This window comes from Pongo pygmaeus, chromosome 11, assembly GCF_028885625.2.
Source record: "Pongo pygmaeus isolate AG05252 chromosome 11, NHGRI_mPonPyg2-v2.0_pri, whole genome shotgun sequence".
In the NCBI taxonomy this organism is placed as follows: domain Eukaryota; kingdom Metazoa; phylum Chordata; class Mammalia; order Primates; family Hominidae; genus Pongo; species Pongo pygmaeus.
The window spans coordinates 119,871,647-119,980,194 of NC_072384.2; the positions used below are offsets into that span (position 1 = coordinate 119,871,647).

The 108,548-nt window shown below is 55.8% G+C and overlaps 4 protein-coding genes across 14 annotated transcripts; all 4 read left to right on the forward strand.

The window, feature by feature from the left end:
- The first annotated feature begins 13,770 nt into the window (after nucleotides 1-13,770).
- Nucleotides 13,771-22,214, forward strand: DES (desmin). The gene is made up of 9 exons (XM_054478651.2): nucleotides 13,771-14,530; nucleotides 15,584-15,644; nucleotides 15,740-15,835; nucleotides 15,984-16,145; nucleotides 16,305-16,430; nucleotides 16,818-17,038; nucleotides 19,244-19,287; nucleotides 21,141-21,223; nucleotides 21,427-22,214. Exons 1-9 carry the CDS (start codon nucleotides 13,953-13,955, stop codon nucleotides 21,466-21,468), a joined length of 1,413 nt encoding a protein of 470 aa, XP_054334626.1. The 5' UTR covers nucleotides 13,771-13,952; the 3' UTR covers nucleotides 21,469-22,214.
- An 8,544-nt stretch (nucleotides 22,215-30,758) lies between these two features.
- Nucleotides 30,759-89,722, forward strand: SPEG (striated muscle enriched protein kinase). Of its 8 annotated transcripts, XM_054478653.2 has the most exons (43): nucleotides 37,800-37,860; nucleotides 38,863-38,905; nucleotides 39,777-39,806; nucleotides 40,399-40,488; nucleotides 40,571-40,907; nucleotides 43,727-45,024; nucleotides 46,889-47,032; nucleotides 47,376-47,558; nucleotides 57,613-57,788; nucleotides 58,031-58,119; nucleotides 60,188-60,363; nucleotides 62,883-63,143; nucleotides 64,292-64,450; nucleotides 64,572-64,761; nucleotides 64,869-65,092; nucleotides 67,580-67,699; nucleotides 67,939-68,043; nucleotides 68,602-68,808; nucleotides 69,215-69,338; nucleotides 69,439-69,614; nucleotides 72,601-72,713; nucleotides 73,028-73,196; nucleotides 73,748-73,844; nucleotides 73,964-74,164; nucleotides 75,203-75,260; nucleotides 75,844-75,921; nucleotides 76,023-76,201; nucleotides 76,732-76,758; nucleotides 77,364-77,516; nucleotides 77,702-77,744; nucleotides 78,850-78,918; nucleotides 79,164-81,138; nucleotides 81,412-81,543; nucleotides 84,255-84,371; nucleotides 84,560-84,727; nucleotides 84,840-84,962; nucleotides 85,116-85,283; nucleotides 85,424-86,027; nucleotides 86,497-86,736; nucleotides 86,821-87,044; nucleotides 87,881-87,956; nucleotides 88,198-88,347; nucleotides 88,681-89,722. In XM_054478653.2, exons 1-43 carry the CDS (start codon nucleotides 37,828-37,830, stop codon nucleotides 88,871-88,873), a joined length of 9,522 nt encoding a protein of 3,173 aa, XP_054334628.1. In that variant the 5' UTR covers nucleotides 37,800-37,827; the 3' UTR covers nucleotides 88,874-89,722. The 8 variants fall into 8 exon arrangements, with proteins under 8 accessions (XP_054334627.1, XP_054334628.1, XP_054334635.1 ...); XM_054478652.2 differs by lacking the exons at nucleotides 37,800-37,860; nucleotides 38,863-38,905; nucleotides 39,777-39,806 and adding an exon at nucleotides 30,759-31,146; XM_054478654.2 differs by lacking the exons at nucleotides 37,800-37,860; nucleotides 38,863-38,905; nucleotides 39,777-39,806; nucleotides 40,399-40,488; nucleotides 40,571-40,907 and adding an exon at nucleotides 40,914-41,433 and having other exon boundaries at nucleotides 88,681-89,719.
- A 2,739-nt stretch (nucleotides 89,723-92,461) lies between these two features.
- SPEGNB (SPEG neighbor) lies at nucleotides 92,462-94,299 on the forward strand. The gene is made up of 4 exons (XM_054478662.2): nucleotides 92,462-92,589; nucleotides 92,916-93,223; nucleotides 93,830-93,971; nucleotides 94,161-94,299. The coding sequence occupies exons 1-4, from the start codon at nucleotides 92,462-92,464 to the stop codon at nucleotides 94,297-94,299; spliced, it is 717 nt and encodes a 238-aa protein (XP_054334637.1).
- Nucleotides 94,300-94,929: 630 nt separating this feature from the next.
- On the forward strand, nucleotides 94,930-103,104 carry GMPPA (GDP-mannose pyrophosphorylase A). 4 transcript variants are annotated; one of them, XM_054478664.2, is made up of 13 exons: nucleotides 94,930-95,047; nucleotides 96,074-96,133; nucleotides 96,236-96,333; nucleotides 97,572-97,675; nucleotides 97,953-98,139; nucleotides 98,485-98,544; nucleotides 100,193-100,323; nucleotides 101,335-101,469; nucleotides 101,565-101,662; nucleotides 101,830-101,876; nucleotides 102,095-102,187; nucleotides 102,369-102,537; nucleotides 102,813-103,104. In XM_054478664.2, exons 2-13 carry the CDS (start codon nucleotides 96,094-96,096, stop codon nucleotides 102,911-102,913), a joined length of 1,263 nt encoding a protein of 420 aa, XP_054334639.1. In that variant the 5' UTR covers nucleotides 94,930-95,047; nucleotides 96,074-96,093; the 3' UTR covers nucleotides 102,914-103,104. The 4 variants fall into 4 exon arrangements, with proteins under 4 accessions (XP_054334639.1, XP_054334638.1, XP_054334640.1 ...); XM_054478663.2 differs by having other exon boundaries at nucleotides 94,969-95,047; nucleotides 96,079-96,133; XM_054478665.2 differs by having other exon boundaries at nucleotides 94,986-95,364; nucleotides 96,079-96,133.
- The last annotated feature ends 5,444 nt before the right edge of the window (nucleotides 103,105-108,548 follow it).

The window sequence follows — 108,548 nt, forward strand, 5'->3', positions numbered from 1 at the left end:
GGGTGGCAGTAATCCCTACTACCAGGGAGCCTGAGGCAGGAGAATTGCTTGAACCCAGGAGGCAGAAGTTGCAGTGAGCTGAGATTGCGCCCCTGCACTCCAGCCTGGGCAATAGAGCGAGACTCCATCTTGAAAAAAAATAAATAAATAAGAAATGCCCTGTGAAGGTGAGGGTATTCCAGGCACAGGAAAAGCGCAGCAAAGCCTGGGAAGCAGGAAAGCACCAGGTGAGGATTTGGGCTGGGCTTGGAGATGGGGGCTTGGGCCTCAGGCCTGGGCTACTTAGAGGCGGGGACAGCAGAACAGAGTCTTGCAGAGCCAGAGCGCCCTGGGGCCTCCTAGGGGTGGGGAAAAAGAGAGGAGTAGAATGTTGGGGCAGGAGGGTGGCGGGTGTTTCAGTCCAGGGAAGAGCTGAGGCCACTCTGCCCCGGCCACTCTCCAGGGAAGGGCCATTTGGGAAGTGCAGTGTGTGCTCAGGAAATGGCCGGATTGGGTTACCGGCAAGACTAAAGGAGCTAAATCGGGCCTGGGCTTGGGAGAGGTGTCCAAGAAGGGAACTGCACAGGACCAGCAGCTGGAAGGCCAGGAGAAGCAGCCTGGGACCTAGGGGTGGGGGCAGGGATCCTAGTCCAGGCCGGAAGCCCTCTCAACACCAAAAAGCTAGAATGTGGGGTCACCAAATAAGGGCCTCCTCACTTAGATGGAGCTGGGGCTGGGGTGGAGCCCCAGAGGAGAAAAGGAGAGGTTGGGATAATTTGGAGCATAGATTCAGCCCCATTCTGAGCTGGTGTCTGGAGCTCCAAGCCCTGTTCTGGCTGGGGAGTGGGGGGCACTATTGCTTGTAGGGTGTTGGTGGGAGAGCTCACTGCACAGCACAGAGGAGCTGCTGGAAACAGCCTGGGGCCCTCCAGCGCCCTCTCAGTCCCAGCACCAGCATGTCCGCTCCTCTCTGCCCGATCCCTCCCCCAGCCTGAGTGGCAGCACCGGCTGTGGCCCCTCCCAGCCCCAAGGGCAGGCGGTCAGTGGTCTATTCTGGTACCCAGGGTGGCTGGGGCACCTGGAAGATGGCAGAGGGAGCACCTGCCCCATCTCTTTGAGGCCGGATGAGGTGGGGGCATTAGGAGGGCCCTTTGGGATGGTTGGGGTATACCGTTCTGACCGCTGTGGGTGGGAAGAAAGAAGGCCAGCACTCTGCTTTCAGCAAATTGTAACTCTGGGGATCTTTAGTTGGGAAGGGAAGTGTATCTGGGACACTCCGGATGCGCCCTGGGAGCATCTGGCACTCACGAGCTTGGGCAGTGGGAATCCCCAGGGGCTGGCAGTGGACCCCGGAATCTTTTTGGAAACTTGAGGCTGCAGATCAAGCCTGGACTTTGGTCTCAGTCCTCCTGGCAGCCTCTCCAGGACAGAGGTGTGCATGCTGCTACGCGAGGCTGCTCCCAGGCCGGTTGGGGGCAGTCTGGGGCCAGGGTGGACTGAGGGGAGCCTCTGCAGCCTTTGGGGAGCCCCATGCCTGGCTGGCCTGTGAGTGGCATAGGGCAGAAGAGCCCCCACTGGGTTCTTTATCCTTCAGATGAAAAATTTCCAGCGTCCTCCCCACCCGCCTTTCCTGAAGGCTAAAGTTCGGACTCCTCTGTCAATGGGGCCTGACTCCCTGACAGCCTCCCCCTCCATGCCTAGACCGTTTCTGGAGGGCAAGGGTTTTGGGGAGAGGAGCACAGCAGAATGTTAGGAGGGACTTGTCCAATACTGGACAAGGGGCTTTTTCCATGGAGAGCCCCCGATGGGGCCGAGTTAAAAGGGGATGAACCGAGGGCTGTGTCTGCCAAATCAATATGTGGTAAGGCCTTGGAGACCACACAGAGAAATAAGCAGGACTTCTAGGAGACACTGACTAGGGTTAATCCAGGCTTTGTTTTTTACTTGCTGTGCAACCTTAGGAAACTTACCTAACCTCTCTGAGGCTAGTATCCACAGCTCTAAAATGGGGGTAAGAGTTACTTCAGTGTTGTAAGGATTAGAGATACAGTGATTCCATGTGGCAGCTATCCATAATACTGTGCCTGGTATACAGTAGATGCTCAGTGAGTGGTAGCTGTGTTATTCTCAGAGGCACCATAGCCCATAGGAAGAGCTAGTGCTTTGGAGTCAGGCAGTCCTGGTTCTGAATCTTGGCCTTGACCTGCTGACCTGAAGCAAGGACTTGAGCAAGTCCTTGGCCCCCACTGAACCAGTTTCCTTATTGGTCAAAAGGGGATACAAAAAATACTCATGATGGCTGGCACTTATTGAGTACTTGAAGTGTGCTAGGCACTGTGCTAAGTGCTTTGCAGACAAGTTTCTCATTTAGTCTTCCCAACGACCCTATGCTGTAATTACCATTTCACAGACGAGGAAACAGGCTCAGAGAGGTGAGGAAACTAACCCAAGAGTGGGAGATCCAGGATCTGAACTCCGGCCATGGCCTATCAGATGCTTCCCAAATTCCTCCCCTTGCCCACACCTCTGCAGAGTCCAGTGGAACTGAGGTCATGGGCTGCCTATCTGGCAGGTGTGAGAAGACAGAAGGATGAAGGGCTGGGCTATAAGAACATACAATGCTGAGGGCCCAAAAAAGGGTGTTGTGTAGAACCCAGCATTCATCTTCATTGTGTACTTGGATGGTTCAGAGAATAAAGCATCCTGCACAGCGGCAAGAACAGTTCAGGATGCTGTGGTGGATTGGGGTCTGGAGTGGCAGAGAAGGCCGTGGGGTCTGAGTGGACCCCAAGCTGACCATGACTCAGCTGGTTAGAGGAAGAGGAGGATGAGCCTATAAGGCTATAAATAGCAGCTGTGCATAGTGGCCCTGTGAGGTCATTGCCAGCCTGCTCAGGCCCTGTTTAAAGCCTCACAGCCTCAGAGGGATGTAGGAAACCTGGAAGGGGCCCAGGAGGGCAGGGATCTGACCAAACTGGAGGGGCTGAACCAAAAAAGCCTATGAGACAAGATGAAAGGAATGGGGATGAATCAGGAGGAAGAGAGAATGGAGTGATGGCACTGAGATCCCAACAGAGAATTCCAAGGAAGGGGTGCAACCCCTTTTCTTCATCTAGGTTGAAATATAAAAAAGAAAGAAGGGGTCCGGGTGCAGTGGCTCACGCCTGTAATCCCAGCAGTTTGGGAGGCCGAGGCAGGTGGATCACTTGAGGTCAGGAGTTCCAGACCAGCCCGGCCAACATGGTGAAACCCTGTCTCTACTAAAATATAAAAATCAGCCGGGCGTGGTGTGGGAGCACCTGTAATCCCAGCTACTCGGGAGGCTGAGGCAAGAGAATCGCTTGAACCTGGGAGGCAGAGGTTGCAGTGAGCCGAGATTGCATCATTGAACTCCAGCCTGGGCAACAAGAGTGAAACTTTGTCTCAGGAAAAAAAAAAAAAAAGAAAGAAAGAAACAGACCTCTCTCATCCCTCTCTTTGGGGTCAGAGTAGAGAGGTATGTCCAAGGATATTTCACTTTAAGCAAGGATAAACCGAGACCCAGAACGGGGAGGTAACCAGTCCAATGTCACACAGCTTGTCTCAGAGCTGGTCCAGGACAGGTCCCCAGTTCAGACATGTACTCCCAATGCATCAAGAAGCCTTCCCTGGGGTGTTTTCTTTTTTTTCTTTTAGAGACAGGATCTTTCTCTGTCACTCAGGCTGGAGAGCAGTGGCTCAGTCATAGCTCGCTACAGCCTTGACCTTCTGGGCTCAGGCAATCCTCCTGCCTCAGCCTCCCTTGTGCAGTGGACTCCAGGTATGCAGCACCATACCTGGTTAATTGTTTTAAAAAAATTTGTAGAGACAAGGTCTCACTTTGTTGCCCAAGCTGAACTTGAACTCTTGGGCTCAAGCAATGTTTCTGCCTCAACCTCCCAAAGTGCTGGGATTACAGGCATGAGCCACTGTGCTGTCCTGGGACCTTTCTTAATGCTACCAAAGCCCCCTCCCCTTCCGTCCACCCTTCTGTCCCATCCTCTCCTCCCCGTCATCTCTTACTGGGTGAATAACACCTGAAATGTACAGGGTACTGAGAGTCCACAAAGCCCTTTCATCTCTGTCATCTCATGAGCTCTTCCCCCTTGAGGCCCAGCCTCCTTCTCCTCCTAGCCTCCTTCCTGGGCTGAGCTGTCCTATTTGGTGGGAGAAGTTGGGGGTTGGGGAGGAGGTGAGATTAGCCCCAGACTTGTCCTACTTTGGCAGAAAGTCCACAGCACTCTGTGTCTGTAAAAGGAGCGTGGGGCAGGAGGGGGCAGGAGTCGGGGCTGTGGGGCCCTCCTTGGAGAAGGAGCAAGGTCGGGGTGTGGGGGCGATGAGGACAATGAAGGAGGGGTTGATGAGAATTGGGTGGGGGTGCCAGTGAAGGAAGGGGCCCAGGAGAGGGTCTGGGGGCTGGAGATGGAAAAAGTTAAGAGAGGGAGGATATGGCCCGAATGTCTTAAGCCAATGAGATGTGGAGCGTGGCCGATGGGAGGGGGGTGGATTGCTGGCTGAGCCTGGGGAGGAGGCAGCGCAGCAGGAGAGGGATGAGTTTCAGGGAGAATCCTGACGCCATCCCGGCTGGGCCCCCAACTCTCCAGCCTCCCCCCTGGGTGATATCAGGGAGAAACAGCCGCCTCTGGACATTCCTTCCCTTTTACAGTCACTCCGGCTCCTCAGCAGCCTGTGGAGGTCAAGCAGCTGCTCCAGCTGGGGGAAGGTGGATGGAGGGGATGGGGGTGCATGGGACGGGGCTGCTGGAGGGAGGGGCTCTGGGCAGGGAGGCCAGGGGACATCAGACAGTGAGTCCCAAGAAAAAACTCAGCTGAGACCACCCCCTGCCGGGGCCCAGAGTCTCAGGTTGTCAGAAGTTGAGGGGACCCCAGAGGTGACTTGGCCTTGTCCCCTCTCTCACATTGGGATCACAACAGGGCCGAGGCCAGGGACTTGCCCAGGTAGCCCAGGTGGTCAGCTGGTGAATCCCCAGGATGTCCACCTGTATCTTCGCCTCCAGTTGACCACTCTACCCCCAACCCCTATGCTTGTGCCTCTTGCCACCACCACCTCCTCACCCCTCTGTCAATGACCCAGTGCTACAGTTGATGATGAGGGCCTAGGCCCCCAGAGTTCATCCTTGCCATGCCGCTCCCAAGGCTCTGTCATGCAATGGCTGCCACCTGGCCCAACCCAGCCCAGGGTGGAAGCACGAGGTCCCCAGCTGGAAAAAAAGAGAGAGGAGAAGAGGGGCCCTGGAAGAAGGAGTGGAGGGCACCCCTGTGGGTGGGTATTAGTCCACAGAGGGAGGGCGCACTGCAGGAGGAATTAACACTGCCTCACACCTGGAATGCCAGGGCAAGTGAGGCTCTCTCAGACAGGGTAAAGGGCCAGTTCTCTCCTTTTTGAGTTCTTTCAGTTTTTCCTAATCCAAATGCCCTATGCCGGCCAAGCCACCTCAGCTATCCACCCATACTAGCCACCTGTCCTCCATCCAAGCCATTCATGGAATCTGGGGGCTCCTAGATAGAGCCAGGGCCCTCATTTTCCAGAGAGCCCTCTGTGAGGTTCAGAGATCTCCCGGGGCATCCTGAAGCCCTCCAGACATTGCGCTCGGGGGACAGCAGGGAACAGCAAAGGCCAACGTCTGGAGGCTGGAGAGAGCTGGGCAGCCTCACCCAACAGAAAGGAGGCTGAAGCAAGGGGAGTCTGAAGGAGAGGTGAGTGAGCTGCAGTTGACAAGGTGGGCAGGGCCAGTCCTGTGGGGCCCTCAGAGGTCATGACAAGTTTGGGTCTTGCTAGTTCAATAGGTCAGGGAAAGGAGAGAAGCTGGGAGTGGCGAAACAGGCAATGTTCCCAAAGGCACGAGCACTGCCCCCAAATGTTTGCAGGGGTTCTTGCTCTGCTTGGCTCCCAGGTTAGAATATGTGGCATAGCAGAGACATATCATCTGGCTTTGAGTATAAGGAAACGTTTTCTTTCTTTTCTTCTTCTTCTTCTTTTTTTTTTTTTTTAATTTTGAGACAGAGTTTCGCTGTTTTGCCCAGGATGGAGTGAAGTGGTGTGATCTTGGCTCACTGCAACCTCCACCCCCAAGGTTCAAGCGATTCTCCTGCCTCAGCCTCTCGAGTAGCTGGGATTACAGGCCCGTGCCACTACACCTGGCTAATTTTTGTATTTTTAGTAGAGACGGGGTTTTGCCATGTTGGCCAGGCTGGTCTCAAACTCCTGACTTCAGGTGATCCGCCCTCCTCAGCCTCCCAAAGTGTCAGGTTTATGGGTGTGAGCCACCGCACCCAGCCAAGGAAAGGTTTTCTAACAGCAGAGCTGCGGTGGAGACATGTTAGGTATTCAGGGACTCTTCAGGAATGGAATGTGCTGCCCAGAGACAGTAAGTTCCCAGGGACTGGAGGGATTCAAGCTGATCAAGTGCTTGCTGGAGCCACAGTGAAGAAGACTTCGGACTTCAGTGAGAAGTGGGAGCATGAGACTGGTCAGCCTCATGACCTGCTGAGGTCCAACTGTAAGCTTCTAAAACTCTGAGGTTTGAATAATCTGGAAATATTTCAAACAGAGAGCACGACTAACTTCTTTCCATAATTCATTTAACAAAAGTTATTGTCAGTACCCACTGTGCAAGGCACCATCCCACATATACAAATTTATAAATTGTCCCCTTTTCTGGTAAATGCTGAATGAAATCATCTGTCCTGGTGGACCTTTCCATTTCCAATATCAATTAAGGAAGAGGCCTGACCACTAAATAATGTGACTTTTATGTTTTTTTTTTTTTTTTAAAGTGGCTGGGCGTGGTGGCTCACGCCTATAATCCCAGCACTTTGGGAGGCTGAGGCAGGTGGATCACCTGAGGTTGGGAGTTCAAGACCAGCCTGACCAACATGGAGAAACCCCATCTCTACGAAAAATACAAAATTAGCCGGGCATGATGGCGCATGCCTGTAATCCCAGCTACTCAGGAGGCTGAGGCAGGAGAATCGCTTGAACTGGGAGGCGGAGGTAGTGGTAAGCCAAGATCACGCATTACACTCCAGCCTGGGCAACAAGAGCAAAACTCTGTCTCAAAAAAAAAGTACCAAAATTTATGTTCAAAGGTGTCCTGAAGGTGTTCATGGCAGCATTGCTTATAATAGCAAAACACTGGAAACAACATAAATGTCTATCAATAAGGAACTGGCCAAATAAATTATACCAAGTCTATACAGTGAAATACAAATAAAGATGTTAAGAAAAAGGACTCAAAACCCCACAACAAAGAAAAGTGCAGGACCAGATGGCTTAACTGGTAAGTTCTAACAAGCATTTAAAGAACTAACACCAGGCTGGGCATGGTGGCTCACACCTGTAATCCCAACAGTTTGAAAAGCCAAGGTGGGAGGATCACTTGAGCCCAGGAGTTTGAGATCAGCCTGGGGCAACATAGGGAGACTCCCTGTCTACAAAAAAATTACAAAGTTTGCCAGGTATGGTGGCACACTCCTGTGGTCCCAGCTACTAGGGAGGCTGAGGTGGGAGGGTGAAAGGGTTACTTGAGCCCCGGAGGTTGAGACTACAGTAAGCCATGATCACACCACTGCACTTCAGCCTGGGTGACAGAGTGAGACACTGTCTCAAAACAAACAAACAAACAACCTAACACCAGTCCTCAAACTCTTCCAAAAATTAGAAGAGAAAGGAATACTTTCTAGCTCATTCTTTTTTTTTTTTTTTTTTTTTGAGACAGAGTCTCGCCCTGTCGCCCAGGCTGGAATGCAGTGGTGCCATCTCGGCTCACTGCAACCTCCACCTCCTGGGTTCAAGCGATTCTCCTGCCCCAGTCTCCCAAGTAGCTGGGATTATAGGCATGTGCCACTACGCCCAGCTAATTTTTGTATTTTTAGTAGAGATGGGGTTTCACTGTGTTGGTCAGGCTGGTCTCGAACTCTCGACCTTGTGATCCCCCCACCTCGGCCTCCCAAAGTGCTGGGATTACAGGCATGAGCCATCGTGCCCAGCCACTTTCTAGCTCATTCTATGAGGACAGCATTATCCTCATACCAAAGCCAGACAAAGACACTACATGAAAACTACAGACCAATATCCCTTGTAAATATTGATGTAAAAATCATAACAAAATACCAGCAAACCAAATTCAGCAGCAAATTTAAAGGATTACACACTATATTCAGGTGGGATTTATTCCTGGAATGCAAGGATAGTTCAATATATAAAAGTCAATCAGTGTCATACTTCACATTGACAGAATGAAGAAAAACCCCACATGATCATCTCAATGATAAATGAAAACAACTGCATTTACGATAGCATTAAAAATGATAAAATACTTAGCAATAAACATAACTAATGAGGCACAAAACTTGTACACTGAAAATTATAAAATATTGTTGAAATAAATCAAAGAAGACAAAAATAAATGGAAAGACATCCCGTGTTCATGAACTGGAACACTTAATATTGTTAAGAATACCATTACTACTCAAAGTGATCTATAGATTCAGTATAATGCCTATCAAAATGCCATCAACATTTTTGCAGAAATAGAAAAATCCATCCTAAAATTCATAAGGAATTTCAAGAGACCTCAAATAGCCACAAATTTTTGAGAAAGAACAAAGATGGAGAACTCACATTTTCTGAGCTCAAAATTTACTACAAAGGTACAGTTATCAAAACAGTGTGTGGTACCAGCATAAAGACAGACATACGGACCAACAGAATAAAATAGAGAGCCCAGAAATAAACCCTCACACATGTGGTTAAATTATTTTCATCCCAGGTGCCCAGACCATTCAGTGGGGGAAAGGATAGTCTTTTCAACAAATGGTGCTGAGAAACTGGATATCCACATGCAAAAAAACAAAGCTGGACTCTTACCTTATACCATACATAGAAATTAACTCAAAATGGATAAAACAGCCAGGCGCACATTGGCTTGTGCCTGTAATCTTGGCACTTTGGGAGACCGAGGTGGAAGGATCGTTTGATCCCAGGAGTTTGAGGTTGCAGTGAGCTATGATGGCACCACTGTAATCCAGCCTGGGTAACAGAGCAAGACCCTGTTTCAACAACAACAACAACAACAACAACAAACAGACATGATACCTAAACATAAGAGCTAAAATATAAAATTCTTAGAAGAAAACAAAGAGGAAAATCTTCGTGACATTGGATTTGGCAATGATTTATTGAATATGACACCAAAAGCATAGGCAATAAAAGAAAAAATAGATAAATAGGACTTGATCACAATTACAAACTTTTGTTCATCAAAGGACATTATCAACAGAGTGAAAAGGCAAACCACAGAATGGGAGAAAATATTTGCAAATCATATATCTGATAAGGGATTAATATCCAGAGTATATAAAGAACTCCTGCAACTCAACAACAAAAAATCCCCAAACAACCCAATTCAAAAATAGGCAAAGGATTTGAAGACATTTTTGCCAAAGAAGATATACAGATTACCAATAAGCACATGAAAAGATGCTCAACATCACTGATCATTAGGGAAACGCAAATCAAAACCACAATGAGCAGCCAGGTATGGTGGCTTGCTTCCATAATCCCAGCACTTTAGGAGACTGAGGCAGGAAGATCGCTTGAGACCAGGAGTTTAAGTCCTCAATGAGGTATGATCATGCCATTGCACTCCAGCCTGGGCAACAGAGTGAGACCCTATCTTTAAAAAATGAAATAAGGCTGGGTGTGGAGGCTTACAACTATAATCCCAGCACTGTGAGAGGCTGAGGTGGAAACATCACTTGACCCCAGGAATTTGAGACCAGCCTGGGCAACATAGGTTTGGAGACCTCATCTCTATGGAAAAGTAAAAAAAAACTAGCCAGGTATGGTGGCTTGCACCTGTAGTCCTAGGTACTTGGGAGGCTGAGGCAGGAGGATCGCTTCAGTCCAGGAATTTGAGGCTGCAGTGAGTGATGATCGTGCCATTGCACTCCAGCCTGGGTAACAGAGTAAGGCCCTGTCCCTAAAAACAAAACAAAACAAACAAACCATAATGAGGTACCACCTCACACCATTAGGAGGGCTACTATTAATATTATAAAACAAACAAACAAATAGAAAATAGCAAGTGTTAGCCAGGAGAAATTGGAACCCATGTTCATTGCTGGTAGCAATGTAAAATAATGCAGCTGCTGTGGAAAACAGCATGGCAGTTCCTCAAAAATTTAGACATAGCATTACCATATAACATAGCAGTTCCATTTCTGAGTATCTACAGAAAAGAATTGAACGTAAGTATTTGAACAGATATTTATATACCAAAGTTCATAGCAACATTATTCACAATAACCAAAAGTTGGAAACAACCCAAATATTCATCAACAGATAAACAAAGTATGGTATATACATACAATGGAATATTATTTAGCCTTAAAAAGGAAGGAAATTCTGACTCATGTCACAACATGGATGAACCTTGAAGATGTTATGCTAAGGGAAGTAAGCCAGTCACAAAAGGACAAATATGGTATGATTCCACTTGCATGAAGTACCTAGAGTCAAATTCGTAGAAACGGAAAGTAGAATGATGTTTACCAGGGGCTGGGAGAAGGGGAAGGTGGAGGGTTATTTTTAATACATATGGAGTTTCAGCTTGGGACAATGAAAAAGTTCTGCAGATGGATGGTGGGGATAGTTGTACAACAACGTGAATGTACTTGATGCCACTGAACTGTATACTTAAAAAATGGCTCAAATGGTGAATTTTATTTTATGTATATTTTATCACAATGTAAAAGTGACTCAGCTGTCAATGTACTAAAATGGAACCATCTCTAAGCTGTATGTCATTGAAAAAAGATTGATTCAGAAGTGGGGACTCCACATAAGAAAATGTGGTTGTGTGTACATGAAGTATCTCTGAAAGGAACCGATAATAACCAAAACCTGGTTGTCTCTGAAGCAGTGTTTGGGGTGGCTGGGTGTCAAAGTGGGAAGGAGACTTACTTTTCATTTTATGCCTTTTTGCACATCTTGAATTTTGTACCATATACACTACCATCCAAATAAACTGTCGGTATTTTTAGTGCGTCCCATCCTGAGTGATCCTCTCGGGAGGCTGAACTCTCCCTCCAGTGGTGCTGCCCAGCTCACAGCATGTTTTGGAGTGCTCCTCTTTCACCTGCCTTCCAAGCCTCGGGGTGTTGATTTGCAGCCCTCCATGGTAGCAAATCCTCAGGGGTGGAACTGAATTTTGAAAACAGTCCCAGGTGGTTCGGGGCCAAGTCTGGTGGTTGTTGATTTTGACTAGAGAATAGATGGCATGATTTATTTGTGTTCTGCCTCATTTCACCAAGGAACTGAGGCTTTGGGCTGGTCCAAAGACCAATTTCCTTACGTGGTCTGGAGATCATTCACAGATAAGAGCTCCAGAAATGTTATCCCAGTAGCATCACGGAAATAGGTGTAGAGTCCCCTTCAGAAGATTGATCTGGTTCTTTGGGCTGTAAGTAATCAAAGCAATACCAAGTGCCTTAAATTTAAAAAAAAAAAACAAAAAACGGAAAGTTTGTTGGCCCAAGGCCAGGAAGGACAGTGGGGGAGCTCAACTCACAAAGTTGAGGGAAGCACTGCGGGAACCAGGGGGCTGGCCTGCTCCTCCTCTCCAGCCTCCTGTGCTTCTTGCATATTGACCTCTCTTTGTTCCTACTCCCCCAGGGGGGCAGGAAACATGGCTTCCACAGGTTCCAGTTGAAGAATCCCAGTTCCATCTATAAATTCCAGGGAAGGTCTCTGATTGGCCCTGCTCATGCCCAGGCCCATTCCTTGACCCAGTCACTGAAGTCAGGGAGATGCAGTAACAAGACTGGCTGGAATCAGGGTCTTTAGGGGTGGAGGGATGGGGAGGAGGCACAGCGTGTCATCAAAATAAGGAAATTGCAAAAGAAAGCTTGCAGGCTACTTTGAATGACAATGAGAAAGACGATGCTGCCTGAGTGTGTTAAGGATCCACATGGTCTCCAAAATCCTCCAGGAGCATACAGTCTAGTCTGGAAGATGAGACACAAAAATAACCAGAACACAACAGCTTGCAGTGACTCGAGGGCTGGATAAGAATATCTGGAACTCCCCCATCTATTTCAGAAGCTTGTCGCTTGGATTGAAAATTAGACAGTTAATGGGAAAGGGCTTTGAAAAGAGTGCAGTAACAAAGCCCCCTTTACAATTTACCTGGCACATTCACACCCATCCTGAGGCCAAAGCCACAGGCTGTGAGGTCTCACCGCCTCAGCTTCCTGAGCTATAAAATGGGAATGATGCTAGTCTCTACCTCCTAGGGTTGGAGATTTGGGGGTCATGGGTGTGAAGTGCTCAGCAGCTTGGCCCACACTAGGTGGTCAGTACATGTAAGGTACTATTGTTGCTACATACATTAGTAGGGCCTGGGCCTCTTTAAACCTTTACAGGGTAGCATGGCAAGGCTAACCATCCTCACTTTATATCTGACAAGCTGGGGCTCAGAGAGGACGTGCCTGAGCTGGGGCTCAGACAGGACACACCTACTAGTAACCCCTCCAGCTGGTGATGGCAGGTCTAGGGTAGGACCAGTGACTGGCTCCTAATCGAGCACTCTATTTTCAGGGTTTGCATTCCAAAAGGGTCAGGTCCAAGAGGGGCCTGGAGTGCCAGGTGGAGGTGTAGAGGCATGGCCAGTGACCATGGAGAATGGTGGATGTCCTTAGGGGTCAGCAAGTGCCCTGTGCTAAGGAGGGGGCTTTGGAGGTTGGGCAGGCCCTCTGTGGGGCTCCATTTTTGTGGGGGTGGGGGCTGGAGTATTATAGGGGGTGGGAAGTGATTGGGGCTGTCACCCTAGCCTTATCTGACGCTCACCCATGCCTCCTCAGGTACCCCCTGCCCCCCACAGCTCCTCTCCTGTGCCTTGTTTCCCAGCCGATGCGTTCCCCTCTATAAATACCCGCTGTGGTATTTGGGGTTGGCAGCTGTTGCTGCCAGGGAGATGGTTGGGTTGACATGCAGCTCCTGACAAAACACAAACCCCTGGCGTGTGTGGGCGTGGGTGGTGTGAGTAGGGGGATGGTGTGAGTAGGGAGGGGGCGGGGGACCCAGGGGGCAGGAGCCACACAAAGTCTGTGCGGGGGTGGGAGCGCACATAGCAATTGGAAACTGAAAGCTTATCAGACCCTTTCTGGAAATCAGCCCACTGTTTATAAACTTGAGGCCCCGCCCTCGACAGTAAGGGGGAGGAAGAGGGCCTGCACTAGTCCAGAGGGAAACTGAGGCACAGGGCTAACTCGCCCATAGACACGCATGGCAGGCAGGCTTTGGCCAGGATCCCTCCGCCTGCCAGGCGTCTCCCTGCCCTCCCTTCCTGCCTAGAGACCCCCACCCTCAAGCCTGGCTGGTCTTTGCCTGAGACCCAAACCTCTTCGACTTCAAGAGAATGTTTAGGAACAAGACGGTTTAGGGCCTTTCCTGGGAACAGGTCTTGACCCTTTAAGAAATGACCCAAAGTTTCTCCTTGACCAAAAAGGGGACCCTCAAACTAAAGGGAAGCCTCTCTTCTGCTGTCTCCCCTGACCCCACTCCCCCCAGGACGAGGAGACAACCAGGGCTGAAAGAGGCCCACCTGGGGGCTGCAGACATGCTTGCTGCCCCGCCCTGGCGAAGGATTGGCAGGCTTGCCTGTCACAGGACCCCCACTGGCCGACTCAGGGGCGCAGGCCTCTTGCGGGGAAGCTGGCCTCCCCGCCCCCACGGCCACTGGCTGCCCTTTCCTGGCAGGACAGCGGGATCCTGCAGCTGTCAGGGGAGGGGCGGCGGGGGCTGATGTCAGGAGGGATACAAATAGTGCCGACGGCTGGGGGCCCTGTCTCCCCTCGCCGCATCCACTCTCCGGCCGGCCGCCTGCCCGCCGCCTCCTCCGTGCGCCCGCCAGCCTCGCCCGCGCCGTCACCATGAGCCAGGCCTACTCGTCCAGCCAGCGCGTGTCCTCCTACCGCCGCACCTTCGGCGGGGCCCCGGGCTTCCCGCTCGGCTCCCCGCTGAGCTCGCCCGTGTTCCCGCGGGCGGGTTTCGGCTCTAAGGGCTCCTCCAGCTCGGTGACGTCCCGCGTGTACCAGGTGTCGCGCACGTCGGGCGGGGCCGGGGGCCTGGGGTCGCTGCGGGCCAGCCGGCTGGGGACCACCCGCGCGCCCTCCTCCTACGGCGCGGGCGAGCTGCTGGACTTCTCACTGGCCGACGCGGTGAACCAGGAGTTTCTGACCACGCGCACCAACGAGAAGGTGGAGCTGCAGGAGCTCAACGACCGCTTCGCCAACTACATCGAGAAGGTGCGCTTCCTGGAGCAGCAGAACGCGGCGCTCGCCGCCGAAGTGAACCGGCTCAAGGGCCGCGAGCCGACGCGAGTGGCCGAGCTCTACGAGGAGGAGCTGCGCGAGCTGCGGCGCCAGGTGGAGGTGCTCACTAACCAGCGCGCCCGCGTCGACGTCGAGCGCGACAACCTGCTCGACGACCTGCAGCGGCTCAAGGCCAAGTGAGGGCCCGGCACCCCAGACTCCCCTTTCTGCGGGCAGGGCACAGGGGGCTAGGCCTGGGGGCTGGGGTCCCGCTGTCAGCACCTGCCTTCTCCCAGGGCCCGGGACCCTCTCCTGCCCCATGCGGGGAAAGGGTCCTCCACCCCTGTGTTTCAAGGGGCCGTGACCTCCAGGTCTCTCCCCCTGCGATCCCATCTTGCACAGGAGTTTTCTTGGGGACATAGATCAGGGGATGGATATGGGAGAATTTAGGGGACCCGGTGCCCTGTGGACAGCCCCTTTAAAAAGCATTTTAAGATGCTGGGGCGATGTTTATGAGGTCAGGTAGTTGATGGGCAGAGGAAGGGCTGCAGGAGGCCCAGAGGGCAGTGTAGCCAGAGGAAGAAGGGAGGCTGATAGGAGACAGGGAAAGCAGGGCAAGGGCCCAGAGTCCAAGCAACAGCTCTCAGCTCAGCTGTGATGAGGCCCTGGGGAGGGGGGTGGAGTGGGGAGCTTGGCCCTGGGGCCTTGCCGAGACTGTGTCTTTTTACAAGGTGAATAGACAGGCTGGAGAAAAAGGGAGTAGGTGGGGGCCGCAGCTCTCAGAGAGCTTGGGAGGACCTGACTGTAGGCTTCACCAGGCTCCGGGAACGAAAAGGGCAGCAAGTATGGCATATTTGTTGGTCCCACTTCTGACAGGCCAAGTGAGCAGAGTCACCCTCCTGCCACCAAAGTCATAAATATTAATTGAGCAGCTATACTGGCCAGGCTGGAGCTGGGAACCAGAAACACAGAGGTGGATAAAATAGACACAGTTTCTAACCCCAGGGAGGTCACACAGTCTGGTGGGGACATAGACTTCAAGGGTGTGGCTCCTGGGCAGAGATTGGGCCACTTCCTGTGCCCTCCCTGGGTGGGTGGGGCCTCTCCACTCCCTTTCTCTCCTGTCTCTACCCAGCAGCCAGGCTCTCCCCCGCTGTCCTGGACCCACTCACTGGTCAGCCCCCGGCCAGTCGTTTCCACTGCCAGCTTTATCGCCCGCAACTGTCTGTCTTTCTGTCTGTCCCACCCAGGCTGCAGGAGGAGATTCAGTTGAAAGAAGAAGCAGAGAACAATTTGGCTGCCTTCCGAGCGGTGAGTGCCCTTCTTTTCCCCTTGCATGGCCTCTGGCCTTGCTCTGCCCCACCTGGGTGGTGGTGACGGTGTCCTTCTTGCTTGGCCTTTCCCAGGATGTGGATGCAGCTACTCTAGCTCGCATTGACCTGGAGCGCAGAATTGAATCTCTTAACGAGGAGATCGCGTTCCTTAAGAAAGTGCATGAAGAGGTATGCCTTGGCCCCTCTTCCTGGGGTCACTGGGCCATGGGGAAAGCAGCCGGAAAGTGGGGCTGGGGTGAGGCTCTGGCTGGGAATAGGGGTGTGAGGGTGCTGTGTGGGCCCTGAGAGGGGACTGAAGCCCAGTCATGCCCTATAGGAGATCCGTGAGTTGCAGGCTCAGCTTCAGGAACAGCAGGTCCAGGTGGAGATGGACATGTCTAAGCCAGACCTCACTGCCGCCCTCAGGGACATCCGGGCTCAGTATGAGACCATTGCGGCTAAGAACATTTCTGAAGCTGAGGAGTGGTACAAGTCGAAGGTGGGTGGCCTCGCCCGGGGACTGGCTTCTCCGTCCCCCTGAATGTGCTGCCTGTGGTACCATCCGTGGGAGGACAGCCCAGAGGCTTCATGCTCCCTTGCTCATCCCTACCCATGCCCTGCATCCTCTTCATTTTTGGGCCCCTTTCTCTGCCCTTAGGTGTCAGACCTGACCCAGGCAGCCAACAAGAACAATGATGCCCTGCGCCAGGCCAAGCAGGAGATGATGGAATACCGACACCAGATCCAGTCCTACACCTGCGAGATTGATGCCCTCAAGGGCACTGTGAGTCCCTGCCCACCTGGCCAGGCCCTGCCCCTTCCTGTCTGCAGTTCACACCCTCACTTTGTGACCTTGGGCCCATTATAGATCCTCTCTGGGCCTTCATCTACTTAAATCTACAATAGGGATAAAACCAGACAAGTGGATTCCAGTTGGATGCTAAGGAATCAGGGGTTCCTGGGGCATCTGCCTGTGTGGGGACTATGAGGCTGAATGCAAATGTTCTTTTTATCTATTTTATTCTGAGTGTTCACATATAGACTTAATTTGAGTTCAGGGTTCAACATGGCCTGGACCTGACCATCTGGAGTTGCCTGCCAGCCCCAAAGCTTTCTTTGGGCTGCTAGTGTCCTCTTCCCTTCCTTGACCTGGGTTCCCCCTCTCCTGCAGAATGATTCCCTGATGAGGCAGATGCGGGAACTGGAGGACCGATTTGCCAGTGAGGCCAGTGGCTACCAGGACAACATTGCGCGCCTGGAGGAGGAAATCCGGCACCTCAAGGATGAGATGGCCCGCCACCTGCGCGAGTACCAGGACCTGCTCAATGTGAAGATGGCCCTGGATGTGGAGATCGCCACCTACCGGAAGCTGCTGGAGGGAGAGGAGAGCCGGTGAGGGGCCAGGCAGGAGCCGAGTGGGAGGTGCGGGGTGCTGGGTGGCCCATTTCTGTCCCCAGGAGGCTCGAGATTACCGATTACCTCAACAAGACCTGGAAAGAATTTTTTTTTTTGAGACAGCGTTTCGCTTTTGTTGCCCAGTCTGGAGTGCAATGGCACCATCTTGGCTCACTGCAACCTTCGCCTCCTAGGTTCAAGCGATTCTCCTGCCTCAGCCTCCTGAGTAGCTGGGATTACAGGTGCCTACCACCACGCGTGGCTAATTTTTGTATTTTTAGTAGAGACGGGGTTTCACCATGTTGGCCAGCTGGTCTCGAACTCCTGACCTCAGGTGATCTGCCTGCCTCAGCCTCCCAAAGTACTGGGATTACAGGCGTGAGCCACTGCGCCCGGCGTGGAAACAATTTTATACAAGAGGCCACTGCTCTATTAATTGCAGAGAATTAACCAAGGCCACCTGGGTAAAAAGCAATTTAATTAACAGCATTTATAAAAAGAGAAATATAAGTATTCCTTTATCCACCTTCAGAATTAAGAACCAGCAGCAAAAAAACCATATTCAACAACCAATAATAAAATATTACTGCCAGTTAAGGGAGAGATGAAAGCAGAATGGGAAGTGATGAGGAGGGAAATGGAGGGAGCAGATAGAGACAAATAGAGAGAGGGAGGGGGAGAAGCCTTGCACAGGGATAGGCTAAGAGAAGGTAAAGAGATGCATACAGAAGGCATGAGTTTGCACACACATGCACACACATCAGCATATGCACATGCTCGGAGGAAAAGACACAGCCGTCATGCTCAGAGCAACCCACCTCTAGACACAGAAAACAACATACAACTGGAAAGGGACACCAGGGAACCTTGTGGGATAATAGAAATGTTCTATATCTTTTTTTTTTTTTTTTTTTTTTTGAGACAGAGTCTTGCTCTGTCGCCCAGGCTGGAGTGCAGTGGCGTGATCTCAGCTCACTGCAACCTCTGCCTCCCAGGCTCAAGCGGTTCTCCTGTCTCAGCCTCCCTGGTAGCTGGGATTACAGGCATGTGCCAGCACACTCAGCTGATTTTTTGTATTTTTAGTAGAGATGAGGTTTCACCATGTTGGTCAGGCTGGCCTCTAACTCCTGACCTCAAGTAATTCGCCTGCCTCGACCTCCCAAAGTGCTGGGATTATAGGCATGAGCCACTGCGCCTGGCCTAGAAATGTTCTATATCTTGATTTGGACTGGTAGTTACACAGACGTGGACATTGATCAAAACTCATTGAATTGTACATTAAAGATCTGTGCATTTCACTGTATGTAAATTTAACCTCAATTTAAAACAGATCAGTTACTCCAAAAACTGGTACCCCTTGATACTCATAAAAATAATATCTGAAATTTTTAAAAAGCAGCAGACATGTTTAGATATAGGTACACACATAAAAAGAAACTTCAGATTTTGTAAAATGACGTCTACATATGATGTCTTTGAAGGTAGCTAAAGGCATGTTCCATTTTCCCAGCATTAGGCCTAAATAGTAAGCTCTCAGAACTGGCCTGGGCATGAGCAAATGGATATCACCCACAGCTGCTACTGGTACGAACTTGAGTTACAGGAGCAAGAAGGAAATCCTGGTGCTCTGGAGGGCGCTGTGGGGTTGCACATCCTAGTGTCATGCCAGCAGTTCACAGTTGAAATGAATGATCCTTCCAGAAGAGACTATTCCTGGGACAGCTCTAGCTGGCCTTCGACCCCATTCCTTGAGCAGTATGGGTGGTGGGAGTGCTGGGGTCCGTGGGACTGGGACAGCTGAGGATCGTGTTTAGAAAGGACCAGGGTGAGCCTTGATGGGCAGTCTCAGGGAAAGATGGGAGGGTTCTTTTTTTTTTTTTTTGATACAGGGTCTTGCTCTGTCCCCCAGGCTGGAGTGCAGTGGCGCGATCTCGGCTCACTGCAAGCTCCACCTCCCGGGTTCACACCATTCTCCTGCCTCACCCTCCTGAGTATCTGGAACTACAAGGCGCCCGCCACCATGCCCAGCTAATTTTTTGTATTTTTAGTAGAGACGGGGTTTCATTGTGTTAGCCAGGATGGTCTCGATCTCCTGACCTGGTGATCCGCCCGCCTCAGCCTCTCAAAGTGCTGGGATTACAGCCGGGCCCAGCCGATGGGAGGGTTCTTAACTCTTAGGAGGTTTTGTCTCTTCCCTTTTAGGATCAATCTCCCCATCCAGACCTACTCTGCCCTCAACTTCCGAGGTGAGTGTCTGCTGACAGGTGGAGGCTGGAGTTGCAGGGGCCAGGAGTCCAGCATGGGCACTGCCCAAGGCCAGCCAGGAGGGAGGATGGAACCCTGGGGCTAGGGACAGACCTGGACTCTGGGGGAGAAAAAGGGGGCCACTGCGGGTAGGTGGGGGAGTTTAGGTAGAGGTGGATGAGGCACCTTATGACAGAGACAGCTTTTTATGTGATTATATTGTATTGCATTTACCATGTCCCCTGCACCTTCTTGGAGTATTGGGCATCAGAAAGCAGCCTCTGTTCGGAATCCCAGACTCTGAAAGTAGCAGGAGTGTCCTTGGGGACCTGGCTTCAGGAACATCTCATACCACCTGCCTTCTAAGGCACCCACGGCCCATTGTCTGCTTGGCACATTGCCAAGCCCACCTTGGCTGCTTGTTGAACACCTCCAGTTTGCTGGAGCAAGATGTTGGATGCACGTTTGAAAAAAAAAGCCAAATCTTACCAAAGCCAAACAATGAAAAGAATGAACTCTTAGGGCACTCTGCCATTCTGCCATTAGTAATACGCAGATCGGGTGGCTTTCCAACCCCAGAGAGCAGAGAAACACATGATAATGATGCATTAGGAAAGCAAGTCGGAGTCCTTGGCAGCTTCTGCTTTCCTAGAGCAAACCTTTTCTATCTTCGATGTGCATTTCCATCAGGAAAAAATATACGCTGTGCTCCGCCGAGTCACAACGTTCATCACAGGCTAGTTGCTAGCTAAGGAAATTCGTGAACACCAAACTCATAATACTAAGGACCTCCATTTGACCTTTCCTACACAACTCAGAAGCTCTCTTTTCGGTTAGTTGTTTATACGGACAAGTATGAGTCTTGCATTTAAAACTTCATAGTACAAAAAAACCCCAACTACATTGCACAGTGCTTTTCCAAATCAATAGCTTTGTGGCCGTGATAGGGCAAGTATGGTTGGTACCACTTCACTCTGTGTCCTCAGTGAGGAAACTGAGGCACACAGAATGGCAAGTGACTGAGCATCAGCACAATGAGTCAGTGCCTTATTCCTGCTCTGTCTCACTTTAAGACATCAAGTTGCTCATCTGAACTTTTTTTTTCTTTTGAAACGGAGTCTCACTCTGTCGCCCAGGCTGGAGAGCAGTGGCGCAATCTTGGCTCACCGCAACCTCTGCCTCCCAGGTTCAAGCGATTCTCCTGCCTCAGCCTCCTGAGTAGCTGGGATTACAGGCGCGTGCCACCACGCCCGGCTAATTTTTGTATTTTTAGTAGAGACAGGGTTTCACCATGTTGGTCAGGGTGGTCTCAAACTCCTGACCTCATGATCCACCTGCCTTGGTCTCCCAAACTACTGGGATTACAGATGTGAGCCACCGCACCTGGCCCTGAAATCTTAAAGGGAGATGGGTACTGTAAGGTCCTCTAAAGAGTGTCTTGAGACTGGGCTTTGGGGTTCTATCTTGAAGAAGGGGAGTCCCAGGAGACAAATGTGTGCAGGGCTCTCCTGGGGCCTGGGGGTGGAGAGGAGCTAGGAGGGAAGGGGAACGTCAGTGCTGTGCAGCCTGGGCCTCAGGGGTCCCCTACCCTCCTGCACCATCCTGCACGTGGAGCAAATCTGTTGGCTCCTGAGACCGTCTAAACTATGGGACAGGCCCTAGGGACTGCAGAACCACCTGCTGGGTGCTGGGCTGAAGGAAAGGTATTAAAGTCTTGAAGAAATAACAAGCCTGTCTTGAGGGGGGTTGGGGTCTGCTAGGGCTCTGCCCAATGTGGCCCCAGATGGACTCCCAGCCCCTGGTACAGCCCAGCCTGGACTTGGTCAGGCTGAGTGTGCGATGGACCCTATTACAGAAACCAGCCCTGAGCAAAGAGGTTCTGAGGTCCATACCAAGAAGACGGTGATGATCAAGACCATCGAGACACGGGATGGGGAGGTGAGTGGTCTGTCTGGGTTCCTTACCCTTGGTGGGGGCTATGGATGTGTCTGGGGGGACTGTCTTCCACCCAGCTGTGCTGGTCTAGGTCCCTGGCTAGTGGGGCAAGAGAGATCCTGCAGCCCTGGGGTGGGGATGGCTCAGGGCTGAGGCTCCGTTCTCTGGCTAGCACATGGTTGGACTGGGCTTCTCTTCCTCTCTAGGTCGTCAGTGAGGCCACACAGCAGCAGCATGAAGTTCTCTAAAGACAGAGACCCTCTGCCACCAGAGACCGTCCTCACCCCTGTCCTCACTGCTCCCTGAAGCCAGCCTTCTTCCATCCCAGGACACCACACCCAGCCTCAGTCCTCCCCTCACAGCCTCTGACCCCTCCTCACTGGCCATCCCTCGTGGTCCCCAACAGCGACGTAGCCCATCCCTGCCTGGTCACAGGGCATGCCCCAGCCGCCTCTGCGGACCCCAGCCGTGAGCCTTGGCTGTTGGCAGTGAGTGAGCCTGGCTCTTGTGCTGGATGGAGCCCAGGCCGGAGCAGTGGCCCTGTCCTTCCCACCTCTGTGACCTCAGGCACTAGCCTTTGGCTCTGGAGACAGCCCCAGAGCAGGGTGTTGGGATACTGCAGGGCCAGGACTGAGCCCCGCAGACCTCCCCAGCCCCCAGCCCAGGAGAGAGAAAGCCAGGCAGGTAGCCAGGGGGACTAGCCCCTGTGGAGACTGGCGGGCTTGAAATTGTCCCTGTGGTCTCTTACTTTCCTTTCCCCAGCCCAGGGTGGACTTAGAAAGCAGGGGCTACAAGAGGGAATCCCCGAAGGTGCTGGAGGTGGGAGCAGGAGATTGAGAAAGAGAGAAAGTGGGTGAGATGCTGGAGAAGAGAGGAGAGGAGAGAGGCAGAGAGCGGTCTCAGGCTGGTGGGAGGGGCGCCCACCTCCCCACGCCCTCCCCTCCCCCGCTGCAGGGGCTCTAGAGAGAAACAATAAAGAGATTCGCACACAAGCCGAGCTGGCCCCTGTTGTCTTGACTGCCAGGTCTCCTGTGGGGCCCCTGGGGCCCTGTGATACCACCTGTCACCCTGAGATGGACTATATTGACCTCCCACCCAGCCAGACCTTCCCCAGGGCCTCGCACCTGCTTCTGTTCCCAGAGCCACCTGGCCTTGCTGTCTGTATGCAGTGTATGGGGCAGGGAGGGCTGGACAGGGCTTTTGTTGGGGAACCACAAATACCTCTCGTTAGGCCCCAGTTCCAGGACTGCACCCCTTATGCTCTCTACTGCACCTTCCGGTCAGCCAGGCTAGGGGACACCACCTGCTATTCCTTTTGAAGGATGTAGCTGCTCCCCACTGACTGGCTCTGAAGTAGGGCTCCCCCAGTCCCTTCTCCAAAGATGCCAACAGCCCCTTTTTTTTCTCTCTCTCTTTTTTTCTTTTTGAGACGGGGTCTTGCTGTGTCACCCAGGCTGGAGTGCAGCAGTACGATCACAGCTCACTGCAGCCTGGACTTCCTGAGCTCAAGCGATCCTCCCACGTCAGCATCCCAAGTAGCTGGGACCACAGGTTCACACCACCATGCCTGGCTAGCTTTTTATTTTTTGTAGAGAAAAGGTCTTTCTATGTTGCTGAGGCTGGTCTTGAATTTCTGGGCTCAATTGCTCCTCCTGCCACCTCAGCCTCCCAAAGTGTTGGGATTACAGATGTGAGCCAATGGCCTCTTTCTATTAACTCTTTCCAATACCATTTTTATACACAGGAGCCAATTCAGGAAAAATAATGTTTGGAAAAATGGAAAGATCTATTCTGTGCTTCGATAAGAAGGTTCAATACTCTGAAGAAGTCAGTTCATTCTCCATTCATCTATAATTTCAATGCCATGCAATCTCAATTGAAATACCAAATAAAAATTTTAAGAGAATTGGAGAAGATGGGAGGGGAGTGTAAGACATATGAAAAAAATTAGGAGGCTGGGCACAGTGGCTCCACCTGTAATCCCAGCATTTTGGAAGGGCGAGGCAGGAGGATCTCTTGAGCCCAGGAGTTGGAGACCAGCTTGGGCAATGTAACAAGACCCTGACTCTACAAAAAATAAAAAATTAGCCTGGGATGGTGGTATGAGCCTGTAGTTCCAGCTACTTGGGAGGCTGTGGTGGGAGGATAGCTTGAGCCCAGGAGGTCGAGGATTCAGTGAGCTGTGATTGTGCCACTGACTCTAGTCTGAGTGACAGTGTGAGACTTTGTCTCAAAAAAAGAAAAAGGAAAAAAATTAGGAAATCATAGAATAAGACATCAAAATATATTAGAAGGATATGATAACAGATTTGTTAATGAAGAGGAAATATACAAATATTAATGAACAAAATAGTGTGTTTAGAACAAGACTCACATACATGAGACATACATATGTTAAAGGAGGCATTTGGAATTTGTGGGGAAACCTTAATGATTCAGTATAAGGTTTGGAGCACTTGGATAGCTAAGAGGTGGGGTAGGGGGCAGAGTGAAGGCTGTCTCTCTTTTACTCCTTCTAAAAAATATATTCTAGTGGATCAAAGATGTAGGAAACGATGGATCCATGTAGGCCTCAGCCTTCAAGTTTCTCCTCCGAGATTTCAGGGATTATCCTTTAAAGGAGGCAGGAAGCCGGTAGAGATCACCAAGATAATAAGCTCAGACAGTTTGTATGTTAAATAAACCTCAGGAGGTTTTAGTCTTAAGGTCCTTAATCTGACCTTCCAAACTGACTTTTCCAGCAACTTCCAAAAGCCTCTCTGGTGTCTCTTTCTTCCCTCCTTTAATGGGGCCCTGGCTCGCAAGTCACTCCTCTCTCTACGAAGGCCCCTTCTCTGTTTTATTCTTCAGCTTTGCCCAGGGAGGACCTGGGGTGTAGCCCCGTGTCCCTCCCTCTGCCACTGGTGACTCATGGTCATTTCCTTCCCCTCAGTCCTCAAATAGGGTGAACCCTACAGTCCCCAGAACTACCCCAATCAACCTGTAGAGAAACTCCACAATGACCCTCACAGGAAATGAAATTGAAAGTCTCATTTCCAATGTCTTTGTACTGGGATGGAGGAGGAGGGATGGGTAAGGGGCTTCTTATTCTTGAGTCTGTTGGGGGCCCTGGAGTCTGAGCCAGCTTCTCTGTGTTGGAAACACCTGGACAGGGCTGGGCTCAGGTGGATTAGAGGGGGTGTGTATATCTGTGAGTAGTTTCTGGAATCCTTCTTTCCCCTGAATGAGTTATGTGCACTTTATCTGTCCCACAAAGGATAAAGGGACACATGGGTTAGGGGAGGTTTTGGAGGCAGTTCCCCTCCCACCCCCGACCTCACCAAATGCTTAGGTACAGACTAGTTACTAAGGTGGAAGGAATGTAGGAATCTCAGGCTCTCAGAGTTAGACCTCAGAAGGCTCCCAGGCAATGATCCTTGCGGTGCAGAAACCCCCTTCTCAGCCCTGCCCCACATCCTTCATGAGCATTCCTCAAACTCTGCCTGAATGTCTCCAGAGCCCGAGAACTCACCGCTTCTTTGGTGGCCCCTTCCAGCTGGGGACAGTTCTGAAATAAAGCTCTTCCTTCTCAGCACACCTGTCTCCTGTGATTGCTACCCACTTGTCCCCAGAGAAGAAAGAAGGCCTAGAGCCACCCTCTATCCCCCAGGTGGGGAAGGATTCTTGAGCACAGCCTGCCTGGAACTAGAAATTCTGTTTCTAACTTTGCCTTTCTTCATAAGAGCTGAGCAGTGACCAAGGGAACCCAGGGAATGGGCAAATACAAACCAAAACAGATTTGGGTTTCCACCAGGTGTAGTGGCTCACATATATAATCCCAGCACTTTGGGAGGCCAAGGTGGGAGGATCACTTGAGCCCAGGAGTTTGAGACCAGCCTGGGAAACTGCAAGACCTGGTCTCTACAAAACAAAAACAAAAACCCAACAACAGGGGTGGGGCACGGTGGCTCAAGCCTGTAATCCCAGCACTTTGGGAGGCTGAAGCGTGTGGATCACGAGGTCAGGAGTTCAAGACCAGCCTGGCTAACACAGTGAAACCCCGTCTCTACTAAAAATACAAAAAAAAAAAAAAAAAAAAAAATTAGCTGGGCGTGGGGTGGGCACCTGTAGTCCCAGCTACTTGGGAGGCTAAGGCAGGAGAACAGCGTGAACCGGGGAGACGGAGCTTGCAGTGAGCCGAGATTGTGCCACTGCACTCCAGCCTGGGCGACAGAGGGAGGCTCTGTCTCAAAAACAACAACAACAACAACAACAAAAACAACAACAACAACAACAAAAAACCCCAACAACAACAAAGCAAGCAGGGCTTGCTGGTGTGCACCTGCAGTCCCAGCTACTTGAGAGGCTGAGGAGCAGGATCATTAGAGCCCAGGAGTTTGAGGTTGTGGTGAGGTATGATTGTGCCACTGCACTCCAGCCTGCATGACAAAGTGAGGCCTTGTCTCTTAAAAAAAAAAAAAAAAAAAAAGATTTGGGTCCTGTGTGTCCATACACAGACAACCAGCTCTTCAGTGTGCCCCTCCCCAACACATACCCACACATACCCCATCACCTCCACGGCAAAGCCTCTTCCTGCTCCTTAGGCTCTGGGGTCTTACCCTTCAAGACTCTGAACATCAAGAAGTAACAGGGCTCATAGAATGCTGATTGGCTTCCCACCGGACCCAGGGGATCAGGCCCAGACCAGCTCTGACCCCAGCAGACAGGGTGGAACGGAAGGGATCATGGAGGCAGATACCATATGCCAGGACTGATGGATCAGCAGACACTTTCCTGCCTGTCTGTCCACTCCAGGTACATTTTCACCCCCTGTCCCTTGAGGTCCCTGTCCTATTCTACTCATTCACCCCCTCCCTCCTTCCTCTCACCACAAGCTCGCCCAAGGCACATCTGCAAATGCTTCAATAACCTTCGATTTAACACCTAAAACGTCAGCTACCTAAGGGTAGACCTTTAATCCATTTTATTCACTATTGTATCCCAAGTGCCCAGAAGAATGCCCAGAAGAATAGTAGGTACTCATTAAATATTTAAATACTTAATGAATGAATACCTACTGCACACTTTTACTTACTTTTCTCTAAATTAAATATTCACCAGGAAGGGCTGATGGCCCCCACTTTATTCATTGATTCCATGAACATTTACTGAGATTTTTCCCATGTGCCAGGCATGTGGTACATCATTATGGCTTAAGAAGTGCCCAGTGGCACCTCCAGAGAGGTAGGGTGACCTGCCAAGGTCACACAGCAGTCTGTAGCAAAGGAGGACTGGGCTCCAGGCTCCTTGGCCTCTGGAGCTCAGATCTCTTTCCATGACACCAGAGGCTTGTGATCGCAAGGCAGGGCAGACTGGCAGCACACACACCCAGCCAGGCGCCAGGCTGCAGGGCACTGTGGGGCCCACACTGAGGGACAGACGAGTGACTTGCAGCCAGCTGTCCCAAGTGCCTGGCCTGGCCAGAGCCTGACGGCTTCCAGCTGTCACAGCTAGTGTGGGCTCCTCCCAGAAGAGGGCACCAGTGACTTGCATGGACCTGTGCCCTCCCTACCCAAGCCCACAGAACTCCTGCATACAAATCAACGAATGCCCCCATTATGGATCTAGGAAGGCAGAAGACAAGTCATGTTCCAGGCTCTGTGCCAGGCCCTTTTAAATAGTTAATATTCATTTGAATATTTAATATAATAATTTAATGTCATCACTACAACGTAAGTCAGATCATGTAATTCTTCTGCTCAAAACCCTAAGATGACTTCTCATTTCACCAGAAGCAAAAGCGCCGTGGCCTGCAAAATTCTAGGCCATCTGGCTCCTGCTGCCTGTCTGACCCATTTCCCTCCACTCTCCCCTTGCTCCCTCCATCCTCTCTGACCTTCGTCTTGGAGCCCACCAGGCATATCCCCACCTCTACCAGAAGCAGCCCTCCCCAGATATTTGCATCATTTGCTTTCTTACTCAAGATTGGCTCAAATGTTCCCAGTGGGGCCAACTCCAGCCACACCCTATTTGAAAGTGCAATCTCCCACTACACTCACATTTGCCTTAAGCTTTGTCCACAGTGCTTACCTCCTTGTAACAATCTTTACAGGTTCTTTCTTTTCTTTCCTTCCTTCTTTCTTTCTTTCCTTCCTTTCTTCCTTCCTTCCTTCCTTCCTTCCTTCCTTCCTCTTTCTTATCTTTCTTTCTTATTGAGATGGAGTCTCACTCTGTCGCCCAGATTGGAGTGCAGTGGTGCCATCTCGGCTCACTGCAACCTCTGCCACCGGGGTTCAAGCAATTCTCCTACTTCAGCCTCCCAAGTAGCTGAGATTACAGGCACGCACCACCAGGCCTGGCTAATTCTTGTATTTTTAGTAGAGATGAGGTTTCACCATGTTGGCTAGGCTGGTCTTAAACTCCTGACCTCAGGTGATCCACCTGCCTCAGCCTCCCAAAGTGCTGGGATTACAGGTGTGAGCCACCGTGCCCAGCCTATTTCTTTGTATTTGTTGTTCATCTCTCTTCTCAGGTAAAAGCAGCACGGGAGTAGAAATCTTTGTCTGTTCACTGCTATATCCCTAGTCCCTAGCACAGTGCCAGTACATAGTAGAAACTCAAAAATATTTGTGGATGAATAAATAAAAAAATTATGGAGGAATAAATAATTAAAACCCTGAGTGGTGCTATCTCTGTTCTATAGATGAGGAAACCGAGGCTGAGAGATGCTAGGTAACTTGCTTGAGATCACATGGTTCATTGATTCAACCAACTAACTAAACAGCCAACATTTACAGTCTACCCACTGCATTCCACACACGTTTAGAGGCACAGTGTTGGGTGGCTTTGGGTTATTTGTTTTTCAAAATAGTCTCTATTCCTTTTTTCTTGATGTACCATCTGTTTGCAATGACTTCCCCCATATTGTCACCTTCTAGAATTCAATTTACACTTTAGAATTCGATTCATCATCAGTGGTTGCCAGGGGTTGGTGGAGGGGGTCTATGGTAGAGTCTATGACTCCAAAGGGGATACACAAGCTAGTATTTGGGGTGATGGAATTGTTCGGTATGGTCCTGGAGTGGCAGACACATGATTCTATGCATTTGTCAAAACCCAGAGAACTGCACCTCATAAAAAAATAAACTTTAGGCCAGGCACGGTGGCTCACACCTGTAATCCCAGTACTTTGAGAGGCTGAGGCAGGCAGATCACCTGAGGTCGGGAGTTCCAGACCAGCCCGACCAAAATGGAGAAACCCCGTCTCTACTAAAAATACAGAATTAGCCGGATGTGGTGGCGCATGCCTGTAATCCCAGCTACTCGGGAGGCTGAGGCAGGAGAATTGCTCGAACCCGGGAGGTGGAGGTTGCGGTGAGCCGAGATCGCACCATTGCACTCCAGCCTGGGCAACAAGAGCGAAACTCCGTCTCAAAAAAAAAAAAAAGCTTTAATGTATGCAAACTATAAAAAAAAATTCCTCAAAGTTCTTAACCTCTATGGATGTAATTCAGTGTTTAAATGGTTCCTCCTATACCTTTTACACACTCTCTCTCGCTCTCTCTCTCCTTCTCTTTGACTTCAGTATCCCAGAATGAGGATGGGGAAGAGGAGGCAAGGGGAAGAGTAACGTTCTCTGCCTCTGAATACTCATGGCTCCTCTCAGCCCTTCCTGGACTTCATCCCTCGGGGCTCGAGGTCAGGCCTGGGTCTCCTACTTGGACTTCTTAAAAAATTTTTTACTTTATGATAACTAGATTCACAGGCAATTATAAGAAATAATACAGAGAGATCCTGAATTACCTTCACTTGGTTTCCTCCTAGGGTAACATCTTGTATGACTATAGCATAGCATCACAACCAGGAAAGGGGTGTTGGTATAATCCACCTACCTTCTGCAAGTTTTACCGGTGTTACATGTACTGTTAGTGTTGCGTACAAGTGCAAATGCACATTTAGTTTTATGCAACTTTATCACTTGTGTAGATCCACACGACCACCACCACTACCACTGTCAAGATACAGAACTGTTCTGTTTTTGCTTTTTTTTTTTTTTTTTTGAGACAGAGTCTCACTCTGTTGCCCAGGCTGCCAGGCTGCAGTGCAGTGATGCCATCTAGGTTCACTGCAACCTCCACCTCCCAGGTTCAAGCGATTTTCCTGCCTCAGCCTCCTGAGTAGCTGGGACTACAGGCATGAGCCACTACACCTGGCTAATTTTTTGTATTTTTAGTAGAGACAGGTTTCACCATGTTGGCCAGGCCGGTCTTGAACTCCTGAGTTCAAGTGATCCACCCACCCCCGCCTCCCAAAGTGCTGGAATTACAGGCGTGAGCCACCACGCCCAGCCAAGATACAGAACTGTTCTATCACAAAGGTCTCATCTGGACTCTTGATGTTGCTCAACGCGTAACACTTAGACACATCAGAATCAGTTGAGTCATTTGTTAAATGTGCAGATTCCTCCCAGCTCAGCTACTGAACCAGTGTGGGGCAAGGAGGCTGGGAATCTGGCCTTTGCTTGAATTGGCCCTCATTTCTATCCATCCTCCACTTTCTGGCCGCCATGAGGAGCCTCCTAAGACACAGCTCCCACCTTGTTTTTTCTGCCGCTTAAAGCTGTGTAGTGGCGCCCCCTGCTTTCAGGGTAGAGAAACCAAAGCCTTAGCAAACAAAGCCTTCTCCAGGCCCCACCTCCCTTCTTCCACTCACCCCACCCACTACGGTTCAATCCCTCCAAACCTCTCTAATTCCCAGAACACCTTTGTTTTCATCAGGCTCATTTTGTTCATGACGTTCCCTCTGCCTGGAATGTCCTGCCCACTCTTTTCTGCCTATTGCAACCCTATTCCACCACCCATTCTTACAGATGAGGACTTGGAGGTTGAGAGAGGTTTTGTGTCACCCAGCAAGTAAGGGCAGGACGCACTGGAGGCCCCAATCCACCTGACTCCCAGGCTCCTGGTCTTACTGTTCGCCAGCTGTAATGGAGGCGCTGGGGGAGGCCATGGTCCCTCTTTGGAGCTGTCTGCTCACCTCCACTTGGGCCTGCCTCCCTATCCACCTCTCAGGCATCTCACCAGGACCGTTCCTCTTCCTCCCCTCCCAGCCGAGCCCGGCAGGGATGAGGGGTCTGAGAGGAGGGAGGAAGGGAAATGGGATTGAGCCCAGGGGTAACCTGACTCCCTGCAGTGGGTCGTGTGGGGGCCAGGCACACTACGGAGGAGAGAGCCTGGAACAAATACCGAGGGACTCCCTTAAGCCGGGCCGGCGATGGGGGCTCCTGGAGGGAGAGAAGGAGCCGAGTGGAGTCAAGTCCCTCCTCTGCTGCCCCCTCCCTCCACGGCTCCCTCGCAACCCGAGCCGGGGGGCCTAAAAATAGCCCCCAGGCGCAATCGCCGGCCGCCTCGGTGACCTTCTGGGTAGCACAGGCCGAAGGCGGGCGGGCAGCAGGAAGGCAGGCCGCCGGCCCCCCAGACTTGTCTCCTAGGGCACCGTCCCGCGGGTGCCCCAGTGGCCGCCCAATTCCGGCGTCCCCCCAGCCCAGCTCTCAGTGGCCATGCAGAAAGCCCGGGGCACGCGAGGCGAGGACGCGGGCATGAGGGCACCCCCCAGCCCCGGGGTGCCCCCGAAGAGGGCCAAGGTGGGGGCCGGCGGCGGGGCTCCTGTGGCCGTGGCCGGGGCACCGGTCTTCCTGCGGCCCCTGAAGAACGCGGCGGTGTGCGCGGGCAGCGACGTGCGGCTGCGGGTGGTGGTGAGCGGGACGCCCCAGCCCAGCCTCCGCTGGTTCCGGGATGGGCAGCTCCTGCCGGCGCCGGCCCCCGAGCCCAGCTGCCTGTGGCTGCGGCGCTGCGGGGCGCAGGACGCCGGCGTGTACAGCTGCATGGCCCAGAACGAGCGGGGCCGGGCCTCCTGCGAGGCGGTGCTCACAGTGCTGGAGGTCGGAGGTAAAGGGCAGGTGGGGGCCGCGCCCGGCAGGGGCAGGGTGCTCAGAGGTAGAGAAGGGCTGCCCAGGCCACGTGGGTAAAGTACTGGATATTGGTTCCTCCGCCTTCTTCCCAGGTGCCCTGGCTTCTCGGCTGCCCGGCCCCAGAAGTGAGATGAAGAGCCAAGTGCAGGGAATGGGGTGTCAAGGAAGAGAGGCTCCCCACAGGAAGGTCAGAGGTCAAGGGGCAGCAAGCAGTTGATAAGCCAAGCCTGAGACCCACTCCCGCCTCTCAGGGAATTCTGGGGTGGAAGTTCTTATCCTCCTGTAGAGAAAAGCCTCCTGGGGGAAAGGGTGTCCTTCAGTTCCATAATTTAAACGTGAGATTGACACTCCGAACAGCCCCTTAACAGGGGAGTGCATGTCCCAAGGAGGGGGCCAGCTCCTCTGGTCCAGGCTGCACTGTTGAAAGGATGGCTCAGAGCTCCCTGCAGGCCATTGCTGTGGCAGGGTTGATGTGGTCAGCTCTAGGCAGGGTGTGGAAGAGGCCTATGGGTGGCCACGTGTGAACAGGGTCCAGGGTAGGAGGAGGTGGAGCCAGGGCCAGGGCCCCATGGGCATGAAAGGAGGTGAGTGCTTGAGAATCCACATGCAGGTGTGTGCCTGCATGGGTGCTGTGGAGGGCCCTGGATTCTGTGTGGTGGTACAAACAGGTGAGGTATGGGCACATGGAGCTGGAATGGGAAGCTCGTGGACCATGTCTACCTGAGCTTCCAGAGTGGATGTTTCCAGAGCATGGAAGGGGGATGCTATGGACCATTGCTTGTCCCCCGCCCATAGATTTCCAGGTGCAGTGTGAAGAAAAGGCTGAGGGTCTGAGGCAGAAGGGGAGGGCAGGAGGCTGGGCCCAGTGCTCATGGTCCAGCTGGGGCTACCATGGAGGCCAGGCCAGGGCTGTTAGCCTTGGGTCCATTTGGGGGCTTCCTTTTTGATTTCCTCAGCCCTTGAGTAAGCCAAGTGGTTCTTCTCTAGCCAAAGGCAGAGCCTTGGGCAGGCTGAGCCTTGAGAAACAGAATTCTGAGGAAGTAGGCTACAGCTGGGAGAGATGGCAAGGAGCTGGGGGTTCACTCCCCTGGGCGTTTTTAAGAGGGACATGTCACTCCCCTGGGTGCTGTTGTGCAGGGGTAAATCCTTGGAGGCTGGGGAGGAGGCACAGGGAGGAAAGCCCTTAGCAGTGGGTGGTCAAGAAGGCTCTAGGACACAGCCGAGTCAGGAGAGGGAGCTGGGCTGGCTCCCTCCATCGGCATCTCCTCTCCCCCAGCCCTGCTCTGCCCACCTTCCTGGAGTCTCTGTGGCCAGGCCTGGGCCAGAGACAGCCAAGGCTGGCATCTCCTGGTTGGCCTAGCACCTGGACAGGTACAGGCTTCCCGAGCCTGGGGTCAGGGGATGGGGTGCATTCTAGCAGACTTCGGAGCTGGGGAAGGTGTGGACTCCTTGGGGATCTCAGCTCTGGTCCCCCCAGGGGCAAAGAGGGCTGAAAACAGAACATAGATCAAAGGGTAAGATAGATGAATTGATGAGAATATGACTGGGGGAGAGATTAGGGAAGGGAACAAAAGAGCTGACAAGGAGAGTAATGGTCATAATATAAGTTAAGTTTGGAAAGGACCACATAGAACTGCAGCTGCAAACACATCCTTTCACAGGCAAGGACACTGTGGGCCAAAGATCAGGGAGCTCTGCCTAAGATGTACTAGTCTAGTTAGAGACATAGCTAGTTATGGCCATCCCAGAACTAAGAACCCAGTCCTCCTGGTTTTGGCTCTGGGGCCTTGTACTCCTCGAGAAGTTCTGGAGAAAGAGGAGAGAGCGAGAGAGGGAGGGAGAGTGCTGGGAAAGTAGCTGTCACATGATTGGCCCAGGCCTGGCATTTCTCAGGATGGGTGCCTTCCGGCCTGCCTTGGTTCCTCAAAGTGGGAAGCAGTGATGAGGTGTGAGAGCCCCCAGCAGGGCTGTTTGCTCAGCCCCTCTGTAGTCTTGGTGGTGTGGTCAGCAGCGCTGAGCCTGGCTGGGCGTACCTAGACAGAGGCCAGGCTGACAGTGTGCAGGCTGGGCTGCTCTGGTGGAACAGCAGGCTTGAGAGGCTTGGGGTGAGAAAAGGGCCCTGGGTGCTGTGAGGCTCGATCAGGGGCCCTTTGACATTCATATGAGAATAGGAAGAGGATTGGGCTGCAGCAAATAACCTTTGAGAACATGTCCTGATTGTGCAGATAGAAGGTAGCAGAACAGGTGGAGGCCTCAGTCTGTCCCACTGCAAAGAACCATGTGTGTAACTATTACACCTATCCCACATGCTTTGGAGGAGGGAGGTGTTTGCTTTGGTGATGTTGAGGGACTGACTGGGTGAATCTGGCTTCCTATCCCTTCTGTTGCCCACCCCCACCAGCCCCTGCCCAGTGATAGCTCCTGCTCCAGGGCAGCCAGGCAAGCAGCTCGGCATTGCTCAGACTTACTCATGGAAAACTTTCTTGGTTGGAAGCAACAGCAGGAGGACTTCAGGGTACTCGAGGAAGCCAAGCAAGGACCTGGCTGCAGAGGGAAGGACACGCTTTCCTGGCTGGGATTGCTAGCTCAATAAGACAAAGTGATGCTAGGTTCCTGGCACTCCTGAAGCCGGATATGTCAGCTCAAGGATGGAAGGATTTGGGCATGGCTCTGGGAAGTTGGGGTCATGAGAAGGCGAGTGGGTTACAGCCTGGAAAGTTTGGAGGATGGGAAATTGGGGGTGGTGGTGCTGAGATTTGGGGGATGTAGAAATTAGGAAAGAACAGGAAACAAAGGGGGTGAAGATAGCAGAAATGTAGGATACTTGTAGAATCCTTAACATGCGTAAGCACCCTGTCTCATTTAATTATTTAATCTTCCAAACCCTAGGTTATTCATATAGAAAAACTGGGGTTCAAAGAGGAAATTTACCTAAGTTCTCACGGCTAGTGAGGCACCAGAGCCAGGTCTGAAAGCCAGGTATCTGAGTCTGGGTCCATACTGCCTGTCCACAGAAAGAGAAATGTGGGAAGACTGTCAAGGATTTGTCATCGTCACCATCTTTCTCCGTCAATATCTCCAAATCCATCTCTGGCCTAGTCTCCAAGATAGGCAGGCATTCTTCTTTTTCAAAATATCAGGCTCCCACCTGCAAAGGCTGAGGAGCCACATGCAAATCCAGTGACCACGGCAAGTGCTACCCTCAAAGCTGTGGGTGTGCATGTGTGGCTGAAGGGCAGACCTGCACTAAAGGACAGAGGGGAAGCAGGAGAAGGCACAGCCGAGAGAAGAGGTGAGCTGTTGATTCTCACATGGTGTGTTAGTTGGAGCTTCATAGCCAGGGTCTGGAAGATTCTGGTGTTAATCAGAAGGGCCAAAGATCAATACATGGTAATGAACCATCCTGGGGACTTGAAGGCTTGGAGGGGAGAGCTTAGACATAGGGAGAGAGGGCCAATTTAGGCAAGGAAAGGGTAGAGGAATGTACCAGAACCTGTGTTGAGGAATATTCTGCAGTTATTCTTTTTCACCTGGAATTTAGAATGTCTGGCTAGAGAAGCCAGGTGAAAGTAGCATGGAGCTGGGAGTGGGTATGGGGAGTGTCAACATGCATGCATGCCAAGTGCTGACCAGTGAGCGGAGGAGAGGCCAGAGTGGGAGCAGAGAGGAGCTCTGGGACCCTCTCCAGGGGAATCCTGAGTGGAATGAGAGATGGTCACTTTTCTGGCTAAAGACCTCTGGGGACAGAATATGGATTAGGACAGAGAAGGGGGAAGACTGGATGAATGGAAGCGGTTGCAGGAAGATTTACTGTCCCCATTCCCATCACTGCTTACCCTCTCCACCTGCAGCTCTGCCACCACCTCCCATATTTATTGAGTGCCTACTATGTGCTTTCGATACACGAGTCAGGGGGTTGAGGGAGACCAAAATTTATGTCCTCCAGGGGATAACTTTCTAGTGAAGGGAGACAGACAATACACAATAAACATAGTAAATAGGTAAATTACATAGTATGTCAGAAATACAGAGCAGGGTGGTAAATGAGGGAAGGGAGAAACTGAACTGAGGCAGGAAAGAGGAGACAAAAGGGAGGTGGGGTGGGAGCTTGTGGCATAGGATGGAGATTTGGATTTTCTCTGGTTAGAGGGAAATGCTGGCAGTGCAGAAATTGGAAGTCTGGGTTTGGGGGAGTGACAGGGAGACACAGCTGCCTAGCTATGGGAGAAAAATGGGGCAATCTGGGGCCAGCTGGGGAGGCCCACCCGGGGAGCATGTTCCAGGCCAGCCCTTCAGGAGTGAGCAGTGCCGACCCAGAGCAGGAACACAGAATCCTGCCGGCCCCTCCTGGGCCCAGCTGTCCCGTCACTCACGCCCGCTGCCCATTGGTTATTTTTGCTACGGAATGTGCCAGCCCCTCGGATTCTCCTGTGGAACAGGGGCTCAAGTTACCCCCTCTCGTCACTCAGCTCCCCATCTGTGAGTGGGTGTGTTTAGGGGTGAACAGGGAAAGTGCCCATGGGTGTCCAGGGTCCTCTGGCTGCAACAAGTGTGGACACACATATGTGCCCTCTCAGCACACGTCCCTGTGCATGTGTCTGTACTTGTAATTTGCTCTGATGCTCTAGGAAATAAGAACACCTGTATGCACCCAGAATGTACAAGACATGACCTAAACTTTAGAATGAAAGAGCAGCCAGGTGTGGTGGCTCATGCCTATCATCCCAGCATTTTGGAAGGCTGAGGCAGGAGAATAGCTTGAGCCCAGGAGTTCGAGACCAGCTTGTGTAAGATAATGAGACTTCATCTCTACTTAATATTTTTTTAAAAATTAGCTTGGCATGATGTCATGCACCTGTAGTCTCAGGTACTCGGGGGGCTGAGGTGGGGGGATCTCTTGAGTGCAGGAGGTCAAGCTTGCAGTGAGCCATGATGGCACCGCTCTCTCTAGCCTGGACAACAGAGTGAGACCTAGTCTCTAAAATAATAAAGAAATCTAAAACAAGATAAAGGAGGCACAGACTCAAATAACTGCAGGGGTCAAGTAGAAACTGAAAATGAGGGAGGTGCGTTGAGCTCAGGCATGATTGCTCCAGCCCAAACATTGTGCAGGCTGAACAAAACTCATCAGTCTGTCCCTGTATTTTATTTATTTATTTATTTATTTATTTATTTATTTATTTATTTATTTGAAGCAGAGTCTCGCTCTGTCACCCAGGTTGGAGTGCAGTGGTGCGATCTCTGCTCACTACAACCTCGCCTCCTGGGCATAAGTGATTCTCATGCATCTGCCTAGGTTGGAATTCTGGCTCCCTCAATTTATTGGCTGTGTGACCTTGGGCAAGTAACCTCTCTGTGTCTCAGTCTTCCTCTTGTCGTGAGGATTAAATGAACTCATTCACATAGAGTGCTTAGCACAATGCCTGGTACATACCAAACATGCAATAACTGTTAATAGTTACTTAGTAGTCACAGCTCAGAAACCAGGATTGGCACGACCTTTGGTGAGAAACCAGGATTGCTCACTGGGATGATAATTCCCATCTCCAGGACACATGGAGTCCTAGAACCTGTATGGCTTTGACTAAGTGATAGGACTTCTCTGAGACTCAGTCACTTGTCAGTTAAATGGGTATAGGATTATTCATAAGGGTTTCAAGCTCATGGGGTTATTGTAAATGAGGTAACTCTTGTAAAGTGTCTGGCACTTAGTAACTGCTAAAGAAACATAGCTATAATGGTCATGGGGAGGATAGAACTTTGTGTATGCAAAGTGTGCATAGTGCTGAATAGGGCAGGGGTCGGGTGGAACACACAAAAAATTTGGTGAGTGTGCTTCCCTGTAATTGAGAACACTGGCCAACTTTGTGAATAATGGGGGTACCTCTGTGCACCTTTGCTTGTGTGTGTGAATGTATGGGGGTAGGGGGCCGCGCATGGGACAATCGAGAGGTAAGGCAAGATAAAGCCCTCTCTGGCTTTCTTGAGAAGCCTTAGGGTTTTCACAGTCTGAGTCCATGTTAACACGCCTCCCACACCCGCCAGGACCCTTGCCCTGCCTGCGTTTGACCTAGGCGCCCCCACCCGGCGCTGTGCCCTTCGGCGAGTTCGGTTCTGCCTGGCACAGTGTGTGTGCGCGCATGTTTGTGGAATGAGCAAGTCGAGATGCTGCTGACCTTCCAGAGAGGCCCCGCGGGAGGAGGTGAGGGTGGGAGGAGGCTGCGCTGGGCTGCCAAAAAGTGGCCTGAGCTAGAGGCCATTGCACCCCTTTCTGTGCCTCAGTTTCCTCATGTGCCTAGGGCTCAGGAGGCAGATGCAGGGTGGGGGTCCGTGGCTCTCGGCGTCAGGAGGTGACCGGTGGTCGTGTAGGGAGGCAAGTGAGGGCCTCCCCGGGGGAAGTAGGGGGACAGGACAAGGAAGGGGCCCCAGGTGGGGTGCAGGCTGGCGAGGGAGGGGCGGACTCCAGCGCCGCCGCCGCCGCTGCTGCCGCCGCCGTCGCCGCCTTACCCCCACCCGGCTCCCGAGGCCCCAGGCTCCTTCCGCCACCCGCGCCGGCTCCCGCCCGCTCCCCAGCTCGCCCCCGGCCCCGCCTCCGACTCCGCCCCGCCCCCGCCCGTCCCCTCCTCGCCCGGCCGCCGGCCCGGCCCCCTCCCCCGCCATGAAGAAGCTGTGGGTGAAGAAGCGTTTCCAGGTGAGGGCTCCGGGGGCGGGCGGCGCCGGGAGGGGGCAGGGAGGCCTGGGCGCCCCGGAGGGAGGGCGGGTCACCGCAGCTGGGCCCGGTAGAGGGGGCGCTGGATCGGCGCCTGCCCCACCCGAGCCCCGCCGAGGGCGGCGGGCCGGGCGCGATTTAGGGGAGCCCAGGTCTGTGTCCTGAGCGCGCAGGCCCCTCCCCGCGCTGAAGGGCAGACCCCCCGCTCCCCGATCGCCCTCAATCCCCGCGACCACCGGGGAAGGCCCCCGCTGCAGCGTTCGGCGTGGAGCGCCCACTTGCTTCTTTGCCACATCTTCTCTCTCCTCTGTCCAACCTCAACCCCGGGCCCCGGCCCCCCGCCCGGCCTGCCCCAGCCCCCCACTCTGGAGCTTTCCATTTTCCGGAGCTCCTGAAAGCAACGCACACGGATTCGCGCTGAGCTCAATACATTCCCCAAGCCCTGTCCTGTCCTCCGCGCACCTGGGCCTCCTGCATTCGTGAGGCTCTGGCCCTCTGCCCCCATCATCCCTCCCCCACCCCCTTGACACCTACCCAGGTATCTGTCCTCCCCCCAGCTGGAATCTGTGCCCTCGTTCCTCCATCTCCCAGTCACTCAAGCACCCCGCCCCCCGCATCCACATCTTCTCCTCCTCACTGAGCCTGACTACCTCGTCTTCTATCCTCTTTCTCTCGGGCTGTTGCCCTGGTCCCAGGCTGTGAGCCTCTGTCCAGTGGGATGTTCCAGCTTCCACTTGCAGCCTGCCGTTCTCTCCTTCCTCCCCCGTTCCTCCCAAGAGCCCAGCTGGGTACCCTGGAAGAAGGCAGGGGAGCCATTCCCTACAGGGGAAGCTGGTCACTCTGGGTCTCTGCCCACCTCCCCTCTCACACACACACTGGCCAAGGAATGAGTTTCTGCTTGATGTTGCAGGTCTGGATGGGAGGCACAGGGACCTTAGGAACAAGCCTCCCCCTCAACTACTCATTCTGGCTTTTCTCTTTCAGAAAACCGGCCATTCCCGCCGGGCCTTTGGCCGACTCACCCATGGTGCGTGGACCGTGGGCGTCCTTGCTCTAGCCCAAGCCTACTCCTCCTCTGGGTCCCTGTCCCTCTGTGAGGCATCGAGGCCCTGAAGACAGCCCATGAGATGTGGGACCCTCCCACACACCCCCACACTTATCTACCACCCACCTGACCAGGCCCCCTGTGCCCTACAGCTGAGAGAGGACCCAGCAGAAGGGAGGGCGGCTCACTAGCACACCCCTGCATGGACTGGGTGCCCTGTTCTCCATGTGAGGCCTAATGGGAAGGAGTTCATTGCCATGCTTTGGCAACCAGTACGTGGCTCCTGCTTGTCATGGCAGCCAGAGGGAAACTGAGGCACAGAACCTGCTAGAATCTGGGAAAGTTGAAAATACTCCCAGGAACCTTTTCTCCTAACCTAACCACTGGGCATCTTTGAGGACGATTCAACAGTAGAAGAGAGGGACCTTGAGGAAGGTGCCTGTCACATCATGATGCAGACAGATAAGGGGTTGGTTTGCAAGGAGGGGTCAAAGCACAATGCAAATATTTTAATAGAGAGTGGGTCTGACTCCTAATGGGAGGCCCAGGTCTGCGGCTGGCCTGGACACAAGCTGGTGTGTGTGTGTGTGTGTGTGTGTGGCCAGTGGCAGCACCAGTAAGTGCCAAGGATACCAGAACCACTGGGGCAGCTGGAATAACAAGCCCAAGTATGGGGGTCCCCAGTGCTGGGCACATCCCAGGTATCTCCCTCCCCACCCATTGCCACAGGGCACCTCTGGGGACTGGGTACCTCACGCCCCTTCTGTCCTGACTGCCCTCCATGCCCTGCCCCACAAACGCTCTGATAACAGTCTGTCCCTGTCTCTCTCCCGCTGCTCCTATGGAAGCGAAGTTTTCCGCTCCTGCAGAAAGCAAAGTTACGGTAGGAAACTGGCTCCTGCTCTAGCCCCCCGTGTTCCCCGCTTTCCCACCTGGCCCCGCCTCTCCTCACCCTGCCTCAGCTGCACCTGATGCCTTCCAGCTGGTTTGGGGTAGAGGACAGGCTGGCCCCGTGGTTGGTCGAGTGCCCTGGCAGTACGACTCTGAGGTGACTCCTCTTTGTTCCTGGGGTACTGGAACCCAGACTTTAGAGCCTTGGAACCTAGGACCTGATGATTTTGGGGCTGCACAGGGGCTTAAGCTTTCACTGACAAGGGGAGGAGGGAGAAGGGAGGAGGCCCTGATAATCCATTAAGATATTGGCAGGCGGGGAGGGGGTGGCAGTTTGGAGGGCCCTACGGAGGTAAACGTGAGTAACCAGGGGCCCAGAGATGGAGCCAGGGCACTGGCATGGGAGGGGTTATCCTGAGCAGCCCAGGCTGGGCAGGGGATGTGGGGAGCAAAAGAGAGGAAGTGCTGGAAGCCCTGCCAGTGATAAGATGGAGCCTGCTGTTGGCAGGGAGGCAGAAGGCAATAGGGAAGAGTTGGAGGCAGAGGGAGGAGGGCCCTGCCCACACAGACCCCTTCTTCTCCAGACTCAGAGACGGCTGAGGATGACATCAGCGATGTGCAGGGGACCCAGCGCCTGGAGCTTCGGGATGACGGGGCCTTCAGCACCCCCACGGGTGAGCTCCTGGGGTGTACAAAGAGCAGGCAGGCGGGTTTCCCACAAGGGGTGCCTCAGTCTCACGGTGCTCCTTTCTCTAGGGGGCTCTGACACCCTGGTGGGCACCTCCCTGGACACACCCCCGACCTCCGTGACAGGCACCTCGGAGGAGCAAGTGAGCTGGTGGGGCAGCGGGCAGACGGTCCTGGAGCAGGAAGCGGGCAGTGGGGGTGGCACCCGCCGCCTCCCGGGCAGCCCAAGGCAAGCACAGGCAACCGGGGCCGGGCCACGGCACCTGGGGGTGGAGCCGCTGGTGCGGGCATCTCGAGCTAATCTGGTGGGCGCAAGCTGGGGGTCAGAGGATAGCCTTTCCGTGGCCAGTGACCTGTACGGCAGCGCATTCAGCCTGTACAGAGGACGGGCGCTCTCTATCCACGTGTAAGTAACGGCCTTACCTGGGCCCGAACTGCCCCATCTCACCACGCTGTCCTGCGCTGCCCTCACTGCTCAGTCAGCCTCCACCCATCGCCCTGCCCCATCCATCTCTCTGTGCACTTCTTCACCCCCTGCTGCCACTCCATCTTCCCACACTGCTCCCTCCTCCTCCTGAGCCATCACCGCCCACATCCCCCTGCTCCCACCTGTCCTGGCTCACCATGCCATCTCCATGGTCTCCTGGACCCTGCTGTCCCTTCCTTGTCTCCTCCAAGATCTCCAGTTTCTCAGGGGCCCTCTTCTGCCTCACCCATTCAGGCTCCAGTTGTCCCCAGGATCCCTCCCCCCACCCGGGGGCCCCCTCCGTGCCTGCTGTCTCAGCAGCTGCTGCCTTTTCATCTCTCTGCACATTCCTGTTCCCATGTGGGCCTTTTTCTGGGAGGAACAGAACCTTTCCACACGGCAGCTCCCGGGAGAGCAGGAGAGAGCAGGGGAACAAGCCAGCGAGCAGGAGAGAGAAGAGAGTGAGGTGGCCAGGGGCAGATGGGGCAAGGGGCCTGTGAAAGCAGGAGGCCATGGGCTGGGGGCGGCAGGTGGCTGGGAAAGGGCGGGGCTGGAAATGGGGCCAGGCCAGAGGGAGAGGGTGGGAGTGATGGTGGCAGGGGGCTTGCAATGATTTCTCTCATGGGAAACCCCTAAGTCCCCGAGGGTGGGGTTCAAGGTTGTCCCAGGAGGGGGTGTGAGGAGCGGAGGTGTTGGAGGCACTGGAGCCATTTTTGGAGATTTGGGGCTCGCGGATACAGGAGGGAGTGCTATAGTGGAAGAGGGGAGTGGCTGAGGATAGAGGTACTGGGGGCATTTGGGGAGCTGAGGGGGGCCTGGTTTGTGATGGGTATGGGTGTGGGGGCAGCTACCACCGTGCAGGAGAAAGAAGGGGCCTGGCTGGGGAGGCTGCTTTGAGGGTGGTTAGAGTAGGGCTAGCGGTGGGCAGGGGAGAGGGCCAGGGCTGGGCCACGGCCAGAGGGAGGCTCCCTTGGCTTATCTTCTTGGCCTTACCCGGTGTTTCTGTGCCCTGGACTTGCCTTTCCCTCCCTGCCTTTCTTTACCAGGCCCCAGCCGGAGCCTGGAGTTGCTATGGCAACTTCGGAGGAACCCATTTCCTTAGTGATGTCTATGGTACAGAGACTGGCCTGGAGCTCAGAGCTGCCGGCAAGAGGCCTCCTCTGCTGTCCTCAATTTCTCTCCAGGCCTCACCCACTTCCCAGAGGCCCTTCCCTGGGGACTCTGCGGCCCTTCCCCCAGAGAAGACACTTCCTCCCTGCAGGTGGCTGGCTGGGGTTTCTGTCTCTCAGGCCACTCTGCATTGCCACCGCCCCTTTTAGCCCCAGTCAGAGGCGGGTCTGTCGTGTGGGTGGCTGACTCAGGTAGGCTAAAACATCCTTAACTCGGGACCCCTAGAACTGCTCGTGGCTGGCACCCTACTACTTGTCCTCCCTTCTGTGCCCGTGGAAACCCAGACACTTTGGAGGGAATAAGGGCTCAGGATTCTGACTGCCTGGGTTTCAATCCTAGCACCAATCATTTCCCAGCTGTGTCACCTTGGTAAGGCACTTAACCTTTTTTATGCCTCAGTTTCTTCATCTGTAAATGGGGGTGATCACAGTTCTTACCTCACAGGGCTGTTGTGAGTATTAAATGACTCAATGCATTTTAAGCACTTGGTACAAGCCTGGCACTCAGGAAATATTCAATGAGCCATTTTACATATTTTTATTAAGCTCTCTCTGATGTGTCAGGTATGATAATACATCTAATTCCTTTTTTTTTTTTTGCTAATCTTTATGTGTGATGTGCCCCCTCACCCGCACGCCCCACCCCCTGCAAGCGTCCAGATGGGGAAAACTAAAACCCAGCTCTTGGGCACAAAAGCTCTGTTAAGTGAAAGGGATACTCTGGGGTGACCGGCTCCTTCCCTCCTCCTTCCCTCCTCCTTTTCTCCCACACTCCCTATTCAGGCTCACTTAGTAGCTATTTCTGAGCTGAGTTATTTCAGAGCATACCCCTGTGGGGGGCCTTCTGTGCTTCTCAGGGGGGATTTCCAAGGACTCAAGATAGCTTTCCCAGGGGAAGTGCAAGTCAAAGGCCTATCGGGGGCAGACTGAACAAGGGGAGTAGGAGCCTGGGCATCCCGTTGCCACCTGCTGTGTCCCATCAGTGCTCATGGTGGCGGCAAGTATAGGCTCAGGTCTACACAGCAGCTAGGGAATCCTAGGGATGGGGCACTGCCCCCCAAAGGCTCCTGCCTGGTCCAGGAGGCTGTTGCTTGGCTTCCAGGGACCACTAGGAAGGGGTGTGCCCTACTGATGATGGGCAGGGGTGTGGGGGCCAGCTGGGGGCTGGAATGAGTGGGTGGCTGCATTCCTGAGAGCGCCCCTCCCCACCCCACCCTCTTGTCTTCCCTCCCCACTTCATCCTTTGGGTCCTAAGCCTCATTCTTTTCTCTCCCTCATGCTCAGTTCTGTTTCCGCTGTTTCTCGGCTTCCAGCGCTGGGGGGAGGAGGCTGGCCCGAGTCCTGGGGCTGAGTCTGTACCAAGACCCAGCCATTAGCCCAATCTTGTGGTTCCAGAGCCGCCGGCCTCTCCCCAGCACCCGCTCTGGCTGTGCGCTCCTCGTGGGGGTGGGGGGTGGGGGGCAGGAGGATCTGGCCCATGTCACCCCCAAGCCTGCCCAGCATGCCCACCACCCAATTCCTGTCACAAGCTAAGGGTCTAGGAGAGGAGGCCCCCTGAGTCTTCTACCCTTCTCCATCTTGGTTCTGCAGCAGCGTCCCTCAGAGCGGGTTGCGCAGGGAGGAGCCCGACCTTCAGCCTCAGCTAGCCAGCGAAGCCCCACGCCGCCCTGCCCAGCCGCCTCCCTCCAAATCCGCGCTGCTCCCCCCACCGTCCCCTCGGGTCGGGAAGCGGTCCCCGCCGGGACCCCCGGCCCAGCCCGCGGCCACCCCCACGTCGCCCCACCGTCGCACTCAGGAGCCTGTGCTGCCCGAGGACACCACCACCGAAGAGAAGCGAGGCAAAAAGTCCAAGTCGTCCGGGCCCTCCCTGGCGGGCACCGCGGAATCCCGACCCCAGACGCCACTGAGCGAGGCCTCAGGCCGCCTGTCGGCTTTGGGCCGCTCGCCTAGGCTGGTGCGCGCCGGCTCCCGCATCCTGGACAAGCTGCAGTTCTTCGAGGAGCGACGGCGCAGCCTGGAGCGCAGCGACTCGCCGCCGGCGCCCCTGCGGCCCTGGGTGCCCCTGCGCAAGGCCCGCTCTCTGGAGCAGCCCAAGTCGGAGCGCGGCGCACCGTGGGGCACCCCCGGCGCCTCGCAGGAAGAACTGCGAGCGCCAGGCAGCGTGGCCGAGCGGCGCCGCCTGTTCCAGCAGAAAGCGGCCTCGCTGGACGAGCGCACGCGTCAGCGCAGCCCGGCCTCCGACCTCGAGCTGCGCTTCGCCCAGGAGCTGGGCCGCATCCGCCACTCCACGTCGCGGGAGGAGCTGGTGCGCTCGCACGAGTCCCTGCGCGCCACGCTGCAGCGCGCCCCATCCCCTCGAGAGCCCGGCGAGCCCCCGCTCTTCTCTCGGCCCTCCACCCCGAAGACATCGCGGGCCCAGAGCCCCGCCGCCGCCCAGCCGCCCCCTCCGAGCAGCGCGGGGAAGCCGGGGGACGAGCCTGGGAGGCCTAGGAGCCGCGGGCCGGCGGGCAGGACAGAGCCGGGGGAAGGCCCGCAGCAGGAGGTTAGGCGTCGGGACCAATTCCCGCTGACCCGGAGCAGAGCCATCCAGGAGTGCAGGAGCCCTGTGCCGCCCCCCGCCGCCGATCCCCCAGAGGCCAGGACGAAAGCACCCCCTGGTCGGAAGCGGGAGCCCCCGGCGCAGGCCGTGCGCTTCCTGCCCTGGGCCACGCCGGGCCTGGAGGGCGCTGCTGTACCCCAGACCTTGGAGAAGAACAGGGCGGGGCCCGAGGCAGAGAAGAGGCTGCGCAGAGGGCCGGAGGAGGACGGTCCCTGGGGGCCCTGGGACCGCCGAGGGGCCCGCAGCCAGGGCAAAGGTCGTCGGGCCCGGCCCACCTCCCCTGAGCTCGGTAAGGCCTCAGGAAGGGCTGACAAGGTGCCTGGACCCCGGTCGGGGGGGGCGTTTGTGGAGAGCGAGACTGCTCAGCAGGAGCGGGGGGGTCGGGGATTTCACCTGGGGCTGCTAGCCACCTGCAAGGGTGGGTTTGCCAGAGAAGGCACAGACACAGGCTCGACTTTGAGTGAAGAATTGTGAAAGTCCTTGTGCTAGGACTGCCACTGGTGAGGCGGAGCGTGAGTGTTGTGATGGAGGCTAGGTGAGGCTGAGATGTGAGCTAAGACTGGTGCCCAGATGTCCGCCATAGCTCCCCTGGGTCCAGTGGCCTGCTAGGCTGTTGGATCAAGAGCCACTACTGGGGGGGTGCACTGGTGGGAACCTAAGGACCCCCCTCCATACCCCCAATCCCTCTGTTGGGGAGAGATGGTAGATGGTCTGAAATAATTTGCAAATCCCTGTTACAGACACGCTTTGTGCTAGATAACTTTTTACTCTGCCTCTCCCACCTGGGCACCATCCCCTGACCCATGTGTGGCCACCCAGCCTCCCCTTCTAGCCTCCTCACCCCAGGCTTACACCCCGCATGGCTGAGCTGACTGTGGTCCCTACACAATGCCTGCCTGTGTGTTGTCTCCCAACCTTCCCATGGATGATGACCAACATCACCAGCAGGAGAACGGCTCTGCACCCCACCCCTCATCTTACACATCAACTCGAGGCCCACTCCTGGAGAGAGGCAGAGGAAGGCGTCCTTGACCCACTTCCACTGCTCCTCCAGAATAGAAGCCTCTACCTGCTGCTCCTGGGAGACCCTGCCAGGATCTCTTTCATTGCACTTACTACACTGTATTTTTCTTCATCAAAATTATTTTGCATTTAAGTATTACCACCTTAGAATCTTTAGAGATAATTAGGCCCCTGTCCATCATCCTCCTGGCCACCATTATTGCAAACACACAACTATGTGCCAGCATTGTGTTAACTAGGCCCTTACAGATGTTATTTCATTTCAGCCTGTATGTCAGTTTCAGAGGGTCTTTTCTCCTCCATCTTACAGATAACAAAACTGAGGCTCAGAGAGGCTAATTTGCCCAACGTTTTGTAGCTAGGAAACAGCAGAATTGAGATTTTCACCGCTTTTTTGGCTACATACATTGTCCTTTATCTAGCTGATGGAATTTCAGAGTTGGAGAATGCCCAGAGAGACCCATGATAGTGGAGTTTGTCATCTCTCTGTATGTGTGAGCTTCCTGTAAGCAGGGACCACTGGTCCTTCCTCTAGTGTTCTTGGTACCTATACAGTTCTCAGTATGCTGGGAGTACAGGGTCACTATTTGGTGAACGGATGAAATCAAATCTGATCTTCGTAGGCCTCTCAGACTGCCTACCCTTCACTCTTTTGAACCTGATGGCTTCACACATTTGACAATTCATCTCGTGTTGCCCTGTGACACTGCTGTTATTGCTTAAGTGTTGGGTTGCTTTTAGCTTGTCCTTTGTTTGAAAGCTTGTGCCCCTCCAAGTGCCTTGCACAGGGCCTGGTACGCCATACATGATGGCTGATATATTAAAGACATACACAGTGCGGTCCTGTCTTTCTCCGGAAGCCAACGCTCTAATTGTGGATGAAGTTGAGGAACAGCTACACTAACATGGAGCCAAGGCTGCCCTGACCTCTTTTGAGAATGCTCCTTCTGACTTCCTTTGTTCCCTAAGTACATGCAGGAGGCAGACCCTCTTCTCCCCAACTCTCTGCTTTCTAGAAGCCCCTCTGACTGGGTTTGGCTTTCTAGGATGCAGGCCACCAGGACTCTCTCTTCCGCTGTCATCCCTGCAGGGATCATGGCCCCTTACCCCGTTATTCCTGTGTCCGGCAGAGTCTTCGGATGACTCCTACGTGTCTGCTGGAGAAGAGCCCCTAGAGGCCCCCGTGTTTGAGATTCCCCTGCAGAATGTGGTGGTGGCACCAGGGGCAGACGTGCTGCTCAAGTGTATCGTCACTGCCAACCCCCCGCCCCAAGGTGAGCTCCAGCACTGGGCCAAGGTGAGGTCGAGGTTGGGAGGGGGTGTGTGAGAAGGGAAGGGGAGGTTCCCCCGGACTCCTCCAAGGGAGGGATGGGAAGGAGGGGAATTATCCCCTCCATGGGGGCTGCCCTGACTTTGTGTGTTTAGGGACATTTCTCAGGACCCCCGAGAGAGGAGAGGGCAACCTGAGCTTCCCGAAATGAGGGCAGACTCTTCCGGATTCCCTGGGGTGCTGAGAGGAGAGGTTTGGGCTCCTGTGTGGTGTGTGGGGTAGGAATGAGAGATTCTCAGTGGGCGCCTGTGGGCTGTGGCGAGCCGGGTCCCTGTACCTCCCCACAGTGTCCTGGCACAAGGATGGGTCAGCGCTGCGCAGTGAGGGCCGCCTCCTCATCCGGGCCGAGGGTGAGCGGCACACCCTGCTGCTCAGGGAGGCCAGGGCAGCGGATGCCGGGAGCTATATGGCCACCGCCACCAACGAGCTGGGCCAGGCCACCTGTGCCGCCTCACTGACCGTGAGACCCGGTAGGGAGCCCATCAACCCTGGGGCTGGGTGGGGGCAAGCTGTGACTCTTCCCTGGCCCAGGCCCCAGTCCCCCTCCCTCCCCACTCTCAGCCTTGAGCTTGGGCACCCCGCCAGCATATGCAGTCCATGCAGTCCCTTCTGGGTGTCGGCAGCTCTGGTGAAAGCATTTTAAATGGCCCTGGCCTCAGGGCAGGGGCCAAATCCCCAAGGCGCACACAAGGTTGGCCAATTCATGAAGTCGGTGAAATTTGTGTTTAGCCGTCCTCTAAATGCCATCCTCCCATGGCATTTCCCTGAACAGGGTCCTATGGGGAAAGCAAATTGTCCTTGAGTTTCTGAGAAAAAGAATCTCTCCGCTCACAGGGCTTAAGCGCCACCACAAGCCTTCTGAAGTCATTTCCCCTGTAAGACAGTCCCCCCTCCCAGTAAAAAGAGATGCTTTCAAGTGCCACAAGCCACTTCCCCCCTACTTTTCTTGAACCCAAAGTCGTAAACAGGGTACAGCCAAGAGCACTTCTCGGGCTGGCAGTGCCGAGGCCGCCTTGTTTTCTATTTTTGTGAAAGCCCTTACTTGGTGTCAGACTACTTTCTTTGGGATTCAGCCCAGTTTCTTTCTGGTTCAGCTGGATCAGTGTCGGTGTACATGGCCAGTTCAGCTCATTCAGCTTGCTGGGCCGGACAATGCACTGACCCCGGGCCTGGGGTTCGGGGAGGTGAGGATGGTCAGGGGGCATTACAGAAGGAAAACACACTCAGCCCTCAAGGGGGTTCCCATTGGGTGACTATACCTGGATCAGAGGACCGAGGTTGGGGGACAGTGTGGAGCAGATGAATCTAGTGCCGAGGACATCCGAGTAGTTGCTTAGTGTTCTGGGATGCCTGCGCTGAGAGACGTTGGCGCCCTGAAGGAGGCTGGGATTTAGACCAGCACGGGGAAGGCGGGACATGCCAAGAGGGGGAACAGCACATGGTGTTCTGTCCCTTTCTTCCACGAAGTGCTGCAGGAGACAAGATGGCAGAGCCTGTGTGCCCATCCCAGGGCCTCAGCACCTGAGCAGTGAGGGAGTTCTTGATGCATCTGATCACAGTCTCGTGCGCCAGTAGAGCCTTTGGTTGCACGGTCTGGCTTATGCCACTGCAGGTCTTCATCCTCCTTAGCTGCATATCCCTCCCAGGGGCCCATTTTCCAGCCTTTCTCCTCCTCCTACCCCTCCTGCCCCGCTGAATCATGCCTGTCCCTCCACCACATGCTTCTGTCCTTCCATCACCTCCGGGATCTGGCTTTTGACTCAGCTCCCGGCTCCCCTGAGGGGGCCCAGGCCTGGCTCCAGGACTCCAGTCAATACCTGGCTTGGGCTGAAATTTGGCGAGGGGTGGGATGGAGGGTGCCCCGATACTGGCTCAGGGCCATTTGGGAGCCTTTTATGGTTGGAAAGGCAGCTTGGGGCGAGGCAGTTGTCAGCCCTTGACTGAGAGTTCTGTATTTGCGGCATAGAACCTCCTGAGCTTCAGTTTCCTCATTTGTAAACCGGAGATAATGACACCGTCCTCACGGATGAAAGCGAATGTGTGAACGAGCTTTACGAACTGTAAAGCTGTAGACAAATGTTAGTTGTTAGCGTTATTAACGCGTGGTGTTGTGTACAAGAGCTCAGGTTTCTACGAGGATCTGGGAAGTGCCTTATCCTTCTCTGTCCCTTTCTTCAGCCCATCTGTGCCTTAGGGACTCCACCTCTCCCCTTGGAAAGCCCATATCCTGCAGACCCTCTGTATTTCCCAGCCCCTGTGTCCTCAGCTCATCACAGCATCTCTGCACCTCTGCCCTGGGGAGCCAGAAAGGCTTCATTGCATTAGTCTGTTGCATCAGGCATTGCAGCAAGACAGCCACCTCCTTAAGTCAGGCTGGCTCAGGGGCCCCAGGGCCTGGGGGGCAGGCATGTGGGTCCAGACTTGGCTCTGGCTGTTGTGGAGCAAGCTGACTTTCTTACCCTACAAGGCACTGTTTAGTCCAGAGTGGCTGGATGGGCGCCAGTGGACTTGAGAGCAGCAAAAGTGGGTGGAACCTGGGGATGGCACAGACATCTGACAAGCGGTGGTCCCAGGCCTCGAGTCTGCAGGCAGTGAGGGGTGGGGCCAGGGGAGGGAGTCCAGCAGTTTGCCCGTGGGCCTGGTGGGGAGCAGGTAGAGGGAGGCAGTGGGCAGTGTATTGTGGGAAGAGGCCTGCGTGCAGCCACCGCCCTCTCTTGCTCCTCCCCCTCCCCCTCCCCCTCTTGCTCTTCACCCTCCCCCTGCCCGGTGCTGTGGTAACCAGGGCTGGCTGCCCAGTCCCCTCTTGGGGTCCACCCCAACAGGGCCTGTTTTTGAGGGCCCACAGATCTCAATTCCTGGTTGGGAGCCATGGTAACCAGGGAAGGGATAACTAGAGAATGCGGCCCCATGGACCGTGGTTTAGGGGCAGGGTCTGTGCGGGCAGGAGCTGGTCCTCACCACCTCCCCTGGTCCCTCCCACCCTTTCCACCCCACTGAATCATTCTGTTGAGACCACAGCCATTCTCCCAAAGCGGATGTGTGGATGGGGGTGGGTGGCTTGGGAGTGTGAGAAGTGTGCTTAACCAAAGCAAAGCATTCCCCACCACTGCCCACATCCATCACACAAGTATTTATTGAGTGGCAACCAGGTGCCAAGTGCTACAGCTCTCTGAGCAGTTTCTTCTGTTTGGAGAGTGTCATAGACTTTCCCAAGCCCTTTCACATCTCTTCCCTGGTGATAACATTGTGCCATACATATCCCTTGGAGGGACGTGTGGCAGGTGGGGACATTCCCATTTTATGGATGAGAAGACAAAAATGAGGATAGAAAAGTGAGGTAGAGCTAGCACCAGGCCAGCAGCCTTTATTTAGCACTTGCAATCTGCCTAGGGATGTTATCAGCAACAAGTGATTTAGGGTGATGGAAATAACTGCCCATGAAGCAAATAAACTTAGTGTGGGGTGCAAATAAAAGTACATGACCAGGCCAGGCGCAGTGGATCACACCTGTAATCCCAGCACTTTGGGAGGCTGAGGCGGGTGGATCACCTGAGGTCAGGAGTTTGAGACCAGCCTGGCCAACATGGTGAAACCTTGTCTCTACTGAAAATACAAAAATTAGCCAGGCATGGTGGCATACGCCTATAATCCCAGCTGCTCTGGGGGCTGAAACAGGAGAATCACTGGAACCCAGGAGGCGGAGGTTGCAGTAAGCCGAGATCGTGCCACTGCACTCCAGCCTGGGTGATAAAGTGAGACTCTGTCTCAAAAAAATAATAAATAAATAGATAGATAAATAAATAAAAAATACATGACCAGTTAGCACTTATTGTGTGCTTCATATATACCAGGCCCTGTGTTGATTGGATTATTTTGTTTATTCCAGCCTTATGAGGTAGGTTCTATTATTATGCCTATGTTATGGACGAGGAAACTGAGACTTGGAAAACTTTAGCAAACTGCTCTCTGGACACAGTGGCTGACACCTGTAATCCCAGCAGTTTTGTCTGGAGCAGCATTGATCAATAGACATTTCTGTGATGATGGAGATGCTCTCTATGTGTGTGTCCAGTATGGTAGCCCTAGCCACATGTGGTTAGTGAGCACTTGAAATGCAGCTGCGGTGACTGAGGAACTGCATTTTAAATTTAATTTCTTTTTAATAACTGCGTTTAAATAGTCTCAGGTGGCTAGTGGCTGCCTTCTTGGGATGGTCAGCTCTAGGAGCTTAGGGCCAGGTGGAGGCTGGAGCTATGATTTGAAGCCCTGTCTCGGTCTCTCAAGCCTACACTCCTAACCATGACACTATCCCACCCCCCTTTCCTGTTGCTCTGAAGAAGTTTGAGGTTGAGGTGGAACTGAGCTCATGAGCTCACTGGGAGGGCACTGGTGATGCCCTCTGTGGGTGGGTCAGACTGGGGGCTTTCTCTCCTTCCTCTGTTGACTTCCCACCTCCAGCACAGCTGTGGTCCTTCTGTTTCCTTGCATGCCTGATGTGAGCACACCCAGCTTCCCCACCGTGTGCCCCGAGAGGAGGCCCTCTGGGTGCTGGGCAGGAGGAAATGGGAGTGTGGGAGGCCCCATGGGCCTGGGCCTCATTCTGCCCACCTCCAGTCCTTCCCTCAACTACAGGTCTCCTGTATTTGAGCCCAAGATTCTTGCATTTTCCAGCCAAGACCTTGGCCTCTTCATTGTACCTTAGCTGGTCATGGTTTTCTTGGCTGTAAAGTGAGGATCTTCATACCAGCCAGGCTACCTACTCGGTGAGATTCCTGAGGGTCTGTGAGGAGGGCGAGTTGGCTTAGGACATTTGGGACAGAGGATATAGCTCATCGAAGCCCATTCTGGTCCCACTCATAGAATCAACATGACCACAGCAGAAAATAGGTTGTTTACTGGGGGCCATGAAAACAAAAACAAGGAAGAAAACCTTAGCATCCATGTCAGTCCCTGTCTTCTCTTGCCCCTGGTCTCTGGCCACCTGTGGCGTAGTTGCGGATTCTCCCTTGTGATGGCAGTGGCTGCCGTCGGGGAGGATGCCACATGGCCCCCGTCATCAGTCCTCGATGGGGGTTTGGACACCTGACAAAGCAGTGTGGCGTGGTCCCCTTGCCCAAACTCAGCCCTTCCTCTACCCTCCTGTCTGCCAGAAACAGGCCTGCCTGACAGGTGGCCTCCCCGAGGCTGGTACCTAGAACGGGGGCCATCACTCACAGCCTGTCAGAAGAATGGAGAGCTCATTTACTGTTGTTGCAGCCACTTTTTCTCACCTGGAGCAAACTAACATAATCATATGTAAGAAATTAATCATGACCGGGCACGGTGGCTCAGGACTGTAATCCCAGCACTTTGGGAGGCCAAGCAGGGCGGATCATGAGGTCAGGAGTACGAGACCAGCCTGATCAACATAGTGAAACCCTGTCTCTACTAAAAATACAAAAAATTAGCTGGGTGTGGTGATGGGCGTCTCTAATTCCAGCTACTTGGGAGGCTGAGACAGGAGAATCACTTCAATCTGGGAGGCGGAGGTCGCAGTGGGCTGAGATCACGCCATTGCACTCCGGCCTGGGCGACAGTGCGAGACTCTGTCTCAAAAAAAAAAAAAAAAAGAAAAAAGAAAAATTAATCACTTCTGGGGCTAGGTCAGGCTGACCATGTGAAATGACCTGATGGCTTGTACATTTTGAACTAAGCCTGAAACATTCTCAGTCCAAGGGGAAACGTTCATGTCAGCATCCTGTGGAAATGCCCACCTCGTGGCCAGCCGTGTCCTCCCTTTCCCTGACTTTTCCACAGTGGGGTTACCACAGCAGACATTTCAAGAACTGCCTGTGGAGGACCTATTGAAACAGCACATGTGGAGGGCCAGCTGGGAAGGGCCAAGCCACAGGCAAATGCTGGCTAACCTGCAGCCTATCACCCCCTTCCTCAAGAATTGTAAGGAGAAAAAACCGTTTATGGACTGCGTGCCGTGGCTCACACCTGTAATCCTAGCACTTTGGGAGGCCAAGGCAGGTGGAACACTTGAGGCCAGGAGTTTGAGACCAGCCTGGCCAACATAATGAAACCCCGTCTCTACTAAGAATACAAAAATTAGCCAGGTGTGGTGGTGGGAGCCTGTAATCCCAGCTACTGAGGGAGGCCAAGGCAGGAGAATCGCTTGAACTTCGGGAGTGGAGGTTGCAGTGAGTTGAGATTACACCAGTGCACTCCAGCCTGGATGACAGACTGAGACTGTCTCAAAACAAAAACAAAAACAAAAGAATTGTAAACAGTCCGCCTTGCCTACAGAGTAAAGGCTGCACACCTTCGGGTGGCCTCTACCATCTGCACCCGTAGGGCAAAAGGAGCCAGAGGCCTGAAGCTGGCCCTCGGGTGGCAGTGGGAGGCACCTGCTTGAACAGTGGATGCTCCACTCCTTACTTCTTTACCCAGTTTATAGACAGACAGTTGAGCTATAGTCCTCTGCACACATGCCTTTTGCTTCAAACTTTTCTGCATGCACTTTCCTCTGCCTGGAATACTTTTCCCTTTTTCCTGCAAACTGCAATTCCAATACTGCCTCTTCCTTCAGTCCTCTCTTTTTCCCTGGGCCAAAATCATCTCCCACCTTCTGAACTCCCACGCCCCTTACCTGCTGCTGTCTTGCTACCTCATACTTCCTGCTTGCTCTTATAGTCACTTGTGTATCTGGCTTGTCTTCCCCACCACCCAGAAGGCTCCTGAGGACATGACCATGTCTTTGCCACTCCTTAGCACTGGCAGCTGTGCCTGGGGGCCCTCCTGGACAGTTAGGGGTTGTGTGGACTGCAGAGCTGTATGTGAGGTGGCAGTGAGTAGGCAGAGACCCTCATGACTTTTCAAGCCCTTGAACAACGTGGGTGACACACAGAGGTGAGGCTAGGCATGACACCCAGCCACAAGGGTCATGAGGCTCTGCCTATGAGGGGAGCTTGGGAAAGAGACCATGGAGCGGTGGTCCTCAGAGTGAGGCCCCCAGACCAGCAGCATCAGCATCACTTGAGTATGTGTTAGAAATGCAGTTTCTTTTTTTTTTTTTTCCAATAAGCATTTTGCACTCTTAAGAAATGCAGATTATTGACCTCAGCCCCGACCTACTGAATTGGAAATTCCGTGGGTGGAGCCCAGCACTCTATGGTCTAAGGAGCCCTCCAGGTGATTCCGATGCACAGAAAACCTTGAGAACCACTGCCACAGAGTTAGAGATTGTGCCCAAGATGGGAGACCAGGTCGTGCCATGGGAAGCACACGGGCTGTGCAGCCAAACCTCCTAGGTTCAAAGCCCTGCTCTGAGGTTGAATGGCCCAGTGAAGAGGGGCTTAGTTAGTGATACCACCTCTTAGGGCTGTCCTCCTCCCATAAAGATCAGCAGTGGTCCCTAAGCTTTCATGTGCCTAAGAGTCACCTGGGGTGCTTTTTAAAATGCAGCTTCCTGACATCTCATTTCAGAAAATCTAATTCTGCAGGCTGGAGTAAGGTTGAGGAATCTATATTTTAAATAAGCCCGAGGTGGTCCTGAGGTGAGAAGGTCAAGTAACATTCTGAGAAGCCCTGAAGCAAAGAGCTGTGTGTGACACCTTTTATGTACTAGATATTCACAGTGGTGGCTGCAACTCTGTCTATTGTGAGAACACATCAGGGGACACTGAAACAGTTGGGGCTGGTGGATGTGCTGGTCTGAGGGGAGGGAGTTCCCTATGTGCTTCCTAACGCCAGTATTTTCATCAAATGAGTTTGACCTGAGAGTGATGTTGAAAGGGTGGACATGAGCATGGGGTCAGCGTGGGAGATTGGGAGCCAGTGTGAAGGGGCGGTACTTCCGTGGTGGGTTGTTCAGGGCCATTGAGTGTATGTGCCTATTAGGTTTAGGGGGGCACCTGCCCCCTCCTTCCTGGCTGGTGTAACTGTGTTTGCCACAGTGAGAGTTGGGCTTATGGGTGCAGCAGGGCTGGGATGTCAGGGACTGGTTCCAAAGATGGTTTTTGCTATGCGGCCAGGGAAAAAACTAGGTGGCACCGGATTCTGGTATGGAGCCTCAGGAATCCTCGATCAGCTTCCTTGGTCACTCACTTTTGGAGGTATGGAGGGGCAGAGGCTACTGCCTTGTCTAGAAGAGGCCTGGGCTGCTCTGACAGTCTCTCTCTCCAAGGGGCTTGAGGATGGGGGCTCGCTTGGTGGCTGGATGCCCTCCAGCATGCTGTTCCCCTGGGTACCACCAGGGGTCTCTGAGGCTCCCTGCAAATCTTGACCATCTGGCCTTCAGCTCTGCTTTCGCTCCCAGTCACTGGGCCCGTGAGCCTCCTCAGTACTGTCCAGCCTGGAGGTGACCCTGGGGCAGGACTCCAGGCTCCACAGAGGGGTAGGACCGCCCGCCTGCGGGGCCGTGCCTGTGATCTCAGCATCAGCTGCCTTAAGCACCAAATGCCATTCTGACTTCCCTCCCCAACCCTACCTCAAGACAGCCAGCCTGAACCGTGGGCCCCTCCTCTGCCCAGCCCCCAGCCCTCCTTCCTTACTGGCCATGCTGGGAAACACAGGTCATGGCTTGGGAATGTGGCCCTGGGTTGGGGGGTGATGTGATAGGAAGAGGGAGAAGGACATGTGACTCCTGCTCAACAGCCCCCTTCTCTCAGGCTCCGTGTCCAAACCCCTTCCCCATCCCAGATACAAATGGGTTCTCATGATAAGGGGTCATTCGGGGGAGGCAGCCCCCACTGTCCTCCCTAGCGGGGCCAATGGGTGGTGGGCAAGCTGCCAACAGGTGCCCCGGCAGTTTGGGTAGGAAGGCTGGATGTGGGCTTAGGCCCTGGGGTGGCTGCTGGCCAGACCTTCCATGGCAGGGATGAGGGGGCAGAGGTGGGATTCTGGGCCCCCTCAGATTCTTCCCCCACCTCTGTGAAGGAGGGCAAAGATCTTGACAGTTCTCTGATTTTCGGGGCCAAAGAAAACAGGTATGCCCTGGCTCTGTAGTATTTGAGGCTCATTAGCACGTTCCCCGGTCAGGGATCTTGGTGGTTCCGTCAGAGCAAGGGGCAACATTTCCCATGGGCACCTCCTTTGGTGGACATGTCAGAACAAATGGGTCAGGGCAAGTGTCTCGATTGGCACAGCGCAGTGCCACCCCTCTCCTGTCTTGCTCGGGGACGGAGGCCCCACACCTTGAGTCAAGGCACCGCAGAGCAGGCTTTGCTCTTGTCAGGGTCTGAAGCTGTAAGGAGAAGAAAGGCAGATCCCGCGGCTTGGGAGTGAGCAGAGTGGCTAAATCCAGACGGCCGCACTCCGCCCTCCCTCCCCTCTCCCCTCTCCTCCCCCTCCACACCAGGGCCCAGGCTGCCTGTGGTCTCGGCAGGCACCACCTTCCTAGCCAGCTGCCTGCCGGCCTGCCATCCAACCTCCTCCTTCCCCTCCTCAGGCGCCTTCCCCTCCCCCAGGGCCTTCTCCGTGCAGGGCCTCAGCTGGGTCAGCCGAGTGAGTGGGGCTGGGCAGGCTGGACAGGCCGGGCTCCTGCTCCCTGGGGAGCCACGCTGGGGTGGGCAGTGGGCAGGCAGCAGGAGGGCCTGGTGCCAGGGCAGAGCCTTCAGGACAGACACAGGCTGGGGTCTGTGTGCAGAGCCTTGGGGTGAGTTGGGGTACAGCCCTGCTGGGGGCTTGGGGTGGGGGGACCCCGGGGAGAAGCCAGGGGGCTGTGGCAGTTTCATGTCTGTATTTGGCAGTCGGATAGGAGCCAGCTCAGTGAGACTGGGACCCTGGCCAGTTGCAGGGGAGGGCGTCAGGGCCCTGGGGACACCCTTCCCCCAAGGCTGACTCTGGTGCCCCCCTCCTCTTCCCCAGGCTGAGCTGCCCTTTTCTGTGGATGACTCCAGCTCTGCTTTTGTATCCCTGGAGCGTTTGGGGGTTCAGGCTGTAGGGCTGTGGCCAACAGGTGCCCCTGGGGTTTGCACGGCAGGAAGCTGAGAAGGGAAAGGGGGAGGGGCAGGCTAGATGGTGCCGCCTCATTGGCCCTGGACCGAGGTTGGGATGTGACTTGTCTGCGGTGTGTGTTCCTCTGCACCAGGCCCAGCTCGCCCAAGAAATTGGCGTCCTAGCCATGCTGCTCCGGGGTTCCATAGACCTGCTTCCCCTGCTTTTGGAGCCTGCAGTTGGTAGTTTAGGTCCCTAGTCCGTGTCAGGAATGTGGGTTCCCTGCCCCAGTGGAATTCTCCCACCAGGCCCAGGAGTGGCCCCTCTACTGCCAGAACCCTTTGCCCCAGGCCTTTCCCTATGGTGTCCCCTCCTGGGAGGATCAGCAGGGTCAGTGTTGGCAGAGCCAGTGGCAGAGGAGGTTCCAGGGGCTCAGGGAGGGGAAGCAGCTGGGCGAGGTCGCAGGAGTCTGGGGGTGAAGTCAGGGCAGGGCCAGCCTGCGGGGAGCTGCCCCAACTCCTGGGCTCTGGGCGACATTCCAGCCAGCTCTCCCAGGCTCTCTGCTCGTTTTCCTCCCTGGCAGCTATCTCTGTCTCTCTCCAGGTGGGTCTACATCCCCTTTTAGCAGCCCCATCACCTCCGACGAGGAGTACCTGAGCCCCCCAGAGGAGTTCCCAGAGCCTGGGGAGACCTGGCCCCGAACCCCCACCATGAAGCCCAGTCCCAGCCAGAACCGCCGTTCTTCTGACACTGGCTCCAAGGCACCCCCCACCTTCAAGGTCAGACCCCTGAGACGGGCCCAGCCTCCTGTGTGCCCCCCTTCCTTTGGGTGCCCCCTTGTTTTTGGGGCCATGCTTAGGCACCAGCAAGACCTGGAACTTTGCTCCCATTCAAACCCTCTTACCCAGAGCCAGTCTCAGTCTGGCTGTGGAAGAGTCCTCCGTCTCAGATTCCACAGCCCTCAGGACCCAAGGCTCTGCCCTGACTGTCTTCCCCTGACACTTTGGGGTAACCCCTTCAGGTCTCACTTATGGACCAGTCAGTAAGAGAAGGCCAAGATGTCATCATGAGCATCCGCGTGCAGGGGGAGCCCAAGCCTGTGGTCTCCTGGTGAGTAGCCGCACTTTCCACCACCCACCAGTGACTCTATGCCAGGCTTGGCTCTGGGAGGTCTGGCTTTGGGTGGAAGGAAATGGAACCTTGGTGGGCTTCCCCATGATCTGCCTCAGGGGCCTCATCTCAGGGACAGCAGTGTACTCCCCCTGGCACCCCGTCCCTTGCCCCATGTTCCAGGCTTATTTAGGGCTTCCCTTTCTGGGGAGGGGTTTGGGTCTCATGTCTGTCCATTTTTTTTTGGGGGGGGGGATAAATGACCGGGTGCGGTGGCTCACACCTGTAATCCCAGCATTTTGAGAGGTGAGGCGAGTGGATCACTTGAGGCCAGGAGTTCGAGACCAGCCTGGCCAGCATGGCGAAGCCCTGTCTCTACTAAAAATACAAAAAAATTAGCCAGATGTGGTGGTGCATGCCTGTAATCCCAGCTACTTGGGAGGCTGAGGCAAGAGGATCACTTGACCCTGGGAGGTGGAAGCTGTAGTGAGCTGAGATCACACCATTGCACTGCAGCCTGGGTGACAGAGTGAGACCCTGTCTCAAAAACAAAAACACCCCCCTCCCAAAATTAGCTAGGAGCAAGACATTTCAGAGGCCAAGGAAGGAGGACTGCTTGAGCCAAGGAGTTCAAGACCAGCCTGGGCAACATAGTGAGACTCTGTCTCTACAAAAAAATTTTTTTAAATTAGCTGGACATGGTAGTACATGCCTGTAGGCCCAGCTACTTATGAGGGTGAGGAGGAGGATCACTGGAGCCCATGAGTTTGAGGTTGCAGTGAGCTATGATCACGCCACTGCACTCCAGCCTGGACAATATAGCGAGACCCTGTTACTGAAAAAAAAACACGCAACAATTTGTTTCTGAGCTGCCAGCAGCCCCGAGTTAAATGTGGGTCTAAGCAGAGGGGCCTCGCTCATCCCAGGTGCCTGGAACATGGATTACTCAGCTTGCTAATTTTTTATGGTTTGAATTCTGTTTTTCATTTTTAATTGATTGTCTGGTCCCCACTGTGATTTTTTTTTTTTTTTTTTTTTTTTTTTTTTTTTTTTTTTTTTTTTTAGATGGAGTTTCACTGTTTGTCGCCCAGGCTGGAGTGCAGTGGTGCGATCTGGGCTCACTGCAACCTCCGCCTCCTGGGTTCAAGGGATTCTCCTGCCTCAGCCTCCTCAGTAGCTGGGATTACAGGCGTGTGCCACCACACCCAGCTAGTTTTGTATTTTTTGTAGAGGCAGAGTTTCTGGTCAGTCTGGTCTCGAACTCCTGACCTCAGGTGATCCACCCACCTCGGCCTCCCAAAGTGCTGGGATTACAGGCATGAGCCACTGTGCCCATCCCCCACTGTGATTTTTTTTTTTAACATTGTAAGTTTTTTCATACCCCTTTTGGGAAGTGGGAAAGCTATCTGTCCATTATAAATAAATAAAAATAAGACATGGGGAATTTTAAGAATTATTAAGAGCTAAATAGGGTCAGGCATGAGGGCTCAATGTCTGTAATCCTAGCACTTTGGGGAGCCAAGAGAGGAGGATCATTTGAGCCCAGAAGTTCAAGACCAGCGTGGACAACATGGTGAAACCCTGTATCTACAAAAAATACAAAAATTAGCTGGGCATGGTGGCGTGTGCCTGTAGTCCCAGCTACTCAGGAGGCTGAGGTGGGGGGGTTGCTTGAGCCTGGGGAGGTAGAAGTTGCAGTGAGCTGTGATCGTGCCACTGCACTCCAGCCTGGGTGACAGAGGGAAACCCTGTTAAAAAAAAGAAAGAAAGAAAGAAAAGAAAAAAGAGCTAAAAAGCACGGCTCCACTCTGAATGCAGCAGAGTTCCGAGAAGGGAGAGCTCCAGGCAGTTAGAAGTGACCTGGAAGCTCCTGGAGGTGGGTGGGATGGCAGAGTGGGGGTAAAAACCTAGCCCTGGAAACCAGGGATGCCCACGGTCAGTGGGACAGATCTGGGGACTGGGCAAACTGCACAGGGAAGGAGAGGCCTGCTCAATGCTGCAGCCCCAGTTCCTGTGCACGCACATCAGGCCCCTGGGCCCTGGGACTGAGTTCTTGCCCCTCTGACAGGCTGAGAAACCGCCAGCCTGTGCGCCCGGACCAGCGGCGCTTTGCGGAGGAGGCTGAGGGTGGGCTGTGCCGGCTGCGGATCCTGGCTGCGGAGCGTGGCGATGCTGGTTTCTACACTTGCAAAGCAGTCAATGAGTATGGCGCTCGGCAGTGCGAGGCCCGCTTGGAGGTCCGAGGTGAGTACCTGATTTCTCCATGAACACCCACCTGGCCCTGGCCCCTTCCTTCCCCCACTGTCTGCTCTCACACAGCCTCAGTTAGAGGATACCACCACTGAAAGGGCCTTAACGGGCCCCAGTCCAGCTGCTTATATTATTGTTGAGTGAACCAAAGCCCGGAGACAGGAAGTGACCTGCCCAAAGCTGCACAGCACATTGTTCCGTGCTCAGCTTACTACACAACCCCACCTTCCCTGTTGCTCCATCACGGAGCCCTGGCGGCAGCCAGAGACCCTGCACCTGCCACTGGCCAAGCTCTCTCTACACTCTTCTGAGCCTTTGTCACCCTGCTCTGCCCAGGACCCTCCCTCATCCCCCTCCCCCTCTCCTCTCGCCCCTTTGCCCACCCTCCCATCCCATTGCTGTGCAGAAGCTACTGTGAGGTAGCGGTGGGGAGAGTCTGGTGGCTGGACCCGTTCGGAGGGGCCCTTGGGGTGGCTTAGGCTTGGAGCATCACAGGGACCCTAGGGTGCCAGGGTGAGCACAGCTGTGACGTGTGAAGAGGCCTGGGCCCCCAGAGCCTGGGGCATACGTGCAGGGGCCCTCTCAGGCAGCAGGAATGCCAGGCCCTGGCTAGGGGGCCCTCGAGGGCCGTGGGTTTTCCTCACCGAAGTCCACAACCGTTTATCTTGCCTTCCACCTCACCCTTCGCCTCAATGGCTCCTCGCTTCCTCTCCTCGCTTCTCACTCAGCCCCCAGCCCCTGACCTTCCCCAAGGCTCAGAGCTCAGACCCTGACAGTCATGGTCCCTCTGCTGGCCCTCCGCCTCAGTTCCCCTCCTCTGTGCCCGCCGTTCCTGTAGTTGCCACTTCCTTGGTCTCCAGATTCTTCAGCCCTCCTCCCTGGCCTGCTTTCTCTCCAGGGCCTGGCTCTGCCTCGCTTCTCTGTATTAACCCATGTCTCGGTGCTTCTTTCTCTTGGGGATTCCTTCCGACACCCCCAGGCTTTGGGGTGCTCCTGATCCCATGAATGCCTGGTTGCCCGGGCCTCTGCCTGCCCAGGAACCCCGAGGAACCAGTCTCTGGCTAGCTGCCGGCCCTCGCAGCCCAGAGCTGACCTTGGGGGAGCCGAGAGTGGCAGTGCTGCCCTGGCAGTGTGAGAGGCAGCCCTCTATGCAGAAGGGCCCTAGCCAGGTCTGCGTGCCTGTGCGTGCATGTGTGCGTGTGTGTGCGTGCATGTGTGCGTGTGCATGAGTGCGTGTGTGTGCATGTGTGCGTGTGCATGTGTGTGTGCATGCGTGTGTGTGCGTGTGCGTGCGTGTGTGCGCGTGTGTGCGTGTGCATGTGTGTGTGTGTGCGCGCGCGTGCGCGTATGCTGCACTAACCTGCCGCTTGCTGACTGAGGTTTTTGTCTGTACACAGGCGAGTGAGCTCAGGGGGCCACCTGCGCTCCCCCCGCTACCCTCCGAGCCGCGCCCCTGTCTCAGGCACCTCTCGGACCTCGCTGTGTTTCACTGCCTCCTGCCCACAGACCCAGGCCTGCCGGCCCGGACCCGTCCCAGCCTCCCCTCCCCACCCCATGCAGCCCCCAGGGGGATAGCCCATGGGCCCCTGTGGACCCTCCCTCCCCAAGTGGACACATGGCTGTGCAGGCCAGGAGGCCCACAGATGGACTGAGTGCTGGGAAGGGGTGGCTGCGAGGGGTATCAACCCCCCGAGTCTCTCCCTGAAGGGGAGCACCGGGCGAGTGCATGTGCTACTGCTGCTACAGGCCTGTCTATCTGTTTGTCTGTCTGTGTGTCTGTGATAGTCAGGGAAGGATGCCTCGGAGCTGAGGTGGGGTGAGACAGAGTGGGAGAGATTACGGCATGGCATGGAGGGGCCCAAGGAGCAGGGGCTGTTGACAAGGGCCTTACCAGGAAGGGTTAGGACACTGACCATTCTAGAAATGGGTTTCGAATGGCACAACACTTTCTATTCCAAAAAGACCAAAAGCCAGAGGCCCCAGGCTCTGTGCTGATGAGCAGCCTGGCTGAGCCCTGGCCCTGGCAGGTTTAGGGCCCGTTTGGGGCCCCCTCCTTCTCTGTCAGGGCTGGGGTGCTCTGTCTGGGAATGAGGGAGTTAACCAGGTTTGGTGCAGGAACAGGGGCAGGGGGCCACTGTAGTGAGCGTGGAGAGACTTGGAAACACCTATTTCTTAACTCAAATAAAGTCCAGTTTGTACCCAGCTGGTGTGTTGTGTTTTTTTTTCCCCCGCCGCTGTCTCTGCCACCACGTGGCCCTCTCGGTTTCCCCTCCCTCAGTTCCCTCTTGCCTCCATGAGTCACCCTCCCTGGCCCAGCTTGGATTGCCATCTCGAAGCCAGGTCTGGGCTTGCCTTGCTGTCCTGGCCAGGTGGGTGGGCTTTCCCCATCTCCAGAGAACAAAATGCATCTTTCTCTCTGTGTCTGTCTGTCTCTCTGTGCGTGCTTATGTGTGTCTCCCTCACCCTGTGTGTCTCTGCTCTGTGCGTGGCCCCCGTGGCTGCTTTCCCCTCAGCACACCCTGAAAGCCGGTCCCTGGCCGTGCTGGCCCCCCTGCAGGACGTGGACGTGGGGGCCGGGGAGATGGCGCTGTTTGAGTGCCTGGTGGCGGGGCCCACTGACGTGGAGGTGGATTGGCTGTGCCGTGGCCGCCTGCTGCAGCCTGCACTGCTCAAATGCAAGATGCATTTCGATGGCCGCAAATGCAAGCTGCTGCTTACATCTGTACATGAGGACGACAGTGGCGTCTACACCTGCAAGCTCAGCACGGCCAAAGGTAACTCCCCACTCAGGCCTTGGGCTGCCATGGGTGCCCAAGAGCTGGAGGGAGGGGACTGGAGGTGTACAGTAAGATGCCCGGGAAACAGAGCTCCAACCCCTAGGGGAAGGGGAGGGGGGGTGTTGGGAGCTAGTACATTGCCCTGGCCTCAGTAAAATGAGCACTTAGAATAGTGCATAGCACAAAGGAAAGGCCGCAACAGGGTTAACTGTTCCTAGGAGGGAGTGCCTCTGCTGAGGTGAATGTGGGTTCCCACGCCTGCCCTGCAAGTCACCAGCCACGTAACTGTGAACAAGTCACTTCATCTCTCTGAGCTTTAGCCTGTTCATCTGTAGAACAGGGATGGTGATCATTCCTCCTCTGTAGAGGGATTGGTAGGATTAATGAGATAGTGTATGTGAAGAACAAAGCACAGGGCCTGTCAAAGGGCCTTTCCAGGAGAGGGTGGAGCACTGACCATTCCAGAAATGGGTTTCAAATGGCACACCTGCCTAATAAATGCCAGCCATTGTTACCACTGATGCTATCTCTGACCTGGGCCTGCCCTCATGGAAGGGCAGAGATTATGGCACCTGCCTCGCTACGTTGTGGGTGATGAAGACCTAAGCGGAAGCTGGAGGGGCTTTAGAAGCAGGAGGGTGCATCGGGTCAGCATAAGGGACCCTTATCTCCTCCAGAAGCTTCTTTGGGGGTTGGTAGAGTGGGGCCAAGGGGCATCTGCTCTGGGTCTGGGGCAGGTGGCTAGGAGCATGGGCATGACCCCAGCACAGAGGAGAATTCTGAGAAGTAGATGGAGGAGGGGTGGGCTTGGCTTCTAGGACCCTCTCAGAGCTGGGCTGTGCTTCATCCAGGGTGGGCAGGGTGAGGGGAGGAGGGGGGAGCTGGGGCCAGGCCCTGGGCTCAGGCCCTGGGCTCCTATGCAGTCCCCAGCCCACCATGGCAGTCTGCACCCACCCTTGCTGACCTCCACCCTCTTGAGATCTAGTCTCTGGATCTGTGCCCACTTCCTCCCCTGAGTACCCAGAGCCTTTGCTGGGCTCTGCCCAGGCTCCAGCTTCTTGCTCAGCCTTAGGTCAGGAGTGGCGGGTTGGGATGCCTGGGCCTCCTTGGCCTTCCCTATCTCTGAGCTGCCCCCTGCCCCGCAGATGAGCTGACCTGCAGTGCCCGGCTGACCGTGCGGCCCTCATTGGCACCCCTGTTCACACGGCTGCTGGAAGATGTGGAGGTGTTGGAGGGCCGAGCTGCCCGCTTCGACTGCAAGATCAGCGGCACCCCGCCACCTGTTGTTACCTGGACTCATTTTGGTACGGCCCCTGTGCTGCAGGTGTTGAGGGCCCCCCAAGGGCCCAGGCGGGGATGGGGTGCACCCAGAGAGCAGGGCCCCTCACTGTGCCTGCTCTGCATTCCCACCCCTCCCTTCTGCAGGCCGCCCCATGGAGGAGAGTGAGAACTTGCGGCTGCGGCAGGACGGGGGTCTGCACTCACTGCACATTGCCCATGTGGGCAGCGAGGACGAGGGGCTCTATGCAGTCAGTGCTGTTAACACCCATGGCCAGGCCCACTGCTCAGCCCAGCTGTATGTAGAAGAGCCCCGGACAGCTGCCTCAGGCCCCAGGTACCACCGGAGCCCCAAACGATGCCGGGGCTGCCTGTGAGGGGCCAGCCCAGCCCTGGGGTGGGAGGCATGGCCCTGGGCCTCTGGGCAGCCGTGTGGTCTTGCAGCTCGAAGCTGGAGAAGATGCCGTCCATTCCTGAGGAGCCAGAGCAGGGTGAGCTGGAGCGGCTGTCCATTCCTGACTTCCTGCGGCCACTGCAGGACCTGGAGGTGGGACTGGCCAAGGAGGCCATGCTAGAGTGCCAGGTGACCGGACTGCCCTACCCCACCATCAGCTGGTTCCATAATGGCCACCGCATCCAGAGCAGTGACGACCGGCGCATGACACAGTGTATGTGCCTGGGAAGGACCCCGGGAGTGTCCCCTGCAGCACCTTCTTGGCTTGCAATGCCCTGCCCCTCTCCCCAGCTTTCCCCAGGCCTTTCCTCTGTAGCCTGACCAGGGACCGGGTGCCTGGGGGAAGGGAACCGGGAGGGACTGTGAGGTCATTGCCTCCCCTGCAAGCCCACACAGCACTCATCTGCTGAGTCACCCCTCAGTGCCCATTAGCACTGATTGGGCAGGCAGTACAGCCTGCTACTAACCTGCATCGGGCCCATGAGCAAGTTACAGAAGCCCTCTGTGCCTCAGTTTCTCATCTGTAATTGGGTTGTTACGAGACTAAATCAGTTAATGCATATAAGCCCTAGAGCAGGACCTGGCACCTGGCGAGCAGTTGGGAGGTGTGAAGTCTCACTATTCTTGTTTTAGTAGCCATTATCATCAGCGGTGGTACTTACTGGAGACATTGCAATGAAAAAGCAGGTGTGAGCAGTGTCTGGCATGGAAGGGATGCTCTGTCCAGGGTTGCTAACAAATAGCAAATAAAGAAGAAGGGGCCAGGGGAGACACAGAGGAACGTATTTGGGTTGTGGTGTCCTCTTAGCCTGGGATACTTTCTTATGGGAGCATCTCAGTTCCATCCTTGAAGGAATCTGAGTCTTGTGTGAGAAGGTCTGCCCACCTCCCATAAGACAGAGCCCAGTCTTTGACCCACCATGGTTTCCTCTTACGGCTGCAACATGACAAAGATCACCTTCATTAAGTGCTTTCTAAGTGCCAGGTCCTGAGAGCTAAAGGTATGACAAGGACCATGTTACCTTGCCACAGGCCTGTAAGGCGGGTACTATTAGCCCCATTTACAGATGAGGAAACTGAGGCTTAGAGAGATACAGGAAGCTGCCCAGAGGCAAGAAAGGACTGTCTGACCCTGGTGCCCAGCTCTTAACCAGGATGTCCCTGTCACCCATGCTACATTCTCCCTGCCCACCCGCCTGCCCGTCTCCAGTGATGCCACCCCGGCTCCAACCCCTGCCCACAGCTTCCCATGACTGTCATTCTCAGCAGCAGGCCTCCCTGTCTCCCAGTCTGCTCTGAGGCCCTGGGTGAGTGTCTGTCTCAGGATCTAAGCTGGCGTCTCTGCTTCTGCCTGTATCTGGGGTCACTGGCAGCCCTTGGTTCCTCTTCTCTTATAAATAGTGTCAGCAGAGATAAATGAATGGGTGACTGTTTTATGCAGAGATAACTGCAAAGAGAAGGGAGGGGTGTCTAGGGACAGCCCTGACATGAAGGAGGACAGTGCAGGCCTCCTCTCTGTGTCCTCGCCAGAGACAGCCTCCTTAGCATCCAGGGAGCAGGGAGTAGGGAAAGAGCTTTGGAATCACATGGTACCAAGGTCGAGCTATCATTTATTAGCCATGTGACCTTGAACAAGTCAATATCTCTGACCTCATTGGTAAAATGGGGATAATTTTGTAGAGTTGTGAGGATTCGCGGGGGGGAAAGCATGTCAGGTACCTGGTATAGGCTGGGCACAGAGCAGGCAACTCTTGTAATATATCGTAGAATGTATTTGGCACTTACTGTGTATGAGGTTCTGGGTCTGGTGGGACAAGCAGATCTGACAATGTCAGCCCGCTCTTTAAGCAGCTTGCAGGCCAGGTCAGGAGCTATGACTGATGCAAGAGGAAAAGCCCCCGCCTATGAAAAGCAGCGTGGGCCAGTGCCCATCGATGTGCAGGCGAGAGGGTTGGGGTCCTGGGAGGAGTCAGAGGATGAGGGGTAGAGAGCGGGCCAGGGGCAGGGGGGCTTCATGGGCTGTACCTACTTAAACTATGTCTTGAAGGACAAGGAAGCCTTAGGTACGAGGAGAGCATTCCACAAGGGAGGAATGTTGTGAGCAATGACCTGGAGATGGAACTCAGTGGCTCGTTCAGGGGCCTGAGAGTTTGCCAGCATCAAGATGCAGAGGAGCAGCAGAGATGTGGCTGGCAGGGATTTTGGGTTGAGGGCTTTGCTGTCCTCCTGGAGGGCTTCCCTGCAGCTGTGCTGGAGACAGAATGGCAGTGGCCTTGGGGATGGAGAAGAAGGGCTTAGGGGAGGGGCCTTGGGAACAAAGCTTTATTCGAGTTTTGACATAGAGGTTGTGACCATGCAGAGGTGGGAAGACGAGGGGCCAATCAACAGAGGCAGGGACCCCAGAGGGTGGCCCATTGTAGGAGGAAGAGAAGATGATAAGTTGCCTGGCCTGACACACTGGAGGGATAGACCAGAGGGGCCAGGGCAGATGTAGACTTGGAAGCCAGCCTGGGCCCAGACCCAGAGTTTGCTGCACTGTGGATACACTTCCTGCTGCCTGCCCCATCCTTGCCCCATCCTTCCCTACTTGCCTCCTCCCTGCAGTGGATGGGGGTGAGGGACCAGGCCTGGGATGGCATGGGCCTACCCCTCAAGGTATCCTCCGGGCTCAGGCCCAGTGTCACTGTCCCTCCCCCACCAGACAGGGATGTCCATCGCTTGGTGTTCCCTGCCGTGGGGCCTCAGCACGCCGGTGTCTACAAGAGCGTCATTGCCAACAAGCTGGGCAAAGCTGCCTGCTATGCCCACCTGTATGTCACAGGTGAGGCAGGCACCCTCGTGGTCAGCTGCACGCACAGCCTGGCCTCTGGCACTACGTGGAGGCTCAGGGAAAGGGGTCTCCACCCAGCTCCCTTCCCCTCCATCCCCTGGGGACCCTCCTGCCTTGCCCCTGCCCCTGTGGCTGAGCCCCCAGGCCCTAGCCTCCTGCCCTGAGGCTCGGTGATCCTGTAGGGCTGTTGGGCTCTTGGACCCAGCAGACATTCGACCTGTGGCTTTCAGATGTGGTCCCAGGCCCTCCAGATGGCGCCCCGCAGGTGGTGGCTGTGACGGGGAGGATGGTCACACTCACGTGGAACCCCCCCAGGAGTCTGGACATGGCCATCGGTGGGTCAGGGCTGCACAGGGCGGTGGGTGGGGATGGGGTGTGGACAGGGCAGGCTCAGGCAGGGCACCATGGAGGCCAGGCCCCAGAAGCGGATGGGCAGGGGCAGGACCTGATGGAATGCTGGCGGGAACAGCTTTGCCCGTCTTCTCTCCACGTTGCATGGGGCCCTTGCTCTGGGTCAGGAGAGGAGGCACGGGGCACTGCCACATTCCCTTCCCATCCTCAGAGTGGGTGCCTGGGTCAGGACTTGCAAATGCCCTCTCCTCCTCTTGTCCAGGATCTCCTCCCACTCCGCCTCAGTTTCCCTACCTCAGGTATCAAGGAATTAGAGTTCAATTCCAGCCCCATCTGTGCCCGTACTGGTACCTTGTTGGCTCTAAACCTCCCAGGGAAGTGGCTGGGCAAGAGCAGATGGGGGGACAAGCAGGAAGCAACAGCAGAGACTGAGGCACGTCCTCAGAGCAGACTAATGATGAGTTCCGGGGTCCTGGGCCAGCTGGATGGGGAGGGGTTGCTGCTCCTGCAACAGCAGCCTCTAGTAGCTCCTCTACCGCCAGACCCGGACTCCCTGACGTACACAGTGCAGCACCAGGTGCTGGGCTCGGACCAGTGGACGGCACTGGTCACAGGCCTGCGGGAGCCAGGGTGGGCGGCCACGGGGCTGCGTAAGGGGGTCCAGCACATCTTCCGGGTCCTCAGCACCACTGTCAAGAGCAGCAGCAAGCCCTCGCCCCATTCTGAGCCTGTGCAGCTGCTGGAGCACGGTGAGCCTGGGTGCTCCTGTCGGGTGGGGGTGGGAGCTGCTGGGATGGGGAATGGGGCCCTGTGGTGGAGGCTCAAGGGCTGGCCTGGACATGGTAACTGGCAGGAGCAGCCTGGCCGGGCGGGACCTTGGCCCATCTGTACACTTCCTTCTCCCGCCTGAAAGCAGCAGGGCACGGTGGCTGAAGCTCAGGCTTTGGGATCGGGTCTGCTGGGGTCCAACCCCACAACCCCAGCTTTGCCGCTCCCTGGCTGTGTTCCCTGGACAAATCGCTAAACCTTTCTGAGCTTCAGCTTCCCCATCTGTAAAAACGGAACTCAAGTGTTGATGAGGGGTGTTAAAGGAGTGGTGGGTGCTGAGGACCTGGCGTCAAGCCCAGCACAGAGCCTGCGCTCTCCTCCTCCCAGGCCCACCCCTGGAGGAGGCCCCTGCCGTGCTGGACAAACCGGACATCGTGTATGTGGTGGAGGGACAGCCTGCCAGCGTCACCGTCACATTCAACCATGTGGAGGCCCAGGTCATCTGGAGGAGGTGGGCCCCTTTCCCACATGTGGCAGCCCAGGTCTGGCCCAGCCTGGCCAGAATGCCCTGGGGCAAGATCTGGGTGACCTCCCTGTCATGTGACCCCTAGCTGCCGAGGGGCCCTCCTAGAGGCACGGGCCGGTGTGTACGAGCTGAGCCAGCCAGATGATGACCAGTACTGTCTTCGGATCTGCCGGGTGAGCCGCTGGGACATGGGGGCCCTTACCTGCACCGCCCGAAACCGTCACGGCACGCAGACCTGCTCGGTCACATTGGAGCTGGCAGGTGGGTGACAGCGGGCCTTCTTCCTAGCCTCCCTCCAAGGCCCAAAGCTCTCTCCTCACACCCCCAGGTACACAACCTGCCTGACACTGCTGCAGATCCAAACCCATGTCCTCCGGTCAGGCCTGTCCACATCATGGCTATACAAATACCATATTAGTAATAATGACAACAATCATACTCATAAGATTTATTGGCCAGGCGCGGTGGCTTACACCTGTAATCTCAGCACTTTGGGAGGCCGACACGGGTGGATTACCTGAGGTCAGGAGTTCGTGACCAGCCTCGCCAACATGGTGAAACCCCATCTCTACTAAAAATACAAAAATTAGCTGGGCGTGGTGGCAGGCGCCTGTAGTCCCAGCTACTTGGGAGGCTGAGGCAGGAGAATCACTTGAACCTGGGAGGCAGAGGTTGCAGTGAACCAAGATCACTCCATTGTGCTCCAGCCTGGGCAACAAGAGCAAAACTCCGTCTCAAAAAAAAAAAAAAAAAGATTTATTGAGCCTAGTGTGTGCCAGTCTCAGTACTAAGCACTAAGCACTTTACGTGTATTGCCTCATTTTATGTTTACATCAGCCTTGTGAGATGGGGTTGGTTATTATCCCCATTTTACAGATGAGGAGACTGAGGCTGAGGCTAAGAGTAACTGGCCCAAGTTCACAGTACCTAATAAGTACAGGAGCTGGGTTCAAGTGTGGCTGCCTGACTCCTAGCTCCTGTGTTAAACGTAATAGGAAATAGTATCTCAGATATAACAAACATGGGAAGACCAAGTTGGTTTTTAAAGAAACCTATGAGCACATCTTATCACTGGACTGCCAGCCTTGAGAATCCTGGCCGCCCTTCGGCACAAGCCTGTTTAACAGAGCCTCCCAATGTTTGCAGCAAGGATTCTTTTTTTTTTTTTTTTTTGAGACAGTTGTCTCACTCTGTCACCCACACCATCTCGGCGCACTGCAACCTCCACCTCCCAGGTTCGAGTGATTCTTGTGCCTCAGGCTGCCAAGTAGCTGGGACTACAGGCGTGCACAACCATGCCCAGCTAATTTTTTGTATTTTTAGTAGAGATGGGGTTTTGCTATGTTGGCCAGGCTGATCTGGAACTCCTGGCCTCAAGTAATCCGTCCACCTCGGCTTCCCAAAGTGCTGAGATTACAGGTGTGAGCCACTGTGCCAGGCCTTAGGATTCTTTTTATAATTTCTTCTTTAAAGATGTAGTCTCTCAAACTAGTTACTACCTAATGCATCAGGTGGTAACTGTTTGGTTTTCTAATTTGTTAATTAACTCTAGACATATGTAATCGCCACTCAGAACTCCTGATCAACATGGGCTAAACAGGGTTACCTGCTGAGTAAATACAATTCCAACCAAAAGCAAAGAAAGTGACATTTTACTTAGCACAGGCAATCTTATCATGGGTAAATGGACATTTTCTGGTGCTTTCAAAAAACCACTGAAGCTCACTTGAAACTTTCCGGTGCTTTGACCTTCATAGACTGCCCCCATCACCTCCCAGCCCATGGGGGACAGGATTCCTAGAGGCAAGGGGAGGCGTCTGTGAAGTGGAAGATAAGTGGCAATAGGGTGTGTAACAAAGAGAAAGGGAACCCTTCCGGCCCTGCTGTGAAGATGGTGGGGGTGCTGGGCGCTCTTTTAAGTGTCTCCCTCCTTGCCTGCCTTGTCCCTAGCACTCTCCACTCACTCACCACTTTACTCCTTGACAGTTCATCTTCAGGACTCACCTTTCTTCCCAGATATAGGAGGAGCCCTGAAGTTTGGGGAGCCCCTGGCCCTGAGAGCCCTGCGGCACAGCCTAGCTGGAACAGTGACCAATGGAGCCCCATTTGAGTCCAGCCAGTCAGGGCTTAGATGGGGCTGGGGCTTGCACTGACACCCCTATTCCACTAGACCCCACCCCGCCACACCCAGATAGGGCAAGTGGAGTGGTGGCCCCCCTTCCTCCGCGTCAACCTCACTGCAGTGTCTTCCCCATCCCCGGGCTGGCCTCCCTCATTGTCTGTGTGCCTGTGAAGGGTGGGGGTCCACACCCGGCCGCCCTGCCTTCCCAAGTGCCTGACTCATCCTACTTCTCCTCAAGCTGAGATGCTCAAACACGCTGGGGTGGGGGGTGGGGCCTGGCGGGGGACACCTGGAAGTCACAGGCTCCTTTGCAAAGCACATTGCAATATGTATTTAATCCCATCATGATAATTAGAAGCTGCTTTACCAGGAAATCATATGACCACGTGATATGTATGGAGAATGAAATCACAACCACATGTGGGAGATACTGAGTGTCCATTTCTAGATGGTTTGGTTAGTATTTGGGGGTTACTTGTTTGTTCATCTTGCCATCTCCCAGATGCTATTAATAGAAGCCCCTCTAAACATTTTTCAAAGATTCAGTGAAAAAACTTCAAGGTAGAGGCAGTGCCATCCATGAGCTTAATTCAGGGTCACAGGGTGAGCCACCTGCCGGGGCCAAGTTCAGGTAGTCAGAAGCCAGCGGGTGGCCCTGTGAAGAAGGGCGGCCACCCACAGGGGGCAGCATTGGGCCACTCCTTGCCCGCGGATTCATGCAGCAAGGGGAGCGACTCAGGATGGCCAGTCCTGATTTTTCAAGAAAGGCAGGAAATCCAGATTTCTTTTGTGTGTGAAAATCTCCTAATTTCAAAGCTGCCAAATGAATACAGAAGGTCCAACAAAGCAAGCCTGCACCTTGTGCCAGGTTTCCTGAGATTTGGAGAACATCACGTTTGGATTTACGGGGCGGGGCAGGGCTTGGTTCAGGCGGGGCTTGGTTCAGGCGGGGAACTCTGTTGTCCCAGTTGGTGGGGGGTGGGGGGTGGTGGCTTGCAGGGAGGCGGGGGTCTAGCGTTCTAACTGAGCCAGTCGCTGATGGGGGATCTGGGGAGGGGCTGAGGAGGCAGGGTAAAGCCAACCCCTAACCCCCTCTCTTCCCACCCCTATCCCCATGTGTTTCAGAGGCCCCTCGGTTTGAGTCTATCATGGAGGACGTGGAGGTGGGGGCTGGGGAAACTGCTCGCTTTGCCGTGGTGGTCGAGGGGAAGCCACTGCCGGACATCATGTGGTACAAGGTCAGAGTGTGCTGCTGGCTGAGCCTGGGGGAGGGAGGAGGGGCTCCCTGGGGGCGTGGGAGGGTCCTGGGAGGCCTTAGGAGGGCGGAGCCCGGGCAGAGGCGTGGTTAGGAGGAGGAAAGGGGATGCAGAGGACTGACTAGCTGAGGGGTGCAGGGCTTTCTGTGGGAGATAAGGGAGGAGCTGATTCTGGGTCCTGGTGAGAGATGCGCTGCCCAGAGTAGGAGATGAGGGCGGGTCCTGGTACAGCGGCTCCTGGCCCCAAGGTAGAGGTGAGGCCAGGCCCAGAATGAAGGTGAGACCCAACTCTGCAGGACGAGGTGCTGCTGACCGAGAGCAGCCATGTGAGCTTCGTGTATGAGGAGAATGAGTGCTCCCTGGTGGTGCTCAGCACGGGGGCCCAGGATGGAGGCGTCTACACCTGCACTGCCCGGAACCTGGCGGGCGAGGTCTCCTGCAAAGCAGAGTTGGCTGTGCATTCAGGTGGGCAGGAGTTCCGGAGAAAGGTAAAGCGCACACCCCCTGGAATCTGATGTGACCCCCTATGCTCTGCCCAGGAAGCAGCCAGCCCTGGACTCGAGCCACCACACCCCCAGCCCAGCACCCTGCCTTGAGCCCCCAACATTCTTTTTTTTTTTTTTGAGACGGAGTTTTGCTCTTGTTGCCCAGGCTGGAGTGCAATGGTGCGATCTCGGCTCGCTACAACCTCTGCCTCCCAGGTTAAAGCAATTCTCCTGCCTCAGCCTCCCGAGTAGCTGGGATTACAGGCGCCTGCCGCAACGCCAAGCTAATTTTTGTATTTTTAGTAGAGATGGGGGTTTCACCATGTTGGCTAGGCTGGTCTCAAACTCCTGACCTCGTGATCCACCCACCTCGGCCTCCCAAAGTGCTGGGATTACAAGCGTGAGCCACCGCGCCCAGCCAAGCCCCCAACATTCTTGCACCTCTTCTCTCTCCTTCTGTCCACCTGTCCCAGTCTCTGGCCTGCTTGCTTTCTTCCCCTCCCACCTAACACCATGACATCTCTGCCCCAGCTCAGACAGCTATGGAGGTCGAAGGGGTCGGGGAGGATGAGGACCATCGAGGAAGGAGACTCAGCGACTTTTATGACATCCATCAGGAGATCGGCAGGTGTGGGGCTAGGAGGGAAGCCAGTGGGGGCCGAGAGAGGCTGCTGGGTCTGAGGGCTGGGAGGGGTGGAGAGGGCCACAGTGATGGCTGATCTCTGACCCCCTCCCTGTGTCAACCAGGGGTGCTTTCTCCTACTTGCGGCGCGTAGTGGAGCGTAGCTCCGGCCTGGAGTTTGCGGCCAAGTTCATCCCCAGCCAGGCCAAGCCAAAGGCATCAGCGCGTCGGGAGGCCCGGCTGCTGGCCAGGCTCCAGCACGACTGTGTCCTCTACTTCCATGAGGCCTTCGAGAGGCGCCGGGGACTGGTCATTGTCACCGAGCTGTATCCTGGGACAGGCTGGGGGCTAGGGGGGGATCCATGCCTAAATGACTGGTCCTTGTAACATCCAATAGGCAACATGTTTTACAGTTTAGAAAGTAGTCCCCTTGACAATTGGGAGGGATACATCTGGAGACTTCTATGAAAACCAACAGTTTTAAGCCCATTGTTAGCTTAAATTTTCGTAGCATTTAATGTGTGCCTGGCAGTGTTCTAAGAGTTTTACAAATATTAACCTATTTAATCCTCATATATTACTATCTCCTGGAATTTTATTATTAACTTGTATTATCTTCATTTTACAGATGAAGAGACAGGCATGGAGAGGTTAAATAACTTGCCCAAGGTCACAGAGCTAGCACATGGCCTGTGCTTTTCATCATGAAATGCAGTACAGTGCATCTGCATATTTGTAGTGACCCCATTTCAGGTCAATACTTGGCTTTATTTGGAGGCTGTTTTCGTAAGGAACAGATTTTACCCTTTCATAAAGGCTGTGGTTAAGCAAAGGCACATTGAGGTAAGGATGCTGGGTGATTGTCTCATCACCCCAGTAGCAGGGTGACCGTAACCTGCACATGAGCCTCCTGCCTGCACTGTTTGAATTCAAACCTCAGCAAAATGACAAATTATTCCATGTCATGGACCTTCTAGGTCATTCTCAAATAGAGTCAAGAAGTTCCATCCACAGTCAACAAAATTCTGCTGTAATTTGATCCCTATAAATGCTTTACAGGGTGGGCAGGAAGGGAAATGTTATTCCCATATTACTCCTGGGAGAACCTAGGCTCAGAGAGGTGAAGTGACTTGTCTGAGATCCCACAGAAAGTGGGAGTTCAAGCAGGGATGACCCACCTGTGCCCTCAGAGGACAGAAGGTGGGGAGGGGGTACACGTGGAGGAGGGGAGAGACAGTCTCTGACTAGTATCAAGTCTTCTGTAAGGGGAAGGAGAACTCCGTGCTGAGCCGGGACCTGCCCTGAGCTCTGGGCTGGGCCGGGCAGTTGGCACTGGGCTCTGTTCTCCTTGATCTGGGATGTAGCTGCACAGAGGAGCTGCTGGAGCGAATGGCCAGGAAACCCACCGTGTGTGAGTCTGAGGTGAGGGCAGTGGGTGGCAGGGGCCAGGTTGGGCACCAGCCTTCACCCACCTGAGCTTTGAGAACCAACAAATGGGTCCTGAGCGTGCCATCTGTGCCCACAGGAAGCCAGGGGTGGAGGTGGAGAGCACTGTTAGGCAGGCAGCAGAGTCCCCACCCAATAATACCAGACCCCCATCTATTTGGGACTTGCACTGTTCTCTCTCAATCTCAGCAAACCCACCCCAGCTCCTAACTGTTGTTTCCCACTCTTCATCACATAAACATCCCCCAAACATTTCTCCTGGAAGCAGCCCCACCTAGATTGTATTGATCTCACTGCAGTCCTGCCACGTCAGGCTGTACATGTTGTGCACTGCACAATTCTACTTATTACCATGCAATGGCTCCTCCCTATAATTGTGCTGTACCCTCCGGTGCATATGGTCGCCTTGGATCTTTGCAACCCCAAACCTGTGTTTCAACCCCTTCCACGAGCCATCTGAAGGCTACTCCACAGGCACAGCCTGACCGCTTGCCACCCTGGAGGTGTTCAGACATACACCACCCTACCCCCACAGACTCTGGGCCCACTATTTCCACAGATCCGGGCCTATATGCGGCAGGTGCTAGAGGGAATACACTACCTGCACCAGAGCCACGTGCTGCACCTCGATGTCAAGGTGAGGTGGGGACTGGAGAGCAGACAGCCCCTGTGGGAGCCAGGAGGTGAAGCGTCCTTCCTTGTTCATTCGGCCCACACACCTCACCTTGTGTCTTCCAGCCTGAGAACCTGCTGGTGTGGGATGGTGCCACGGGCGAACAGCAGGTGCGGATCTGTGACTTTGGGAATGCCCAGGAGCTGACTCCAGGAGAGCCCCAGTACTGCCAGTATGGCACACCTGAGTTTGTAGCACCCGAGATTGTCAATCAGAGCCCCGTGTCTGGAGTCACTGACATCTGGTAAGGCTGGCATACTGAGCTGGGCCGACCAGGGCAGCTGCCCTTGGGGCTGTGCTGGGGACATGCTCACTGGCAGGGAGATTTACCTAGCCTGGACTCCTCCTGACAGTGGGCTGGAGGCATTGTTTTCAGGGTCTCCTGCCCATGTTACTCCTTGCCCCTCGTGAGTCAGGGCTGCCCCATTCTCTCAAGGTCTCAGCCCTGTTAGTCCTTGACTGCTTGTCTCCCCTGGAAGCTGGGCCTTCCCCTCAGCAGCCAGCATGCCTCCTCTAGTAAGGCAGGCATGGTCCCATTGGTTCCCAGGCTTCCCTGGGCTTCCTGAGCCAGCCCTGCCATGACCCTGGACTTCTCCAGGCACATCTGGACCTGTAGGTTCAGGGTCCTCCCTGAAGAAGCCACTCCTGTGCTCATTGTCCATGGCAGTGTTCCCCGGGAGGTAACAGCTCACTCAGGTCAGCAGTAGCAAAGAACTGCTCCCTTCCAGTCGGAGGGGGGCGGTCCTCTTACCCATCACTCTCCTTTTCCCACAGGCCTGTGGGCGTTGTTGCCTTCCTCTGGTAAGGACCCCTCTGCAGTGTCCCAGCAGTCTCCTGGCAGGTCTACCCCTAACCTTTGCAGGGCTGCAGCCCACTCCCTTCTCTTCCACATCCCCCACTCCTTCTTGCACTGCAAGGAGCCTCATGTGCATGAAGGTGGACAGCCCTGTCTGCATGACCACACTCTGCCTGTCCCCACACCCCTCTGTAAGAGGTGGGCACCCTAGATGGAGAGAGCCCGGCGCAGGCTCAGGGCCATGGAGGCAGGGAACTCCTTGGCTCTGAGTGTCCAAAACTTGGACTAGAAGGGAGTGGAGCTCAGGGTGGGCACATCCCCTTGGCACAGACTCTTCACTCATGGAGAGGCCACACTGGAGGAGGGATGGAACAGGTCCTCTAAAGCACAGGCCACTAGGCCCCAAGGCAGCACCACCTCCCTGCCCATCAGGGGGCTGGGGAGGGGACAGCGCAGGAGAGAGTCTGCAGCCTTGCCTCTTACCCAGATTTGCCCAGCCTCTGTCATCCTCACAACCCCAGAGCCTCCATCTGTCCCCAGCCCTGTGCCCCCACTGACATTCCCCTTTGTCCCAGCCTGCCCCTCATGACAGCCCTCTTCACCCCTGCAGTCTGACAGGAATATCCCCGTTTGTCGGGGAAAATGACCGGACAACATTGATGAACATCCGAAACTACAACGTGGCCTTCGAGGAGACCACATTCCTGAGCCTGAGCAGGGAGGCCCGGGGCTTCCTCATCAAAGTGTTGGTGCAGGACCGGCTGTGAGTACAAGGCCCTGGGAGCCCCCACCTGCAGGGTCACCCTCATACCACCTGCCTGCTACTCCCAAACTCCTGCCCCTCGACATGCAAGCCCCCAACTCCTTAGGAGCCCTGTTTGCTCAAACAGTTATTGACTCACTGATGACTGAATGATAAATCCCTTCTTAATCCTCATTCATTCACAGGAGACCTACCGCAGAGGAGACCCTAGAACATCCTTGGTTCAAAGTGAGTCTAGTCTGCAAAGTGGTGGCACAAAAGGTGGAGGGAGAGAGAATGTTACTAACAGCTCTATTTATTGAGTACCTACTGTGTGCAGTAAACCATGTTAGGCAGTGTATGTACATATGACCTATTAGCTTCACAATAGCTTTGCAAAGGAAGGCATTATTAGTCCCATTTTGTTGACAAGGAAACAGGCCCAAATCAGTGATGGAGTTGGGGGTATACATACTGGACTCCAGGGCATACGTCTGGACCTCTCCATCCTGGGCATCCTCAGTGGAGTTCTCCCCCATGCTTGAGACCAGACCCTGGTCTTCGTGACTTCTGTCTGTCCATCTCTGTCCTGCACTGGTCCCACGCAATAGCGTTGGGGGTGACCAGGCAGGCTCAGCCCCTTGGTTATGAGCTTCATGTGGGCAGGTTCTCGGTTCTCACTCATTCATCTTCAAACCCCAGTTTCTCAGGGCACAGTGCCAGGCATTTGATGGGGTCTTGGGGATTTGGGAAGGGAGGTTCAGCAAATGAGTCCGGAAAGAGCGCCTGAATAAACTGTTCGTGGAGGGTTGTGCCAGGTCACTTGAAGGCTGAGGTCATTCTGGTATCAGGAGTTGAATTAAGAGCCTTCTTTCTCAGACCGGAAATGAGCTCCAGAAGAGAGAGCCTGGGTGGGTAGCTGAGGGAAGCATCCATCTTGGTCTGGACCACCAAGGCTCCAGATGTCTGGGGTGCTGGCCCTACATGGAGACAGAGGGGAGCTGGGGAGCCGGGGCCCAGGTAAGGGGCCTAACAGCACAGGCCTCCCAGGGCAGCTGGTTTACCAGGACAGGGCCATGAGCCCTGGTGGAAGCTCAGAAGCCTACCTCTGGGAGCCACCAGTTTCCTGCCTCTCCCCTGGGGTGTTCAGGGGATTTGTCTTTAGGTGTGCGTCTTGGCTGCAGGCATTGTCCTGACAGACCCAAGGGAAAGGGGACCCCCAGGAGCCCAGACTCAGTGCTGCTTGATCCACTCGCTCCTGCCACCCCGCCCCATGGACTTTGTCTCTCTGTTGCCAAACCTGGAGAGTCTAGGTTGACAGCTTTCCCTCAAGCCCTCTTTCCTGGGTTTGCAGACTCAGGCAAAGGGCGCAGAGGTGAGCACGGATCACCTGAAGCTATTCCTCTCCCGGCGGAGGTGGCAGGTAAGTGTGGCAGGCCAGCCTCTGTGCTTTCCACCTTCTCCTTCTCTCTAGCACTGCCTTCCCCCTCCTGTGGGCCTTCATCTCCTGCTCCTGTCTTCTCGCTTTCACTGGCTCCATGCCCAGCTTCCTGCCTGTTCCCTGACCCTCTGCATGCTCAGGCCTCTTCCCCAGGGCTGAGGTGGGCCTGGGGGGGATAATCCTGCCCCAGGGGTCCCTCAGGTCTGACTCCAGTACCCTGTCTCCAGCGCTCCCAGATCAGCTACAAATGCCATCTGGTGCTGCGCCCCATCCCTGAGCTGCTGCGGGCTCCCCCAGAGCGGGTGTGGGTGACCATGCCCAGAAGGCCACCACCCAGTGGGGGGCTCTCATCCTCCTCGGATTCTGAAGAGGAAGAGCTGGAAGAGCTGCCTTCAGTACCCCGCCCACTGCAGCCCGAGTTCTCTGGCTCCCGGGTGTCCCTCACGGACATTCCCACTGAGGATGAGGCCCTGGGGACCCCAGAGACTGGGGCTGCCACCCCCATGGACTGGCAGGAGCAGGGAAGGGCTCCCTCTCAGGACCAGGAGGCTCCCAGCCCGGAGGCCCTCCCCTCCCCAGGCCAGGAGCCCGCAGGTGGGGCTAGCCCCAGGCGGGGAGAGCTCCGCAGGGGCAGCTCGGCTGAGAGCGCCCTGCCCCGGGCCGGGCCGCGGGAGCTGGGCCGGGGCCTGCACAAGGCCGCGTCTGTGGAGCTGCCGCAGCGCCGGAGCCCCAGCCCGGGAGCCACCCGCCTGGCCCGGGGAGGCCTGGGTGAGGGCGAGTATGCCCAGAGGCTGCAGGCCCTGCGCCAGCGGCTGCTGCGAGGAGGCCCCGAGGATGGCAAGGTCAGCGGCCTCAGGGGTCCCCTGCTGGAGAGCCTGGGGGGCCGTGCTCGGGACCCCCGGATGGCACGAGCTGCCTCTAGCGAGGCAGCGCCCCACCACCAGCCCCCACTCGAGAACCGGGGCCTGCAGAAGAGCAGCAGCTTCTCCCAGGGTGAGGCGGAGCCCCGGGGCCGGCACCGCCGAGCGGGGGCGCCCCTCGAGATCCCCGTGGCCAGGCTTGGGCTCCGTAGGCTACAGGAGTCTCCTTCCCTGTCTGCCCTCAGCGAGGCCCAGCCATCCAGCCCTGCACGGCCCAGCGCCCCCAAACCCGGTACCCTTAAGTCTGCAGAACCTTCTGCCACCACACTTAGTGATGCTCCGCAGCCCCCCGCACCCCAGCCTGCCCAAGACAAGGCCCCAGAGCCCAGGCCAGAACCCGTCCGAGCCTCCAAGCCTGCACCACCCCCCGAGGCCCTGCAAACCCTAGCGCTGCCCCTCACACCCTATGCCCAGATCATTCAGTCCCTCCAGCTGTCAGGCCACGCCCAGGGCCCCCCGCAGGGCCCTGCCGCGCCGCCTTCAGAGCCCAAGCCCCACGCTGCTGTCTTTGCCAGGGTGGCCTCTCCACCTCCGGGAGCCCCCAAGAAGCGCGTGCCCTCAGCCGGGGGTACCCCGGTGCTAGCCGAGAAAGCCCGAGTTCCCACGGTGCCCCCCAGGCCAGGCAGCAGTCTCAGCAGCAGCATCGAAAACTTGGAGTCGGAGGCCGTGTTCGAGGCCAAGTTCAAGCGCAGCCGCGAGTCGCCCCTGTCGCTGGGGCTGCGGCTGCTAAGCCGTTCGCGCTCGGAGGAGCGCGGCCCCTTCCGCGGGGCCGAGGAGGAGGATGGCATATACCGGCCCAGCCCGGCGGGGACCCCGCTGGAGCTGGTGCGACGGCCTGAGCGCTCGCGCTCGGTGCAGGACCTCAGGGCTGTCGGGGAGCCTGGCCTCGTCCGCCGCCTCTCGCTGTCACTGTCCCAGCGGCTGCGGCGGACCCCTCCCGCACAGCGCCACCCGGCCTGGGAGGCCCGCGGCGGGGACGGAGAGAGCTCGGAGGGCGGGAGCTCGGCCCGGGGCTCCCCGGTGCTGGCGATGCGCAGGCGGCTGAGCTCCACCCTGGAGCGGCTGTCGAGCCGATTGCAGCGCAGCGGCAGCAGCGAGGACTCGGGGGGCGCGTCCGGCCGCAGCACGCCGCTGTTCGGACGGCTTCGCAGGGCCACGTCCGAGGGCGAGAATCTGCGCCGCCTTGGCCTTCCGCACAACCAGTTGGCCGCCCAGGCCGGCGCCACCACGCCTTCCGCCGAGTCCCTGGGCTCCGAGGCCAGCGCCACGTCGGGCTCCTCAGGTGAGGAGGGGCAGGGGTAGGGCAGCAGGTGCAGAGGAGGGTGGGGTGCGCTGGAGACAGGCTGTGGGAGGAGCAGAGGGCTGGGGACACCCACCAGGGGCAGGCTGAGGCCCCGAGGGTGGAATCAGCAGGGCTGGAGGGGAGGAAAGCAGGAATGGCAGCAGGGCTGGGTGGGCTAGGGGTTTCTTCTGCTTCTCTGGGCTGAGGGCTACAGAGAGGTGGGAACTTGCTGGTATTGACTGAGCAAATACTCACGGGCCTGGGTCTTCACAGCCCCAGGGGAAAGCCGAAGCCGGCTCCGCTGGGGCTTCTCTCGGCCGCGGAAGGACAAGGGGTTATCGCCACCAAACCTCTCTGCCAGCGTCCAGGAGGAGTTGGGTCACCAGTACGTGCGCAGTGAGTCAGGTAATAGACGCCTGCTGGGTGAGGACCCTCCTCCCCTCCTGCACTCCCCTACCCCCATCAGGGAGCAGTCATGGCTGGTGAGACGTGGGCCACCTTGACAAACCTACTGGAAGGGGTCTGCTCAGACAATTATAACAATAGCAGTAGCTGCCATTCGTTAGATAAGCTGAGTGTTCTATTAAACACTTTATCAGCACTGCCTCATTCAATCCTGCAGCATTGTTTGGGAAATATTAGTATCATTGTCTCTATTGTACAGGTGAGGAAACGGGCTTAGTGATGCTAAGGATCTGTCCAAGTCGCAGGGCTAGTAAGTGGAGCAGCTGAAGTTGGACTGTGTGACCTTCTGCAGCCAGGTCCCTGAAACGGCTTCAGGACACCACTTATGTCTGTCAGGCTGGCCTCCTCTCTCCTGGGAAACCCTAGAATGTTTCTGTAACTGGCTGTACTTTTCAAGGAGCTCAAGATATAGGGCCCTCCTGCCCCCACAGTCCCCCTTTAGATGTGTGTGTGCTTGGGTGTGTACCCAAAGACACTCGCTTTCTCTCCAGCCTAGAGGACCACGACCTGGATTGTGCCCCCTAAGTCTCCATTGCTCTGCAGCTCTGAACACCTGACTGCCCCTCCCTGACCCTTCTGCACAGAAAAGCAGCCTTCGGAGCTCTTTGCTAGCTCTTTGCCCTCTTCTGTTTCTCTGCCTGAGTGTCCTGGAGCTCCAGCTAGGGAGGCATTCCCCATGTGGGGTCACCCCATCCCCCCTGAAAAAGGGGCATTACTCAAGGACGACAAGCAAAGGCTTCAGGAGGTTGGGTTTTCCAGGCCAGCATGCAGGAAAGGAGCGAGTCCATGAAGCCAGGCTCTGTGCAGGATCTTGACAAGCCACCAGTCCTGTTCTTCCCCCATTTCCTGGTAAAACTCAGAATAGAGTGGCTGTCGAGTCTTGCCTCAGCTGGGCTTATAGGGATTGTGTCCAGCCTTGGCCAGGGCAAAGGGGGCTGCAGTGAGAGAAAAGGACGGAGGGAAGGGCTGCTGGTGGGGAGGGGAGGGTGGAGAATGAGGGGGAAAGAAAGCGATCAGCCAGCAGAGAGGCCTGGGGACAGCTGATCCCTTCCCACCTGGGGCCTCCCTCCCGGCCCAGTTTTGCTTATGCAGCTGATTTCCTGCCGAGGCAGTGTCCTCTTACCTCATCCGCTCCCTGTTCCCTGCAGAAACAAGGCTGTCCCAGTCCACTTTAACAACCAGGGTTGGCCCCTAGGAATGGGGATGGGGCTGGCGGGGCTGGCAGGGCTGGGCCCGGGTCACTTTCACCTCTGAGAGAAGTGGCCTCTCTCTCTCTCTCCCTGCTACCCAGTACCCTCACTTGGCCTGGAGGCAGCCATTGAGAAACTGTGTTCACATTGCCTTGTTGGAGCCTCAGTGTGGGACCCCTCCTTGGGGAGCAGTGGGGTACAGCGGGAAGGGGGCACACTGCCATCCTGATCACCACACCTGCTGAGTACTCCTCTTCTGCCTGGCTCTTCCCCACTCCCAGTCCCCCACAATTCTTCAGACAGGCAGCAGCTGGGGCTCCCAAGGCTCCTCAGCTTTCTCTGCCCAGGTGAATAAAATCCACCCCCAAGTCCTCCCCTATTCCCACCCTTCACCCACCACCCCCATGGCCAAACTGGGATTCTTCTAAAGGGACATTCCCAGGGATCATGCGCTCAAATCCTCAGGGCACTAAGGAGGCACAGGCTGGCTACATTGGAGGAAGGAAAACTGGTCGCATCCCTAGCCCTGCGTGTGCACAGCCACCAGCTGGCTGTGAAGGCAGCTTCTCTGCTTTGCTGAAACAGCCTTTCTCTGGGGGTCTGCTCCAGGCTTCCCTGCTGGCCATATTATTGAGATAATGATAACAACAAGAGAAGTTAGTACTTATGATCAGTTACTCTATGGCAGACACTTTACATGCCTCGTAATTGTCACAGCAAGAATCCTGTGGGCGCAGGATTATTTTCCTTGATTTACAGATTAGAAATGGAGCTTCTGAGAGTGTAAATGACTTGCCCAAGGTCAGGCAGATACTGTCTTTTGCCCCTTCAAAACCTCTCACCACTTAATTGACCTGAAGGAGTATACAGAACACCTATGACCCTGTCCCCGGATGGCAGGTGGGAAGAGGGGCCAGGAGGCCGACACGCTTCCAGGGTCTGCCCACAGTTTTCCTAGATTGCAGCTCTTATGAGACTGCACATTCTGATAGACCATTCCTCATTTGGTCCCATCTCAGCTCGGGTCACTAACTCATCTCAATTCTCTTCTCACTTGCCCTATGGTGCCCCAGAGAGGGTGGGTCTTGCAGGATCTTAACCATTATAGTTTTTCAGTATTTGTTTGCTTTTATTTTATTTAACAAATGCTTATAGACCACTTACTTAGTGCCAGGCCCTGCTCTAAGTGGTTTACAAACCCATGACATAAGTAGCATCGTCAATAGTCAGTGCAAGGAAAAGGCAGTTCTGCACACAGTGAGGGCCTGGGGAAAGTCATGCTTGCCCCAAAGAAAATTATCGAAGGCATGGCGTGGGATTCCACTTTCCACATCTGCCTGGGAAGAGACAAAGTTTCACGCTGCTTCCTGATGGCTGTTTGCAGGCCTTCTCCACCCCTCCCTCAGTGGTAAGTGGGCCAGGGTCTCTACAGACAGATGGCTGTCTCTGCTTTTCCTCCAGACTTCCCCCCAGTCTTCCACATCAAACTCAAGGACCAGGTGCTGCTGGAGGGGGAGGCAGCCACCCTGCTCTGCCTGCCAGCGGCCTGCCCTGCACCGCACATCTCCTGGATGAAAGGTAAGGAGACTCTGCCTCCCACAGAGAGGGAGGCCAGCAAGTGGCCCTGGGCCCAGGGGATGGGAGGGGCTAGGCCGGGGGGGGGGACTGAGCACGGTTAGGGGGGATGCTGGAGTGGGGAGTGAGTGAGGGGGCCTGGACATGTGCTACCTCACTCAGCAGCTCCTCCTGCTCCTCCCTGTCCCCAGACAAGAAGTCCTTGAGGTCAGAGCCCTCAGTGATCATTGTGTCCTGCAAAGATGGGCGGCAGCTGCTCAGCATCCCCCGGGCGGGCAAGCGGCACGCCGGGCTCTATGAGTGCTTAGCCACCAACGTCCTGGGCAGCATCACCAGCTCCTGTACCGTGGCTGTGGCCCGTGAGCCTGGGGCAGGGCCCCAGGGGGGTAGTGATGGGGATGGCGGGACAGGGCTTGGGGGGCTCTTAGCTAGGGTGTAGGGGCTCACTGGGACTCTTCTTTCTCTTGCCAGGAGTCCCAGGAAAGCTAGCTCCTCCAGAGGTACCCCAGACCTACCAGGACACGGCGCTGGTGCTGTGGAAGCCGGGAGATAGCCGGGCACCTTGCACGTATACGCTGGAGCGGCGAGTGGATGGTGAGGATGGGGCAGCTGGAGGGTGGGGGGAGCGGCAGGGGGAGGGTAGAGGAGTCTGGTAAGGCCAGTGCCCTCCCAGGCTCCACAGATAGCACTGTGGGAGCTGGGGCCACCCCTTCTGTGACCTCAGCCCCTCCCCCATACTGCCTATAGGGGAGTCTGTGTGGCACCCTGTGAGCTCAGGCATCCCCGACTGTTACTACAACGTGACCCACCTGCCAGTTGGCGTGACTGTGAGGTTCCGTGTGGCCTGTGCCAACCGTGCTGGGCAGGGGCCCTTCAGCAACCCTTCTGAGAAGGTCTTTGTCAGGGGTACCCAAGGTCAGTGCAATGGTGTGGGGTGGGAAGAGGAAAGGGGCCCTGAGCCTTTTCTCAGAAAAGAACCATGCACCACATGGTTCTTGTGGAGCACCATGGCCTTGCCCCAAGGCACCACGGTGATGATTTTCTCTCTCTCTTAGATTCTTCAGCTGTGCCATCTGCTGCCCACCAAGAGGCCCCTGTCACCTCAGGGCCAGCCAGGGCCCCATCTCCTGACTCTCCTACCTCACTGGCCCCACCCCTAGCTCCTGCTGCCCCCACACCCCCGTCAGTCACTGTCAGCCCCTCATCTCCCCCCACACCCCCGAGCCAGGCCTTGTCCTCGCTCAAGGCTGTGGGTCCACCACCCCAAACCCCTCCACGAAGACACAGGGGCCTGCAGGCTGCCCGGCCAGCAGAGCCCACCCTACCCAGTACCCACGTCACCCCAAGTGAGCCCAAGTCTTTCGTCCTTGACACTGGGACCCCGATCCCAGCCTCCACTGCTCAAGGGGTTAAACCAGTGTCTTCCTCTCCTCCTGTGTATGTGGTGACTTCCTTTGTGTCCGCACCACCAGCCCCTGAGCCCCCAGCCCCTGAGCCCCCTCCTGAACCTGCCAAGGTGACTGTGCAGAGCCTCCGCCCGGCCAAGGAGGTGGTCAGCTCCCCTGGGAGCAGTCCCCGAAGCTCTCCCAGGCCTGAGGGTACCACCCTTCGACAGGGCCCCCCTCAGAAACCCTACACCTTCCTGGAGGAGAAAGCCAGGCAAGCAGGGCTGGGGAAGGGAAGAGGACAGAGGGGAGTGGGCCAAATGTCTGGAGCACATGGCTTCGGAGAGAAGACCAGACTGTCCTGGCTGGGGTGGGGGGAGGTGCTGAGACCTGGGTTATTAGAATGATTGAGTTCAAAAGTACCAGACACTGCACTGCATGCTTTAGCCATATGATCTCATCAAATCTTCACAACTCTGAGAGACACTGCGCTATTAGCATCACCCATTTCATAGGTGGCAAAACTGAGGTTAGAGAAGCTATGGGATTTGCCTAAGGTACAGAGCCGGTGAGTGGCGAAGCTGGGACTCGAACCCTGGTTTCTAGGATTGAACTCTGGAGCCCACACTGGAACCACTGCATTCTTGCCCCTAGGGGTCCCTGCTCTCCTCCGTTAGCCCTCACTATGGAAGTGTCCCCCTCCTCTCCTCTGAGCCGGTGGTGTCCCTCCCCTCGACACACAGGGGCCGCTTTGGTGTTGTGCGAGCGTGCCGGGAGAACGCCACGGGGCGAACGTTCGTGGCCAAGATCGTGCCCTATGCTGCCGAGGGCAAGCGGCGGGTCCTACAGGAGTACGAGGTGCTGCGGACCCTGCACCACGAGCGGATCATGTCCCTGCATGAGGCCTACATCACCCCTCGGTACCTCGTGCTCATTGCTGAGAGCTGCGGCAACCGGGAACTCCTCTGTGGGCTCAGTGACAGGTAGCTGGGCATTCTGGAGGAGTAGGGAGGAAGAGGTAGGGGAGGCTGGGCCAGGTATCATCTGCTCCACCCCTGCCCTCCCAGGTTCCGGTATTCCGAGGACGATGTGGCCACTTACGTGGTACAGCTGCTACAAGGCCTGGACTACCTCCACGGCCGCCACGTGCTCCACCTAGACATCAAGCCAGACAACCTGCTGCTGGCCCCCGACAACGCCCTCAAGATCGTGGACTTTGGCAGTGCCCAGCCCTACAACCCCCAGGCCCTTAGGCCCCTTGGCCACCGCACGGGCACGCTGGAGTTCATGGGTGAGGGGACCAGCTGCCAGCCAGGGTGGGGACAGGGCACTGCCAGAGAGGCAGCAGCCAGGGCTCACCCCACTTCACTTACATATGTGCCACTTATTGAGTGATTACTGTATGCAAGCAATGAACGAAGTATGTGGATTGATCTTTACAATAACCCTGGAGTGTGGCATAATATTAGCCCCCTTTTACAGACGAGGGAACTGAGGTGTACTGATGTGAAGGATTTGTGCAATCAGACAATTATAAATGCTAGAGGCAGGATTCACTACAGCCAAAAAGACAGGAGAATCAATTATTATTTTATTTAAATAAAGAGAACCAGCTACCATCGAGCAACCTGCTAAGTGCTCGACGTTCCTGATCTCTCTTCCTTGTGTGGTTCTACAGGCCACAGTTTATGGATGAGGCTATGGAGCGCCAGGCAGGTTTAATAAATCGCCCAGGGTCCCATAGCTAGAAGGGGCAGGTCTGGGATTACAGCCAGCCAGGCTGATTTTGAAGGCTTTTAATCTTGGTGTCAGCCACACTCTTTGTGAATGGGAGCCATACCTTGGAGCCGATCCAAGGGAGCTTGTCACCCTGCTTCTCAGCCCCTCTGGAGTTCTGGGGACCCCGCCATTTTGTACCTGGGTTAATTCCTCAGGTGTCCCATATGTCTCTTGGGGTATGCCACCACCTCTGTCCTGCCTACTGGCCTTCAGGGCCTGCCACTCTGGTCATTCCCATGGTCTGGTGACCTGGACATTGTCCTGCTGCTCCAGCACCCAGGGACCTCCCCCGCCCCCACTTCCCTGCCACCAGGAAGCTGGGTCAGCTTGGCCTCTGTCTCCTGTCAGCTCCGGAGATGGTGAAGGGAGAACCCATCGGCTCTGCCACGGACATCTGGGGAGTGGGTGTGCTCACTTACATTATGTGAGTGTCCCCTACCCCGCCGCAGCCCTCTCTGCCGACACAGTGAGCTCCCGGACTCACCTTCTGCTAACACCCTCTCCCCCGTGCCCCACCTCCCCTGTACACACACCCACACCTCACACTCACACTCAGGTGCACAGTAGCACGGCCCTGAGCACTGTGCACCCGACACTAATGTCCTTCTGGGTCTGGGTGTTGGCCTCCGGTCTGCATATGTCAATCAAGCTATCTTCCCCAACAGGCTCAGTGGACGCTCCCCGTTCTATGAGCCAGACCCCCAGGAAACGGAGGCTCGGATTGTGGGGGGCCGCTTTGATGCCTTCCAGCTATACCCCAACACATCCCAGAGCGCCACCCTCTTCTTGCGAAAGGTCCTCTCAGTACATCCCTGGTGAGTGAGCCCCACACCTGCCATCCCCCAGTGTTACCTGCCCCTGGCCCAGCCTGTGCCAGAGGTCTCCCAAGCTCCTCCCCTGCTCCTAGGAAGAAGTCTGCTGCTTCTACTAAATGGTCATACTACCTACCATTTAAAGCCTGAGGCAGCCCCGTGCAAGGCAGAATCACTGTCCCCATTCCAGAGACTGGGGAACTGAGCTCTTGAGCTGCCCAAGATCACACACGTAGGGGTGGATCCAGGATTGGGACATTGGTCTGCGGGAGGACAGAGCCCCAGCAGCTCCCAGAGCTTCCTTCCAGGCTCATCATCCCTGGCTCTGCCTGGCAGGAGCCGGCCCTCCCTGCAGGACTGCCTGGCCCACCCGTGGTTGCAGGATGCCTACCTGATGAAGCTGCGCCGCCAGACGCTCACCTTCACCACCAACCGGCTCAAGGAGTTCCTGGGCGAGCAGCGGCGGCGCCGGGCTGAGGCTGCCACCCGCCACAAGGTGCTGCTGCGCTCCTACCCTGGCGGCCCCTAGAGGCACGGACCACAGCCAGGCCTCGGGCTTCAACTGGGGGTTCCCATCAATGCCACGGGACATTCCAGGGCCAACGCTGAGCCAGGCGGGCCTGGGGCTTCGGTTACCACCAGCAGCAACATCTGGCCGGGCTCTTACCTCATAGACCTTCAAGGACAGAGACCCCAGGGCCTCGACCTGATGCCACCCCAGGCCAAAGCCAGAGTGGGAGACCCATTGGCCAGGCTGGGCAGGGTGGGAACAGGCAGAGGGACAAGAGGGGAATGGGGAAGTGGAGAGGAAAAGAAGTCGAGGGACAGGAAGGGGGAGGCTCTAGGAAGGTTCTGGGTTGGGGGTCAGTGCATCTCAGGGAGAACCAAGGAAGGTGGGCATGGCTAGAGAGGAGGAAAAGGAAGGAGCCCCGGGTGTCAGGGCAGTAGGCTGGGAGTCAGTGTGGCAAAGCGGGGGCAGGACACAGATACACTGGCAGGGGCCCAGGGCCGGGACATGAGAGAAGGCAGCGAGGCGGTGGAGGGAGAAGAGAGGACTCAGGTGGAGGTGGGGTGGGTCAGCTGTCAGCATCCTTCAGAGGAGAAACGTGGAGAGCTGGAGGCCAGCGGTCACTCACACTCACTCTCTCCTCCTGTCCAGTGGATACAGCCCCGGGCGCTCTCTGCTGGCCCAAAGATGTCCCCACCGCCCCTCCATGGCCTTTGGCCTTCTTCCCATTCATATTTATTTATTTATTGACTTTTATGAAGAAGTTTCCTCTTCCATCCGATCCCTACTGCCCATGTTGTCCTGACCATCCCACCCAGCCATCCAGCTGTCTGTCTGTCTGTCACAAGGAAATAAAAATGGCAAGCAGCATAACCTGTGTGTCTATTGGGAGGGATGGCTGGAGGGGAAGATGGCTGGTGAGGGGTGAGTCCGGGACAGGGGCATTTAGCCCTCTCTGGGCATTGCCCAACACACACATTCAGGAATATACCAGCTAGCACTTTGGGTCCTTACAGCCCCCTCCCCTGACCCTCCTGGCCCCTCACCTCTCCTTATTCCTAGAGGGAGGGGAGACTGTGGTCTGCTTCTCCCCTTGCAGTTTCCGGAATGCTGGCAGATCCACTGAACCCCCACAACCAGGCTCTGGTAGCCCCCACCTCTTGTCACATGTTCCCTCATCACAATGTGGGGGATGCTGGGCTCTGAAATAGGCCAGCCCTCACCCCAATCCTGGCTCAGCCTCATTCACTCTGCCCAGAAGACAGGCAGGAGCTCTGGTCCTGACCCCTGGAGCAGAGTGGGTTTCATCCTGATGGTTGGCGGGAGTAGGTAGTGTGAGGAGCTGCAGAAGAAACCAGGACAGGGAGGCTAAGGTGGCTGGATCACCTGAGGTCAGGAGTTCAAGACCAGCCTGGCCAACATGATGAAACCCTGTCTCTACTAAAAATACAAAAATTAGCCAGGTGTGGTGGTGCACACCTGTAATCTCAGCTACTCAGGAGGCTGAGGCAGGAGAATCGCTTAAACCTGGGAGGTGGAGGTTGCAATGAGCCAAGATTGCACCACTGCACTCCAGCCTGGACGACAGAGGGAGACTCCATCTCAAAAAGAAACACTAGGACAGGCCCACACCCCTTGCCCTCCATGTCACAGCACATATCAGAGCACATGGAGAGCACCAGCTGGGAGTGCTCTGGTCTGCTGTGTCCAGCATTTTCCTAGGGCTGAGGGACATACCAGCCTGGACCTTCTTGTCCACATGGCAAGTTAGGAGGTCTGCCGGGTGCTAAAGCACCTCAATTCTAGCCACACCCCTGCAGCGCCATAGAATGGTCACTGGGACCTAGGACTGAGCTGCCCTGCCCTGAGGCTGGGGACGAGGGGTTGGGGGGTTGGCAGGGACCCAGATCTCCTTATATCCAGAGGAAATGTTCCCCTCATCCCCACCTTCAAAATTCTGTTCTTGGCAAAGTAAAAGGAACAAAGCCTCTGACCAGGGTAGAGAGAGTTGACACTGCTGTGTTGCTGATGGAGGTTGAGGGCCCCTTGGCTCCAGCTCAGACAACCCTTTTGCCCAGCCCAGCCCAGCCCTCTCTAGCTTCTCAGGACCCCAGGGAAGAGGCAAGCCCCATCATCATAAAATAACAGGATGTTAAAGCCAGCTGGAAGGGACCAGAACGACACCTTGCCTACCTGTCATTTTAGCGATGAAGATATACAGTTTGCCTGTGAGAATCTCCAATCCCCTATACACTGCAAGTGTTTTGTATAAAAATGAGGTGCCTGAACTCATATCTTGATAAATGGTAAAATTCCTCTCCCGTCCCCCCTCTGATCTTGAGCTCCCTTCCCATCTCCATTGGAAATGGCATGTGAACTGCTTGTTCCAAACCCAGAGGAGCAAAGGTAATTTATGTCAGCAGAGCTATGTCAAAATTGCTCTGATCAAAACGTGACAGTGCCCCCACACTAGGGCGGGTAGTTCCAATGAATGGAAGCAATGCTTCTGCCTGGTGCCCGGCCTGGGCAGACTGGCCTCCAGGCAATCCCCAGAGGAGTTAACTGAACCCCTTCACCCCAGGTGGTCTGATGCCCCATGCACCAATTTATGCCCCCAAAAAGGAATTGGGTAGACCTAGGGTTGGGGCCAGTAGTGGTGCTAATCTCCAAGGACAGTGCAGTCTAAACAGCCCCTACCATGTGACATCGAGGGGAGCGAGTGCTCATGGGGAAGGCATGGAGGGGGCTGCTATTCTCAAAAATCTTTCCCGTCACCTCCCGGTTTATCTCAGTTTACCGCCAGGGGGCACAGTGTGGAAGTGACAACCCTGGACTCCTGGGGTTGGGGGTAGGGAAAGAGTAAGGAGTTTCTGGATTGGTCTTGACAGCCACGTGGCCCTGTTGCCATTAGCTGTAGGGGCCCTAAGGCCCAAGCCCAATGCTACTCTGGCTTTATTCAGGGACATCCCCGAAACACTCAAACCCCTTAACCAACAGGGTGTGTTGTCTGACTATCCAGAGCCCAACCTGAGTGAAAAGCTGCCCCAGCAGGAAGCTGGATCTCTTGTCAGCTAGGGGCTGAATCTGGTCCTCCTGGGAGTGGGATGGATACCCTCTGCCCTGGGAGGGGACAAGGCAGCATCCAGCTGTCCAGCTGTCCAGCTGTCCAGGTGCTGACGCGAGGTGCACCTCAGAGCCGCTCGGGTTTCCCCCCATGGGCCTAGCCCAGGGGCTGAGCCAGCATCCCAGGCATCCGCAGGCTAAATAAAGAGCCTGCCTGAGTCAGAGGGAGGTGGATGGGGTCCCAGGGGGCTTGGGGCAACCACGCCAAACAAGGCAAGGAGGGGAGCGATGTATAAAACCGGGCCCAGGGCTGAGCACCTGCCTGCACCCCTACTGTGCCATCCAGAAGGGCTCTGTGCTGCCTGCAATCCAGCCAGTCGACTCAAGTCCCTAGGTCAACCCCTCCACGGTGAGTCCGATCCTCAGAGAAGCCGCAGACACCCCCATTCCTCCACCCCCCTGAATGTTCTGACCAGGGAGGAAAAGGGCTGAAGGTGGGAGCCTCTGTCTCAACCTGGACCCCCATATTTGTCGCCCATTCCCCAGATGTCTAAAGCAGCTCCTGCCAAAAAGCCAGTGGCTGTGGCCCCACCTCCTGGATGTACCCTGGACATCAATGACCCACAGGTCCAGAGTGCGGCCATTCGCATCCAGGCCTCTTACCGGGGCCACAGGTGAGAGGGAACCCCGGAGCCCTGTGGAGGAAGGGAGCTGCAGAGAGCGCATTCTTGAATGGGGTTTGAGTAAGCGCTGAGCAGCGTCAGGAGCCTTTAGAATGAGTGGTCTTAGGGGAGGGTCGTTACTGAGGTATGGAGGAGTGGCCGGCAGGAATGCATCATCCTATCAGGGCAGCAGTTCAGGAGCAGTCCTCTTCCCTACCAAGCCACACGTTTAGGGGTCTGGCGGCCCCAGGGGGCAGGTAGGAGATGATGCGCTCGCGGAAAGGGCTGTGGCAGGGCCTGTCTTGGGAGCTCTGGGCCCTGACTCGGCCCGCGGGTAGGTCCCGGAAGGAGCTGCGCGAGAAGGGGCCGCCGCGGGTGCTGGAGCCGCTGAAGGACGTGGTGCTGATCGAGGGCAGCGCGGCCAAGCTCACTTGCCGCATTTCGGCTTTCCCGGACCCATTCATCCGCTGGAGTAAGGACGGCAAGGAGCTACGTGACGGGCCCAAGTACCGCTACGTCTTCGAGGACCCTGACGTGGTGGCACTGGTGGTGCGCGACGGCGAGCTGGCAGACCTGGGCCAGTACAGCATCAACGTCACCAACCCCTTCGGCCAGTGCTCCGACTCGGCGCGCATCCTCGTGGAAGGTACGCGCGCCCCGGGCGCAGCGCCAGGGCGCAGACCAGCACCACTCAGCCAGAGCCCGCAGCCCGGTCCAGCTGCGCGTGTTTTCCTCTGGGCCTAGCTACAGAGTCCCCGCCAGCCCAGCTCTGGGCACGGCCTGGGGCGCATCGCCGCGCCAGCCAAGTGCGTCCTTCCCTACCTCGAGATCCAGCTCCACCCGGGCTGAGCAGTCAGCTGTGGGCTTCCATCACGCGGCTCCGGGTCCCCAAGGTCACACAGCAAGCCAGAGGCAGAGCCAGGGTTGGACCCGGGTCTTCTGGCTCCCAACTCTGGGCAATTTCCACTACCCGGAGCGGTCTCCGAGGCACCGCGAGATGTGTGAACATTCAGGGGCTTTCGCCCTCCTTATCTCTCTTGATCCTCTCTATTCGACCCCGAGAAGTAGGAGAGGCAGGGATAAGTCCCTTTAACAGCCAAGGAGATTAAACCAGAGAGGCTAATGATTTGCTCAACGTCACACTGCGAGTTTAAATGCATCTGTATTTAGTGCTGGGTATTAGCTGGTGAGGTGATGCCCTGCCTCATCTCCGGGTCCTTCACGGGGTTTCGCTCCCCTTTCCTTCCGCTAGTCCCGGCGAAGATTCAAAAGGGACCCGACAACACTAAGGCGCGCAAAGGCACCACCGTGACGCTGACTGCGGAGATCCTGGGAGAGCCTGCGCCCGACGTGGGCTGGACCAAGGACGGGGAGGACATCGAGGAGGATGACAGGCGAGGGCCGGGACCTGCTGCACGGGCAGGGCCTGGGGCTGGAACCTGGGTGGGACTGCGCCCAGAAATCTGGCTGGAGTGACGGGGGCGGGGACTGGGCGGCGAGGAACAGAGCTGGCTAAGGAGCCCGGCCCAGTGCGCCCGTGTACTGACCACGGCCCCGCCCTGCTCCCCGCCGCCCCTCCGCAGGGTGTTCTTCGAGATCGGCAGCACCACCACGACGCTGACCATTCGCCGGGCCACGCCCCAGGACAGCGGCAAGTACGAGGTGTACGTAGAGAACAGCCTGGGCATGGACCAGAGCTTCGCTCGCGTGGACGTGGCCTGAACGGCACCCCCGGACCTTCCGCCCTGGCGCCGAGCCCGGGGGTGGTGGGACCCACAGCCCTCCTCCAGCTTGCTTAATAAAGCTGCTCTCTGACCCTCCGCGTCTGTCCTGCTCTTCCGCGTCGCCATTCCCTCTCCCCCGCACCCGCGCCCACACGTATTCCAGACCCCCACGCCAAGGTCACAGCCTGTTAGAGTCACAGGGAGGTCTGGAGAGCGCCTAGCGCCGTGCTGCATTTCAGACAGTCAAACTGATAGAGTTGTCCTCGCCGTCCAAGGGGCCCTCACTTCCCAGCGGTACCGGCGGCTGGGCCCGGGACTCCGCCTTCTCCTCTTTTGTGCGCCTCCAGCCCCAGCCCCTCGTGGCTGTTTGCCCCTGGCCCCGCCCCTTCCAGGGCTGGCCACACACCCCCGCTGTCCTTAGTCCCGTTTTCCTCTGGGACCCAGTTCCTCACTTCGGTTGCTGCCCCGAGGCCCATTCCCCAACAGCTCGGGTCCCAGTCTTAAGTTCCAGGCTGTGTTTCTCAGGCCCCACCCTTCTTCGCATTTAACCCCGCCCCGCGATCCCCTGGTCACGCCCCTGGACTTCAGCACCTCTCTCCTCTCCCGTAAAGTTAGAAAGCGGGGAAAGGTTCAGACTACAATTCCCGGCAGACCCTGCGAATGAGTTCTCGCGACTTGCGAGAAGACACGTGCGCGGAAGGAGCTTGCAGTAGCGGGCGGCAGAGCTGGAGTAAAGGGAGCTAGTGGTAAAGGGAGCTGGTGGAGGGGTGGCGGCAGGGGTAAGGGGCAGGGGGACAGCCTCTAGACGGAGAGCGGGCTCCGAGGTCTTGGCTGGCCCTCGGTGCGCCCGCGCCTGTGTTGGTCCCACAATCCCTGGCAATGAGAGGCCAGGGTTTATTGGACAGAGTCAGTTGTGGGGTTCAGAGGGTCAGCAATCAATCAATCCTCCGAATCCAGAGATTTAGACCCAGTCGTCCGTATTAGGACTGGAGGAGGGTGAATAGGTTCAGTGTTTGAGATGCCAAGGGAACCTGTCTTTTGATTTGGGGTTCAACATACAGAGGTTAGTTTTAGGATTCATGTTTAGCATATAGAGAATTTTTGCTGGGATTAGGGGTTCTTCAAATTCAGATCAGTGTTAGTTCAGTACTTGGGGGTTACGTTCAGGATTTAAGTTAAATATCTGAGGCTCACTCGGGGTTTGCTGTTCAATATTCAGGGTTCACTATTGGGATTCAGGGCTTAATATCTAGAATGAAGACGCAACACTTTGGGAATCAGTAGGTTTAAGGCTTCAGTATTTTGAGGTTTGGGTCTGAGAAGGAAGTCTCTGCCAGGTTTCTGAATTTGCAGAATTTGTTCATGGCCAGAGGGAAGTCTTTTAGAGATCAAATTGTGGGGTGTGAATTTCAGAATTTGGGAGGAATCACTGTGAGGTTTGAAGGCCGACTGGAATCTGGGTTGGGATTTGAGATGTGTGGGATTTGTGAGGTTCTGTCCAGGCAGGGACTATATTGAGCTTTGGGTTTACATCTTGGGGGAGGGCTAAGTGCTGCTATTTGGGGTTTGGGGTTTGGTTGGGGTGTGAGATCTGAGCTTGATTTCTCTGCTGGGATTTGAGATGTGTGGGATTTGTGAGGTGTTGGGTCCAGGCAGAGACTATATTGAGCTTTGGGTTTACATCTTGGGAGAGGGCTAAGTGTTTCTATTTGGGTTTTGGGGCTTGGTTGGGGTAGGAGATCTGAGCTTGATTTCTCTGTTGGAATTTGAAGTTTAGGTAGCAGTCACCATTATGCTGAAAGCGGTGATCCTGATTGGAGGCCCTCAAAAGGGTGAGGTGCCGGGGTGATGGGAGGAGGTTGGGCTGGAGTGGTAGGCGGGATGGGGGCAGAGGAAGGCAGGAGGCTGAAATGTTCTCCTCTCTCCTCTCCCAGGAACTCGCTTCAGACCTTTGTCTTTTGAGGTGCCCAAACCACTGTTTCCTGTGGCAGGGGTCCCTATGATCCAACACCATATTGAAGCCTGTGCCCAGGTAACCTCAGGGGCTCCCCTCTCTCACCTCACTTCCTGCTCATCTTCATGCTGTTTTCCCCTTTCCCAACCATGATCTCTTCCCACCAGGCATAACTCCAAGGACCATCATTCACAGATGACAATGTGAATGGCGCCCCCTCAAGTTATGCTGTGCAGCTGCCCTGCTGTCTTCCCCTAATCTAGTTTCTCATCTGGCCTCTTCCTGCTCAGATTTCACTCCTATTTTTAAAGTGTGGAATGTGAGATCAGGCAAGGATCTTGGAGACAATGTAAAGCCGTAGCATGGAGACTCTTAATGATAACCAAGCACAAATTCATATCCTTGATCACCCTGATGCTCATTTCTTTATTGCTTTTCGTATTGGGCCAGGCAAGGTTTTGGTTTGAATTCAGTCTCTGCCTGCTGTGAGGCCTGCAACAAATAACACACCCTCTCTGACACTCAGTTTCCTTATGTGTAAATGGGGGTGATTAGACCTACCTTGTTGGGTGGTGAAGCTTAGAAATGATATTTGTAAAATGCCTAGTACAACACAGACCCTTGATAAATGATACCCTTACCTCATGCTGATCTCAAGCTTAGGCTGACAGATAATAAAAATGGGGGGTGGGAATGGATTAATGCAGCTTGGTAGGCAAAGTCTTTCTTAGAGTGAGTCCCAGTTCAGGTTGGTGGGGGTAATAATAATTGATTGAAAGATCAGGCCTGGCATGGTAGCTCATGTCTGTAATCCCAACGCTTCTTGAGGCCAAGTCAGGAGGATCACTTGAGGCCAGGAGTTCTAGCCTAGCTTTGGCAACATGAAGAGACCCCTTCTCTACAAAAAGTTTAAAAATTAGCTAGATGTGATGGGCTGGCTGTAGTCCTAGCTGTTGTAGAGGCTGAGGCAGGTGGTGACATGGCTGTAGTCCTCAATACTCGGGAGGCTGAGGTGGGAGGATCACTTGAGCCCAGGAGGTGGAGGCTGCAGTGAGCCAAAATCATGCCACTGCACTCCAGCCTGGGCAACAGAGCGAGACCTTTTCTCACAAAAATAAAACAAAAAAAGATCAGGCCTCCAACTTCCTCCAAATTCCTCATTGTCCAGAGGAGAAAATAGCCCAGAGTGGTGAGTGCCCTGGGGCTCCACAGCTGAGACTGAAACTGGTTTCTGGACTTTGGGCCAGTACCAAGGATTTCCCCAACATCCCCTCCTATTAGATATTCTTCCTCCCAGCCTCTTCCCTTGTCCTCAGGTCCCTGGAATGCAGGAGATTCTGCTCATTGGCTTCTACCAACCTGATGAGCCCCTCACCCAGTTCCTAGAAGCTGCCCAGCAGGAGTTTAACCTTCCAGTCAGGTGTTTGTGCACACACTCGTATATGGTGGGGGGGGGGTGGGGAGGCCCTAGGCCTCTGAGTTCTTGGGAGTGGGTTGAGTCAGCATTTGCCGGAGTTCATCCTCACCTACTAGAAGGATTCTTATTTGGACATCACTGAATCCCTGAATATATAGAGTTTCTCTGTGGGCCTTGGGCAGGAGTACTTCTGGGAGCAAGCGGTGGGGGTCAGGTGCCCTGGCTCATGGTATCTATTTCCTAAGATCCACTGAGCTGGCTCTCGGGTTCCTGGGGACAGGTACCTGCAGGAATTTGCCCCCCTAGGCACAGGGGGTGGTCTCTACCATTTTCGAGACCAGATCCTGGCTGGGAGCCCCGAGGCATTCTTCGTGCTCAATGCTGATGTCTGCTCCGACTTCCCCTTGAGTGCTATGTTGGAAGCCCACCGACGCCAGCGTCACCCTTTCTTACTCCTTGGCACTACGGTGAGGGGGTCAGGAGGGCTGGAGGGTGTACAAGAGGTGATCCCAAGAGCTTCCTGGAATTCAGGGTGTTGGGGAGGCAGGGGCACCCCGGGAGTTGGTGTGGGAGCTGGCGTCAGGAGGGAGATGCGCTGCTCTGGCAGGCATGGAGGTGTTAGTGGAGACCCCGCGCCCTCTGGCTGTTCAGAAGTAGGGAGGGGGAGGGCAGCTGTCAGTTTCCACCCTTGCTGAAGGCCTGTCAGTGGCAGAGCTGCATGCCAGGTGCTGTAGGGGAGGGAAAGAAAGTAAAAACAGACGTGGCTGCCCTGGAGCAGGCGGGTCACTGTCTCGGGTGTGTCTGTCTTTCAGGCTAACAGGACGCAATCCCTCAACTACGGCTGCATCGTTGAGAATCCACAGACACACGAGGTGAGAGCAGAGAGGGGGCTGGGTGGGTGCCTACTCTGTGTCATCATCCCCTCTACCTCAGGCCTCTAGAGAATGCTGGCACAGTATGGGGTGGGCCCTAGTCTTGTCAGACAGGTGAGACACTCCTGATTAATCATCTTATATCCCTTTAAGAGAGATTGACCAGGGGGAGGGGGAAATGGTTAATTTCCCTGGGGGTGGTGCTGTAATAAATGTATGCACAGTGCATGATGGGAACACCAAGGGGGCCCCAACCCAGCTTTGCCTGGGTGGGAATAGGGAGGGCTTCCTGGAGGAAGCAAGGTCTGAGTGGAGTCCCATTTGTCTAGATGACAGAGGAGACAGGAAGGTACTAAGGTAGAGGGAATGGCAGGTATAAAGGCCTGGAGGCAGGAAGTAACATACCAGAGGCAGGAGCATGATAGGCAAGGCAGCAGGGCTCTGTCCTGTTTTGTGAAACTCCCTTCTCCTAAGCCCCTTGACTTCCACATAACCCTCCCTCCTTTATTTATGTATGTATGTATTTATTTATTTATTTATTTATTTTGAAACAGAGTCTCACTTTGTCTTCCAGGCTGGAGTGCAGTGGCACAATCTTGGGTCACTGCATCCTCGACCTCCCAGGTTTAAGCCATCCTCCCACTTCAGCCCCTCAAGTAGCTGGGACTATAGGCATGAGCCACCATGCCCAGCTGATTTTTTTTTTTTTTTTTTTTTTTTGAGACAGAGTCTCACTCTGTTGCCCAGGCTGGAGTGCAGTGGTGCGATCTTGGCTCACTGCAGCCTCTGCCTCCTGGGTTCAAGTCTCCTGCCTCAGCCTCCTGAGTAGCTGGGATTACAGGCATGTGCCAGGCTAATTTTTGTATTTTTAGTAGAGACAGGCTTTCGTCATATTGCCCAGGCTGGTCTCGAACTCCTGAGCTCAAGTGATCCACCTACTTCAGCCTTCCAAAGTGCTAGGATTATAGGCATGAGCCACCACCACACCTGGCGTCACATACTCCTTTTATTTGTTCGTGCTTTAATATAAAACATACACATAAACACGCACACACACATGCGTGTACACACCTACACACATATAGTTTTGTGCTCAGCACCAGGTAGGTGTGAGAGAAACAGCCAAATGGGTGCAGTCCCTGCCTCTTGGGCACTGTCAGTCTAATAGGAGTGACAGAATCAAAAGGCAACCTTTGCAAATGATACAATGCAATGGGTGAGGCGTGGCCAGAGTTCAGGAGTGCCCAGGCATGAACAGCGAACTCTGGGGCCAGCAAGAGAGGACGCACAGAGAGAGTGACAGTGTCAACTGGGTTTGGAAAGGTGGGCTTTCCAGATGAAGAGATGAGAAAGGCCATTCCAGGCACAGACATGCAGTCAGGTGGAAATGCGTCTGAGAGGTAGGCGGTGGGGAGGATCAGGCAGGGAAAGCCATGGACTTTGGATTTATCTGAAGGTGAATCAGGTGAAGGGCAGTCATCTCAGGGTTTAAAGCCAGGCAGCAGTAGGATGCGGACGCGCACTGTATTTTAGCCAGGCCGCCCTGGCAGCAGGGAGGAGAGGCAGGAAGTGCCTAGAAATCAGAGGGTCTTAGCGGACTGTGGCGGTAATCCCTTCTTCTACTGAACCCAGCCCGCTCTATCCTCAGGTATTGCACTATGTGGAGAAACCCAGCACATTTATCAGTGACATCATCAACTGCGGCATCTACCTCTTTTCTCCTGAAGCCCTGAAGCCTCTTCGGGATGTCTTCCAGCGTAATCAGCAGGATGGGCAATTGTGAGGCAGGCCCCATAGCCCTGTGACCCCAAGTACACCCAGTCACGGACCCCAACACATACCAGTCTCTGCAGGCTCCGTCTCAACTTGCTCACCTTCCTCCTCCCCTCTCCCTTCTCCACTTGCCATCTCCAGCAGAGCCTCCTGAGTCCCTCCCCTTCTAACCTCATTCTGTCCCTCTTCCTTATCCATCCCAGTTCCTCCTCTGTCACTGCCTGCCCACTCCCCTTCTGGTCCATTTCTCCTAAGCCCTGAGTGTCCCAGAGATGTCTTTCAGAACAGACGGCAACACACAGTTGGGCGCACACACGCTCGGGTGCAGACGTGTGCACGTGCACACACAGACAGACATGCACACTCTCAGGCTGAGGCTCCCCTTGGAACATAGCACCAGAGCCCTGCTCACCAGTCCCAGGGTCTTTCCTCCTAGGGCTAGAAGCTGTTCCCTTCTAGGGATCCTTGCCTTACCCCCACATCGCCCCATCTAAGGCCTCCTCTGCTCATAGCCATTTCTCACTCCCACCCGTGTCTCTGCTTCCCTCTCCATCTCTCCTGGCCTCTCTGTCTCTGTCTCTGCTGAGCTGGCATCTCTACCATCTCTCTCTCCCTCTCTTTCTGTGACTGTCTCTGCCCTCACCAGCTGCCTTGCTCTGGGGTGAGTCTGTCTGTGTTTCATTCCATCCAATGAGGGGGAGGGTAACTTGGAGGGGGTGAAGGACTGAATGGGGATGAGAATGTGAAAATGGGGGGAACTCCTTCTGGAAATGGGGCAGGGATGGGAAGCAGGCCTCTGCCTGGGGCTCCCTTGTGATAGCACCCACCCAAGCGGGGGCTGGGTGGGAGAGTTTCCTGGGATGTGAGCAGCCCTTTGGAGAGGACTGGACCAGACCTGGAGAGAGGGGCTTAGAGAGGTGGTGGGAATCCTCCCACTCCTGTCCCTGGGAGACTGTGTTAGCCCCACAGTTGGGGCTCAGCTGGGGGACTGATGTCAGCATTCTTCATCTCTGCCAGGGAGGACTCACCAGGCTCGTGGCCAGGGGCAGGTACCATCCGCCTAGAGCAGGATGTGTTTTCAGCCCTGGCAGGGCGGGGCCAGATATACGTGCATCTCACTGATGGTATCTGGAGCCAGATCAAGTCCGCAGGGTATGGAAAGCTGGGTCCCCTGGGGATTGAAACTTTGGGGTGGTGGGCACAGGCCCTGCTGACCCCTGAGCCCCTGCCCCCCTTGTGGCCCCCAGTTCAGCCCTCTACGCCTCCCGCCTCTACCTGAGCCGATACCAGGACACTCACCCAGAACGGCTGGCCAAGCACACTCCAGGGGGCCCATGGATCCGAGGTACCCAGCCTGCCCCAATTCCTAACCTTTGGCTTCCACCCCATTCCCTCTGCCCTCTGAACCAAGATTCTTGACCTCGAGTCCAGAGTTAAAGCCTCAATCCCTGCCCCTTCCTGATCAAATTCGGTTTGGGATATTTGCCCCCAGGGCCTCTCTTCTGCTTCTAGGGAATGTGTACATCCACCCGACCGCCAAGGTGGCCCCCTCGGCTGTGGTGAGTGCTGGTCCCAGCCCCAGGGAGGGAAGGGTGGTGGTCGGATGGATGGAAGGTGGCCACGCTGCCTGAGTTCTGGGTGCCGGTTTCTTCACTTTGTCACAGCCTATTGTGTGTCCTCGAGCAGGTCACTTCTGCGTTATCTGTTCTAGAAGGGAGTTGGGTTTGGGGATCCTCCAAGTTCCTCCAGGGCTTATGGTGTGTGCTTCTCTCCACAGCTGGGCCCCAACGTCTCCATCGGGAAGGGGGTGACCGTGGGTGAGGGTGTGCGGCTCCGGGAGAGCATTGTCCTCCATGGAGCCACTTTGCAGGTAGGTATCAGCATACACAGCAGCATGTGACACCCCAAGAGGCTGTGGGGAGGGCCCAGGCATCCCCCCAAGAACAGAGAAGGGTGAACGCCACGGGCTCTGCATCTGGCTGCACCTCACACACCCCGGTTCCTGCTGCCTCCTGCCCCTTCCCCTTACCTTTCACCGTCCTCTTTGGCAGGAGCACACGTGTGTTCTGCATAGCATCGTGGGCTGGGGGAGCACCGTGGGACGCTGGGCCCGCGTGGAGGGTACCCCCAATGACCCCAACCCCAACGATCCCCGAGCCCGCATGGACAGTGAGAGCCTCTTCAAGGACGGGAAGCTGCTGCCTGCCATCACCATCCTGGGTATGGCTTCCTGGGGGCCAGGGCGGGGGGAACCCCACAGCTGATGGCCAGTGGCCCCGGGGAGCATTCGTTCCTCTGTGTGCACGCGTGTTTCTTCTTTTAGCAAACAGTTACCAAGGGCCTGCTCTGTGCCAGGCCCTGTGTGAGTCACCAGGGGCATGAGACCAGGGGCACAGATGGGCAGGAGGGATCCCTCCCTGCTGGCAGTGGCCCCCAGCCCCCTGCCCCTGTCTCCCGTCCCATGACCTCCTCTGGTGCCCTCATCCATGCTGCAGGCTGCCGAGTCCGGATCCCTGCCGAGGTGCTCATCCTGAACTCGATTGTTCTGCCACACAAGGAGCTGAGCCGAAGCTTCACCAACCAGATCATCCTCTGAGTGGGGCTGCCAGAAGGCCCCCAGCTCCTACCCACTCCCCTTGAGGCTGCCGCCTTCTTGGCCAGCCTCTGTCCAGAAAGGACCAGAAAGGACCAGGCAGGATCGTCACACGCCAGGGAGCAATGTGGGTGGCCTGGGGACTCCTGGGTTTTCTCCCTCCCAACTCCCTAATAAACCCTGTGAACCTTGGAGCCAGCACGGACTGTACTTATGTCTGGGCTGGGGGTGGGGGCGGAAGCGGGGCAGCTGAGTCAGGCCCCCCCACATTAGCATTTAAATTGGAGTCGTTGCTGTGGGCTCATGAATAATGAATCTGGAGCCCTGGTAAATCTCCCCCTCCCACTGCCTCAGCCTCGTGCTGCTCGGGAGGAAGGCCCTCAAGGCTCCCCAGCCTGCCTGGCCCCCCTCTTCACCCCTGCCTTCCTGCCTCCCTGCCTCCCTGTTCCTCCTCACCGGGCCTGGCTCAGACCCCCATGTGCAAGGATTCCGAAGGGAAGGGTGAAGGATTTCGGTTGGGCAGTGGGCACAGGAGCCCGGGGCCACAGGCCTAGAGGCTGATCCCCACAGCCCGCTCTGCTCGGTTCCCGCCGAGCCCAGCCCTGGCCGGTTTTCCGCTTTGCCAGCTCCATCTGCTCCCAGCTTGGCTTTTGGCAGGGTGGGGGTTTCGCCTCTGCCCGAGGCCTCACGTCTCTGTCTTCTACTGCCCTGGCAGGCTGGGTGGGCCTGAGCTGGTGCCTTTCTCTTCGGAAGCACAGTGGGAGGTACCCTGTTCTGGGAAGGCCCTCACCACCTCCTGTCCCCCTGGCCCTGCCCTTTGGGAGGTCTCAGCCCTCCTCTCCCAGCCATCTCTCATGTTTGCCCATGACCCCCATGTGCCCCTCTCGGTGCCCCCCTTCCCCAGCTGTGGGTGTGGAGCTGTGTTGCCAGATGAGCTGGTAATGATCGTAATCTGCTAATTGAGAGGAATCTAATTACCCGAAGAGAATGGGGGGTGCAGGGCGTGGGTGGGAGAAAGGAGGGGGTCCTGGCAGCAGGCAGGGGTGGCAGGCAGCAGGGTGCTGGGGCCTTGTTATCAGCACCAGGCTCTGGGACAGAGTCCAGGGTTTCATAGCTTCATAGCCCAGCAGTTAGGAAGCTGCGCCTTCTCAGGAGCTGGACTGAGGTTGACTTGGGGATTGGGCCAGATGTGACCTCCCAGGCCCCTCAGGTCCCGTGGGCTGTGTGCCAGCCTGTAGGGAATGATCTACACGGTGTGGGGTTTAGCAGTCCTGACCTGTAAGCTGTCCCTAGTTCCTCAGTTCCTCCTGTCCTGGTCTCCAGCCCAGACCTTCATTATCTCTCTTCATGGGAGTGGGAGGGGGCTGCAGGTCCCCACTCTGGGCTGGGGTCATCACCCCAAGGAAGGGGCTGGGAGAGGGTGGGCCATAGGACCAGGGGCTAGGTCCCTTCCCTCTCCTCCCCCCTAGTCCTGACCCTTCTGTTCCGAGTGGTTGGCAGAGGCCATGGCAGCTCCATCATAAATATGATAATTTAATTATTTTCTCAGCAAAACACCGTGAAATCCAATAAGTCTGTGTCAGGCCCTGGCCCCCGGGATCCCCCTCCTAGACCCAGTGAGGGTGGGGACATGGTGGGGAGAGGCAGTGGAAGGAGAAAGGGTCAGTGTTTGAAGGGGGGTGCCGCTAGCGAAGCTGAGGTCTTTGTAACATGCCCCCCAGATTGAAGGAGTCACCGTTGTTGGGGGGGTCTAAGAAGGACATGCCCCCCCCACTCCTCCCCAGCCCACTTCTGTGCTGGGAGGGACCTAAAGTCCCATCCATCTCTGACAGACCCAAGATGGAGCACCTGCCCCTGGACGGGGTGCAGGGAGCCCCTTTGTCCACCGCTGCTGGGACCCTGTGCCCAACCATCATTGGCCGTTTAGGAGTAGGAGGGTGCCAGCCCGGGGAGGGTCTGGGAAGGGAGAAACAAGAGGGAACTGGGGTGGGAAGTGGGGGATGAGCGGGGGAGGGATGCGGGGGAGGGGTGCGCTCCTGCCATTAGTGCTTTTTTCAGTTTCCATAAAAAGATTATTCTGTAAAATCAGTGAGGGGGAGCAAGCTGGGGGCCGGGGAGGGGGGTGGGTCCCTGGCACCAAGCTGGATGGGGCGACAGGGGAGGAGAGCCGGGGACAGGGACCGAGTGTGGAGAGAAATTTGGATGGGCTTCAGGAGCCAGCCGAGGGGGAAAGGCTGAGCCAAGAACACAGACTTGGGGAGGCTGGCCAGGACAGGGTGGGGTGGGGGCAGAGCCCTCATCTCCCTCCCGTCCCCTAGGCCAGGCTGCCAGGGGGCCCAGTCCCACCTCCATCTCAATCCCCTCCCCCTGGCACTTAGCAGCCATTATGGGGGAGCAGATTGCAGCCCCCTCCCCCTCTCTGGGAAGCAGGCACAGCTGGGGCCCCGTCACATCTGCTGCATCCGCACGGAGCACAGCTGGGTGTGCCCAGAGCTGCACTCCCCAAAACGCAAAGGGGGTGGAAAGGGGTGGGCGGGGGCCAAGGAGAGCCCAGACCCCTGAGACAGACACACTGACACCTCTGCCAACAGACACATACTCCTTGAGGCGAAGCTACACCCACCGACACACGCTCCCTCGTGTGCAGAGACGGGAGAACTGGCAAACATGCAATTACCCGGCCCCGCCCGCCACCCCCGCTCCCCTTCCCCAGCCCCTCCTGCTCCCCTTCCTTCCCCGAGGCTCCCCTCTGCCGCCATGGCCACCTCTGAACTGCCCTGGGCTCTGGTCTGGAGGGAGTGGGGGGCCTCACCCACCCCAAGTACCTCCTGAGAGGCTCAGAGAGCAGGAGGGCAGGGGGTGGTGAGGGGTGTCTGAGTTCGAGGGATGATCCCTGGGAAGCCATCTGCCCTCCTTCCAAGCTCACACCCCTCCCCATGAAGAAGCCCCCTCTGAAACTGATCTTTGCCACAGCCTGGGCACTACAAGGTCTCGGTGCCAGCACTGATCGCTGCGGCACCCTTGTGCTCCACTGGCCACCTCAAGGGGGTGCTGTGTGTTCTCAGTCTAGCCTTCAGCTCAGCTGCTAGGGTTGGCCCCTGCCACTGCCCCCACCCCAAAATCCGCCCGTTCTCAACCCTCGGTAATGCGTCCCTCTGCTGCCTCTGACATGCATGGGGTGTGGGGGGCGGGGGCTCCGTCAATGGCAGAAAAGTCCCCCTCTCCCAGGACAGAGGAGAGAAGGATCAGGAATTCCTTCTCTCCTCTCCCCGTCGATGACCACCAATTGGCCCCTGATGAAACCATGCCGTCTTCACAGCCCTCACTTTTCCCACTTATCTCCTTGGCCCTGGTGTCTTGCCCTCAACCTTCTCCTCCCTGCCCCCTCCCCATTCCCACACTGCTCCCCACATGCCCCTCGGAGCTCTAATCCCTCCTGCTGCTGTGCCGCCTTATCTGCTCCCAGCAGCTTTCGCTGCTGCAAAGCCCTCTCCCCCTCCTTCCTGGATCTTCTCTCCCTCCTTCCTCGGCTCTCTCTGCTCTCTGACCAGCACCCCCTCCCGGCCAGCCTGTCTCTGCCACTCAGGCCCCTGCTGTGGCTACTGACTGACACCGCCTCCGTACCCCATGCCCTTTGCCCTCTCTGCAGCCTCAGCTCTGAGGTTGTCGGCTGCACACCCACTCCCACGATGGCTGCGTCCATCCCAGCCCTCCCCCGCAGGCCCCACAGACTTTGTTAGTTTCTGGCCAGCCAGGATTTTTCATCTTCCTGCCCTCCCTTTCCTGGTGTCTTCCCCACTTCCTCCTGATGCCCCCATCCCATCTTGGACCTGGTGTCCTTATAGTCCCAGGGACCCGTTGCCTCGGCTTGGGGGTACCCGAAAGGAGATGGGAAGTGTTGGTATGAGACTCGGGAGAAGGTGCTGGGCTGGGCTGGCCCTAGAAAGATGGGGTGGGGGTGCAAGGAGTACTGGCGGACAGTGGGGGCAGGGCCTGGCGGTGGGACGCTAACCCTCTTCAGTTGCCTCAGATCACGTTCGGGGCTCCCCACCCCCCTTCCCTGGGACTCTCATTAACCGCTTCTCCTGCCTCGTCCGCGGCATAAATAACCCAGATAAATCAGCCGCCGTCCGCCCCCCGCCCCTCGGCCCCCGCACAGCCCGTTTGTCACCGCTGTGTGCTCACCAGCCAGGCCTGGCCCAGCCCCGGCCCCAGCCCCCCCATCCTTGTCCCTTCCCGCCCACATCTGTCCCACACTGGCTCATCACTTGGTCTGCACCAGGGCCAGGTGTCTGGGCTGGGGAGGGTGTCCTCTGGGCGCAGGGGGAGGCTGTGCACCTTTTGGAGAATGCTGTCTAGGAGTTCGGGGGGTCACAGCATTTATGAATGGGGCCAGCCAGGCAAGGAATCTGGGCATCAGCTTGGGAGTTCCTGTGCTTTGAGAAAGCACCCTTGGAACCCCCCAGGTTGGATCCTGGGAGGTCTCTGGGTCTGCCTTTGGGCATTTTGCCCAAACAAAATCTCCATGCCTCCTCCCAGGAACCTTGAGCCAGAAACCCACTGCTCTCCCTGTCTCTCTCCCCCTCTGCACGCACCGCCCCCCCCACCCCGCCCTGTTACCAAACCTTGTCCCAGTCCATCTACCACTCATTCTCACTGTCAGGAAGCTCATCCCCTGGGGGGCGGAGGCGGGTGAATTGGACTGGGAATAAATCTGAGGAATGGGGACAACCAGAGAGCAGAGGAACCTGGGATGAGGCTTCACATTCTGACCCCGCAACACCCAGCTCCCCCGCACTCCCAGTCCAGGGTCCCTAACAGCCCCGCCCCCTTTGCTCACACCCAGCTCAGGGCCTGGCCAGCCACACTTGTCCCTGATGCCTCACTGCAAGGGGCAGCTGGTCCCCCGGGAGTGGGTGGGGGAAGCAGGGAGGGGTGAGGGAGCTTGGGCGCAGGGCTGGGGTGGGGGTGGGGAAGAAGCTGGGCCGGGCCCCAGGGACCAGCTGGGCAATGAGCCGGGGAAGCAGCCGGGAGGCTAAATGAGGGAGATTATCACCCAACTGCAGCCGGGCAGAGAGGGAGGCAGGCAGGGAAGCGGGGAGAGAGAGGAGAGAGGGGACGGGGCCAGAGGCAAAGGGGGTATAGAGAGACAGGGAGGGGGCCAGAGGGCCTGGTGAGAAGCGGAGGGAAAAGTCAAGAGATGAGCTGGAAGGATGGGGGCACTCCCTCAGAACATCACCAGATTCCTGGAGATCTGGGAGACTGGAGGCTGGGGGCTTGGGGACAATTGGAGACAGCTGGCTGTGGGGCAGTGGTGGGGGTGTGCATGCAGCTAATTGCTGCTCCACTTCCTGGCAGCCTGGAGCTCCCCTCACAGCACCCCCCACATGCCCCTTATACCCAGTTACCACCCGATTTCTTTCCTTATAGAGGTTGAAGGCATCCTGCCTACCCTCAGGAGGAAAGAGAATGTGATTTGTCTCATGATGAAGGCCAGTATGTTTTCGGGGAAGTGTGACCCCAAGATCTCAATGGATGGTGGGGGAATTTAGAGATATGTATGCACTCCAGGGTAGCAACGAGTGCTGTGGAGAGTTTGGGGGGCAGTTCCCCGCTTTCTTGGCAGAGCCCCAGACTA

Coding starts and splice junctions, on each gene's coding strand:
- DES (XM_054478651.2), top strand. CDS start 13,953: ATGAGCCAGGCCTACTCGTCCAGCCAGCGCGTGTCCTCCTACCGCCGC. Junction 16,431..16,817: donor TTGATGCCCTCAAGGGCACT/GTGAGTCCCTGC, acceptor CCTCTCCTGCAG/AATGATTCCCTGATGAGGCA. Junction 21,224..21,426: donor TCGAGACACGGGATGGGGAG/GTGAGTGGTCTG, acceptor CTTCCTCTCTAG/GTCGTCAGTGAGGCCACACA.
- SPEGNB (XM_054478662.2), top strand. CDS start 92,462: ATGTCTAAAGCAGCTCCTGCCAAAAAGCCAGTGGCTGTGGCCCCACCT. Junction 92,590..92,915: donor GCCTCTTACCGGGGCCACAG/GTGAGAGGGAAC, acceptor GCCCGCGGGTAG/GTCCCGGAAGGAGCTGCGCG. Junction 93,972..94,160: donor GACATCGAGGAGGATGACAG/GCGAGGGCCGGG, acceptor GCCCCTCCGCAG/GGTGTTCTTCGAGATCGGCA.
- SPEG (XM_054478652.2), top strand. CDS start 30,759: ATGCAGAAAGCCCGGGGCACGCGAGGCGAGGACGCGGGCATGAGGGCA. Junction 65,093..67,579: donor CGACCGGCGCATGACACAGT/GTATGTGCCTGG, acceptor CTCCCCCACCAG/ACAGGGATGTCCATCGCTTG. Junction 84,963..85,115: donor GCTGGAGCGGCGAGTGGATG/GTGAGGATGGGG, acceptor TACTGCCTATAG/GGGAGTCTGTGTGGCACCCT.
- GMPPA (XM_054478664.2), top strand. CDS start 96,094: ATGCTGAAAGCGGTGATCCTGATTGGAGGCCCTCAAAAGG. Junction 98,140..98,484: donor TCTTACTCCTTGGCACTACG/GTGAGGGGGTCA, acceptor TCTGTCTTTCAG/GCTAACAGGACGCAATCCCT. Junction 101,877..102,094: donor AGGTGGCCCCCTCGGCTGTG/GTGAGTGCTGGT, acceptor TTCTCTCCACAG/CTGGGCCCCAACGTCTCCAT.